The sequence below is a fragment of the Brassica napus genome, chromosome C1, assembly GCF_020379485.1.
Source record: "Brassica napus cultivar Da-Ae chromosome C1, Da-Ae, whole genome shotgun sequence".
In the NCBI taxonomy this organism is placed as follows: domain Eukaryota; kingdom Viridiplantae; phylum Streptophyta; class Magnoliopsida; order Brassicales; family Brassicaceae; genus Brassica; species Brassica napus.
In genome coordinates, this window is record NC_063444.1 from 36,645,838 (window position 1) to 36,790,016 (window position 144,179).

A 144,179-nucleotide genomic window follows, 5' to 3' on the forward strand; every position below is an offset into this window, starting at 1 on the left:
AACCCAGCTAATCAAGCTCATGATCTGAATATTTGTTTATCTTACTTATATAAATTTTGATGTAAAACTTTGTTAAATGTAAATGGAGGGAAAAAAGAGCAAATTATTTGATGCAAATATAAACAAAAAATGATCTGAACAAAATTTTTAGGGGTTAGTGATAGCATATGAAAAATTGTTGATTTTTCTAGTACCCATATGTAAGATCTTTGTTCCATAGGATCCTTGTTCCATAGAAACCTTTGTTTACAAAGCACACCCAAAATTTGAGCCCACATTCAAACAGTAAATTCCAAACTCAATTATTATTTTTACCAGACTTGGGTGTGATCCAAGTACATCTTTTAAAACAATCTGGGAAGCAAACACCAGAAACACTCCATTATGCTCAACACATAAAACATGAATTAATTTATATGTTTATTTTTCAAATTCAGGTGACACTTTTTAGTTTTATACATTTTTCTTCAAATTATTAATATACAATGCGAAGTAAAGTACAACCTAATACACATTGTTATTTTTAGTAATACATAGATTTACTTGAATTTATATTATTATATTTGAAAACCAAATAAATCATGTTATCTGAATAAATAATTAGATTTTTCAAAATAAATGATACTAATTAATTTTAAAATTTGATGTAAATTGAATTTATTATATATATAATTAACTTATTTTAATTTTTAAATTAGATATGTCTTGTTAGTAAATAATAATTATTTTATTTATTAGAATTATAAAATTAATTAATATATATAAATATTCAAAATTACTATAAATTTTGATTGAATGACATTTAGTCATCTAATTTATATCTTTTAAATAAAATCCTAAATTTAGTAAAATATAAAAATATAACTAAATCTAATAATTTAGTTATAGATAGATTATACTGTATTCTTTAACGATGTACAATGTTTATTTTTTTCTGTATTCTTTTTCATTTATTCATGCGTATTTAAATTATAAGAAAAAATAATAACATTTCATATTTATTTTAAAACAGTTTTTATAAATACTTAAATTATTTAAAATGATAAAATAATATGATATCTATATATAGGCTATTTGTTATATATATTTCTCTTCCTTAAACGTTCAAATTTTATTCATGATTTTAAAATTACTACTCCCTCCGTTCCTAAATGTAGGATGTTTTAAGAAATTCTAATGTTCCAATATATAAGATGTTTTCATTTTTCTAAATAACTTTTACTTTAATTAAAAACTGTGTAGCCAATCATATTTAATAATCTATTTTTTAATTGGTTGAATATAATTAATTTATGAGTTAGTTACATACAGAGACACAATACATGTTTCTTTTACCTTGAGAGACACATTCTGTGGTTGAGACACATTGTCCATACAGTTGTCTTTTTGTGGACGCAATTTTTCCTGCTTTTGGTGGAAAAATGGAAAGAGAAATCTGTTCCCTTTAAGGAAGAAACGACATGGGCAATTAGATTTGGTCACACAATAACTAAGTTTGCTCTGAGTTGCAATTAATGATAAAGTGTATGAAACAAAAAAAAGTACGTGTATGGGAGAGAGTAATTGTTTAGTGGCCGTAGGATCCAAGCTTAAATATCTAAAGTTTTCAAAAGCAAAGATCTGACGGCTGAAGAGAGGCTATAGTTCTAGGAGTGGGTTTAGTGCAATTAAGAAGGAGACGACATTGGTGAAGGCAGAGGATGGCACTAATTTGCGCCAGAGCTTGGTTTTGTGTTGAGATCTAAGGTGAAAGAGAAAGTGAGGATGGTTCGCTTTAGCTCTCTACGGAATCTAGTCGACCGAAGGTATTTGTTGATTTTGTTATGATTCTGTTCGGTACTGTGTTTTATGGAGTAATGATTTTGGTTCTCTGTTTCGTTAAATGCAGATGGATGAGATGTGTTTGGTGATGTGTGGAGTATGGGTTTGTGGTTCCGATGGTAAATTGGAGTTCATGGTGGACAAGAAGAAAATGGCTAGGATGGTATCGGTTGAGGAAGGAATATCCATAAAGGAGCTTGAGCGTCGGGTGCTGGTTGAGTTCAGAGCAGGGGAGTTAGAGTATGGTGTTGCACTGTCTTACTGGCCACCGGATAGCTTGGAGCTTGAAACCAGGATTAAAACCCCCCCATGTATTGCTAACAAACGATGGGTCGTTGAGATATTATTTTGAGAATTTGAAGGTCAGGGGCTCGATGAATCTGTTTGCTACGGTTGAACTGCTAGGAGTTGATGGATTGCAAGCTGATAGTGGTATGGGCGTGGGATTTGATACACCTGTGATCGACAAGAAGCAGTCTGGTGGCGGTTTTAGAGAGAAGGGGGGAAACGTCTCGAGCGTAGGGTCAAAGACAAACTTCATCAATCTTGACGACTTTGAATTGGTGCAGGAGGTGGCAAAATTGGAAGAAAGAATGAAGGCAGAGAGTAATACAACAGGTGAATGTGATTTTAGCGGTTGCAGCGAAGGTATTGATAGTGATTATAGTGGGCAAGAAGAGATAGATGAGAGGGATGTTAGGCCAAGAAGATATGACTATAAATTCTGGGAACCACTGATTGCCGGTGATTTGGGTGGCTCAAATGCTGTGGAGGTTGTATTCAATGATAAAGAGGCAGAAGGTCTGGTTAAGATGGAAGAGGCAAGACGACCTTACAGCTGTTATACTAATAATGCATTTGATCACATGGTTGATCCTGGAGGCTCTAGCGAGTGGGAGAGAGCCGATAATAAGGATGAGGAGCCGATGGATGACTTCGCATGGATGGGGAAAACCAATTTGGGCAGAAACGAAACTTGTGGTCAAGAGACGCGTGGTCGTGAGACTGGTGGTCACGGTAGTAGTAAACAGAATCTAGTCGACGTGAACGACGAAGAGTTTGACATTCCCCCTTTGTATGATGACACAGAGTACGAAGCTGCTGAGATACCTGAGCTTGATGTGGAAGAAGCGGATGGTGTGGTGCATTTTGGGAAATTTTATGGTAGCAAGGTTGATTGTCAAATCTCTTTGGCCATTTATGCCATCAAGAATCAGATCCAATTCAAACAGACTCGGAAAAAACTTGACTCGTTTGTGTGCGAGTGCCCCGATACAGGGTGTGATTGGCGAGTCACAACACATGAAATACACGGGACTGGCTACTATGAAATAAGGAAAGCCCAGCTGGTGCATTTTTGCCCAATCGAGAGTCGGAATGGGTAGAAGAAAAGAGGAACCGCCAGAGTAATTGTTGCTGTGTACAAGGCGAAATTCAAGGAGCCAACTAAACGGCCAAACGTGGGGGAATTGCAGAGGCTTCTGCTGGAAAATCTGTTGATATCTGCTTCGTACATGAAGTGTTATAGACCAAAGGAGAAAGTTGTCTTGGATTTGAGGGGACCCGATGATGATTCCTACACAAATCTGGCTGAGTATTTGTATATGCTAAAACTAGCAAATCCAGGTACAGTGGCTGATATAGAGTCAGAGGTTGACAAGGATGGAGTGGAGCGTTTTTTGTACATGTTTCTGTCCTTTGGTGCATTTATAAGAGGTTTCAAGAAGATGAGGTTGGTATTGGTGGATGATGGCACTCACCTCAGCGGTAAGTACAAAGGTGTGTTGCTGACAGAAAGTGGCCATGATGGCAATTTCTAAGTGTTTCCATTGGCATTTGCAGTAGTCAACAATGAGGATTTAGAGTCGTGGACATGGTTTTTGCAGAAGGTTGAAAGGATCCTGGCTGATTGATACCACTCAAATTACCCTAAGGAGTGAATTACTCTCTCAAATAAGAGGTTCAGTTGCAGTACTTAGGGATCGAATCCACAAGGAGCTAGGGAACCTATTAAATCTAGTCAAATTATTAATTCTAAGTGTTTGTTGTTTTATGGTTTAAAAGTAAATAGCATCCTAATTGAGCAAGTCTATTGATATATGGTGTTTTATACATCTTGTATATATGCTTTTAAATTGGTTTTCAAGTCTTTATCGAGTCTTCCTAGTCCTTTTCGAGTCATTACAGGTCTGGAGTTGCATTGGATGGGAGATGGACCAGCTGGAACAAAAGAGGCAGAAAACAATGCAATTTGGTGATTTTCACGCAGAACAGTCTTGATGACTGTTCCGGATAGCGGAGCAACCCTAGTGACTATTCTGGATAGAGCGGAACAACCCAAGTATCTGTTCCAGCGGCAGAGATTTATAAGGAAACTACAACCTATTTCGGGATTTGCCCTAATTATCCCATATTTTTCTCCTTGCCGCCTGTGGCTTTGATATATCATATTTTTCTCTTTCTTTTTACCTTCTACGCTACTTTTTACACAAGGAACTAGACTTGAGCTTTTAGAGATTCGTGATTTGATACTTTGTAAAGGGAGAAGGCTCCATCTCTCTCACCATAGAGAAGAACCCCCTGAACCCTTATTCTATTTTATCTACACATGTTTTATTCCCTCTCTGTCTCTGTGTTTTCTCTGTTCATGGCTGAGTAGTCAACTTGCTTAGTCTAGGGTGTTTGGGTGTTAGATCCGTGAGTTAAACATAGATAAGTGAAACCATTGATTGTCTTCATTCATAATTGTTCTTAATGCTTGCATTAAACTGGCCGCTTAATGTTAGATTCTAGGTTTAACCTGTTCATTAACCGTGTAATAGGTTGCTAGATCTGTTATGAATGAGCATTGCATCCCTAACCAGCGAACGTAGATGTTAGGGTGTTTTGTGAACATATCGAACTTGATCTCTATTGCTTGTTGTCGCGTCTTGATCCAAACGAGAGTTTAGGTATCAAGATCGATCAGCATAGGGAGCAGTACCACGACAGTGGACTGTTCTATTTGAGTGATTCGAGTTCTAGACTTGCTCTTAATTGAACTTGAATAATTGTTTGGCTCACACTTGCTTAACACCCGATCAAACCACCCTAGGCTAGCATTTTAATTATCTGAATACTTTAATTAATCTTGTTACTTGTTTCTCACGAAACCCTCAAATCTTAAAACCCCCATATTGTTTTAGCTAAGTATTGATCCCATAAAGATAAAGTGTAATCGTTGGTCTCTGTGGATTCGATCCTAAAGTGCTACATCGACATACCATTCGATTGTGGTAGTGTGCACATTAGGTTAATTGGTGTGCGTATACATGTAATATCAATTTGGCGCCGTTGCCGGGGACCATCTTTTTACCTTTATTTTTCAGTTATTTATTTAGTCTAAGACCTCTAACTTGCTCTATCCTTTTTGTTGTAACTAATGTTCTAGGTGCATGATCAGTAGACATACTCGGAGAAACGCACAAGGAGAATTGGTTACACTTACCAACCAGGAGCTAGCAAGGTTAGAAAGAACAAATCGTCAACAGCCAAGGCAAACCGACACCACTATGGGTGATCACGCCAATCAGGATGATCTAGCTGCAGCAATGCAACTCATGCAGAAGCAGATGCAACAGTCGCAGCAGACCATTCAAGCGCAGGAACAAGCTGCTCAGCAGCAACATGAACAGCAGGCGCAGACTGTTCCAATCGGGCAGAGAAACCTTCCGTGCAACATCCCTACTACACGCTCTGCCATTGCTCCTCCACCCTGCACCAGGCAGGACTTCGAGATCAAGCCTGCTTTGATCGGTCTAGTACAGAGAAAGGTGTTCTCTGGTCTCTCTACAGAAATTCCAATGGAGCATATTGAGAGCTTCGAAAAAATCTGCAGTTTCACTCGCGCGAATGGTGTTCCACTAGACTACATCAGGTGCATGTTATTCCCATTCTCTCTTGATAGAAAAGCTGCACGGTGGTTGAACTCTCTCCCTACCGGCTCTCTCACTTCATGGGAACAGGTCCGATCAGCGTTCCTCAACCATTTCTACTCGAAGGCGAGAACAGCTGCATTGAGGAACAAGATCACCTCCTTCAGACAGCTCACTGATGAGCCTTTCTGCGACGCATGGGAGCGCTTCAATGACTATCGCAGAGAATGTCCTCACCATGGATTTGATGATGACCACCTCTTGGAAATTTTCTATGATGGAGTTGACTGGGAATTTCAGAGTGCTATGAACTCTGCCAGCAATAGAGACTTCATGACTCAGACCACTCATAGAGCGTTTGAGTTAATTGAGAACATGGCTGTTACCTCAGCCAATAAGAACGAGGAGAGTGATTGCTCCAAGAAAGGGAACAGTTCTGACACCCAGAAGATAGATGAGCTGACTGCCAAGGTTGATCAGCTACTGAAAAACAACCAAGGGCACGTTTTCAGCATGGAGCAAGCTACGGCCGGGCAGATTCAGAACCAGAACCAGCGACAACCACAGAGCAATCGACAAGCTGTTCCAGCTACCGAGAACAGTCAACCAGATGAGCTGAAGGGTCTGGGAATGATGATGCAACAGCTGTTGCTGGGTCAGCAGGATCAGGCCAAAGTGTTGAATCAGGTAACCACGGAAATGGACACCAGGATGGGCAACATGTTCACTGAGCTGAATGCCAAGTATGACACTCTTGCAAGCCACATAAGAAAGATCGATGTTCAGCTTGCTCAAACAGCTGAGAGTGTCAAGAGGCAACAATGGACACTCCCTGGAAAAACTGATAAAAATCCTAGGACTGAGCACTGTAATGCAATAGAGCAGCCGTTCGCTGAGACTGTTCTAGGCACAGAAGAGAACACAGAGCAGCCTACTAGCTCTGCAGTAACTGCTCCTGACGAATCTGCTGAGACTCCACCATCTCGAGTCTATGTTACCAATATTCCCTATCCAATTCCAACTAGACATCTGATGGATCCCATTAGTGAAGAGCAGCTAATAGGTTTTAACAAGATGGTGAGAAAGCTTCCTAAAGAACTTGCATTCGAAGATGCTCTGCAGATTCGTCCATTGCTCAAGTTCTTTAAAAACTGTAGAGAGACTCAAGAGGAGATCAAGATCCTCTATACCAAAGCACTGTCTACACCAGCACTGAAGGTATTGCCTAAGGTTGATGATCCTGGAAAGTTTGTTTTCCCATGTTGCATCGCAGGAACAACCTTCAAGGACTCTCTTTGTGACTCTGGTTCTTGTGTGAATCTCGTCGCAAAGGCTATTGTAGACGATTTGGGTATTGCTGATGTTGAGCATTCTCAGCTGACCCTGACCTTTACAAACTCTTCCAGAGCAGTCCCATATGGAACCATCCGCAGCCTTCATGTTCAAGTAGGAGAATGCGTTGTTCCTGTTGAGTTTCAAGTTGTTGAGATGAATAAGGATCATGAGATGCCTTTGATATTTGGAAGGACATTCATGGCTACTGTTGGAGCAACCATCGATATGTCCAACAAGAGAGTCTGCTTCTCCAACATCAACAAGAAAGTTTTCTACAAGGCTGTACCCACCAGATCTTCCTCATCACACGCCTCTTGCATCTCAGTGTTTGATGTAGAAAAGCTGAAGGTTGTTCCAGAGAAGGAGCATGGTGATAAGGGTGAGAGCAGGCTGTTCTCTGATGAAGATCCTAGCACTGATCCTACTAAATCAGAGGGAATTCAAGGGTGAAACAGAAAGTCCAGAAGAAAAGGGTCAAGGGAGATCCTACAATGACTTTGATACCTCTCAAGTGTGATGAGAACTCCATCGAGTATGAGGTAAAGTGCAAGGGTACCTCCAAACCGTTCTCTAAAGTCAGAGCCATTCTCACACATGAGCTGAAGGAGAAAGGGAAAGCTTCTGTGAAAGGGTTGTTGAGCAGGGTTTTGAAGCTGAACATGTCTGATTGTGGAGCTTGTTTTGGAACAGGCCCTCCTGCTCAACCAGATTGATCCCTATCACCAAGTCAAGCTAGTGACTTAAACCAAGCGCTTGGTGGGAGGCAACCCACTGGTAAGTGTACATATAAGTTCGTTTTGTTCTTGTTTACTTATTTTTTTGTTTTAGTTTATTGAGTATCAGGTCAAAAAGCAGAAAAACCCGAGATACTTCAAAAATTCTGGGTTGCAGCAATGGAACAACCTGCCCTCTGAAAAGAGCGGCTGTTCCAGGCGACCATCTGACGATAGAACACCCATAATTTTCATGGAGTGCCCGCTCCACTCAGGTAAGTATCTCAACCAAAAAAAAAATGTTTATTCTTGTTTTCACCTTCTCTCTGATTTATTTTCACACCAGGGACGTTGTGAAGTAAGTCTGGGGGAGAGTTTTCGTCGTTTACTAACTCGTTTCTTTCTTTTGTTTTTCTTTTGGGTCAATTTGAGTCAGTTTTTATGATCGAGTCAGTCAAAACTTTGTGGGAATTAGGACCTTATTCCGTGTTGATTACTGACCACCTTGTGCTTTAGTTATCTTATTCAGTGACTTTAGCAGTGACGAAAGACACACATGTGGACCTGGAACACACTGACATATCTCACTTGATTCTCCAGAAGTTCTCAGCCGATCAGGTTACACTGGGTAGACTTAACTCCACCTAACTTGAACCTAATCTTGACTGAAATTCTTCTTGTTATGGGCATTATATCAGGGAAACGAGAACACACTCAGGACTTATTATCCTTTTTGTCCATCTTGCTGATCCTGAGTGGCTAGCTCATCTTTAGCTAGTTCCCACCCTGCACCTTAGCCTGTATTCCACCTTCATGCATTTGTTTTTCAGTGTCATATGTGCAGATATGTGCAAAAAGGTCGGAGAGGAAAGGATCAACGCAGCCTCTTACTCGTTACTGCTACAGAAATTCAGCCAGAAAGGAGAACAAGCAGATGAAGGGAGCAACCACTCCATAACCAATGAACTGCGCAAGAGCAGGGGTGGAGAACCAGAATGGTCGTGAAATCAGAACCACCAGTGGCACTCAGAACGCTCATGTATTACCTCCTTCTTCGTCACATCACCATATCAGTCTTCAAAAAAAAAAAAAAAAAAAAAAGAGAAGAAAAAGATACGAAAAAACGAGAATAATGTGATGGAGAAGGGGAAGAAAGAAAAGAAACATGGAGCCACTGGAAAGGTCGAGCAAGAATTTGGTACCAAGTATTGAAGAGTATGTAGAGGAAAGTGGAAAGCAGAACAATCAGTCGCCTGCTCCGTCATCAGAACAGTCGCACCATATATAAAAACGAGTAGAGGCTGTGGACATCAATGGATCTATCCTATCTTGCCATTTTGTGTGATATCCTGAATCCTCTACAATGAAATGGTAGCCCCTAAACACTCTTAACTCCACCATTAAATAGCTTGTTCCACACCTAGACCATCTACCCTGAATAGTGCCTGTGATGAGAAGCTCACGCAACTCTTAAATGAATATAGGGAGTTCTGTCTCGATAGTGTTGCTTTTTCAGGTTTGAGATGTAGAGTATGGAGCCGATTTTCGAACAATAGTCAGTCGGGTTCCGGTAAGGGTGTGTTGTGTTGGGGTCAAAAACGGTCACGACGAAGTTAACGTCCAAATCTCCGAAGAAGAAAAAACGTAGAAAAAAATCTTCGACAAATATATTTTCGAAATAGATTCTTCTTTACGAAAAACCTTTGCGGAAGAAACGCGAATCATCGGACAAGAGCTCGAGAAGGATCGTTACGCAGAGACCAAACGCGTACTCCGCTCGGTCGCTACGTACCGACCGAGTTTGAGCCAAAGCTCAGTCGCTACATAGCGACCAAACGCCCATTCCGCTCGGTCGCTATGTAGCGACCGAGCTCGAGAAGAAGCTCAGTCGCTACGTAGCGACGAGCTCGAACCAAAGTTCGGTCGCTACATAGCGACCGAGCTCTTCTGAAACGTCGATATGACATCAGTCCATGCATTCTCGTCTACCCTTCGATGCTATCTCCCGAATACCGTAGCGAACCCATCTCACGTTCCCCGCCATTTCTAAGTTATCAATCAAACTTTACCGTAAAAACCGGGGGAAGTTCATTCTTTATCGAAAGAAGCCGTAATAAATGCTTCGAGTCGAAAGACGGCCCAAAGGGACCTAAGACACGACTCGAGGCCCAACTTACGATTTCTCAACCAACAGCCCGTAAACCGCATGTCGGTTTACGCTTGGTCCGCAAGGAAAGATAAATGTCAAGTTTCTGCGGATAAATACGAAATTTTGAAGATAATTACGAAGATCGGAAAAAATAGAATATCTCCATTTTTATGCTATGCCGGCTTAAGGGCAGAAGAGGAAAGGCGTAAACCGACCTTGGAGTCAGTATATAAGGGGTCCTAGGCGAGAGGCATGGAGAGGGACTTTTAGAGAGAAAACTTAGCACTTAGGGCAATTAGGCAACTTTCCGTTTTTGTTATTTTGAGCTGCGACTCAATTAGGTTTAGCCGTCTTAGGGTTGCTAGAACTAGGAATCTCGCCGACAGCTCTCGAGCCCAGGCTTATACCTTGTTGTAAACGCTCATACGCAAATTCGGAATAAGACTTCTCTTTGCTCTCTTCTTGCGATTTTTATACTTTATCGTTGTCATTATCGTGTTCTGATTTGCTTGGCGGTGGTATTAGCAGATATCCGGGACCTCTGGGAAATTAGGGTTTTCCTAGTTTCCTTATTTAAATGGAAATCGACAGTGCGAATTTCGGTTGCCACAGTTTGGCGCTAGAAGGAGGGGGATACGGATCAATCTAACTCTCAACCACATCACGCTCAACCAGACATGTCAACTGACGACACGGATAACGTGCAGACTCCTCTTAACGGAGGCAGCGGCACTGATCTCAACACTCCCGCAGCGGACGTATCCGCGGCCAACGCACCAGCCAACGCCGCGGCGCTCGTGCAGTTTAAAAAGATGTTCGCCACCTACGAAAAAAGGTCGGAAGAACAGGATAAGCTCGTGAGCACCTTGACCAAACAAGTTGAAACTTTAACGGCAAGGACTCGAGCAATCCTCCCCCGTGGAACCACTAAAGTCCGCGGGAAAAGACTTGACTTTGCGACCCCACTCAACAGGCCTGGAGCCGCCCAGGAACGACCTTCGGGTCAAAACCCTAGGGAGAAGTCTCCCGTCGAAAAGGGAAACTCCGAAAGCCCTCCGCCTCCCGCGAAGGCTTCGGAGGACAACGGAGTCGAGCAAGTCGACCTGGATCCTAGCGATGTCTCCAACAATACTGATGAAGACGCCGACAGACATCCAAGAAGGACCAGAAGCTGATTCACTCGGGAAAGCTCTCCGTTCGACAAACCGATGACAGAAGAGGAGGAAATCCTCTATTGGAACGAACAGGAAGAGCTGGCTGAAAAACAAACCGAGCTCACTCGCAGTAAATGCTGTCAAGCGCGGAAACCTGCTGACGAGACGTCGGATATACGCGATCTTCGCGACTATATCACCAAGACTGCGGCAGAAGTAAGAGCCGTAAAATCTCAAATCCATCATGCTACGAGCGCAGCCCCCGAGATACGAGGGTATCCGATCCAGGAAAGATCAAAGTACCGAAGTATGATGGTACGACCGATCCAAGAGCGCACCTTCAGGCTATCCACATCACGATGGGAAGAGCGAGGCTGAAGGACGGCGAGAGAGACGCCAGCTACTGCCGCCTGTTTGTCGAGAATCTAGAAGGAGCAGCCTTCGAATGGTTCGCGCGCCTTAAACGAAACTCTATCGGGAGTTTCCGACAGCTCGCATCAGAATTTCTCAAGCAATACTCTATGTTCATAGATAGAGAAACTTCCGATGTCGATCTCTGGAGTCTGTCCCAGAGGGAAGAGGAACCCCTCCGCGAGTTCATCAGCCGGTTCAAGTTGGTGATGTCCAGGGTCAGCGGGATAAGCGACAAGGTGGCCATCGACGCGCTCAGAAAGGCGCTCAGGTACAAGTCGAAATTCAGAAAATGGATATCCCTCGAAAAACCACGAACGATCCAAGACGCCCTCCACAAGGCGACGGACTACATCATGATCGAGGACGAAATGAAAATCTTATCGCAGAAGCATAAGTCGGCAAGATCGTCCTCGAAAGATGTAGACCCGAAAACAAGGAAGAAGAACCCTCGTAACGACAAGTATGTCCATCACGAGGGGGAAGAACTCCAAGAAGCACACAATTACGCGATCAGCTCGGACCAGGGCCGAACCACGGGGAATACGTGGACTCGCAATCAAGGATATGATGAAAACACCTTCTGCGAGTTCCACCAATCCCGAGGACACTCCACGACTAACTGCAAAGTCTTGGGAGCAAGGCTGGCCGCGAAGCTACTAGCCGGAGAACTCTCGGAAGTGACCAGCGTGAAAGATCTCATCCTGGAGACCGATCGCCCCCCGAAGCCGGACAGATATCTTCCCGCGGAGAGATCTCCCCAAAGAAATCAATCTGGGGATAAACGCGGCAGGAGGCCATACGACAAAGGGAACGACAACAATCGTCGTAGAGTCAACATGATCATCGGAGGATCGCAATTCTGCAACAATACGGTCTCCGCCATCAAGGCTTACCAGCGGAAGGCGGAGTCGAGCGCAAAATGGCCTACATGGTCTCCTACCAAAGATGATCAGAACTGCTCAATCACCTTCACAAAGGAGGAAGCCAGCGGGATTGATCAGCCTCACTGCGATCCGCTCGTCATAGACCTCGTCATACAAGATCTGGAAGTCGGAAGAGTACTCATTGACACGGGAAACACGGTCAATGTAATCTTCTGCGACACTCTCAATCAGATGAGCATCAAACTCGGAGAAGTAACTCCAACTCCGAAACCGCTCACAGGCTTTTCTGGCGAAGTATCGATGACCCTCAGATCGATTCAGCTACCTGTCATGGCCAAGGAGGTCACAAAAATCATAGAGTTCGCGGTAGTCGATCATCCTGCCATCTACAACGTGATCATGGGAACCCCGTGGCTCAACGCTATGCAAGCCGTTCCATAGACGTACCACCTGGGCGTCAAATTCCCGACCCCAAACGGAGTCGCAGCTATCTGGGGATGTCAGAAACAGTCGCGACTGTGCTTCCTCGCATAACACAAGTTAAGACAGATGATAACCTCTGCAACAGCAAATCGCAAATGCATGAAGATCGATAAATCTTCGACCAACAACGTTTCGAGAAAAGACGATTTCATATCGTCTGCCGACGCAGACTCTTCGGGCGTTGAAACTCAACATGAGGCCGAAGCCAACACTACAATTCAACCGGAACATCCGAAAGAGAACACTGACCCTGCCACGATCATCTCGATCAAGGCGGTCAGCACGGCGACAACCGCCGAGTAAAAACGCTCGCGGCATAAAATAGAACTACGAGACGGCTTGATCCTCGAAAGGGGTACGTAGGCAGCTCGTCGAAGGACGAGTTCAGCTATCCCCCTCTCCAAAAAGGGGAGGGGGAATGGGTGCGTATACTCCCACATAGGAAAAGATGCGTTATTGTAATCAATTTCTATCGAGATTTCGAAAATTTTCACGTAATATGCGTCGCTCTTTTTAAGACAAAATCGCAAAGCAATCTCACTTCAAAAATATAAGTATAGTCTTCGATATAACTGCGAGACGTCGTCAAGTTAAAAATCGAGATGATACGAACAAATTGTCCAAACGCGACCACTACAAATCTTACACTCCGTTCGTCGATTGGCCCCGACGAACACATCAGCCATCTTAAACAAACGCAACCTGATCACTCTTTTGATTTTCAAACGTCCAACACAAGGACGAAAGCGCGCTACAAAAAAAATCCGAAATTTTGGTCTAGCACTTCCAGTTGGCTTAAAAATTGTCTCTGGAAAGATGCTCGATTCGTACCATACAAGTTGTATATGCCGAGAACCTATCGCGGACTTTAAATCGGTACGGATCAGGTAGAAATCGCAACAGGAAAACCGATAACCGGCTAGTCACCGCATAAACCTTAAAACCGAGAGTAAACCTAGGTCTTGCCCTAAACCCATCGCATTGGTCTCAAACATCTCAAAGACATGATATCTAAACGATACGAGATTCCTAAAACATGTCTCTTCGTTCATATCTCAACATTCCCGAAAAATCGTAAATAATTTTTACGAAAACTCACGTCTCGAACGAACTAACAGATCGAACGCCTCAACGAAGATAAATATGAGACGACAACTCATGTTCACTTCAAACCCACTCTAAACAAAGTAACCCAAACAAACATCCATTATATAAACCGTATAGTGGTAGGGGTTCAAGGCCACCAACGGCCAGTCCCGATAAAAGCGGCCAAAAAAGGCCCGTACAAAGTTCAAGGCCACACTCGGCCAGACATATATGAACAAAGGCCACACTCGGCCGCTAAATACTAGATAAACGGAAAAACTCCTTCCCGCCAAAACACTCACAGGTCGAAGATAAAAGTCCCAGACAAGGAAGCCCCGAATGCATCCGCGGGAAAGATCACTTCCTCATCATCACCAGCAAAATCAGCCGTAGTCTCTACGGTATCGGGGGAAACCGGGATGGGATCCTAGAATCCCTGGATCTTCCCGTCGATCGGAGGAATGGTCGCCTCAGCGTGAGCATGGTCCTTCATGCCACCCTTCATTAACTCCATCTCCCTCTCAAAGACGTAGTCATCTTCCTGCGTCTTCCAAAGGCTCCCAACGGAGCTGCGACACTCACGGAAGTCGCCCAGCGAGTTGAAAGCACCCTTAAGATTCCCGTACTTAGCTGAAATTGAGAAGTGTGAGTCTTCATCACCTCGACAATTTCCCTCTTGCCCTTCCGTTCCGCCCTGCGAACAGCCCTTGCATGATCACGAGCGAGTTGAGCGTCTCGCGCCAACATCTCGTCTCGCATACGAACAAGATCCTTTTCCGCCTTCTCCGCTTTAAAGCGATAGATCATGCCCTCTCTATGGCTCGCCTCAATGGCCGATCCAAGCAAGTTCAAACCCTGTAAAACCGATTGACACGTTATAAGCAAAAAATAATAATAACGATCGTCGGGATTCTTAAAAATTATACCCCGTTAATGATGTGATATCCTTCCGCAATAACTCTCGGCCTCCCTGACTCGCTCGTGGCCTGAGGAGTGTAAAAACCCGATGGAAGACCAGCAAAGAAATCATCGAAGTCCGTAATAGGGACCTCGCTCGTACCACTTCCATCGCCGAAAGCAAGATTCGGATCCCATCCTGGAAGCATGCAATCGTCCACCGAAAACTCCAGGTCACCGAGATCAATACCTTTCCCCTTCGAAGAATTCGGCCCCGTCACAATAGTGGGAGCGGCGTTGGGACCGGCGTTAGGACCTTGGTCTTCAGGTTCGGAATCACTCCTTGTTTCTCTACCCAAAGCAGGACCAGGATGCACAAACCTCAACGCCTTACGAACTCTCTTCGGCATAAAAGAAGTCCAGAAAAAAGGACCATTCCTGAGCAGATCCCTCATCGCAATAATGTCCTCAGGAAACGGAGCAAGAGGGTTGATACATGGACGATCATTCGGCAACCTCCGAAACAGTGGGATACAACTCTCCTCGACGGACGCTGCGTCTACACGAACGAAGAAGAAAAACTTCCTCCACGAGTTGAAGTTAGAAGTGAACCCCTTTACCACTGACATGAAGTTCCGAGGAACTAGCCTGTACGTGTCCGTGTCCCGGATGATCTGTAATCAAAGAAGCGCTTCGAAATGATCAACGGTGAGAGAGAGACCATGCTCGTAGCTCAGGACCAGGATCCCTATGAGGTGCTGGATGCAAAGAGGATTCAGTTGGCTTATACACGGACCCAATACACGGACGATGATCTCGGGGATCGAAACCATAAACGGCAACGCACTACAAATGCCTCGTAACAAGTAAAGAAGCCCTCCGGGGGACTACTAGCGCACTCTCTTTGACAAGGAATCCTGAATTCCACCGCGTCCGAAATATGGTAGAACGACCGCATGACCTCGAGGAATCCGCTAGTACTCCTACTCGGCGCACCTGCCTCCACCGGACGATGGTTCATGACCGGGAATGATTTTTCTATGGGAGGCGTGATCGAACCGTAACACGCCACCCACCATGCCTCGTTCTCGGCAGGGTCTACCGAATGAGGAACGAATTCCATCTTCGGCACTCGAAGCTCTTCAGAAACATTCGCGGGCAAAGACCCTTTCTTCGAACTCCTCTTCTTACTCGACATCTCGTGTTTTTCTTTTTTTTAAGATCAAGGAGGAAATGACAAAGAGAAAGAGAAAGAACTTTTCAAGAAAAACCTCTCTATGAGAATGAGTATGAGAATGAGTAAGTGTGAAGGTTATGAAGAAGTTACCTCCCTTCTTATAGGCACGAGAAATTACTATTTACTTGCGGATTTTTGGACACGAACTTCGCCCAAATACACCAAGCTCGTCCAAACTCGCCATACCACGCATTGGGACCTCGCTAGAAATCCACGTTCCCAATGTGCTGGGGGGCTAACTGTTGGGGTCAAAAACGGTCACGACGAAGTTAACGTCCAAATCTCCGAAGAAGAAAAAACGTAGAAAAAAATCTTCGACAAATATATTTTCGAAATAGATTCTTCTTTACGAAAAACCTTTGCGGAAGAAACGCGAATCATCGGACAAGAGGCCCAACTTACGATTTCTCAACCAACAGCCCGTAAACCGCATGTCGGTTTACGCTTGGTCCGCAAGGGAAGATAAATATCAAGTTTCCGCGGATAAGTACGAAATTTTGAAGATAATTACGAAGATCGGAAAAAATGGAATATCTCCATTTTTATGCTATGCCGGCTTAAGGGCAGAAGAGGAAAGGCGTAAACCGACCTTGGAGTCAGTATATAAGGGGTCCTAGGCGAGAGGCATGGAGAGGGACTTTTAGAGAGAAAACTTAGCACTTAGGACAATTAGGCAATTTCCGTTTTTGTTATTTTGAGCTGCGACTCAATTAGGTTTAGCCATCTTAGGGTTGCTAGAACTAGGAATCTCGTCGACAGCTCTCGAGCCCAGGCTTATACCTTATTGTAAACGCTCATACGCAAATTCGGAATAAGACTTCTCTTTGCTCTCTTCTTGCAATTTTTATACTTTATCGTTGTCATTATCGTGTTCTGATTTGCTTGGCGGTGGTATTAGCAGATATCCGGGACCTCTGGGAAATTAGGGTTTTCCTAGTTTCCTTATTTAAACGAAAATCGACAGTGCGAATTTCGGTTCTCACATGTTGTCCTAGTTTTACTGCTTGTATGGTTCAGAGATTTGTGGTTAAAGTATGGTTGCTGAGAATAGGAGAGTTCCCACACTTTCAAACCTTTCTCCCTGTTCTTGATACTTGACATTGTTTGAGGACAAACAAGGATCTAAGTCTGGGGGAATTGATATATGGTGTTTTATACATCTTGTATATATGCTTTTCAATTGGTTTTCAAGTCTTTATCGAGTCTTCCTAGTCCTTTTCGAGTCATTACAGGTCTGGATTGCATTGGATGGGAGATGGACCAGCTGGAACAAAAGAGGCAGAAAACAATGCAATTTGGTGATTTTTACGCAGAACAGTCTTGATGACTGTTCCGGAAACCAGAGCAACCCTAGTGACTGTTCTGGATAGAGCGGAACAACCCGAGTGACTGTTCCAGTGGCAGAGATTTATAAGGAAACTACAACCTATTTCAGGATTTGCCCTAATTATCCCATCTATTTCTCCCAGCCGCCTGTGGCTTTGATATATCATATTTTTCTCTTTCTTTTTACCTTCTACGCTACTTTTTACACAAGGAACCAGACTTGAGCTTTTAGAGATTTGTGATTTGATACTTTATAAAGGGAGAAGGCTCCATCTCTCTCACCATAGAGAAGAAGCCCCTGAATCCTTATTCTATTTTATTTACACATGTTTTATTCAGTCTCAGTCTCTGTGTTTTCTCTGTTCATGGCTGAGTAGTCAACTTGCTTAGTCTAGGGTGTTTGGGTGTTAGATCCGTGAGTTAAACATAGATAAGTGAAACCATTGATTGTCTTCATTCATAATTGTTCTTAATGCTTGCATTAAACTGGCCGCTTAATGTTAGATCCTAGGTTTAACCTGTTCATTAACCGTGTAATAGGTTGCTAGATCTGTTATGAATGAGCATTGCATCCCTAACCAGCGAACATAGATGTTAGGGTGTGTTGTGAACATATCGGACTTGATCTCTATTGCTTGCTGTCGCATCTTGATCCAAACGAGAGTTTAGGTATCAAGATCGATCAGCATAGGGAGCAGTACCACGACAGTGGACTGTTCTATTTGAGTGATCCGAGTTCTAGACTTGCTCTTAATTGAACTTGAATAATTGTTTGGCTCACACTTGCTTAACACCCGATCAAACCACCCTAGGCTAGCATTTTAATTATCTGAATACTTTAATTAATCTTGTTACTTGTTTCTCACGAAACCCTCAAATCTTAAAACCCCCATATTGTTTTAGCTAAGTATTGATCCCATAAAGATAAAGTGTAATCGTTGGTCTCTGTGGATTCGATCCTAAAGTGCTACATCGACATACCATTCGATTGTGGTAGTGTGCACATTAGGTTAATTGGTGTGCGTATACACATAATATCATCTATTGCTCGACTAACAAGATGCTTGGGGGTGTAACTTATTGGAAGATATTAGATGCAGAGTTTCTATTCATGTGTTGCAAATTATAATCCTATAGATGCCTAACAGTTGCATGCATGATATATTTAAGCTCAACTCCTTAATCACAGTGATCAGCGATGACAATGTTTCACTGGTTAACTAACTAGATCTTGGATCTCAACTGTCGTCTTTTGATCACAAGAAAGTGTCGATCAATGATCCTATAGGGATATCGATCGATACACCTTTCGCAATATCGATCGATTTTTAGAAGACAATATCGATCGATGCTTCTAGCTAAGCCCTATGCGCAGGTTGATAATGCTCACTAGTGTCCTAGATCAGCAGTTAGCATCTCTCTAGAAGTCCTAGCATGACAGATTAGATTCAGGACAGGATGGTCAAGGATGCTTGACTCATGCTAATTCCTAGGTTCATGTTCTAGTTAGCAAGGTTAAAACAAGCATTAATGAACAATCAATCAATGAATATCACAACTTAGCAAATCTATAGTTGGGGCTAATCCCTCTAACCTATTTGAACCCTGAATTTAACAAGTGAACTACTCAGACATAGCTAAGCAATTCATGACACAAAATATAGATAAAAATTGCATGGAATAGAATAGATGAATCAATGGAGTTCCAATCACAAATCTCTCTATGATTTTCTCTCCTAAAACTCTATGCTGAAAATAAGAATACAATGGTGGCCAAAAGCTCTATTGCCTCCTAACACTTAGGCAAGTGTATAACTATTAGGTTAAACACTCGTCAGGGGTAATCTTGTAATTTGGTGAAGCCTTGGGTTTAAAGTCGGCTGGAACCAAGTCGCGCATCTCGCGTCTCGACATCGATCGATGGTACAGGATGTACATCGATCGATCATAATCTTCAATCGTCGAGGCTTCTCTTCTGTTTCGATCGACGGCACTGGATGTGCATCGAACGATTGCTTCTTCTTCGTATTGACCTCTAATGGTCAGCTCGGATGAAATCTCTTTTAAGCTCCTAAATGCTACATAATCATCACTTTACTCCAAGATACTCCTGAATCTGAAAACATACCTAATAGGATAGAATATATAATATATAGATAGCAAAATACTTATATACCATGGATGAAAATGAGTCAAATCCATGGTATATCAACTCCCCCAGACTTACCTTTTTGCTTGTCCTCAAGCAAAACAAACAGGCAGTCTCTCTGAGAGAGGTTTGAAAACAGCAGAGACTTATAGATTTAAAACACAAAAATCATCACCTCTACAATTTCGCAAACCACATCTAAAAAATCATAATCACAAAAGCACATTATGCATTATCCTAGCTTAGCAACCAAATTCAACTACTATACAACTCAGCAAATCCTGTCTGACATTCCCCTCTACTAACCTCATTTCTTAGCATAAATATAAAAGTGAATGCTTTACCTTGGGAGTATCGATCACAGGATGCAAGGATTTTCAGACAAGTATCTGGAACTGCAGGTAAAAGTTAGTTCCTAAATTCTCTCTCTAATTTCTCTCTTGAGTCAAAGTCTGCTTATATTGCAAGATCAGTGACCAAGATTGGACAGGCTTCCATGAATCAAGACTTAATGGTGGTTACCACCAAGCCCTGTTCACTTCTTTTTGACCTATATCCAAGAATTCTTTGTGAAGCGAGCCTTGAAGATTGCCGCCTCCAAGTCCCGTTCGAATTCTTTTATTGGAATCTTTATGAATCAAGCCTTAATGGTTTTAGCCACCAAGTCATGTTCAGATTCTTCCTAACTAAATCCTAAGTCCTAATTAAGTAATAAATTTCGGATTTTTTTTTTTAACTAACTAACTACTCTAGGGTCGAAATAGAGAGAGGAAATGTGATAAATGAATCTACACAAGGCGTTACCTTCCAGACTTGTCTGAAGAATCCGATCACATGTATACCAAGCCCCAAGACAAGCGATTATGTCAGGTTTAGTATTGGAGGTCAGCTTTGGTTCCTTCAAACAATCAAGGCAAGTGTGTATAGTTGACAGGTTGATCCACTTTAACATCTTTAGTACTATCTGCAATCAGTAAATCTAGAATGGTGCTAAAGAGTGGTTAAACATTCAAGTATAAATCAATAATAAGATCATAGTCCCTTTCACATAGCTAAGCATAATTTATTAAAAATCTTTTTATAAGAATCAGAATAAATTATATCAGTAAACCTCCCCCCAGACTTAAATTACACTGTCCCAGTGTAACACAGTCGGAGTTATGGTGGAAACTAAATCATAAGTACTCAATGTAACAAGTTAGGAAGATAAACCTGACCGGAGTGGGAATCGATCGATGTGCATCGGTATGCATCGATCGTCGTATGTGATTGTAGGTCGATCGATGTCGACGTCTCGTCCACGGTCGATATGGTGATCATCCTACTTGGGTCTTGCAATAAATCTGAAAGAATGAAAACGAAAGTAAATACTAGTAACTAAGAAAACCAATTAAAATTACCTAATAGTGGGTTGCCTCCCACTCAGCGCTTTGTTATAGTCATTTAGCTTGACTGTGGAGGTGTGTGGCTAGTTGGTGGAAAGACAACTACTTGTTGGGAAACAAGCATCCACCTCATCTCTGCACATTCTGGACCAAGCTGCAATGAAACTTCTTGTGGCCTCATCATTTCTGGTCCATCTCTCATCCATCTTATGTATTGCATTTGAGATGTTTTGTAGCCTTTCTTGGGTGTTTTCAATGCTGAACTGATGCCATCCTATCTTGTCGTAGGCGTATGCTGATAGCTCGTTCAGTTCCTCATGCATTGACTCCATTTGTTTGGTATCAGCTGCTCGGCGTCTGGTGTAGACGTGGTATCGATCGATGCGACCAAGTGTTTATCGGTCGATGCTGGTGCCTTACTGTCGATCGATTTGGAGCGTTCTCTGTCGATCGATGCTGATATTTGGTGTTGAGATGCAAATTGCCTCTAAATGGCTTTGACTTCCTTCTGTAACCACTCTGCATGGCTATCCAGTCCACTGAGTCTGACGTCGAATGGAAAGTAGATGTCATCACACCGCTTCTCAAACCGGTCCTCCATGGTGTCTATAGCTGTGTAAAACTTTGATGTGATCTGATCAACTTCTGCTGCTGTGTAGGGAAGATGTTCTGTAGGTTTCTTGACGTCGAGTGATGCCCTGCGGAACCTATCTATCGATGTTGAACATTCTTCCTGAAAATCATGTTGATCATTAAGCGTGCCAATGTCCCTCTGGACATTCATCATCTGTGTAGACAAGGTGTCCAAGTATCGCATGATAGGTGAGGTGAAACGGTCGTGCATATCCTCGTATGTTTGTAACCTATCTTTCATGGCTGCGAACTTGCTGTCGATTGATGTGATGGTGCAGATATCGATCGATGTGGCTGGTTGTTGGTCCTTCTTGCGAATGGTGTCCAAATCTTGCTGTAACAGATCAATTCTCGTGCTTAACCAGTCCACGTTGTTGTTGAGAGGGTTGTATACGTCGTTAATCTTCGTGTTGATGTATGCGATCTCCCATTCATCCTTCTTCTCTGCCAAACTTTCCGGTTCTGCAGGAATCTGGGATGTCTGTGGCTTGACATCGATCGATGTTGCTTTGTTGGCGTCGATCGATGGTGATGTTATAGCTTCTTTCTCAAGAATGTGCTGCATACTCTCAATCTCTGTCCTCATCTCTGCCATACTTATGAGAAGCTCAAGCTCATTGTAACCTCTGTCCAAAGGTTAATAAGTGTCATCTACCAATGTCTTGAGTTCATCTCCTAGTTTTTCCTGAGCTCCACAAATACCAGTCACTATCTCATTAATCTCATCAATCTCATCCTTGGTGTAGATCTCTGGTGCCAGTTTTGTAGGTGTGAAAGAAGTGGCATGTTCTGGAAGACATATGTGACTCTCCTCAAATATGGATGCTCTCTCCAGAATTTTTCTGATGTTGTCCTTGGTAACAGGGATCATCTCACCAGCTACGCTCCTTGCATATCCAGACTCATCTCTGTAGACACCATATTTGTCCTTCTGTTCACATCTGAACTTTCTGGCTCCATAGATGTCATAAGCGCGACGTCCACATTCGTAACGTCTGTCGATCGATGGTGGAGGTGCCCTGTCGACCGATGTAAGAGCATCCTTGTCGATCGATGTTTGGCCTACTGGTTGGCACGATTGGTGTGAACCAATTTCTGTTGTGTCGGCCCTTGGATGTTCGTCTGGAACAGCTGGGATGTTGTCTGGAATGCTGCGTTGCTGCATAAACAAGTTGTCTGGTCCATTGGCCAACTGAAGAATATCTGCTATGTCCTCTCTGGATACTTGTAGAATTCTCCCATCCATAGCTCTTGCATGGCCATCTGGGTCCCTGAAAATACCAAATTCATCAGGAGTTAGAAAACTGTAATCAATACTCATATTCTTCTTAGTAAATAAAGAAAGTTTAGGTTTAGAATGAGAATCGATCGATGTTGATACTGAAGTATCGATCAATGGTAGACGTTTCTCTGCTGAATTAGGGTTTTTGGATCGAATGCTCTTCCTTGATGTTCCTTCTGATTTGTTTGTGGGAGCATTCATCTTTTCTGCTATGGTGTCGTGAGAAGTAATCTGGGGTGCAAAACTCCTTATATAGGTATTGGTAAACCTACTTGGAATTGAAATATTCCCTTTTTTCTTTTCAAAGGCGGCAGCTTTAATATCGATCGATGTACCTGGTGTGGTATCGATCGATGCATATGATCGTTTTGCTGGATGAGGGTGGGTATTGACCGATGCTGAGTAGACTCTGTCGATTGATGGTGGAGACGTGTTGTTGAAAGAATGGCTTGAATATCTTTCATCCTGCATAGGAATCTCTATAGCTATTTCCTTCCAGTAATCCTCATCATACTCCTCAGTAGGATCTTCATTGGATGAAGGAATTACAGTCTCTACTGCAAAACTTTCATGGAATCCACTGTCTGCCCAACTGCCTATGGAATAGTCATCACGTCCTTTTTTGTTGGGTTGTTGAAAGGCAAAATCTGTATAAAACTGATCTGGTAATGTGAAGTGGTCTACCGGATGCTTCCCGTCGATCGACGTGGGATAGTGTTCATCGGTCGTCGGTGACTCATTGGAATCGATCGATGACGCGGTGTGAGTGTCGATCGATTCTGAGTACTCTGTTTCGTACTCTGCTCCACAATGGCATGCTGCAATGTAGCCAAGATCATTTCCAAGCTCCACAAGGTTGACCTGTTGTCTCACAACTAGAACTAGGTCATAGTGGACGTCTGGATTTATCAGTGTCAGATACAATCTGTTGGTGTTCATGTCACATACAGCTCCTATTGTAGCCAGGAAAGTTCTTCCAAGCAGAAGTGAAGAGTTCCAGTTAAGCTTGATGTCCAAGACATGAAAATCTACTGGGACAAGGGCATTACCAATCTGTACCTCAAGGTCTCTTATGATGCCTCCTGAGCTTCTTTCAGGAAGGTCCACGAAGGTGAAAAATTCTGATGAAGGCTATATTTTCAGACCCAGCTGGTCTGCCATAACCTTAGGTAGTATGCTGACTGATGCTCCTGTGTCACAAAGTGCATGGGAAAATTCAATACCCTTCACCACACATGGTATTGCGAACTTCCCAGGATCACTCTTCTTCTTCAATGTGATCCTTAGTTTCATCCTTTCCCTGACATGATGAAACATTCTCCTAATGTCCTCCTCACTCTCCTTAGTCTCTCCGAAGAACATCCACAACCGGTGTGTGTAATTGTTGGGGTCAAAAACGGTCACGACGAAGTTAACGTCCAAATCCTCGAAGAAGAAAAAACGTAGAAAAAAATCTTCGACAAATATATTTTCGAAATAGATTCTTCTTTACGAAAAACCTTTGCGGAAGAAACGCGAATCATCGGACAAGAACTCGAGAAGGATTGTTACTCAGCGACCAAACGCGTACTCCACTCGGTCGCTACGTAGCGACCAAGTTCGAGCCAAAGCTCAGTCGCTACATAGCGACCAAACGCCCATTCCGCTCGGTCGCTACGTACGCTACGTAGCGACCAATCTCGAACCAAAGTTCGGTCGCTATGTAGCGACCGAGCTCTACCGAAACGTCAATACGACATCAGTCCATCCATTCTCGTCTACCCTTCGATGCTATCTCCCGAATACCATAGCGAACCCATCTCACGTTCCCCGCCATCTCTAAGTTATCAATCAAACTTTACCGTAAAAACCGCGGGAAGTTCATTCTTTATCGAAAGAAGCCGTAATAAACGCTTCGAGTCGAAAGACGGCCCAAAGGGACCTAAGACACGACTCGAGGCCCAACTTACGATTTCCCAACCAACAGCCCGTAAACCGCATGTCGGTTTACGCTTGGTCCGCAAGGGAAGATAAATGTCAAGTTTCTGCGGATAAATACGAAATTTTAAAGATAATTACGAAGATCGGAAAAAATAGAATATCTCCATTTTTATGCTATGCCGGCTTAAGGGCAGAAGAGGAAAGGCGTAAACCGACCTTGGAGTCAGTATATAAGGGGTCCTAGGCGAGAGGCATGGAGAGGGACTTTTAGAGAGAAAACTTAGCACTTAGGGCAATTAGGCAACTTTCCGTTTTTGTTATTTCGAGCTGCGACTCAATTAGGTTTAGCCGTCTTAGGGTTGCTAGAACTAGGAATCGCACCGACAGCTCTCGAGCCCAGGCTTATACCTTGTTATAAACGCTCATACGCAAATTCGGAATAAGACTTCTCTTTGCTCTCTTCTTGCGATTTTTATACTTTATCGTTGTCATTATCGTGTTCTGATTTGCTTGGCGGTGGTATTAGCAGATATCCAGGACCTCTGGGAAATTAGGGTTTTCCTAGTTTCCTTATTTAAACGGAAATCGACAGTGCGAATTTCGGTTCCCACAGTTTGGCGCTAGAAGGAGGGGGATACGGATCAATCTAACTCTCAACCACATCACGCTCAACCAGATATGTCAACTGACGACACAGATAACATGCAGACTCCTCTTAACGGAGGCAGCGACACTGATCTCCACACTCCCGCAGTGGACGTATCCGCGGCCAACGCACCAGCAAATGCCGCGGCGCTCGAGGAGTTTAAAAAGATGTTCGTCACCAACGAAAAAAGGTCAGAAGAACAGGATAAGCTCGTGAGCACCTTGACCAAACAAGTTGAAACTTTAACGGCAAGGACTCGAGAAATCCGCCCCCGTGGAACCACTAAAGTCCGCGGGAAAAGACTTGACTTTGCGACCCCACTTAACAGGCCTGGAGCCGCCCAGAAACGACCTTCGGGTCAAAACCCTAGCGAGAAGTCTCCCGTCGAAAAAGGAAACTCCGAAAGCCCTCTGCCTCCCGCGAAAGCTTCGGAGGACAACAGAGTCGAGCAAGTCGACCTGGATCCTAGTGATGTCTCCAACAATACTGATGAAGACGCCGACAGACATTCAAGAAGGACCAGAAGCCGATTCACTCGGGAAAGCTCTCCGTTCGACAAACCGATGACAGAAGAGGAGGAAATCCTCTATTGGAACGAACAGGAAGAGCTGGCTGAAAAACAAACCTAGCTTACTCGCAGTAAACGCCGTCAAGCGCGGAAACCTGCTGACGAGACGTCGGATATACGCGATCTTCGCGACTATATCACCAAGACTATGGCAGAAGTAGGAGCCGTAAAATCTCAAATCCATCATGCTACGAGCGCGGCCCCCGAGATCGATAGACTGCTGGAAGGGGCTCGGAAAACCCCTTTCACCGCTCGCATCTCAGATACCAGGGTATCCGATCCAGGAAAGATCAAAGTACCAAAGTATGATGGTACGACCGATCCAAGAGCGCACCTTCAGGCTTTCCACATCACGATGGGAAGAGCGAGGCTGAAGGACGGCGAGAGACACGCCGACTACTGCAGCCTGTTCATCGAGAATCTAGAAGGAGCAGCCCTCGAATGGTTCACACGCCTTAAACGAAACTCTATCGGGAGTTTCCGACAGCTCGCATCAGAATTTCTCAAGCAATACTCTATGTTCATAGATAGAGAAACTTCCGATGTCGATCTCTGGAGTCTGATTCAGAGGGAAGAGGAACCCCTCCGCGAGTTCATCAGCCGGTTCAAGTTGGTGATGTCCAGGGTTAGCGGGATAAGCGACAAGGTGGCCATGGACGCGCTCAGAAAGGCGCTTTGGTACAAGTCAAAATTCAGAAAATGGATATCCCTCGAAAAACCACGGACGATCCAAGACGCCCTCCACAAGGCGACAGACTACATCATGATCAAGGAAGAAACGAAAATCTTATCGTAGAAGCATAAGTCGGCAAGATCGTCCTCGAAAGATGTAGACCCGAAAACAAGGAAGAAGAACCCTCGTAACGACAAGTATGTCCATCACGAGGGGGAAGAACTCCAAGGAGCGCACAATTACGCGATCAGCTCGGACCAGAGCCGAACCACGGGGAATACGTGGACTCGCAATCAAGGATATGAAGAAAACACCTTCTGCGAGTTCCACCAATCCCGAGGACACTCCACGACTGACTGCAAAGTCTTGGGAGCATGGCTGGCCACGAAGCTACTAGCCGGAGAACTCTCGGAAGAGACCAGCGTGAAAGATCTCATCCTGGAGACCGATCGCCCCCCGAAGCCGGACAGAAATCTTCCCGCGGAGAGATCTCCCCAAAGAAATCAATCTGGGGATAAACGCGGCAGGAGGCCAGACGACAAAGGGAACGACAACAATCGTCGTAGAGTCAACATGATCATCGGAGGATCGCAATTCTGCAACGATACGGTCTCCGCCATCAAGGCTTACCAGCGGAAGGCGGAGTCGAGCGCAAACTGGCCTACATGGTCTCCTACCAAAGATGATCAGAACTGCTCAATCACCTTCACAAAGGAGGAAGCCAGCGGGATTGATCAGCCTCACTGCGATCCGCTCGTCATAGACCTCGTCATACGAGATCTGGAAGTCGGAAGAGTACTCATTGACACGGGAAGCACGGTGAATGTAATCTTCCGTGACACTCTCAATCGGATGAGCATCAAACTCGGAGAAGTAACTCCAACTCTGAAACCGCTCACAGGCTTTTCTGGCGAAGTATCGATGACCCTCGGATCGATTCAGCTACCTGTCATGGCCATGGAGGTCACAAAAATTGTAGAGTTCACGGTAGTCGATCATCCTGACATCTACAACGTGATCATGGGAACCCCGTGGCTAAACGCTATGCAAGCCGTTCCATCGATGTACCACCTGGGCGTCAAATTCCCGACCCCAAACGGAGTCGCAGCTATCTGGGGATATCAGAAACAGTCGCGACTGTGCTTCCTCGCAGAACACAAGTTAAGACATATGACAACCTCTGCAACAGCAAATCGCAAACGCACGAAGATCGATAAATCTTCGACCAACAACGTTTCGAGAAAAGACGATTTCATATCGTCTGCCGACGCAGACGCTTCGGGCGTTGAAACTCAACATGAGGCCGAAGCCAACACTACAATTCAACCGGAACATCCGAAAGAGAACACTGACCCTGCCACGATCATCTGGATCAAGGCGGTCAGCACGGCGACAACCGCTGAGTAAAAACGCTCGCGGCATAAAACAGAACTACGAGATGGCATGATCCTCGAAAGGGGTACGTAGGCAGCTCGTCGAAGGACGAGTTCAGCTATCCCCCTCCCCAAAAAGGGGGGGAATGGGTGCGTATACTCGTATACTCCCACATAGGAAAAGATACGTTATTGTAATCAAATTCTATCGAGATTTCGAGAATTTTCACAAAATATGCGTCGCTCTTTTTAAGACAAAATTGCAAAGCAATGTCACTTCAAAAATATACGTATAGTCTTCGATATAACTGCGAGACGTCGCCAAGTTAAAAATCGAGATGATACGAACAAATTGTCCAAACGCGACCACTACAAATCTTACACTCCGTTCGTCGATTGGCCCCGACGAACACATCAGCCGTCTTAAACAAACGCAACTTGATCACTCTTTTGATCTTCAAACGTCCAACACAAGGACGAAAGCGCGCTACAAAAAAAAACCGAAATTTTGGTCTAGCACTTCCAGTTGGCTTAAAAATTGTCTCTGGAAAGATGCTCGATTCGTACCATACAAGTCGTATAAGCCGAGAACCTATCGCGGACTTTAAATCGGTACGGATCAGGTAGAAATCACAATAGGAAAACTGATAGCCGGCTAGTCACCGCACAAACCTTAAAACCGAGAGTAAACCTAGGTCTTGCTCTAAACCCATCGCATTGGTCTCAAACATCTCAAAGACATGATATCTACACGATACGAGATTCCTAAAACATGTCTCTTCGTTCATATCTCAACGTTCCCGAAAAATCGTAAATAATTTTTACGAAAACTCACGTCTCGAACAAACTAACAGATCGAACGCCTCAATGAAGATAAATATGAGACGAGAACTCATGTTCACTTCAAACCCACTCTAAACAAAGTAACCCAAACAGACATCCATTATATAAACCGCATAGCGGTAGGGGTTCAAGGCCACCAACGGCCAGTCCGGATAAAAGCGGCCAAAAAAGGCCTGTACAAAGTTCAACACCACACTCGGCCAGACATATATGAACAAATGCCACACTCGACCGCTAAATACTAGATAAAAGGATAAACTCATTCCCACCAAAACACTCACAGGTCTAAGTTAAAACTCCCGGACAAGGAAGCCCCGAATGCATCCGCGGGAAAGTTCACTTCCTCATCATCACCAGCAAAATCAGCCGTAGTCTCTACGGTATCGGGGGAAACCGGGATGGGATCCCAGAATCCCTGGATCTTCCCATCGATCGGAGGAATGGTCGCCTCAGCGTGAGCATGGTCCTTCATGCCACCCTTCATTAACTCCATCTCCCTCTCGAAGACGTAGTCATCTTCATGCGTCTTCCAAAGGCTCCCGATGGAGCCGCGACACTCACAGAAGTCGCCCAGCGAGTTGAAAGCACCCTTAAGATTCCCGTACTCAACCTGAAATTGAGAAGCGCGAGTCTTCATCACCTCGACAATTTCCCTCTTGCCCTTCCGTTCCGCCCTGCGAACAGCCCTCGCATGATCACGAGCGAGTTGAGCGTCTCGTGCTAACATCTCGTCTCGCATACAAACAAGATCCTTTTCCGCCTTCTCCGCTTTAAAGCGATAGATCATAGCCTCTCTATGGCTCGCCTCAATGGCCGATCCAAGCAAGTTCAAACCCTGTAAAACCGATTGACACGTTATAAGCAAAAAATAATAATAACGATCGTCGGGATTCTTAAAAATTATACCCCGTTAATGATGCGAGATCCTTCCGCAACAACTCTCGGCCTCCCTGACTCGCTCATGGCCTGAGGAGTGTCAAAACCCGACGGAAGAGCAGCAAAGAAATCATCAAAGTTCGGAATAGGGACCTCGCTCGTACCACTTCCATCGCCGAAAGCAAGGTTCGGATCCCATCCTGGAAGCATGCAATCGTCAACCGAAAACTCCAGGTCACCGAGATCAATACCTTTCCCCTTCGAAGAATTTGGCCCCATCACAATAGTGGGAGCGGCGTTGGGACCGGCGTTGGGACCTTGGTCTTCAGGTTCGGAATCACTCCTTGTTTCTCCGCCCAAAGCAGGACCAGGATGCACAAACCTCAACGCCTTACGAATTCTCTTTGGCGTAAAAGAAGTCCAGAAAAAGGACCATTCCTGAGCAGATCCCTCATCGCAATAATGTCCTCAGGAAACGGAGCAAGAGGGTTGATAGACGGACGATCGTTCGGCAACCTCCGAAATAGTGGGATACAACTCTCCTCGACGGACGCTGCGTCTACACGAACGAAGAAGAAAAACTTCCTCCATGAGTTGAAGTTAGAAGTGAACCCCTTTACCACTGACATGAAGTTCCGAGGAACTAGCCTGTACGTGTCCGTGTCGCGGATGATCTGTAATCGAAGAAGCGCTTTGAAATGATCAACGGTGAGAGAGAGACCATGCTCGTAGCTCAGGACCAGGATCCCTATGAGGTGCTGGATGCTAAGAGGATTCAGTTGGCTTATCGCCACCCCGAAACGACCCAATACACGGACGATGATCTCGGGGATCGGAAACCATAAACGGCAACGCACTACAAATGCCTCGTAACAAGTAAAGAAGCCCTCCGGGGGAGTACTAGCGCACTCTCCTTGACAAGGAATCCTGAATTCCACCACGTCCGAAATATGGTAGAAAGAGTGCATGACCTCGAGGAATCCGCTAGTATTCCTACTCGGCGCACCTGCCTCCACCGGACGATGGTTCATGACCGGGAACGATTTTTCTATGGGAGGCGTGATCGAACCGTAACACGCCACCCACCATGCCTCGTTCTCGGCAGGGTCTACCGAATGAGGAACAAATTCCATCTTCGGCACTCGAATCTCTTCAAAAACATTCGAGGGCAAAGACCCTTTATTTGAACTCCTCTTCTTACTCGACATCTCGTGTTTTTCTTTTTTTAAGATCAAGGAGGAAATGACAAAGAGAAAGAGAAAGAACTTTTCAAGAAAAACCTCTCTATGAGAATGAGTATGAGAATGAGTAAGTGTGAAGGTTATGAAGAAGTTACCTCCCTTCTTATAGGCATGAGAAATTACTATTTACTTGCGGATTTTTGGACACGAACTTCGCCCAAATACACCAATCTCGTCTAAACTCGCCATACCACGCATTGGGACCTCGCTAGATATCCAAGTTCCCAATGTGCTGGGGTGCTAACTGTTGGGGTCAGAAACGGTCACGACGAAGTTAACGTCCAAATCCCCGAAGAAGGGAAAAACGTAGAAAAAAAATCTTCGACAAATATATTTTCGAAATAGATTCTTCTTTACGAAAAACCTTTGCCGAAGAAACGCGAATCATCGGACAAGAGCTCGAGAAGGATCGTTATGCAGCGACCAAACGCGTACTCCGCTCGGTCGCTACGTAGCGACCGAGCTCGAACCAAAGTTCGGTCGCTACGTAGCGACCGAGCTCTTCCGAAACGTCGATACGACATCAGTCCATGCATTCTCGTCTACCCTTCGATGCTATCTACCGAATACCGTAGAAAACCCATCTCACGTTCCCCGCCATCTCTAAGTTATCAATCAAACTTTACCGTAAAAACCGCGGGAAGTTCATTCTTTATCGAAAGAAGCCGTAATAAACGCTTCGAGTCGAAAGACGGCCCAAAGGGACCTAAGACACGACTCGAGGCCCAACTTACGATTTCTCAACCAACAGCCCGTAAACCGCATGTCGGTTTACGCTTGGTCCGCAAGGGAAGATAAATGTCAAGTTTCAGCGGATAATACGAAATTTTGAAGATAATTACGAAGATCGGAAAAACTGGAATATCTCCATTTTTATGCTATGCCGGCTTAAGGGCAGAAGAGGAAAGGCGTAAACCGACATTGATGTTAGTATATAAGGGGTCCTAGGCGAGAGGCATGGAGAGGAACTTTTAGAGAGAAAACTTAGCACTTAGGGCAATTACGCAACTTTCCGTTTTTGTTATTTCGAGCTGCGACTCAATTAGGTTTAGCCGTCTAAGGTTTGCTAGAGCTAGAAATCTCGCCGACAGCTCTCGAGCCCAGGCTTATACCTTTTTGTAAACGCTCATACGCAAATTCGGAATAAGACTTCTCTTTGCTCTCTTCTTGTGATTTTTATACTTTATCGTTGTCATTATCGTGTTCTGATTTTCTTGGCGGTGGTATTAGCAGATATCCGGGACCTCTGGGAAATTAGGGTTTTCCTAGTTTCCTTATTTAAACAGAAATCAACAGTGCGAATTTCGGTTCCCACATGTTGTCCTAGTTTTACTGCTTGTGTGGTTAAAGTATGGTTGCTGAGAATAGGAGAGTTCCCACACTTTCAAACCTTTCTCCCTGTTCTTGATACTTGACATTGTTTGAGGACATACAATGATCTAAGTCTGGGAGAATTGATATATGGTGTTTTATACATCTTGTATATATGCTTTTCAATTGGTTTTCAAGTCTTTATCGAGTCTTCCTAGTCCTTTTCGAGTCATTACAGGTCTGGAGTTGCATTGGATGGGAGATAGACCAGCTGGAACAAAAGAGGCAGAAAACAATGCAATTTGGTGATTTTCACGCAGAACAGTCTTGATGACTGTTCCGGATAGCGGAGCAACCCGAGTGACTCTTCTGGATAGAGCGGAACAACCCGAGTGACTGTTACAGTGGCAGAGATTTTTAAGGAAACTACAACCTATTTCGAGATTTGCCCTAATTATCCCATCTTTTTCTCCCAGCCGCCTGTGGCTTTGATATATCATATTTTTCTTTCTTTTTACCTTCTACGCTACTTTTTACACAAGGAACCAGACTTGAGCTTTTAGAGATTTGTGATTTGATACTTTGTAAAGGGAGAAGACTCCATCTCTCTCACCATAGAGAAGAACCCCCTGAACCCTTATTCTATTTTATTTACACATGTTTTATTCAGTCTCTGTCTCTGTGTTTTCTCTGTTCATGGCTGAGTAGTCAACTTGCTTAGTCTAGGGTGTTTGGGTGTTAGATCTGTGAGTTAAACATAGATAAGTGAAACCATTGATTGTCTTCATTCATAATTGTTCTTAATGCTTGCATTAAACTGGCCGCTTAATGTTAGATCCTAGGTTTAACCAGTTCATTAACCGTGTAATAGGTTGCTAGATCTGTTATGAATGAGCATTGCATCCCTAACCAGCGAACGTAGATGTTAGGTTTTTTGTGAACATATCGGACTTGATCTCTATTGCTTGCTGTCGCGTCTTGATCCAAACGAGAGTTTAGGTATCAAGTTCGATCAGCATAGGGAGCAGTACCACGACAGTGGACTGTTCTATTTGAGTGATCCGAGTTCTAGACTTGCTCTTAATTGAACTTGAATAATTGTTTGGCTCACACTTGCTTAACACCCGATCAAACCACCCTAGGCTAGCATTTTAATTATCTGAATACTTTAATTAATCTTATTACTTGTTTCTCATGAAACCCTCAAATCTTAAAACCCCCATATTTTTTTAGCTAAGTATTGATCTCATAAAGATAAATTGTAATCGTTGGTCTCTGTGGATTCGATCCAAGTGCTACATCGACATACCATTCGATTGTGGTAGTGTGCACATTAGGTTAATTGGTGTGTGTATACACGTAATATCATCTATTGCTCGACTAACAAGATGCTTGGGGGTGTAACTTATTGGAAGATATTAGATGCATAGTTTCTATTCATGTGTTGCAGATTATAATCCTATAGATGCCTAACAGTTGCATGCATGATATATTTAAGCTCAACTCCTTAATCACAGTGATCAGCGATGGCAATGTTTCACTGGTTGACTAACTAGATCTTGGATCTCAACTGTCGTCTTTTGATCACAAGAAAGTGTCGATCGATGATCCTATAGGGATATCGATCGATACACCTTTCGCAATATCGATCGATTTTCAGAAGACAATATCGATCGATGCTTCTAGCTAAGCCCTATACGCAGGTTGATAATGCTCACTAGTCTCCTAGATCAGTGGTTAGCATCTCTCTAGCAGTCCTAGCATGACAGATTAGATTCAGGACAGGATGGTCAAGGATGCTTGACTCATGCTAATTCCTAGGTTCATGTTCTAGTTAGCAAGGTTAAAACAAACATTAATGAACAATCAATCAATGAATATCACAACTTAGCAAATCTATAGTTGGGGCTAATCCCTCTAACCTATTTGAACCCTGAATTTAACAAGTGAACTACTCAGACATAGCTAAGCATTTCATGACACAAAATATAGATAAAAATTGCATGGAATAGAATAGATGAATCAATGGAGTTCCAATCACAAATCTCTCTATGATTTTCTCTCCTAAAACTCTATGCTGAAAATAAGAATACAATGGTGGCCAAAAGCTCTATTGCCTCCTAACACTTAGGCAAGTATATAACTATTAGGTTAAACACTCGTCAAGGGTAATCTTGTAATTTGGTGAAGCCTTGGGTTTAAAGTCGGCTGGAACCAAGTCGCGCATCTCGCGTCTCGACATCGATCGATGGTACAGGATGTACATCGATCGATCATAATCTTCAATCGTCGAGACTTCTCTTCTGTATCGATCGACAGCACTGGATGTGCATCGAACGATTGCTTCTTCTTCGTATTGACCTCTAATAGTCAGCTCGGATGAAATCTCTTGTAAGCTCCTAAATGCTACATAATCATCACTTTACTCCAAGATACTACTGAACCTGAAAACATACCTAATAGGATAGAATATATAATATATAGATAGCAAAATACTTATATACCATGGATGAAAATGAGTCAAATCCATGGTATATCAACTCCCCCAGACTTACCCTTTTGCTTGTCCTCAAGCAAAACAAACAGGCAGTCTCTCGGAAAGAAGTTTGAAAACAGCAGAGACTTATAGATTTAAAACACAAAAATCATCACCTCAACAATTTCGCAAACCACATCTAAAAAGTCCTAATCACAAAAGCACATTATGCATTATACTAGCTTAGCAACCAAATTCAACTAGTATACAACTCAGCAAATCCTGTCTGACATTCCCCTCTACTAACCTCATTTTTTAGCATAAATATAAAAGTGAATGCTTTACCTTGGGAGTATTGATCACAGGATGCAAGGATTTTCAGACAAGTGTCTGGAAATGCAGGTAAAAGTTAGTTCCTAAATTCTCTCTCTAATTTCTCTCTTGAGTCAAAGTCTGCTTATATTGCAAGATCAGTGACCAAGATTGGACAGGCTTCCATGAATCAAGACTTAATGGTGGTTGCCACCAAGCCCTGTTCACTTCTTTTTGACCTATATCCAAGAATTCTTTGTGAAGCGAGCCTTGAAGATTGCCGCCTCCACGTCCCGTTCGAATTCTTTTATTGGAATCTTTATGAATCAAGCCTTAATGGTTTTAGCAACCAAGTCCTGTTCAGATTCCTCCTAACTAAATCCTAAGTCCTAATTAAGTAATAAATATCAGATTTTTTTTTTAACTAACTAACTACTCTAGGGTCGAAATAGAGAGAGGAAATGTGATAAATGAATCTAAACAAGACGTTACCTTCCAGACTTATCTGCAGAATCCGATCACATGTATACCAAGCCCCAAGACAAGCGATTATGTCATGTTTAGTATTGGAGGTCAGCTTTGGTTCCTTCAAACAATCAAGGCAAGTGTGTATAGTTGACAGGTTGATCCACTTTAACAGCTTTAGTACTATCTGCAATTAGTAAATCTAGAATGGTGCTAAAGAGTGGTTAAACATTCAAGTATAAATCAATAATAAGATCATAGTCCCTTTCACATAGCTAAACATAATTTATTAAAAATCTTTTTATAAGAATCAGAATAAATTATATCAGTAAACCTCCCCCCATACTTAAATTACACTGTCCCAGTGTAACATATCAGTAAACCTCCCCCCATACTTAAATTACGTAGCGACCGAGCTCGAACTAAAGTTCGGTCGCTACGTAGCGACCGAGCTCTTCTGAAACGTCGATACGACATCAGTCCATGTATTCTCGTCCACCCTTCGATGCTATCTCCCGAATACCGTAGCGAACCCATCTCACGTTCCCCGCCATCTCTAAGTTATCAATCAAACTTTACCTTAAAAACCGTGGGAAGTTCATTCTTTATCGAAAGAAGCCGTAATAAACGCTTCGAGTCGAAAAACGGCCCAAAGGGACCTAAGACACGACTCGAGGCCCAACTTACGATTTCTCAACCAACAGCCCGTAAACCGCATGTCGGTTTACGCTTGGTCCGCAAGGGAAGATAAATGTCAAGTTTCCGCGGATATATACGAAATTTTGAAGATAATTACGAAGATCGGAAAAATGGAATATCTCCATTTTTATGCTATGCCGGCTTAAGGGCAGAAGAGGAAAGGCGTAAACCGACCTTGGAGTCAGTATATAAGGGGTCCTAGGCGAGAGGCATGGAGAGGGACTTTTAGAGAGAAAACTTAGCACTTAGGGCAATTAGGAAACTTTCCGTTTTTGTTATTTCGAGCTGCGACTCAATTAGGTTTAGCCGTCTTAGGGTTGCTATAACTAGGAATCTCGCCGACAGCTCTCGAGCCCAGGCTTATACCTTGTTGTAAACGCTCATACGCAAATTCGGAATAAGACTTCTCTTTGCTCTCTTCTTGCAATTTTTATACTTTATCATTGTCATTATCGTGTTCTGATTTGCTTGGCGGTGATATTAGCAGATATCCGGGACCTCTGGGAAATTAGGGTTTTCCTAGTTTCCTTATTTAAACGGAAATCGAGAGTGCGAATTTCGGTTCCCACAGTAATAAACTTCATCAAAAGGTTTCTCCGCTGGGATTCTGAGGACTCTCTTAGTGAAACCATTCATCTCCTTCTCATTAGCTTCCCTCTTAAGGTTCTTAGGAATCTTTTCCTTTCTTTTCCTTAACCTTCTTCCTTCAGTTGTCTCATCAACTTTCATAGGCTCTGCTGTAGTGTCTGAAGGGTTGGGTGTAGGTTCTGGTAGGTTTGCTAAAGGTTTAGGTGGTGGTCTGAGTGTGTTGATTCGATTACTATCAATTGATGGTAATCGCACTCGGTAGGTGAGAGGTGCCCGTCGATCGATGGGAGGTGAGGGGGGTCGATCGATATACGTCTCTTTCTGTCGGTCGACTGCTGGCTCATGCCGTCGATCGATTTTGACGTAGAAAGGGGAGGGTGGGTGAGGATATTTTTCTGCGAATTCCTTATGAGTCATGATCCGAACTGCACTACACTCCGCAGTCGATTCAGCAGATGAAGTCGATCGATGGTTAGAGTAATCCGTCGATCGATCTTCATCATGGTATGTCGAACGATGTGCATCCACTGACATCTGTCGACACCAAAGTGATCCATCGAAACTCATGGAGCTTTCAACTTCGAATTCTCCTTCTCCAAGCTTCTCATGCTTCACCACTTGCCAGAAAATCATCATCTATGATGGCATTTACGTGGTGTTTTGCTTTCTCAACTCCTGCCTCTCTAGCCAAGGCTTCTTGCCTCTTTACAGTGTCTTCAGTCTGAACCACTTGCGTTTCAAGTTTCCTCACCTGAGTCCCTAAGGTCTCAATTCTCGTGTTCAGACTATTGTAGGCGGAATCTATCTTCCCATTGAAGTTCACAGTGAGTTGTTACTGTCCTTCCAGAACTCTGTCAAGCATTACTTCAATCTTTCTTTCCTGAGTCTGTGGTGGTGGATTCTGGTAAAATGAGTTTCCATAGCCTCTGCTGTTGTTGCTGAAAGGTTTCTGGAACTGTAAACTCTGGTTACTCCTCTGACCATTTCCATAGAAGTTACTGTTTCCACCCTGGTTTCCAGACATCTGAAATCCAATACCTCCAATGTAGTTCACATCTTCTTCTCCTTCCATGTCTACAGCTACTTCTCCTTCAGCTGAGCAGACCTGCTTCCTAAGAAGCTCATGAACCACATCTAACTTTGCTCTAACTTCGTCCATCTGCTCTTTCCCTAGGGATGCAACAAACTTCTTCCTCTCAAAGTCAGTGTTCTTGCTGCTGCTGCTGTTTGCTAGATTTTCTATCAGTCTCAAAGCTTCCACCGGATTCCTGGTGTTGAAGTTTCCCTCGCTAGCTTTATCAAGAGCCATCTAATACCTCAAGGCGATACCTCTAAAGAAAGTGCTCAGCAGTTGCACTTCGTTGAATCCGTGGTGTGGACAGTCTCGCTGGAAGAACTTGAATCTGATCCACGCATCTTTGAAAGACTCTCCAGTCTCCTGCGCGAATGTAGCAATTTTGCTCCTCAAGTCTTCAGCGCGTGCCTCATCGAAGAAGTTTCGCAAGAAAGCATTCTTGATGTCGGCCCAGGATGTTAGAGATCTTGTGGGTAGCTTCTTAAGCCAGTATATCGCTTCTCCAGTCAGAGAATACTTGAAGAGCTTGCACAATAGGTAGACCAAACGCGTACTCCGCTCGGTCGCTACGTAGCGACCGAGCTCGAACCAAAGTTTGGTCGATACGTAGCGACCGAGCTCTTCCGAAACATCGATACGACATCAGTCCATGCATTCTCGTCTACCCTTCGATGCTATCTCCCGAATACGGTAGCGAACCCATCTCACGTTCCCCGCCATCTCTAAGTTATCAATCAAACTTTACCGTAAAAACCGCGGGAAGTTCATTCTTTATCGAAAGAAGCCGTAATAAACGCTTTGAGTCGAAAGACGGCCCAAAGGAACCTAAGACACGACTCGAGGCCCAACTTATGATTTCTCAACCAACAGGCCGTAAACCGCATGTCGGTTTACGCTTGGTCCGCAAGGGTAGATAAATGTCAAGTTTCCGCGGATAAATACAAATTTTTAAAGATAATTACGAAGATCGGAAAAAATGGAATATCTCCATTTTTATGCTATGCCAGCTTAAGGGCACAAGAGGAAAGGCGTAAACCGACCTTGGAGTCAGTATATAAGGGGTCCTAGGCGAGAGGCATGGGGAGGAACTTTTTCAGAGAAAACTTAGCACTTAGGGCAATTAGGCAACTTTCACTTTTTGTTATTTCGAGCTGCGACTCAATTAGGTTTAGCCGTCTTATGGTTGCTAGAACTAGGAATCTTGCCGACAGCTCTCGAGCCCAGGCTTATACCTTGTTGTAAACGCTCATACGCAAATTCGGAATAAGACTTCTCTTTGTTCTCTTCTTACGATTTTTATACTTTATCGTTGTCATTATCGTGTTTTGATTTGCTTGGCGTGTGTTATTAGCAGATATCCGGGACCTCTGAGAAATTAGGGTTTTCCTAGTTTCCTTATTTAAACGGAAATCGACAGTGCGAATTTCGGTTCCCACGGTTTGGCGCTAGAAGGAGGGGGATACGAATCAATCTAACTCTCAACCACATCACGCTCAACCAGACATGTCAACTGACGACACGGATAACGTGCAGACTCCTCTTAACGGAGGCAGCGGCACTGATCTCCACACTCCCGCAGCGAACGTATCCGCGGCCAACGTACCAGCCAACGCCGCGGCGCTCGAGGAGTTTAAAAAGATGTTCGCCACCTACGAAAAAAAGTCGGAAGAACAGGATAAGCTCGTGAGCACCTTGACCAAACAAGTTGAAACTTTAACGGCAAGGACTCGAGCAATCTGCCCCCGTGGAACCACTAAACTCCACGGGAAAAGACTTGACTTTGCGACCCCACTGAACAGGCCTGGAGCCGTCCAGGAACGACCTTCGGGTCAAAACCCTAGCGAGAAGTCTCCCGTCGAAAAGGGAAACTCCGAAAGCCCTCCGCCTCCCGCGAAGGCTTCAGAGGACAACGGAGTCGAGCAAGTCGACCTGGATCCTAGCGATGTCTCCAAAAATACTGATGAAGATGCCGACAGACATCCAAGAAGGACCAGAAGCCGATTCACTCGGGAAAGCTCTCCGTTCGACAAACCGATGACAGAAGAGGAGGAAATCCTCTATTGGAACGAACAGGAAGAGCTGGCTGAAAAACAAACCGAGCTCACTCGCAGTAAACGCCGTCATGCGCGGAAACCTGCTGATGAGACGTCGGATATATGTGATCTTCGCGACTATATCACCAAGACTGCGGCAGAAGTAAGAGCCGTAAAATCTCAAATCCATCATGCTACAAGCACCCCCCAAGATCGATAGACTGCTGGAAGGGGCTCGGAAAACCCCTTTCACCGCTCGCATCTCAGATACGAGGGTATCCGATCCAGGAAAGATCAAAGTACCGAAGTATGATGGTACGACCGATCCGAGAGCGCACCTTCAGGCTTTCCACATCACGATGGGAAGAGCGAGGCTGAAGGACGGCGAGAGAGACGCCGACTACTGCCGCCTGTTCGTCGAGAATCTAGAAAGAGCAGCCCTCGAATGGTTCGCGCGCCTTAAACGAAACTCTATCGGGAGTTTCCGACAGCTCGCATCAGAAATTCTCAAGCAATACTCTATGTTCATAGATAGAGAAACTTTCGATGTCGATCTCTAGAGTCTGTCCCAGAGGGAAGAGGAACCCCTCCGCGAGTTCATCAGCCGGTTCAAGTTGGTGATGTCCAGGGTCAGCGGGATAAGCGACAAGGTGGCCATTGACTCGCTCAGAAAGACGCTCTGGTACAAGTCGAAATTCAGAAAATGGATATCCCTCGAAAAACCACGGACGATCCAAGACGCCCTCCACAAGGCGACGGACTACATCATGATCGAGGAAGAAACGAAAATCTTATCGCAGAAGCATAAGTCGGCAAGATCGTCCTCGAAAGATGTAGACCCGAAAACAAGGAAGAAGAACCCTCGTAACGACAAGTATGTCCATCACGAGGGAAAAGAACTCCAAGGAGCGCACAATTACGCGATCAGCTCGGACCAGGGCCGAACCACGGGGAATACGTGGACTCGCAATCAAGGATATGATGAAAACACCTTCTGCGAGTTCCACCAATCCCGAGGACACTCCACGACTAACTGCAAGGTCTTGGGAGCAAGGCTGGCCGCGAAGCTACTAGCCGCAGAACTCTCGGAAGTGACCAGCGTGAAAGATCTCATCCTGGAGACCGATCGCCCCCCAAAGCCGGACAGAAATCTTCCCGCGGAGAGATCTCCCCAAAGAAATCAATCTTGGGATAAACGCGGCAGGAGGCCAGACGACAAAGGGAACGACAACAAACGTCGTAGAGTCAACATGATCATCGGAGGATCGCAATTCTGCAACGATACGGTCTCCGCCATCAAGGCTTACCAGCGGAAGGCGGAGTCGAGCACAAACTGGCCTACATGGTCTCCTACCAAAGATGATCAGAACTGCTCAATCACCTGCACAAAGGAGGAAGCCAGCGGGATTGATCAGCCTCACTGCGATCCGCTCGTCATAGACCTCGTCATACGAGATCTGGAAGTCGGAAAAGAACTCATTGACACAGGAAGCACGGTCAATGTAATCTTCGGCGACACTCTCAATCGGATGAGCATCGAACTCGGAGAAGTAACTCCAACTCCGAAACCGCTCACAGGCTTTTCTGGCGAAGTATCGATGACCCTCGGATCGATTCAGCTACCTGTCATGGCCAAGGAGGTCACAAAAATCGTAGAGTTCGCGGTAGTCGATCATCCTGCCATCTACAACGCAATCATGGGAACCCCGTGGCTCAACGCTATGCAAGCCGTTCCATTGACGTACCACCTGGGCATCAAATTCCCGACCCCAAACGGAGTCGCAGCTATCTAGGGATGTCAGAAACAGTCGCGACTGTGCTTCCTCGCAGAACACAAGTTAAGACAGATGACAACCTCTGCAACGGCAAATCACAAACGCACGAAGATCGATAAATCTTCAACAAACAACATTTCGAGAAAAGACGATTTCATATCGTCTGCCGACGCAGTTGCTTCGGGCGTTGAAACTCAACATGAGGCCGAAGCCAACACTACAATTCAACCGGAACATCCGGAAGAGAACACTAACCCTGCTACGATCATCTCGATCAAGGCGGTCAGCACGGCGACAACCGCCGAGTAAAAACACTCGCGGCATAAAACAGAACTACGAGATGGCTTGATCCTCGAAAGGGGTACGTAGGCAGCTCGTCGAATGACGAGTTCAGCTATCCCCCTCTCCAAAAAGGGGGGGGGGGAATGGGTGTGTATACTCGTATACTCCCACATAGGAAAAGATGCGTTATTGTAATCAAAATCTATCGAGATTTCGACAATTTTCACGAAATATGCGTTGCTCTTTTTAAGACAAAATCGCAAAGCAATCTCACTTCAAAAATATACGTATAGTCTTCGATATAACTGCGAGACGTCGCCAAGTTAAAAATCGAGATGATACGAACAAATTGTCCAAACGCGACCACTACAAATCTTACACTCCGTTCGTCGATTGGCCCCGACGAACACATCAGCCGTCTTAAACAAACGCAACCTGATCACTCTTTTGATCTTCAAACGTCCAACACAAGGACGAAAGCGCGCTACAAAAAAAAATCCAAAATTTTGGTCTAGCACTTCCAGTTGGCTTAAAAATTGTCTCTGGAAAGATGCTCGATTCGCACCATACAAGTCGTATAAGCCGAGAACCTATCGCGGACTTTAAATCGGTACGAATCAGGTAGAAATCGCAACAGGAAAACCGATAGCCGGCTAGTCACCGCACAAACCTTAAAACCGAGAGTAAACCTAGGTCTTGCCCTAAACCCATCGCATTGGTCTCAAACATCTCAAAGACATGATATCTAAACGATACGAGATTCCTAAAACATGTCTCTTCGTTCATATCTCAACGTTCCCGAAAAATCGTAAATAATTTTTACGAAAACTCACGTCTCGAACGAACTAACAGATCGAACGCCTCAACGAAGATAAATATGAGACGACAACTCATGTTCACTTCAAACCCACTCTAAACAAAGTAACCCAAACAGACATCCATTATATAAACCGCATAGCGGTAGGGGTTCAAGGCCACCAACGGCCAGTCCCGATAAAAGAGGCCAAAAAATGCCCGTACAAAGTTCAAGGCCACACTCGGCCAGACATATATGAACAAAGGCCACACTCGGCCGCTAAATACTAGATAAAGGGAAAAAATCCTTCCCGCCAAAACACTCACAGTTCGAAGTTAAAACTCCCAGACAAGGAAGCCCCGAATGCATCCGTGGGAAAGTTCACTTCCTCATCATCACCAGCAAAATCAGCCGTAGTCTCTACGGTATCGGGGGAAACCGGGATGGGATCCCAGAATCCCTGGATCTTCCCGTCGATTGGAGGAATGGTCGCCTCAGCGTGAGCATGGTCCTTCATGCCACCCTTCATTAACTCCATCTCCCTCTCGAAGACGTTATCATCTTCCTGCGTCTTCCAAAGGCTCCCGACGGAGCCGCGACACTCACGGAAGTCGTCCAGCGAGTTGAAAGCACCCTTAAGATTCCCGTACTCAACCTGAAATTGAGAAGCGCGAGTCTTCATCAATTCGATAATTTCCCTCTTGCTCTTCCGTTCCGCCCTGCGAACAGCCCTCGCATGATCACGAGCGAGTTGAGCGTCTCGCGCCAACATCTCGTCTCGCATACGAACAAGATCATTTTCCGCCTTCTCCGCTTTAAAGCGATATATCATGGCCTCTCTATGGCTCACCTCAATGGCCGATCCAAGCAAGTTCATACCCTGTAAAACCGATTGACACGTTATAAGCAAAAAATAATAATAACGATCGTCAGGATTCTTAAAAATTATACCCCGTTAATGATGCGAGATCCTTCCGCAACAACTCTCGGCCTCCCTGACTCGCTCGTGGCCTGAGGAGTGTCAAAACCCAACGGAAGACTAGCGAAGAAATCATTGAAGTCCGGAATAGGGACCTCGCTCGTACCACGTCCATTGCCGAAAGCAAGGTTCGGATCCCATCCTGGAAGCATGCAATCGTCCACCGAAAACTCCAGGTCACCGAGATCAATACATTTCCCCTTCGAAGAATTCGGCCCCGTCACAATAGTGGGAGCGGCGTTGGGACCGGCGTTGGGACCTTGGTCTTCAGGTTCGGAATCACTCCTTGTTTCTCCGCCCAAAGCAGGACCAGGATGCACAAACCTCAACGCCTTACGAACTCTCTTCGGCGTAAAAGAAGTCCAGAAAAAAGGACCATTCCTGAGCAGATCCCTGATCGCAATAATGTCCTCAGGAAACAGAGCAAGAGAGTTGATAGAGGGATGATCGTTCGGCAACCTCTGAAACAGTGGGATACAACTCTCCTCAACGGACTCTGCGTCTACACGAACGAAGAAGAAAAACTTCCTCCACGAGTTGAAGTTAGAAGTGAACCCCTTTACCACTGACATGAAGTTCCGAGGAACAAGCTTGTACGTGTCCGTGTCCCGGATGATCTGTAATCGAAGAAGTGCTTCGAAATGATCAACGGTGAGAGAGAGACCATGCTCGTAGCTCAGGACCAGGTTCCCTATGGGGTGCTGGATGCTAAGAGGATTCAGTTGGCTAATCGCCACCCCGAAACGACCCAACACACTGACGATGATCTCGGAGATCGGAAACCATAAACGGCAACGCACTACAAATGCCTCGTAACAAGTAAAGAAGCCCTCCAGGGGACTACTAGCGCACTCTCCTTGACAAGGAATCCTGAATTCCACCGCGTCCGAAATATGGTAGAACGACTGCATGACCTCGAGGAATCCGCTAGTACTCCTACTCGGCGCACCTGCCTCCACCGGACGATGGTTCATGACTGGGAACGATTTTTCTATGGGAGGCGTGATCGAACCGTAACACGCCACCCACCATGCCTTGTTCTCGGCAGGGTCTACCGAATGAGGAACGAATTCCATCTTCGGCACTCGAAGCTCTTCAGAAACTTTCGCGGACAAAAACCCTTTCTTCGAACTCCTCTTCTTACTCGACATCTCGTGTTTTTCTTTTTTTTTAAGATCAAGGAGGAAATGACTAAGAGAAAGAGAAAGAACTTTTCAAGAAAAACCTTTCTATGAGAATAAGTATGAGACTGAGTAAGTGTGAAGGTTATGAAGAAGTTACCTCCCTTCTTATAGGCACGAGAAATTACTATTTACTTGCGGATTTTTGGACACGAACTTCGCCCAAATACACCAATCTCGTCCAAACTCGCCATACCACACATTGGGACCTCGCTAGAAATCCACGTTCCCAATGTGCTGGGGGGCTAACTGTTGGGGTCAAAAACGGTCACGACGAAGTTAACGTCCAAATCTCCGAAGAAGAAAAACGTAGAAAAAAATCTTCGACAAATATATTCTTCTTTACGAAAAACCTTTTCGGAAGAAACGCGAATAATCGGACAAGAGCTCGAGAAGGATCGTTATGCAGCGACCAAACGCGTACTCCGCTCGGTCGCTACGTAGCGACCGAGCTCGAAACAAAGTTTGGTCGCTACGTAGCGACCGAGTTCTTCCGAAACGTCGATACGTCATCAGTCCATGCATTCTCGTCTACCCTTCCATGCTATCTCCCGAATACCGTAGCGAACCCATCTCACGTTCCCCGCCATCTCAAAGTTATCAATCAAGCTTTACCATAAAAACCGCGGGAAGTTCATTCTTTATCGAAAGAAGCCATATTAAACGCTTCGAGTCGAAAGACGGCCCAAAGGGACCTAAGACACGACTCGAGGCCCAACTTACGATTTCTCAACCAACAGCCCGTAAACCGCATGTCGGTTTACGCTTGGTCCGCAAGGGAAGATAAATTTCAAGTTTCCGCGGATAAATACAAAATTTTGAAGATAATTACGAAGATCGGAAAAAAGGGAATATCTCCATTTTTATGCTATGCCAGCTTAAGGGGTCCTACGCGAGAGGCATGGGGAAGAACTTTTTCAGAGAAAACCTAGCACTTAGGGCAATTAGGCAACTTTCCGTTTTTGTTATTTCGAGCTTCGACTCAATTAGGTTTAGCCGTCTTAGGGTTGCTAGAACTAGGAATCTCGCCGACAGCTCTCGAGCCCAGGCTTATACCTTTTTGTAAACGCTCATACGCAAATTCGGAATAAGACTTCTCTTTGCTCTCTTCTTACGATTTTTATACTTTATCGTTGTCATTATCGTGTTCTGATTTGCTTGGCGTGTGGTATTAGCAGATATCTGGGACCTCTGGGAAATTAGGGTTTTCCTAGTTTTCTTATTTAAACGTAAATCGACAGTGCGAATTTCGGTTCTCACAAAGTTGTGTTTGTAATATCACTGGTTTGTCTCTTTGTTTAAATTGTAATACAAATCTAAGGTGTGGACATGTGTGGCAGGGACCTAATAAGAAGGCTGTACCAAACAGGTGTGGAAAATGCAGGGGTATAGGGCATAACATGACCAACATACTCGCCCGATATGAACGTGTGTTTTGGTGTATTTGTGAGGGAGTAGTTTTTTGTGTAATGGCTAGGATGTAAAATTGTGGGGAGTTTCAGAACAGGCCACGGGAAGGACCTTGACTCTTTTTTTGGATTTATGGATGCCGAGATGTGGATGATATGTTTGTGGTTGTGTTGTTGCTTTGATATAACATCCACATCTAGGCTTGTGATGTATTTTGTGAACAAGTTGGTTATTATTTCTTATTGTCTTGGTTATCATACCTAGTTTTTAGCTGGTGGTGTTTTAACTCCATAATAAACATTGAAATCTCGTAAACATAATGATCTGGAAGTGGTTGTTTGTGAACAAACATTCTGTTGTATGGAAGTTTGCTAACTCAAGGAAGGTGTGTGGTTTGCCAAGTTGTGGCTAGGTGTTGAACCCTTAGTAGATAAGACTGTGGTCACTAGGTTGTTGTGAGGTGTTGATATGGTTTGGGAAAGCTATGTTTTCTTGTGTTTCTGGAGATGCTGAAACATAATTTTGTACGTGTGGATGCGCGGTGGTGGATGATGTGGTTGTGGCAATGTGTAGATTTGGTTTGGGAAATCTATGTTTTTGTTGTGTCTATGGAGACACTGAAGCACAAATTTGTACGTGTGGGTGCGCGGATGTGGATGATGTGGTTGTGGTATAGGTGTTGATGTAGGAACATAAATTTTTTGTTGAGTGTTTAATACAAGATGGAGAAAAGCAATTAAGGACATTCTTGCGTACTAGATGAGTAGCAATGTTTAATACAAGATGATTGGTGGTGTTTTAACTCCATAATAAACTTAGAAATCTCGTAAACATAATGATCTGGAAGTGGTTGTTTCTGAACAAACATGATGTTTGTGGGGGTCAAAACCGGTCACGACGGAATCAATGCCTGAAAGTTCCCGGAAACCCAACTCTCGATCGATCCTTGAAAACTAGACATTCCCGGAAAACGGTTAATCAAGTAAAAGACAGTTTTTCGCGGATGCGAACCGACAAATGTCGAGAAGAAAATCACACAGGATGAGGTCTCGATCATAAGCGAGGACCGTCTCAACCGAGGTCACCTTGCCCCTGGGCGAGGACGACCCGCGCCGAGGTCACCTCGCCCATGGGCGAGGACGACCCGCGCCGAGGTCACCTAGCCCATGGGCGAGGACGACCCGCGCCGAGGTCACCTCGCCCATGGGCGAGGACGACCAGCACCGAGGTCACCTCGCCCATGGGCGAGGACCTACCTGCTGTCCCGAAACCGTGCATCCTCGTCTAAGTTCCCATAACACAATCCTCGGGCCCTTGGACGCAATACCCATGTCTCGTCTTGCTTAGGATTATCAAAGAAAGACTTCGGGAAAGTTAATAAAACTTGATCGTCGAAATGGATTCCTGCCTGCCGTATAAAACGGCTATGGTTAGCTTGAACACCAGTTGCCTTAAATAAAAGGGGAATTGGAATCCTTTCGGAAAAACCAACAGCTGTTTCTTAGGGAAAATCGTAAAAACGTCGAAGTCCCAAATTGGCCCAAAAGGGGCCTGAACCGCGGCTAAACGGCCCACTTACGATTTTAGAATAGGATTGAGCCTAAGGCTGATATGACAGTCTATTTTTTATTCGCATGGAAAGATAAATGTCAAGTTTCCGAAGATAATCATGAAGGGTGACGAAAAATGGAAAAGCCCGTCTCGTGACGAATCCGGCCCAGGAAGAGGTGCAAACCGACCTAGAGAGAGTATATAAGGAGGGCTTAATGCGAGGAGCAAGAGAGAGCTTTCTCAGAGCAAACTTAATACTTAGAACAATTTAGGCATTTTTCCGTTTTTACTACCGAGCTGCGACTCGACTAGGTTAGAATTTAGGTGGCTAGACTAGCGAACGTACCGACAGCTCTCGTGGCCTAGGATCTTACCTGTTGTTCACGCTCAAACGTCAATTCGGAAATAAGACCTCTTTGTTCTCTTTTCGCTCTTTTACGATTTATTACTTTTGACTCTTTCATATTGATTGTGTTGTGCGTGGCCCAGCAGATAACCGGGACCTTCAGGGAAGGCTAGGTTAGCTTGGCTTTCCTCCGATTAACAAATCTCGACGTTGTGAATTTCGGTTCCCACAATGTTGTATGGAAGTTTGCATACGCAAGGAAGTTTTGTGGTTAGACAAGTTGGTGCTAGGTGTTGAACCCTAAGTCACCCCAACGAAGTTTTGTGGTTAGGAAAGTTGTGGTCCCGATGTTCACAACGAAAGGATGTGAGAAACACTGTGGTTGTGGCTTCATGGTGGATGCGCGGTGGTGGATGATGTGGTTGTGGTATAGGTGGTGATATTGGTACATAATTATTTTTTTGAATGTTTAATATAAGATGGGGGAAGCAATTAAGAACATTGTTGCATAGTAGTTGGGGTGCCATGTTTAATACTACATGCTTAAATTGGTTCTAGAACCAGATCTAGACCTTAGAGCTAATACTCTCTGAAACCTCAACAATCTTGGTGATAGTTTTCTTCATGTCAAGAAGTTCTTGCTAAAGTTGGATCAGGTCTTGTTCGAACGTGGCTTGTTTTTTTGCGAAAATGTCTGAATGTTATCTTTCTTCATGTCAAGACTTTTTTTGTGTAATTGGTATGAGCTGTCGAGTATTTTGGATTTATGTATGCGAGGATGTGGATGATATGTTTGTAGTTGGGTTGTTGCTTTGACGTAGCATCCACATGTAGATTTGTGATGCTTTTTGGAAATTGGATGTTATGTTTGTGAACAAGATTGTTATTATTTCAATTTATTTTGGTTATCATACCTAGAAATCTCCCTCTACATAAGGATCTGGAAGTGGTTGTTTGTGAACAAGCGTGGTGTTGTATGGAAGTTTGCATACTGAACGAAGTTTTTGTGGTTAGACAAGTTGTGGTCAGGGTGAACATAAGTGATGCGAGACAGTAAGGTGTGGTAAGGAGACTGTGGCCAGTAGGTTGTGGCTAGGTGTTGAAATGGTTTGGAAAATCTATGTTTTGATGTGTCTGTGGAGATGCTGAAACACAAATTTGTACTTGTGGATGCGCGGATGTGGATGATGTGGTTATGGTATAGGTGTTGATGTTGGAGTCTAAATTTTGTGTTGAATATTTAATACAAGAAAGGGAAAAGCAAGTAAGAACATTGTTGCGTACTAGATGGATAGCAATGTTTAATACAAGATGATGGGAATTGGTTCTAGAACCATATCTAGACCTTAGATTTAATACCCTCTAAAACCTCAACAATCTCGCTGATATCTTTCTTCATGTCAATAAGTTCTTGCTTAAGTTGGATAAGGTCCAGTTCGAACGTCGCTTGTTTATCTGCCAAAAGGCCCAACTCTTCGGAATTAGCTTCGTCAACCCACTTGAAAACATGGCCTGTACCGGAAGTTGTTCCGCAACGAAAGAACCTTCTGCCAGGGTTTTTTTTAGTCTTGGAAGTGAGCACAATGGTCTGAGATCCGCAATGGCACTGCCTGGGGATTCCGTGAACATTCTCCATAGTTGGAGTCTACGAAAAAAAGGTGATAAACGTACATGAAAGAAATGGTCTTCGTACAAGGAAAGAAAGCGAAAGCGGGCTTACAAGAGAGGCTGAGCCGAGTATGTAACCTGTAAACAGAGGGTCGAGAGTGTGGAAGTAAATTCCCTTGTAAGTCCAGAAAATTGTTGTGTTTTTTTTTTAGATATAAGATCGAGTAATATGACTTTCATAAGAGCATGTGTAGATATTTATCAATTTACAGGTGGGGGAGTTCTTCTCGAGGTCCAAAGACAAAACACTGCGTTACGATGTACCTGTGGTCGTGGACGCGTAGCAGTGGTTGGGTACACATTGTATGTTTCTGTTACATTACTGTGGATATGTTCCCGTGGTTACTGATACATGTTGTGGATGATTTTTTTTGTTTAGTTAAGGAGCAATGTGTTTTAGGATTAAAAGGACAAAGGTAAGGAGAATTAAAACATAGGTTAATTAATTACCAAAAGCTCCCACAAAGTCTAGTTGGGTGACATTAGGTTACATAATAGGTCCTAGCCGGAATGGCACTAATACATAAAGTCTGAGACTTAGCCGAGTAGGGCACATTAGTAGAACACAGAAAAATGTGCCTCCTGAACCAAAAAAGGAAAGTTGTGGTAAGAAGATTACAGAGGGGTAGTGGCGTGGTAAGCTGGTAGGACGATGGTTTTATACGCTTCCATTGCGTATTGTTGTCGGAACTTGTCAACATTGTCATCTGTGATCCCGCTCATGTGTGGATATGGATCGCCATAAAGGTGCAGCTCCATAAACTTCACACAGATTAGCCCACAGTCGCCAGACCTGATGTTTTGATAGGTGCCCGGTTTGCGCTGACATGTGAAAGGTGAAAGATCATGGGAGTTGTTCTTTGCCACATAGCGGATAAGATAGGAGAGCATCTGCAGAATGGGCTTGAGGAAACCTAGAACAGCGTCCTCGTCGTAGAGATCGGGTAGTGAATCAAGAACTTTGACATGTCCAGCAACGAGGTTGATAGCTAGCCCCACGTAGTGCCTGTCGTCCCTGATCATAGAAGTGTAGACCTTGTGAACTTTTTTCATCCATGTTTGACTAGGAAGCAAGATCAGTTTTGATAGTCGAGAGTCCCACCGGATCTTGTCTTTTTTATTGCAGCTTGGAATTGGCGATCTTTGGACTGCATCAATGATGTTAAGGTGGGCGGTGTAAATGAGGCATTCTCCATAAGGAGCATGTGCATTAGCACAGACATGTGCTGGAGGAAACATCGGTCATTGTTATTGAGTGAGAAAAGAGGAGATGGAAAATCATGATATCAATAACTATAGAGGCACGTACCACTGAGTCCGTCCATTGGGAGGGAGTGGCTAGCTGGAGGAGGAACTGGTTGTTAAAATAGATTTTTGAACGTGTAACGTGGAAGCTGGCACGCAGAGAAATACCAAAACAATATAAGTAGAGTAGGAAAAGGTGTGGTCAGAGGAAGGATATGGAATTGTACTTACACATTCTTTTACGACAATGTTTTAGAGAAAAGGTCACAGAGATCCTTCGGCGGCGGTGTTATAAGAAGATAATGGGGAAAATCAGGGCGGTTGATGAAGGCTTCGGCGAGGGTCTTTTCATCGTCAGACGGAGAATGAAGTGTATTTTTCTGGCCGTCGATGAGTCACTGAGCTCGCAAACATCATGGTCTCTCGTTTGTGCCTGCAATATAAGCTCGAGGAAAAGGGAGCAAGTACGAGAAGCAATACATTGAGTTCGTCCACGACCATTCATACTGTCTTGTCCGGTGAGGAATCACTGAGTTTTCCCACCCCGTGCTCACTTTTTTGTTCCTGCAGCAAGTAAAGAAGTGAGTTAGTTCACAAATGAAGATAGTTATTAGAAGACAACCAATAAAGTATGTACAATAAAAAAGTGACATTTACTTCATCGATCAAACTGCTGGGTGTTGTCGGGAACGCACTGGTAGACCCTTTAAGAACAGCAGTTGCAGCGAAAGCGTTGGGCGTGGAGAAATGGGTAGAAAACCCTGCAGGGTTGTTGGGTGAGCTGGTGGGTGTCGTAGTGACAGCAGGTGGTGGGGTAAATAGTGTTAGAGGGGAGCTGCTGTGGTAGTGACATGAGGTGGGGGGGGGGGGTAAATAGTGGTAGAGGGGAGTATGGAAGGATTGAGGAATCGTATACCGGTTGGCCATTCTAGTAATGTTAGACTGTGAGCAGGTGAGGTGAAAAACCCTAGAATAGGGAAGGATCACTCAATCGGACTAAGGAGATATGAACTCGCCAAAAGGGAGAACTAGTGGATTGAACGGTGACACAAAAGGTGCAGAAAGTCTCTTGATACTAACAGACTTCAGTTGTTGCTTGATATGACGCATAAGTCCAACAAAAGAGGGGTTTCTATACGTTTCTTGATATGACGCACAAGTCCAACGAAATAGAGATTTGTTTACTCGGAGATAACTTCACCAAGAAACAAAAAGTGTTCTACAAAGAACAAAGAGATAAAATCAAATAAAAGGGAAAAAATGCATTATTTCGTGGCTCATAGGCCATATTTATAGGATTACAATTGTAGAAATCCAAAGAAGAATGTGCAAAAAACAAGGCATTAAAAATAGAAACAAAGACTTGACTAAATAAAGCCTTTGACTGAAACTTGGAATGCCTCTTGATATAGCCAGAACCAGGACTTTGAAAATTAAAGAATATGCTCTTGATATGGGCCAAGACATGTCTCTTTAAGGCCTGGTCGAAATCCATCTTTTTTTCTAAGCCAATTTTTATCGGTTTCTCCATTTTGCCCAAACAAGTCTGTTTTTGATTCTTTTTGTAAACCATCAAGCCCAAGACTTTCTTGGACATTTAGAACATGAATAATCACCTTTGGCATGATTGAATTGGTCGTTGGTTCATCAGAAAGAAGGTTAGCCATTTCCAACTTCTCGGGTGGTCTGAATTCGCGAGAACTGAAGATCACAAGATTTGTAAAGGGCATAACTGTCACATATGAACTCCGTTTGATCGATTCTTCTTCGAGGAGATCCATAATTGAGTTGAGAACATTCTCCAAGTGATTTTATACGTAGAAGCATCGTGGTTTGGAAGATATGAGTCAAACAATGAACATATATCTTTACTGCTTTCCATGATCAAGCCATGCATGTCTGTTTTGCCCGGTGCGCTACCCAAGGGCACATCATTCTCTCCCTCTTGAAAAGGATTTGACCTGAAATCTGTTTTACCTGTATCAAAAGGAAATGAATCAGGTAAAAAGAATTTTAAAATCATGCAAAATTCAATGAAGGAAAAGTTTGGACAGAAACTTCCTTGCAGTTTTGAAGTTGTTTTCCTCAAATACTTCCATCTCCAAATCTCAGGCTGATAAGCACGGTCTATGGTTTTGTTCCTTACGTTTCTTTGAGACTGAACCTGTTTTGAGTGTCTGTTTATCCTGGACACTCAAAACAGAAACTAGAATACCAGGATCATATGTGCAAGACATGTACTTGCTCAAATAAGAAATCAAAGTCTCTTTCCCAAGAACATGTAGCACACGTTTCAGCCTTTCAAAATGTACATCAAAGTAAGCACTACAGACCAGAATGGTATCAATGCACAGAATAATATTGAACATTTTCAAAACGTGTCTATCCTTCTCAAAATCGGAACACAAAAGAGTAAGTTCAGATTGACAATCACTTATCAAAAGCTCAATATATTTTTCAAAGAATGTGTTGTAAACTAAAATAATATCAAAGCTCAAAACAACAAAATTCTCAAGCAATGCTCTCATATTATGCCAAAGTTTATCACTTTCAACACACAAGATATCAAACTTCAAAACAAAGTTACAAAAACCGGTTTCAACTCTAGGTGATTTCTGTTCCAGCACAGTCTTAAATAGCATTAGTTCATCCAAGGCACAAGTGGATGCAAACAAATCACCAGTGATCAGTTCATGTTTATGAAAATCAGATCAAAGCCATTTTCTTTGAAGACAAAAGAATCAAACGTTTTTCTAGCACAAAAAACAGGTTGTTGCAAACCAAACTCTACTGACTTTTCATGATGATTAAAACCCTTACTATGTTTCAGAAACTGATCAAAACTCAAAACAAGATTAGAATTGATGTCATTTCCAGTTTGAAAACATTTTTGACCAGAAAGTTTATCAGGTTCAAACACTTGAAAAGAGTTAACCATGTTTTCAAAAATAGAGTTTGAAACACGAAATTCTTTAACTTTGTCAAAACCAAAACGTTTCACATCTTCATAACTGATCTTAACAAACATTTAAGGCAGAAAATTAATCAAATCAAGTTTCTCACAGTGCTCTTGAATGTATGTGGACAAAAACGTAGGAGTTGTTGTTGGGGTCAAAATCGGTCACGACGGAATCAATGTCTGAAAGTCCCCTTAAAATTCAGCATGAACGTTTTTACGATAATTATTCTTCGTAAAAAGAATCTTCACAAAGAGCCTTGCGGTAAAATCTTGTTCTAATCTCAATCGAACCACTAAATACCAAATGTCCGGACGCAAAGGACACGTATCCAAATCGGCCACGGACAAGCTAAAGTATGGCCATCGGACCACACACAAGCCAAGCTCGGTCGCTATGTAGCGACCTAGCTCAAGCCAAGCTCGGTCGCTACGTAGCGACCGAGCTCTAGCCAAGCTCGGTCGCTACGTAGCGACCGAGCTCTAGCCAAGCTCGGTCTCTACGTAGCGACCGAGCTCAAGCCAAGCTCAGTCGCTACGTAGCGACTGAGCATGCACATGGCTCGGTCGCTACGTAGCGACCGAGCTCCAGCCAAGCTCGGTTGCTACGTAGCGACCGAGCACGTACACTGCTCGGTCGCTACGTAGCGACCAAACTTTTCCAAAACGTAAATACGACACGAATCTATGCATTCTCGTCTAGTCTTTAATGCTATCTCCCATAGGCCATGGCTAAACCATTTTTGTTTCTCATCACTCGAAGTCATCAGTCAAACTTTATGATAAAAACTGCGGGAAGTTTTTTTTTATCGAAGAAACCGTAATAAACGTTTCGAGTCAAAGACGGCTCAAAGAGACCTAAAACGCAACTCGAAGCCCACTTACGATTTCTTAACCGAAAACCCATAAGCCTTATGACGGTATATACTTGGTTCGTAAGGCAAGATAAATGTCAAGTTTCCGCGGATAAATGTGAAGTTTCCAAAGATAATCACGAAGATCAGAAAAATTGGAATATCTCCATTTTTGAGCTATGATAGCTTAAGGGCAGAAGGGGAAAGGCGCAAACCGACCTAGGAGCAAGTATATAAGGAGTCCTAGGTGAGAGGCAAAGGGAGGACTCTTGGCACTTAGAAACTTTGAGGCATTATTCTCGACATTCTCTGTTTCTATGACTGACACCCGATTACCAAACGAATGCGCACAAACAGTTCGATCTCTTGAACTACGTTCGGCTTGATCCTCGAAAGGGGTACGTAGGCAGCCTTTCATAAAGTTCAGTCCAAAATCAATCAAAACCATTTTTTGTATCTTTTCTGTCTTCTATTATCGAGCTGCGACTCAACTAGGTTTAAGGTTTTAGGTCGCTAGAACTAGGTAATTCGCTGACAACTCTTGCGGCCGAAGCTTTTATAAACTCTTGTAATGATCGCAACGCTCTTAAGCGGATTCGAAATAAAATCTACCTTTTCTATAAATTCGTTTTGTTATCTTTTCATATTTTCCGCATTTATTTGGTCACTTGTCGTTGGCTCTCGCAGAGAATCCGAGACCTGAGGGAAAGTTAGGGTTTCCTGACTTTCCTCCGATTACGGAAATCGACGGTGTGAATTTTGGTTCCCACAGTTGTGTCGGGATCAAAGCAAAGTTTTTCTCCATGATGATGGATGTTACGCTTGGTTCTTCCGCTTCAAAGGTTGGACCAGCTTCGTCTTCCTCAGCAAATATGGGACCTAGATCATCGTCCATGGGTCTCTTGGTGCCAAGAAGCGGTCCTTGATGTGAGTAGTCGAATGGCTCTTCCTCAAAATCCTTTGAAAATATAACAAGACTACTCGGATGCTCCGGTTCAAAACAGGTTAGTCCATTAGTCTCTTCATCATCAAACATAAAATCAGATTTTGGAGAAGGAAGATCACATTCATCCTCACAAATGATCAAATTTTCAATCAGCTCTTCATCATACTCATCAAAAATTGGTAAATAATCTGAAAAATCTTTTAGATCTTCAAGGTTGTTTTCAGATTTACCTTTGGATGTTTCACTGATGAATAATGATAGCTCAGCTACAGGTGCACGTGTGGATGTGCTTTTCTTATGGATCTGGCTGCCGTCCTTGAGGTCTTTCAACATCTCCTTCTCAAAGTTGTCACAAAACTCTTGGACATCAAACCGTAGAGAATACCTCTTTTGAAGATCGATCATCTTATCCTGAAAATTCTCAACACAAAAGGTTAATAGATAAAAAAATCCTCACTCTCTAGTGTTTATTCTCACCCACACACGTGTTTCTCTCGAAAATTTAATGGTCACTCAAGAGTCTTTTCTCAATGTTTTAAGAGAACAAATCAAAGTAACCCAATGGAATCTCCAAGCAACAAGGCTGAATTTCTCCTCAGCCAGCAGGATTTCTCTTTCACCACCTAGCCAAACAAAAATCGAAACTTTGATTCTATCTGTTTTTTTTTTTTTTGATAGATCTTTTTCTTTTATTTTCTTTTCTGTTTTTTTTATTATATAAGAATGACGATAGGTAAGGTAGTGGCCCGGATTTAAGATAGAAAGAAGAAGATGAAGTGTTTAGAAAATGGAAGATGAAAAGATGGATAGATAGTACCGAATGAGTGGCTCTGATACCACTTGAAGAACCCTAGGATATGGAAGGATCACTCAATCGGACTAAGGGGATATGAACTCGCCAAAAGGGAGAACTAGTGGATTGAACTGTGACACAAGAGGTGCGGAAAGTCTATTGATACTACCAGACTTTAGTTGTTGCTTGATATGACGCACAAGTCCAACAAAAGAAGGGTTTCTATACGTCGCTTGATATGACGCACAAGTCCAACGAAATAGAGATTTGTTTACTCGGAGATAACCTCACCAAGAAACGAAAAGTGTTCTGCAAAGAACAAAGAGATAAACTCTAACAAAAGGGAAAAAGGAATGCTTTATTTCATGGCTCATATGCCCTATTTATAGGATTACAATTGTAGAAATCCAAAGAAGAATGTGCTAATAACAAGACATTGAAAATAGAAACAAAGACTTGACTAAATAAAGTCTTTGACTGGAACTTGGACTGCCTCTTGATATAGCCACGAACAGGACTTTGAAAAGTGAAGAATATGCTCCTGATATTGGCCAAGACATGTCTCTTTAAGGCCTGGTCGAAATCCATCTTTTTTCCTTAGCCAATTTTTATCGGTTTCTCCATTTGGCCCAAACAAGTCTGTTTTTGATTCTTTTTGTAAACCATCAAGCCCAATACTTCCTTGAAAATTTAGAACATGAATAATCACCTTTGGCATAATTTAATTGGTCGTTGGTTCATCAGAAAGAAGGTTACCTATTTCCAACTTCTCGGGTGGTCTGAATTCGCGAGAACTGAATATCACATGATTTGTAAAGGGCATAACTGTCGCATATGAACTCCGTTTGATCTGATTCTTCTTCGAGGAACTCCATCATTGAGTTGAGAACATTCTACAAGTGATTTAATACGTACAAGCCTCGTGGTTTGGAAGATATGGGTCAAACAATGAACATATATCTTTACTGCTTTCCATGATCAAGCCATGCATGTCTGTTTTTCCCGATGCGCTACCCAAGGGCACATCACGAGGATTGAGAGGTTGGTTTTTTAAGAGGGGTAGAGTCAAACTGTGGTAAAGTAGCTATTGCAGCGAAGTGTTGTGAAGGACTTCCTTGAGGGGAGAGAGCGGCGTGAGGTGGGGGCCGGTGGGTGGGAGAGATGGGCGTATTGAACACAGGGCCAGAAAGCGTAAACATAGGTGATCTGGGTACGCCTGAGTTGTTGGCTGGAGAGACGTGGTTAGATGAGTGATGGTTTGGAGAGCGGTGGGCTAGGGAGATAGTGGGCTCAGTAGAGTTATGGTCAGGTGATGTAGGGTACTCTGGTTCGTGGTTAAGAGGTTTGTGGTTGGGAGAGTTGAGGTGATTGGTTGGTAGGAGAGTGGTGGTTAGGGGAGTGGTTGTTAGGAGAGCGGTTGTGCGGTGAGTTGGGGTCTGGAGAGTGGTGGTTAGAAGAGCGGTGGTGGGGGGAATTGGGGTCTGGAGAGTGGTGGTTAGGAGAGTGGTGGTTAGGAGAGCGGTGGTTAGGAGAGGGGTGGGGGGAGTTGTGGTCTGGAGAGTGTTGATGAGAGGAGTTGTGGTCAGGAGAGTGGTGGTCATTGGCGTGTTGGTGAGGGGAGTTGTGGTCAGGAGAGTGTTGATGAGATTAGTTGTGGTCAGGAGAGTGGTGGTGCGAGGATTCATGGTCGGGACCGACGAGATTGTTGAAATCACTTCGTCGAGAATAATGATGTTTGGCCTGGTATTGACTGAGAATAGGAGATTTAGAACGCACAAAGCAACCATCTGTCGTCTGAAAATAACAAACATCATAATAAGAGTATATAATAAATGTTGTAGTTAGATATGTAGTTATGCATAAGATATGGTTACCTGGTTGATCTTTCTTCTCTTAGAGTTTGGAGAAGCATGTTGGTCGAGTTCGGGAAGATCAGTGTTCTGTGATTGTTGGATTTAGCTTTTCCTTAAGACACTCGTTGGATGCTCCCAACTCGGCGACTGTGGCTTCCAACATGGTTAGCTTGCCTTCCATTATGGTTGCATTGGCTTCCAATGTGATGACTCTTGCTTCCAACAACTCGTTGGTAGGACCGGGGGTTGGAGTCGAGGCAGCTTACAAGCGTGTAATGCGCCTTTGTTCTCTATCTATAGCTTTTTCCTATGCAACTTTATGGGGTTTGAGTTTAGACTCTTTTCTTTTCCTCAGAACAGTGTGTTTCTTGTGGATGGGTTCTTCTGGTGTTGGAGTAAACGTGAATACAGGCTCCCAGCAATCTCCTCCGGGCCACACAGTTTTAGAAAAGCAGTGGTTGTTGGCTATCAGCTGCTCCATGTATGTCACATTATCATATGTCTTCTCATTTGACCATAACCCCCACCCAGGTTGTGGTCCCCTCAAGACTGGGATAAGTGGTATCACAAGCAGCTGCAGTAGACAGAACACATAAATAAAGGGTGATAACTAAGAAAGAAAACAAACAATGTGATGGAGGAAAGATATATACTTACAGTGGGGTTATCTTCCACTAGTAAAACTGAGTCTTGTTCAATCGAAGGATGGTTAGTTAGATTAGGGTCGGTAAGGTCCATTATTGTCTACTCGTTTGAAGGAGCATGGATCTTCGACTGCAACATAGGTATGGCTCTGAAAGCGAGTAACTGCAGTGCTGGTGGGAACCCGGTGAGACGGAATGTTTCTTGTTTGTGTTTCAGTACAAGCATATCAATTGGGTTGTCAACGGGCTTGCCTTTGTCGAACTTAGGTGGTTTCATGTAGCGTACAGTGTGCAGGAAAGATTCACGCTCCCAAGGGAATTTGAGGAAAGCATCACGTCCTCCAGCATATGAACGTACCTAAGCGTTGGGCGATGAATCTGTTGGGAGGCTATCAACACTCCATCAACAATGATGATGAGGGCAAGCCGGATTCTCCTCCACTCATCCATTTGCTTGTCGTTCTCAAGCTCGGCAGCTAAGTCTGAAATGGTGATGTTGTTGTACTTGCCAATTATCTTCTGCAATAACGGATCTTTGTGTGCCACCTTCTGCTTGTTTGCGCCTTTTCGGTTGTAATCAGGTGCTTCATAACCCTCTGGAAAAACCCCACAATTAAGGCCAGTTATGGTCTCAAACTCTTCAAGGCTGAATCTAAGGGGGTCTTTACCAAACACAGACCAGAGCGTGTATTCTTGATTACAGAGCAACTGACAGGACAGAAGGTTGTGTATAAGCTTACATGAAACTGGGATTTGACGAGTGGGGAGATCAAAAAGCTTTCTGAAAGAAGACTCTCTAATCTTTCCAAACGCTGGAGAATAGCGAAGAACATGACGGACGAAAGCTAGAATGTTCGGCCTAGAGTAGATATTCAGACGGTGTCGGGGGAATCTATCAGTTGCGAAAAGCCTCTTGGGGAGACGGTGATCTACTGTGTTCTCTGCAAATTATTAAACAAGATGCCAAAAGTTAGGGTTTGTTGCGAGAAGACATAATCAAGTAGTGTTGATGTGAGAAGACAGAATCGAGTTGTTTAAGAAGTGTGATCTAACCTTCCATTTGGAGTTTATCTGTGAATCGGTAAACGCGCAAAAGTCCAGATTTTTTAGGTCGAGATACAGAGTTCGATACGATGATAACGCGAAATCAAAATCCAGATTCAGAGAACAAAACAGCAATAAAGAAATGTGGGTTTGGAAAGTCGAGATTTGGGGCCAATTTCAGGTTTTGCTTTATGGATCTAGAAGAAGTCGGGGAGAAATAAATTAGGGTTCATCTCGCCGGTGATAGATTTGTGAAGAAAGGGGAAGAGATAAGGTCATCGGTTTTGTAAAAGGTTAAAAGTTATCGATTTTGTTAAAAGATAAAAATAAGATATCGGTTTTGGTTAGTTGGGTTGGGTAAGGAGTTTGGTTAGTTGGATGATACTTCTAGTTAACTCAAGATGTCACATAGTTGGGGGTATCTTAGTAAATCTAGCATGAGAAACTGTGTTAAATATACAATGTGTCTCTTAGTGATATTTGATAGACCATGGATTTTACCCACTTTTAACCATGGTTTATAAGTGTTTTAATATATATTTACTACTATATAGAGTCTGTTTAGAGTATTTACAGGTTCATGTACGTTCTGGAGAAATATGGTGATTTTGGAGCCTTTTGAGGTGCAGAACTACACAGATGCATCAGATGTTTAGCTATGTATGGAGAAATTTCCACTGTTAGATTGAGCCCATCTTTTGACACACGATAGAGCTTTGTGTTAGCTTTCCAACGCCACCGGTTTGAGGTCAATCAGCATCCCGTAACAGAAGTTATGCCTGTTTTACGGAAGAGTGGTCAGTCTGCCTCGCGAGAGGAAGCTGTCGAGGAAATGAAGGACTGTCGATCGATATTGCTTCATTGGTGTCGGTCGACAGTGAGCCCAGAAAACAGGACAAGCCTGTTTCGAGACCAATTTAGGCCCAGAAGTCACCACATATTACCAATATACCCCTGGACGACCTGAAACCCTATTTCACTGTTTTCTAAACCATTGTTGACGGCTATGTTTCATACTATTCCAGAGAGAGAGCTTAGGATTGGAGAGAGAGATTTTTACACCTTGAGAGAGGGAAGATCTTGAACTCTCTTTGTTTCTTTACTTTATTTTGTATTATTCATTTATTTAAGTATTATTCAGACCATCATAACCATGTTTCTTATGAATATGTCTGAGTAGTCTTATTGTTAGATTTAGGTTTCTCAATAGGATGATATATGTATTGTTAACTTGAACCGTTGTTAGGGTGTTTAGAAATATAGTTCATTCATCTAGTTGTGCTTAAAGCTAAGTTTAGGATTGATCACCCTTCAAACTTTGTTCTTAGGATTAATTGGGATCAAGCCATTGCTTGACTCAATACCTGAAAATAACTAGAATGATCTAACTGACTAGATACAGACGAGAGTTGGTCTAGTGAGTTAGAGAATATAAATCAAACCTGTCCGTAAAGCTTTCTGGAAGAAGTATCGATCGACGCAGCGATAGCCCTGTCGATCGATATTTTGAAAGGTGTATCGATCGATATTCACAAAGAATTATCGATCGACACTTTCTCGTGATTAAAATACGAGAGTTGAGATCCGAGATCTAAATTAGATAACCAAATAGATTATACCTTAGTTTGAATTCAAGAACAATTAATATTAATAAACCCCTAATTTCTCAAATTAAGTTTTACTTATAATACCTGAGAATATACCTGAATTTACTTCTTTCACCCAACCGTTAACAACCTCAAAACAATCAATCGAGCAATAAACGTGCTCACCAATTCATTTACTGCTTTAAAACTTATAAACCATTAAATCTAGATTTATTTCAAGACCATAATCTATTGTGTCATCCTAAAATCTCTGTGGATTTGATCTCTAAATACTACATCCGAACCTCTTATTTGAGAGAGTAATTCACTCCTTAGGGTAATTTGAGTGATATCAAATTTGGCGCCATTGCGAGGGACTCTTTATTTTTACCATTAGATTAAGTTTAGAATATGGGAAATTTGTAAATATAGAACGACTAAGTACATTGTCCCTATGCCCTAAATTAAACTATAAATTGTCCATATAGTATAAATTTTTTTGTTAACCCAATTAAACTCCTAATCTAAACCTATTTTCGTTTTTATTAATTCATTTATTAAAAAAAAAAAAAACTGAATTAAAAAGTTAAACAAAATGAAAAAGAAAGAAAAATGCAATATTCATTTATCCCCAAACATCAAAACACGAACCCTAAATCACATCCCTCTTTCCTGTGTGTCTAGAGAGAAAAACAGAGCAGAGAAGCTGCATCTCAGCTCGATCTAGAAGAAGCTCTTCAAGCTTCCAGAAACGCTAGTCATCCATACTCTACTCATCGCAGAGAGGTTAGCCTATTTGAAGCAATTAGCTTGATTTCTTTCGTTGGTGATATTGGATTCTCGAATTCGAAGGAAAACTAGTTGAAATCGAGCAGTTACAAAGGTTTCTCCTTTTTTACTTTATTGCAGTGGCCACCTTTGTTAGAGGTGGGTGATACTGGGGAATTTCCTTCTGTATGTAATACAGCAGGCGGTGAAGGCACGGCTTTGGATTTTTTTCCAAAGATTCGACGGGTTTGGGCATCCGTGGACAATTCTCTGTTTCTGTGGCGTTTCAACAAAAGGTAAAGGTTGCTTTTTTATTACTTCTAGTCACAGGGGAAGTTTAGAGCTTAAGATGCCTCTTTTTCGTAGTTGTTGCTTTGTCAATTAGGGATGGGCAATGTCAGGATATTTGTGCGGTTAGTTTAGCCAAATGTAGATCTGTTTTTTTTTTTGGTGAAGCTATTCAGGACAGAGGTATTAGCTTCGCCTCCACTTTCTTCTTTGTTATCATCATTTTGTTCGGTTTCTTTAGTTCTTTCTCTGAGATGTTGTGAAATGGCAGGGTCTTCATCTTCCTGATGTACTCGTAGAAGTCGAAAAGTGTGGATCCTATTTTGACGAGTTGCTAGCAGTTCCTGAACACGATGATTGGATATATAGCGATGGGAAATCAACTTCTTGTATCACTTTCATCCTCGAAATGTACAAAGAAGGTGGCTTGTTTGATCCAATCTCTAGTTCCATCCAAGTTGCTGAATTCACGGTAACAGAACTAACCTATGCATATTCTAGAAGATAACACACACACATACTAAACAAGGGAATCAGTTTTTGCAGATCAAGGATGCTTACATGCTCAAGTTTTTTTAGAACAATGCAAGCTGTTTGCCTAAATGGTGTAACGACAACAATGATGTAAAGCTACCGCACTGTCAAATCCTTGGGAAATACAGAATGGAGCTTTCCGGTTACAACACTATGGAGCCACACCCGCATACGAACGAGCACTGCTCGTCTCTGCGTGACTGCGTCCAAAGTACCATAGACCAAAGAACTGCTAGAACAAATATATTAAGTGTTGTCTGTTTGTTAGGAATGACTTGGTGTAATGATCCACGAATATGTGACAAAGTTCACTTCAAATACATCTGTAAAGAAAGAGAGTGCGACTCATCATTGTCGTCTTTGTAATTTGCGTTTAATATTTGGGCTTTAGATGTTACTTTATGGATACATTGTTAGGCTCAGATTTTGGATTATAGTTTATGAGTTCATCAAGTTATGTTTAAATTGTATTAGTTCTACGTTTTATTGATAATTTTTTTCTAATATATCGTATGAACATTGACTCACATAGGGTTCAATCTCGACCCCCTAAATAACATAAGATTCAAACCCAAACCCTTAATAACATTGGTTCAAACCCGAACCACTAAATAATATAGGGTTCAAACCCTAAACCCTAAATAACATAGGTTCAAATCCTAAACCCTTAATCACATATGTTTAACAAATTATATTTTGGTTTTTTAGAAATTAAAGTTTGTGTTTAACAAGTTAAGTCTATTAATATGAACAAATGTTTTTGACGAATCTTAGATTTTTGGGTTTTAAAGTTTGATGTTCTTGTACATACTAGAGTACAGTGTCTTTGCAAATACAATCAAGTTTATTTATCAACAGAAAATCCTCATTCTTTAAAGGGATCAAATTTCCACAATCCACAACAAGCATAAATATGCATTTTATACAACAAGAGAATCAAATATTTTGGGTCTTTCCAAAAAGAATTCCTCAAGAGTATTGGATGAACAAGGAAGAACACGTTTAAAAAAAATAGAAAATACGTAAATTTTGGAAATATATGATTTGGTAAATATTCTCTTAACAGATTGTGGAGAGATTTAGGGAATATTTAGATTACGAATTTGGCAGAACATACATTCTGACACGCGTAGACTGCATATACACTAGTAGACTATGTAATCCTGCTATGGTAGAATATAATATTTTGGTATATAACGCAATCACACATTCGTAGAATATTTGTATATAGGCAGATTTTATGATTTCGTGTTAGTAGATATAATAATAAATAGTAGTTTTCGAAGTCTACCGTAGTTCAAAACAAAGAGAAATTTGTAGCTGATTTACTCTGCGGTGGTAGAATATTGACCATTAAATAGATATTGTGGTCTACATGCTGCAGATATCTATGTATTTATCTGAAACTGCAATCTACGAGGTCGTAGACAATAGATTGTGTGTTCTAGTTTCCATAGATTAAAAATTAAATTGTGTTCCACTAATATTTAGTCAACCAATATATTTTTCATATCATTGTTTTTTGTTTATGTATATTTTGTATAATTTTCTATATTTTTCTGACTTTTAAAATAATTGATATGAATTTTTAAAGTTGGTCAGGGGTATCTAGGTCCAAAACGGATCAAAAAGAGATTTATGGTAAAGGGACAATGTAGTTGTTTTTCTGTTCCGTTTTGGCAACTTTTTCTTAGAATATAGTCTAGATTTTGTTACTGAATTTGCTAAGTTTTCCCTCTTTCCCGCTGACACAGGTACTTAAGATGGAAGATATGAATTTCGACTAGAAATCGATCGACGCTCAGGCAACAACATCGAGCGACGGGTCGATACAAAAATCAATCGACGCTCAGCCAACAACATCGAGCGACGGGTCGACACTCAACTACCAATATCGATCGACGCCATCCTGCCGGAAGCAGGTAAGTATGTTCTTACCTATTTCAATAATGGAAAAGTAGTTCTAGGAGATCAAAAAGGTCGAGTATGCAACGTATCAAACAAAATTAATTATAGACATAGGGCTCCAATTCCTATTGGAATAGCTGTTGTTTTGAATACTCCAATTCCTATTGGAGATTGCAACAGACCTGATCGGTTCTACACTAACAGGTCTGCGATCCGTCCTCCAGCAATTCAAAGAAAAGACTTTGAACTGAAACCCAAATATTTATCTCTTGTAAGTCATCACCCCTTTCGAGACCATATCGAAGCACTTGAGGACTTTGTGTCTAACATCAAGGTGCATGGAGTCTCTGAAGACTACCTATTTTGCAAACTCTTCCCGCACTCCCTTGCTGGAGATGCGACGCACTGGCTGAAACAATTGCAGCCATGATCTTTGACTTGCTGGAGTGATATCAAAAGCGTCTTCCTCAACAACTTCTTCGATGATGCACGAACCGAAGAATTTAGGAATAAGATCTATAATTTTTCTCAAGGCACTACTAAAACTTTTAAGGCTTCTTGGTTGAGATTCAGAGCCTACCAGCGAGACTGCCCACACCATGGTTTTCGCGAAATCCAGCTACTTAAATTTTCTTCAGAGGTCTCGACTGGACATACCAAGCGACTTTGGACGCTGCGAGTCACGGGAACTTCAAAACCAAGACACCTGAAGAAGCTACGAGGCTCATTGAAAATGTGGCGTCTAGCACCAGTACCAAGAAGACTGATCTCGAGAGGAGGAATATGGCCGAGAATTCGAATGGAGACCAGATATCCGAGGTGAAAGAAACGTCAGATTTAGTTCATGCTTTTGTGATTGAAGATGAGCAAGTTCGGTTTACTGATGAGAGTCAGACCTTTCTACGTGAAGGAAATGAAGAAGAGCATGTAGACCTCATCGATGAAACTGGCTTTCACAAACAAAGACTGGCCAATCAGCAGCGAAACATGAGCTTCACAAGGACCTACGAGGCAAGACAGACTCATAGGAGCAAGCTGGAATCTATGATTCGTCAAGTTTTAAAACGCCAGCAGAAAATGAGTGCGGTTCTCGATGAAAGATTGGATTCCGTATATTCTGATTTATATGATAAGTTTGAAAATTTGAGTGATCATGTCAAGAAATAGGATAGCCAAGTTGCGCATAAAGTTGGGTTTGTCAGAAGGGATGAAGGATTCCTTCCTGGAAAAACTGACACCAACCTGAGACGCCAAGTTTGCGCTGTGTTACTAAGAAGCAGAAAACGCCTTTCCCCGAGCGCTGTAGAAATCACTTCTGCAGAAAAACCCCCTGAAGCTGAAAAAGAAACGATTAACCTCGATGAAGAAGAGGAGGAGTCGGAAGAAGATGTGGAAATCGATCGACAAGAAGGAAATAATGTCGATCGACCGACTACGGTAAATATCGATCGACATAATGAAAACAATGTCGATCGACACTCGACTCCTGCCACGCCGGCGGTAGAGAGTGTGTATAGGACTTTGCCACCCTTTCCTCCTAACAAGACGCAAACTAAGCGAGAATTGGATAAAGTGATCTGCAAGAAAGCATTCGATAAAATCACGTTGGAAATGCCACTAAGTGATGCCGTAAAAATATCATCTTCGATTAAGAAATATGTAAAAGACATGGTATCCAACAGCTTCCCAGCTGCTGAACACAGCGTCATGATGGTTTCAGAGGAAGTAAGTGCAATAATCCAAGGCGAAACCCCGATCAAGAGACCTGATCCGGGTAGTTTTGTTCTAGATTGCAACATACGAGATAAGAGTTTTCCTCGATCTGTTTGTGACCTAGGATCCAGCGTGAATCTCATGCCACACTCTGTCGCGATATCCCTGGGATACGACGAGTTCAAACCCACCAAAATAACTTTGGTTCTTGCTGATAGATCCGTTAGAGTACCTGAGGGAGTACTAGATGACGTGCCGATAAGAATTAACGACTGTCATGTACCAACGGATTTCATTGTGTTGAAATACCCGAATGAACCAAAAGATCCCCTCATCTTAGGTAGACCATTTCTAGCTACCGCTGGTGCAATCATCGACGTCAAGGAAGGTCGGATATGTTTAAACATTGGAAACATTTCAATGACCTTCGATATGGAAAAACTAATAAAACAACCCTTAATCGATAAACAAGCCTCTTACGTGGACGATGTCTATGAGTTGGCTGAAGAATCCTTCATAGACCTATGCTCAGATGATCCCCTGAAAAAAAAATGCTCACATCTACCGAAGAGGAAACATTTAGCATCGACATCAGAGCTGATGAATACGTGCGATTAATGGACGCAAGTATAGAAATAGCAAACGTCGATGACATAGAGGATGACGCTTCGGAAATCAACGTCTATCGATATTTAACGAAAGCTGTCGATCGACAACCATCCTATATGAAGGAATGGGATCCCGAAAAAGCACCAAAGATCAAGTTAAAGCAACTACCGGCTGGACTCAAATATGCTTTTCTCTATAAAAATTCCTACCCCGTAATCGTAAACGCCAACCTGACAAATGGAGAACTTACGTTGTTATTAAATAAACTGCACAAATATAGGAAAGCCCTTGGATACTCTCTCGAGGATATTCGTGGCATCTCTCCAGATCTGTGCATGCATCGGATCCACCTAGAGGACGATTCCAAATCGTCAGTGGAACATCAAAGAAGGCTAAACCCGAACTTGAAAGAAGTTGGTAAGAAGGAAATTATCAAACTTCTAGATGCTGGAATCATCTACCCGATTTTGGATAGCAACTGGGTGAGCCCTGTGCATGTTGTTTGGCAGAAATACAGTGGTTAAGAATGATAAAAACAAACTCATTCTCACGCGAACTGTCACTGGATATCGAATGTGTATCGATTATAGGAAGCTAAACGCTGCCACCAGAAAAGATCACTTTCCCTTACCCTTCATTGATTAAATGTTGGAAAGATTGGCAAATCACCAATACTACTGTTTGCTTGACGGATACTCTAGATTTTCCAAATCCCTATACATCCTGAAGATCAAGAAAAGACCACCTTTACATGCCCTTATGGAACATTCGCATACCGCCGAATGCCATTCAGTCTTTTTAATGCCTCTGCCACTTTCTAACGATGCATGATGTTAATATTTATAGATATGATAGAAGATTTCATGGAAGTCTTTATGGGCGATCTTTCCGTATATGGATCCAGTTTCAAAAACTGTCTTGATAACCTATGTAAAGTTTTGGCAAGATGTGAAGAAAAGAACCTCGTTCTAAATTGGGAAAAATGCCACTTCATGGTTAACGATGGAATCATCCTAGGACATAAAGTGTCCGCTGCTGGTATAGAAGTAGATCGAGCAAAAATTGAAGTAATGACCGGATTGCCTGCACCCACGAACGTAAAATACGTGAGAATTTTTCTCGGGCATGCCGGATTTTACAGGAGGTTCATACAGGATTTTAGCAAAATTGCTAGACCTCTCACCTCCCTCCTCTGTAAAGAAGTTAAATTCGACTTCTCACCAGAATGCGTAAAGTCTTTTGAGGAAATAAAGAAAGACTTTATAACTGCCCACATCGTACAAGCACACTACAAGAAAACACGTCATTTGCAAGGGAAAAATGCATTGCAATTCCGTTGCAAATCGTCATTTGCGAGCTATTTGCGAGGAAACACATTCCCTTGCAAATCCTTAGTCGCAAATTGAATTCGCTTGCAAAACGCTCGCAAATTTGCAACGGAATGACTTTCGTCGCAAATTTGCAACGAAAAAATAATCGTCGCACTTTGCAACGGAAACGACGTCGCTTGCAAAACACGAGCAAATTTGCGAGGAAATGTTTCCATTGCAGATTTGCAACAGAACCTTTTCCTCGCTAATTTGCGAGCGTTTTGTTTTCATCGCAAATTTGCAAGCAATATTTTCGTTGCAAATTTGCAACGGTATTCCTTTCCTCGCAAATTTGCAAGCAATATTTTCGTTGCAAATTTGCAACGGTATTTTGTTTCCTTGCAAATTTGCGTGTTCTTTTCCGTTGCACTTTTGAAAGCGTTTTGCGAGTATTTGTTTTTTCTAGCAAAATCTAAAACAATTTTTTTTTTAGAAAAAAATATAAAAAAAATTATTAAATTATCGAAAATATTACTGAAATAGAAAAAATTCAAGATTCGATACAAAGAAATACAAACACACAAAGTTTTAACATTCATAACAAAGATAGCAACAAACTAAATAGCATCAGATTCATCATCTCTAGAGTCATGAGACATGCCCTCGGAGTTGTGGGAAGAAGGCACATCTTCGGACTGAAGAATGTTCGCCAAGGTAGAATCTTTGGTAGCTAGATAACGAACAGCAGCACTCAGCCTCCCGATTTCATTTCCCTGGCTCTGAATCACAAGAGCTTGTTCCTTGATGATCTTCTTCAAAGACTGGTCCTCAGAACTGCTAGAAGAAGGAAAAGATGCAGAAACGGATCCTACAGATTGATTTAGAGAAACCACTCCATAAATTCGTCCCTTTTTGCGGGGAGCAAGCTACATAATAAAATCAGAGATCAATATCAAAGAAGACTTAAAAAAAATTGAGATTGACAGCAATAAAAAATTACCTCACAATAAATCTTGTTCTTTTCTGCTGGAGTGAGACCAACAGAACCGGTGCTCTCGGGATCAGCACTAGCTGCCTGAGATAACTCCTGAAATTTAGATGTCACGTCATTGTAGAGCTGCTCAGATTTGCCGTCAACGAAAGACCCATCCGGCTTTCGTTTAGTGATCTCGAGAACCCCAAGCAAATCAGGAATAGACTCTCCTGTTTCTTCAGCCTAAAATTAAAAAGATTAAGTCAATTATTAAAAATTGAGATCACAACTTAAGAGATAATAGGCAACTTCACATCGCAACTTAAATGAACCAAGAAAAAAAAAAGGAGAACTTACAATAATTCGCGCACGGACCTTGTAAGAAGTCTGACCTGAACGATGCTTAGACGGCCCATGTCCATCGGGGTCAGAGTAACGGGCTGCCCGACTATTGCAACTCCGGACTTCAGTGCCTGGATCTAGCCAATAAGTGACGAGACCAGCCCAAACATTTGGGTCAAACCAAACAGGCATAGCTGCATCACCTTTTACCCGCCACACTTTCTTCCACCGACAAACTTGGCGATTCATTTAGACTTTCAATTTGGCCTCGAAAGAATCGCGAACCAGGCTAGTGAAACCAGAATCCCAATGATACATTTGCTGACATAAAAAAAAAATTAATAGACATTAGTAGTGAACATAAAAAGATTATTTTACAGAATTTTAAGCTTTGAAAAAATTAAATGAATTACCGCAAAGGATTCAAACCAACGTCTCACGACATTCCCAGGGGTTTGCTTCCAACTAGCATGCGGTTCTTTGAAATCTCTTTCAAAGATTTGACGAACCGATGCAGCAACGCTCCCATCTTCATCAAACCTATCACAGAAAATTAAAGGCAATTGAGAGAATTAAATTATAAAAGTGAAAATATTATAATTAATTGCAATGAAATCTAATTAAAAAAAAACTTACCAAACCGTATTTGGAGGGCGATTTGGATGCAGGTGAGGAAGAAGATGATGTCCAGGACTAGCCAGAATCATATTGATTGCCGCTAAATCTTCCAACGTCATTGCGGCAGCATTGGGAGCTGGAGGTGGAGGAGCTTGAGCAGGAGCGGGAGCTGGAGGAGCTTGAGAGGGAGCGGGAGCTGGAGGAGCTTGAGCAGGAGCAGGAGCAGGAGGGGAAGCTTGAGCGGGAGCTGGAGGGGAAGGTTGTGTCTGGCTGTTAGGTACAGCCGAGCTCTCAGCCATCTGAGAATTAGAAGAACTTCCCGGATTGCTACGACGGGATGAACTCTTCTTACTGCCATAACTCTTCCTACTACCAGCAGACAGATATCGGGTATAATCATTTCCTGACATCTGCAAAGAAATAAATATAAAGATTAATACAATAATTTAAAATTTTTAGTAACTGTAATTAATCAAAAAAATTAAATTCTAACAAGGACAGAATCAACACAAAAAAACAATAACCTAAAGTGATAACCAAAAACCACAAAAATACTTAGCATAACACTAAATAATCAAACCCTAACCACTGAATCATAATGTAAATAATTCAAACCCTAACCACAGAATCATAACCTAAAAAATTGAAAACCCTAACCACAGAATCATCATCACAAATCCATAACCTAAACTATAATTAAAACCTAAAAAAATAATAATGAAGTCAGATAGAGCAACCTTGAGGAGAGAGATCCGGCAAGGCTGAGGCGAAGATCCGGCGAGGCAGCGGCGAGAAGGAGAGGCGGAGAGAGAGAATACACGGCGAGGGAGAGGCGGAGGAGAGAGGGCACGGCAAGGGAGAGGCGGGGAGGAGCGACCACGGGGAGAAGGAGAGGCGGGGAGAGGCGGGGAGCGGCGGAGAGAGAGAATACACGGCGAGGGAGAGGCGGAGGAGAGAGGACACGGCAAGGGAGAGGCGGAGGGGAGAGACCACGGGAAGAAGGAGAGGCGGGGAGAGGGCGGAGAGAGGCGGGACACGGCGAGGGAGAGGCGGAGAGGAGAGACCACAGGGAGAAAGAGAGGAGAGGCGGGAGACAGAGGGGAGATCGGATCAGAGAGGTTTTCTTTTTATTTTTTCTTTGACGGCAGAGTGAAATGGAGAGGAAAGGTTAAGTGTGTTTATATATTAACCTAATTTCCGTCACAAAATCCTTGCAATTTGCAAGCGAATTGCAACGGTTATCCCTTGCAAAATTGCAAGTGTTTTGCGAGAGACTTATCGTGTTTCATCGCAAATCCGTTGCAAAATCTTTTTTTAATGTCTTTAGGTTTCGTTTGAGGTTTAGACAGGGGTTTCGAAGTGTTCTCGCAAGTTCCTTGCAATATTGCGAGGCTTTTGCGATGAAACCCTTGCAAATCCCTTGCAAAAAGTTTAATTTAGTGGGTTTTAGGGATTCATTTAGGGTTTGGCAAGTGTTCCGGAGAGTTTAACGCATATCCTATATTCTGATATTGAAAATTGTTAACGGAAATACTATATCTAATTTTTTTTATCAGATATTGTTAACGTATTTCGTAAATTTAGTTTCGATATTAAGTGTTTCAAATGTTAATGGTATATGTTTTCCATAATATTAGTTCAAATCTCCGAAATTGGGATTTTATAGATTTACTATTTTATATACTTTCTCGAGTAAATCTATAAAATTATTTGTCGTACTACATTTAAAATGTCTAATGTTTCTATTAAGAGTGTTATATAACACTAAAAAGTTGATGAAACCCTAAAAAGCTAACACCGTTGCAAAACCGTTGCAAATTGCAACGACATTGCGAGCAAATAAGTGCGTACCGTTGCAAAGTCGTTGCAAATTGCAATGCTATTGCGAGGACTCACTTTCACACCATTGCAAAACCGTTGCAATAACTATATCTATCCTTTTTTGTATCGGATTATTATTAACGTATTTCGTAAGTTTAGTTTTGATATTAAGTGTTTCCAATGTTAATGGTATATGTTTTCCGTATCATTAGTTCAAATCTCCGAAATTGGGATTTTATATACTTTCTCAAGTAAATCTATTAAATTATTTGTCCTACTCTACATTTAAAATGTCTAATGTTTCTATTAAAAGTGTTATATAACACTAAAAATTTGATGAAACCCTAAAAAGCTAAAACCGTTGCAAAACCGTTGCAAATTGCAACGACCTTGCGAGCAAATAAGTGCGTACCGTTGCAAACTCGTTGCAAATTGCAATGCTATTGCGAGGACTCACTTTCACACCGTTGCAAAACCGTTGCAAAAAGTATATCTATTTTTTTTTTGTATCGGATTATTGTTAACGTATTTCGTAAGTTTAGTTTTGATATTAAGTGTTTCCAATGTTTATGGTATATGTTTTCCGTATCATTAATTCAAATCTCCGAAATTGGGATTTTATATACTTTCTCAAGTAAATCTATTAAATTATTTGTCGTACTACATTTAAAATATCTAATGTTTCTATTAAAAGTGTTATATAACACTAAAAGGTTGATGAAACCCTACAAAGCTAAAACCGTTGCACATTGCAACGACCTTGCGAGCAAATAAGTGGATACCGTTGCAAAGTCGTTGCAAATTGCAGTGCAATTGCGAGGACTCACTTTCATACCATTGCAAAACCGTTGCACATTTGCGAGCACTTTGCGAGATTTTATGTTTTTTCTTGCATTTCGCTCGCAATTCCGTTCCAAAATCATATTCTAAAGAAAAAAAATATATAAGAAATTACAGCATACATGCGACATTTTATTTAATCAGACTCATTTCCAGATATATATTCACTATCACTAGTTTCAGCCTCATCGTTTGTGGTGTCATCTTCCTCAGTTTCAGCATCAAACTCATCTTCTTCCGAAACAGACCCTTCTGTGGAATCATAAACAATGACTTCTACTTCTTGGTTGTTTGGATCAATGTGTATGATATTCTCTGTTGATTCAGTTGGGACGGACATTTCAACAACTCTTTCGCCCTGCATTGCGACATCTTCAATTTCTCCGACAAATATACGTCCACGCGGATTCACTTTAATCACTGATAACCACATTTCACGTCTTTCTCTAATCCTAGGATATTGAAGAAAACACACTTGATCTGCTTGTGATGCAAGGCAATAGGGTTCGAATTTTGCATAGCTTCTATTTGCATTGACATCGATCACCCCAAGGTTATTTGTTCGGACTCCTCGGCCATTCGCTGGATCATACCAATCACACTTAAATAATACGCATTTTAAGTTGATGGTTCCCGGATAAGTGATTTCTATGATCTGTTGCAATACACCGTAGAAGTCAGTTTCACCTTGGACTTGGATTCCAAAATTTGCCGTTGATCTCTTCGAGCCGTGTGTGAAAGTATGAAAAGTGTATCCACGAGTAAAGTACATTGGAGCAGTAGTGATCTTAGCAACCGGTTCGTCAACAAATTCATACAACCATCGTGGAATTGGTTTGTCATGACATCCATTTTTCACCTGCTCAAAATATATAAATATTTTAAATAATTTATCTTAATATTTAAAAGACTAAAGGTTGTACGTACATAGTATTGTAACCACCCAGGATAATCTCGTTCGTTCAACTGCTCATAATCCTTTTCTTCTAAATCAGGATAGTGTTCTCGAATTTGTAAGTTGAATATACTGCAAATAAGAATGGTTATTTGTTAGGCGTATATGTAAATATAAAACCAAAGTAACCAACAACATATATATATATATATATGTTCAATTTGTATAAGTACCTTTCAAACTCATGCAAGTAGTCAATGTTTCGCATAATATAAACATGAGCCGCACGAGCATGTGCATGATCTTCCCACCAAACTTCTTTCATTTTGCCACCAAGTCTTCCAATCTGACAAAATATGTCAGGAATGTCTTTAACAAGATATGAAGGTGCAACTCCTCCATCGTCGTATCGTCTAGGAGCGGTCTTCTTCGTTATAACGGTTGGGCTAAAGTAGTAGGATGTGAAGTGTGAAGTTTCCACCGTAAGCCTTCCTGCAACTATCGAACCCTCGACTCTGGCAAGATTTTTGGCAAACGTTTTGAGAAATCCCATGAATCTTTCAAATACATACATCCATCAGAATTGTACAGGACCCCCAAGAGCCGCTTCAAGAGGTAGATGAATCATGAGATGTACCATAACGTCAAATAGAGATGGGGGGAAGACTTTCTCCAGATTGCAAAGCAAAACAGGAATATTCTTGGCTAACAAATCGATCCCATCCTTTGTTAATGTTCGGGTGCATAGATCCCTGAAAAATGCTCCAATTCCTACAAATTCATCATCAAACAAAAATATTATTTCAATTAACACATACAATAAATTTATATACAATTTTAAAAGTCACTTTTATTACCCGCTATTGCTTCATGGACGTGTTTTAGTAATAGCTCCGTCATTGCGAATGGTAGGAGTCGTTGCATGAAAACGTGACAATCGTGACTCTTCATACCAGAAAATTTTTGTCCATTCTCGATGCATCTCGAGAATTTTGACACATAACCATCTGGGAATTTCACATCTGAATTTACCCATTCGAACAACTTTTGCTTTGCCACCCCAGACAATCTAAAATCCGGAACTGGTAATTTTCCTTCTCTTGTCACATGCAGCTCTGGTCTTGCACATAAATCCGGCAAATCTAACCTCGATTTCAAATTATCTTTACTCTTTCCCTTCACATTCAAAAGAGTGTTCATGATACTCTCAAAAACATTCTTCTCTATGTGCATCACATCAAGATTGTGCCTTAAGAGATGATCTTTCCAATATGGAAGTTGCCAAAATATGTTCTTCTTATGCCAATTATGAGATGTCGTATACCCGTCTGGCATGTTAGCTGGAATGTGCCAATTTCCCCCAACTTTACATGTCTCGTTAGCACCATAATAGTCAATTTCCTCTAACAAAGATGCTCCTGATTGCATTATTGGGGGAGGAGCATGGACCACCTTGTTTTTCCTAAACAATTTCTTGTTCTTACGATATGTATGATGCGGCGGAAGAAACCTACGGTGACAATCAAACCAACATGACTTCCTCCCATTTTTCAGCTGAAAAGCATCTGTCTTCTCCATACAATATGGACATGATAATCTTCCATGTGTGGTCCAACCCGATAACATTACATATGCGGGAAAGTCACTTATGGTCCACATAAGCACTGCACGCATATTGAAGTTCTGCTGCTGCGAATAATCCCATGTCTCCTCGCCAAAATGCCACAACAGCTTCAGCTCATGGATCAAAGGTTGCAAAAATACATCAAGTGCTCGCTTTGGATGTTTTGGACCAGGCACTAGAACACTCAAGAACAAAAATTCTCTTTGCATGCACATATCCGGAGGGAGATTGTATGGCGTCAAGATGACTGGCCATAAAGAGTATTGCCTTCCAGACATACCAAATGTACTAAATCCATATGTGCATAGACCAAGATAAACGTTTCTACACTCACTCGCAAAGTCGGGATATACGGTTTGAAAGTGTTTCCATGCCTTAGCATCTGAGGGATGTGTAATCTCGCCATCTTTCACCGAATGTTGGGCATGCCATCTCATCCACGCGGCTTTCCTTTCTGAGTGATATAAACGCTTCAATCTATCTGTGATCGGTAAGTACCACATACGTTTGTAAGGCACACAATTCCTTCCTGTGGTTTCTTGATATCTTGGCTTTTTACAAAATCGGCATCCCTCCAGATTTTCATCATCTTTCCAGAAAATCATGCAGTTGTCAACGCACACATCAATTGTTTCAGATGGTAGACCAAGACCTGCAACTAGCTTCTGAATTTCATAAAAATTATCGGCAGCAAGATTACCTTCCGGTAAATACTCATTAATGAGTTGAGCCCACGAATCCATGCACTTCTCATTTAGAGAATGATCACTTTTAATTGTCATCATCCTAGATGCTAGTGATAATCTTGAAAGCCCTTCTCTACATCCTTCGTAGATAGGTTCATTGGCAGCATCTAACATATTATAAAACCTTTGTGCGTCTATGTTAGGTTCTTCCCTACTACTATCAGGAATAGCAGCTTCATGCAATGCATCTGTAACCATATTGTGATATCTATTTCCATGTTGCTCATACCTATCTCCCGCATTATCTTCAAACATATTTTGCTCATACCCATCACCCGCATTATTTCCAAACATATTTGACTCACGAGGATCATAATAATTAGCATTATAACTTGGTAGTTCAAATCCCTGACCCGTACTACTACTTGATGCACCTTCCCCATGCAAAAACCATATGTAGTACTGTGGTCTAAATCCTCTATTATATAGATGCTTCTTCACAGTATCAATTTCTAAATATGGTTCGTTCTTGCATTTTACACAGGGACAGAATATTTTACCATTTTCCCTTGCAAATGGTTGGTTAGTTGCCTGTTGTAAGAAACCCCGTAGCCCCGCCCGATATTCTCTCGTCACTTCACCGGTATCCGGATCTCTATGATTGTACATCCATGCCCGTAACGCATATATATCATTTCTGGACGCCATTTTTCTCTCAATTTTTTTTTTCTTTTTTCTTTCTTAATATATTTTTCTCTCAACTCTTTTTTTTTTTTTTTAAAAAATTCCTTCTTTGCACAACTTGTTTTCGTTTTTTTTCTTCTATGTTTTACTAACTGATCACAGCTGCTATATATAGACATTTAAAAGATAATTGCAAGGTTTTTGCAAGGGATTTGCGAGTGAATTGCAACAGATATTGCAACGGTTTTGCAATGCTTAACAAATTTGCAAGGGATTAGCGAGGGAATTCTAACAACTTTGCAAGGGATTAACGTGGGCATTCTTTCCCTTGCAAAAATTAGTTACACATATAGAAAACGTGTATCACCAACTTATCCGTTTTGCGACGGAATTTGCGAGGTTAATAAATTAGTTACACGAAAAAAAAACGTGTATTATAAAACCTATCTGTTTTGCAACGAAATTGCAAGGAGAATAATTTGAAATGCACTTCGAATGCAAAATCCTCGCAAATTTGCAACGGTTTTGCGACAAGACTTTTCATCGCAAATTTGCGTCGGCTTTGCGTCGGTTTGTCATATTTCCCTCGCAAACTGGTCGCAAATTTGCGAGGAACTTATTTCGTTACAAATTTGCAAGCGTTTTGCGAGGGTATTGTTTCTCGTCGCTATTCACTCGTAGTTCCGTTGCAATTTTGCGAGGGAATATTTCTGTTGCAAATTTCTGTTGCAATAGGCATGTTTTCTTGTAGTGGCACCTGCCTGGAATCTTCCTTTCGAAATCATGTGCGATGCGAGCGATTTCGCTGTAGGAGCAGTTCTAGGCCAAAGAAAAGACAGAAAGCTACATGCAGTTTACTATGCCAGTCGAACACTCAACGAGGCACAAAGGAATTACGCAACAACAGAAAAAGAACTGCTTGCTTTAGTTTATGCATTTGAAAAGTTCCACCAATACCTGGTTGCTTCACGAGTCATCGTTCATACTGACCACGCTGCAATTAAATATTTAATGCAAAAGAAAGATGCGAAACCACGACTCCTGCGATGGATCCTCCTACTTCAAGAATTCAACATCGAGATTAAAGATAAAAGAGGAGTAGAAAATGGAGTTGCAGATCATCTTTCCCAGATAAGAATAGAAAACGACGTCCATATCGATGATTTCTTACCAACTGAAAATGTCTACCAAACGGATTCGTTCATCGGGAATGTATGTCTCAGTTCCGAGGACCTATCGATCGATGATAACGATGCAATGTCGATCGATTACGACAATACCAGGTCGATCGACGACGATGAAAGTATGTCGATCGATACTTCAGATATTCTGAGCGAAGATACAAATCCCAAAACCCTCACCTTCGATATAAAAGTTGACGTCGCGCACAATGAGCTGTACCCTGACCGTGATTCCCCCGTAGATGAAAGCCTGCATCGAGAAGTGCATGTAGTCGGACAAGGTTCAAAGGAAAGACCTTGGTACGCTGATATAGTAAACTATTTAGCTGCTGACATAGAACCCGAAGAGTTGAGAGACTACACAAGGAAGAAATTTTTACGAGAAGTTAGGAGATATCACTGGGACGAGCCATATCTCTAAAAACATTGCTCTGACGGGATATATAGACGTTGCATCGCCGAAACTGAAACCCCTGATATCTTATTCCAATGCCATGGATCCGACTACGCCGGACATTTTGCAACCTTTATAACGGTATCTAAAATTCTTGAGGCAGGATTCTAGTGGCCGACCATGTTTCGCGATGCTCATGAATTTATAGCACAATGCGACAGATGCCAACGAAGGGGGAAAATCAGTAAAAGAAATGAAATGAAACATAAATCTATTCTAGAGGTAGAAGTCTTTGATTATTGGGGAATAGATTTCATGGGTCCTTTCCCTTCTTCGTATGGGAACAAATACATACTAGTCGCTGTTGATTATGTATCAAAATGGGTCGAAGCAGTAACTTCCCCAACAAATGATGCATCTATAGTTATCAAGCTTTTCAAGAGCATTATTTTTCCAAAATTTGGAGTTCCTAGAATAGTCATAAGTGACGGTGGCTCCCATTTTATTAACAAATTTTTGATGGATTACCCCGGAAGAATGGAGTTCACCACAGAGTTGCTACGCCCTACCATCCGCAAACAAGTGGGCAAGTAGAAGTCTCAAATCGACAGATCAAAGAAATCTTAGAAAAGACCGTAGGAACTTATAGGAAAGATTTAGGCATGGGCATTCGGGGTTCCAATGGGGTTTCGGTTTAGTCCAATCGGGTTTCGGTTTTTCGGGTTTATCAAAATCAGCCCCGTTTGGGTTATATAAAAATTTGGTTTGGGACTGGTTCGGGTTCTATCGGGTTCGGGCCGGGGTTAGTAAATCTTCAAAGAACCGGTACAACCCGATTTACTTTCGGGTTCGGGTCCCAATCGGTTCTTCGGTTTAAATGTACCTGATTTATATCTACTTTGTAACCAAAAAGTAAGTAAAATCGATTCTTCGGTTTTAAAATACTTGATTTGTACCTATTTTGTAACCAAAACATAAATAAAATCGGTTCAAACAAAAGATAGGAACATCAAATGTGATCATTCAAAATCAAGTGAAAGGTAAGCATAGTTATTGATCAAAAGAAAACCAAATAAATGAAAGCACAAAACGAAAACCAAGTTTTCATGAAATAAAAAACATTATTCAGTGAAAACAACACAAAAATCTAAAAACTTCAACCTTCAACCATCAATCTTCATATAATAGATAATTTTTTTAGATGTTCAATATATTTTGAATACATATTAGGAATTGAGATCATGTTTGGTACAAGTTCTTTTTGGAAATTTTGAATTTTTCGGATTCTATCGGGTATCCATTTTGGTTCGGGTTCCGTTTGGATAATACCCATAACCCGAAATAGCATAAAACAAGATCCATTCGGTATTTATGCCGGGTTCGGATCGGTTTAGATTCATTTTTATCAGATCGGGTTTGGTTCGGTTCGGGTTTTTGGGTTCAGTTTATTTTCCCAGCCCTAGAAAGATTGGTCTAGAAAACTGGACAATGCACTTTGGGCCTACCGAACTGCATACAAAACCCCACTAGGAACAACCCCATTTCACCTACTCTATGGAAAATCCTGTCACTTACCGGTTGAGTTAGAACATAAGGCAGCATGGGCTATAAAATTATTAAATTTCGACATCAAACCAGATGCCAAAAGGAGACTAATGCAGCTTAACGGGCTGTATGAAATAAGACACTTAGCCTATGAGAGTTCAAATATCTATAAAGAGAAAACGAAAGCATATCATGATAAAAAGATCATCTCCAGGCACTTCGAACCAAATGATCAAGTGCTGTTATATAACTCTCGGCTTATGTTGTTTCCCGGAAAACTCCGATCTCGTTGGTCAGGTCCTTTCACTGTTGTGGATGTCAAACATTATGGAGCCATCACACTTATAAACGATAAAGGAGAAGAATTTACAGTGAATGGTCAATGAGTGAAACACTATTGGGCTAAACCGCCAATTAGCAGGCCTTTAAACTTAGGCCTTCTTCCTGATAATTAGACAGATCAGACCTCGAGTCGAGCTCAAGACTTAAAATAAGCGCTGAATGGGAGGCAACCCATTTCTAGTTTTAGGATATTTAGGATTTAGTTAAATTAATTTTTTTTTAAAAATCTGAGTTAACGATTATAAAATCGACCGATGAGAGCATGTCGATATCGATCGACAGTACATCACCTAAAATCGACCGATGGTAACTCCTTTCCATCGATCGACACTTAACCCGGGCAGGTATATCGTTCTAACTTGTTAAATTGTGTACTTATGATTAGTTCTCACCATAACTCCGACTGGATATACACTGGGGACAGTGTAATTTAAGTCTAGGGGGATGTTTACTGATATTAGTGTGTTCATGAGTCTTAAAAAAAAATTTCAAAAGAGTTTTATTGAGTCAAGAAGGGGATAATGAACTTTTTAGATTTTTGCTTGTTATCTAACCACTCTTTAGCACCATTCTAGACTTACTGATTGCAGATAGTACTAAAGACACTAAAGTGAATCAATCTGTCAACTATTCACACTTGCTGAGATTGTTTGAAGGAACCAAAGCTAACCTCCAACACTAAACCTGACACAACTGCTTGTCTTGGGATTTGGTATACATGGGATCAGATTCTTCAAACAAGTCTGGAAGGTAAAGCCTTGTGTAGATTTATCACATTTTCTCTCTCTATTTCGACCCTAGATTTATAGGTAGAGATATTTATTTTCAAAAAACAAAAAAAAAAAAAAAGAAAAAGAAAAAGAATATATATATATATATATATATATAATAGGTGTTAGTTATGTGGAATCCGAACATGACTTGGTGGCTACAACCATAAAGGCTTGCTTCATAAGGATTCCAACAAAAAGAATTCGAACGGGACTTGGTGGCGGCAATCATCAAGGTTCGATTCATATGAATTCTTGGATATAGGTCAAAAAGAAGTGAACATGACTTGGTGGCAACCACCATTAAGGCTTGATTCATGGAAGCCTGTCCAATCTTGGTCAATGATCTTGCAATATAAGCATACTTTGACTAAAGAGAGAAATTAGTAGAGAGAAAAGATAGGAACTAGCTTTTACCTGCAGATCCAGATACTTGTTTGAAAATTCTTGCATCCTGTGATTGATACTCCCAAGGTAAAGCATGCACTTTTATATATGCTAACAAATGAGGTTGGTAGAGGGGAATGTCAGACAGGATTTGCTAAGTTGTTGGCTAGGTGAATTTGGTTGCTAAGCTAGGATATGGTATAATGTGCTTTTGTGATTAGGAATTTTTATATGTGGATTGCAATATTGTAGAGGTGGTGATTCTAAGTTTTAAATCATGAGAATCCCTGATGTTTTCAAACCTCTCTCAGGGAGACTGCTCTAGTCTGTTTTGCTTGAGGACAAGCAAAAGAGTAAGTCTGGGGGAGTTGATAGACCATGAATTTTACCCACTTTTAGCCATGGTTTATAAGTATTTTAATATATATTTACTACTATATAGAGTCTATTTAGAGTATTTACAGGTTCAGGTACGTTCTAGAGAAATATGATGATTTTGGAGCCTTTTGAGGTGCAGAACTGCACAGACGCATCATATGTTTATCTATGGATGGAGACCTTCCCACCGTTAGATTGAGCCCATATTTTGACATAAGATAGAGCATTGAGTTAGTTTTTTTCCAACGCCACCGGTTTGAGGTCAATCAGCATCCTGTAGCAGAAGTTATGCATGTTTTACGTAAGAGGGGTCAGTCTGCCTCGCGAGAGGAAGCTGTCGAAGAAATGAAGGACTGTCGATCGATATTGCATCATTGGGGTCGGTCGACAGTGATCCCAGAAAACCGGACAAGCTTGTTTCGTGACCAATTTAGGCCCAGAAGTCACCACATATTACCAATATACCCCTAGACGACCTGAAACCCTATTTTACTGTTTTCTAAGCCATTGTTGACGGCTATGCTGCATACTATTCTAGAGAGAGAGAGCTTAGGATTGGAGAGAGAGATCTGTACACCTTGAGAGAGGAAAGATCTTGAACTCCCTTTATTTGTTTACTTTATTTTGTATTATTCATTTATTTAAGTATTATTCAGACTATCATAACCATGTTTCTTATGAATATGTCTGAGTAGTCTTATTGTTAGATTTAGGTTTCTCAATAGGATGATATATGTATTGGTAACTTGAACCGTTGTTAGGGTGTTTAGAAATATGTTTAGGATTGATCACCCTTCAAACTTAGATCTTAGGATTAATTGGGATCAAGCCATTGCTTGACTCAATACCTGAAAATAACTAGAATGATCTAACTGACTAGATACAGACGAGAATTGGTCTAGTATCGATCGACGCAACGATAGCCCTGTCGATCGATATTTTGAAAGGTGTATCGATCGATATTCACAAAGAATTATCGATCAACACTTTCTCGTGATTAAAATACGAGAGTTGAGATCCGAGATCCAGATTAGATAATCAAATAGATTATACCTTAGTTTGAATTCAAGAACAATTAATATTAATAAACCCCTAATTTCTCAAATTAAGTTTTACTTATCATACCTGAGAATATACCTGAATCTAGCTCTTTCACCCAACCGTTAACAACCTCAAAACAATCAATCGAGCAATAAACTTGCTCACCAATTCATTTACTGCTTTAAAACTTTAAACCATTAAATCTAGATTTATTTCAAGACCATAATCTATTGTGTAATCCTAGAGTCTATGTGGATTCGATCCCTAAGTACTACATCCGAACCTCTTATTTGAGAGAGTAATTCACTCCTTAGGGTAATTTGAGTGATATCAATATTGTAAACTCAACTTGTGTCTCTCAGAGTAAATATTTCTTAATTTATAGTTTTAATGGCAGTTTCTAGACAAAAAATAATTTTCTTAATATGTGTGTGTTTTACCTAAACATCTTATATTTAGGAACAAATGAAGTATTATTTTGTATTCAGTTGTCAAAAGTATTTTGTGTTCAAAATGTACAATTGTTTATAAATTATTTATTGGATTTAGTGTTAAAATATTTGTTGTTTCTTTCAAATTTTTAATATTAAAACGATCAAATATATTAGTATAATAATATTTTATTTCTTTTTAGTTATTACAAAATTCCTTAAAAATTAATTCATTGTTTTAAAATTTATAATTAGTTTTGGTTCAAAACCATTAAGATTGTAGAAAATATACATTTTAGAAAACTTATAGAACATACATGATCTGAGGCCAAAATACGTAGCTCCTTTAAATTTAGGGTTACCCATGACACTATTTTAGATAGTCTAAACCAATTTTCAAACACTACTTAGTGCACACCATTACTTGGTCACTGCATGACTGATTCAAAACCTTTCGTTCTAACACTACTTAGTGCACACCATTACTTGGTCACTGCATGACTGATTCAAAACCTTTCGTTCTAACACTACTTAGTGCACACCATTACTTGGTCACTGCATGACTGATTACTAACAAAATAGTTTCAATAATAGATCATAATGTTAAAAGTAAAAATGATAATCGATCATAAGATAGCCAATAGCAAATCTCATTGGATAAACATAATTTGACGATAAAGAGTGTTTCAACATCAACGTAAGTATACATAGACTGACACAAATATGTATATAGTTCAATGTAAAAGACTCGTACCACAAAGTAGACAGAATAAGAAGCAAGGATAGTGAAGCAAGGATAGTGAAGAATCTACAATACGCATCACCAAAGGAGCAGAGAAGAGAGGCAACATAGAAATAAAACCAGCCCAAGTGTTTACTGTCTTGACTGCTCTTGAATTACTCATCTTCATTACATTTTCTTAGATATATTACTAAGTTCGATGCAACTCCTTTTAACGCATATCTCTCCATTCCCGCAATCACTATACGCAAAACATCATCTACAAAAAAATATCAATCATTAAATTCACAGAAGTTTGAAAGAAACAAAATAGGAGAGAGATGAGTAATTAGCATATGAGAAGGGTACATGACTTGCCAAGTTCTCTAGTCTCCGGATATGGTGGTGTAATAGGTTGGTGTTTGCAAGTGTTCATTCGAAGTTATAAGTCAAGTAACCGTTACTGGATAATCAAAGGTGCAAGCTGGTTTTAAATAGCGTGTTGCGAACAAATGCGATGAGGTGCTCGACCCTCGCCAAGCGCCATGACGAGGCAAGTCGATCGCCATGTGTAACACACATGAAAAACCGTAATTATTTATTCCTAACTTTTAAGTTATGTTAAGAACTTAAGCCATTGATAAAGACAGTAAAAAGAAAACTAAAATACCAATTCCATTGGTAGATTAAAAGTTTAAAGCCAAAACACCAATTCAGAAGTACTAAAATTTAAAAGAGCAGAACTAGAAATCCTAAAACTCTAAATTCTGTTCAAAGTTTTCCTTGATAAGAAAATATATAGTATATGAGAACTGAGAACTAACAGTAAAAGAAAAGAAGATATAGGCTGAGTGGATAAAATGAAGAACATAGAGAAAGAAAGAGCTGATGAAGAACTAAGTGGTTGTATAACTATAACTAGACCCTGACCCGCGCGCCAGTTAGGTTAGTACCCAGGAGATGAGTATTGATGTTTGCAAGTACCTGATGTTCATTGCAGAACTTGAGCAGCTACATGGGTATTGGATTGGCCGGTTAGGTTATCTCAGCAAGACGGTTTCATTGAAGCCTATAGAGAGATCGGAGTCGGACAGCTTGAAGTTAACAGTGCTACGCGGAAGGTGTTGAGGCGGTGGGCATGGACGGAACCTTGAATCATTGTGGCCTGCAAAAGATCAACAACCCATAAGTTCGCAGCCTTTCTCGTAAAAACACTAAGAAACAGATAATGTCCACCGGAATTACCTTCTCGTCAAGGAGGAGCTTCAACAATCAGACTTCAGTGTTGAAGCAACATCCAGCTTTCAAGTCGGCTAGCAAAATCAATGAGTCAGTCATTCCTGGTGAGAGATTTTACAAGGACTATAGCGATTGAGAAAGAGAAACTGATGAATCTAACAGAACCGGACACACTTATTTATAGGTCAATATTGAGTAAATGCCTTTGATTAAATGCATCGTCGAAAATTTACGCCGCCTCATCAGTGACATATAAGAGACGTCGTCAAGAAAGATGAAGATCGAGTTAATGGAATTAATCACATAAGCCATTAATCTGGCCGTTTCAGAGATCGTGGAAGCAGAACAGACGCTGCTTAACGAAGAGGAGCGACGAACCTGATCCTAAATTCCTCCCGTAAGAACAATTCCACTGGGCCTATTAAGATAAAAATTAGGGAAGTTTACTCAAACATTACATATTTTAGGATAATTGACTAAGCCATACAAATCTTTTTTTTATTACTGCCATTCTTTTATACCAAACGTGCCCTTTTTTTATATTATGAGAAAAAACGTATTTACAAAAATGCCATTACTTTTTAGTGATACATAAACAAAAACCCGGCGCCACGTAAGAATTATGTTCCGTGTTTTCATTAAGTCAGTCGTAAAGCTCTATATACGTCGTTACGACTGAGTTATTGCTACGTTGCGGCTGAATTAAACTACACGACTTACTTAAGAGAAAACGGATGACTTAAGAACATAAGTCTGATTTACAGAAATCTGGCTGATTTATGGGATAACGGCTGACTTACGTACACGCGCTTCAGCGGTTTGATTTCTGGAAAATTCGGCTGAGTTATAGTTAAGACATGGCTGAGTTATGTTTACACGGCTAAGTTAATGAACATCGACTGGCTGAGTTATTGAACTTACGACCGACTTATGGGATGTTGTTACGGCTGAGTTATATTTAATCAGCCATAATTGGATGGATTAACAGTAAATTTAGCTTATTTACGACTGACTTATTAGCAAAAGATTAATTACTAGAATAGCGTTCGTTTGACGACTGATTTATTTGACGATACGGCTGACTTATAATTTTGCATCCTAATTACGGATGATTTATTAGCAAAAGATTAATTACTAAAATAGTATCCACGTTTCGGCTAACTTACATTGTACACAAGGGCTGATTTATTTAGGCTGAGTTATATATTCGTTTGGCGGCTGACTAACCAATTTTTCATGTCATCCGCCATGTCATCAACTCGGATTGCCATGTCATTACTAGTCTAATGTTACAACAGTAAAATAAGGTTCTACGTTATCTTTCTTCTTCATCTTTTTTATCTATCTTCTTCATCTTATTCTTCATCTTTCTCTGAGATCTTATGGATCTGGTAATTATTGTTTCCGCAACTAGGTCTATAAACAAAGATTTAAAAAAAAATTGAAAATCTGAGACAGTTCTACTGCAGTCGTCGTCGTTTTCGATGATGATCGGTTAAAGAGGAGCTTCCTCTCCTCTAGTGTCATGAATGGCGGCTCGACATCCTGTAAGAATGCGTCCGATATCCAGCAAGAATGCTCCCTCTCTCATTGGATTCGTCGTCTTGCAGAAGAAGAAGACTCAAAGAGAGAGATGAAGAAACTAAGTCCTGTAAATTGTAAGAAAAAGAGAGAGTTGAATAAAAAAGTAAGAAAAGGAGAGAAGACTAAGAATATGATGAATTTAAAAGCTGATTTTATATGTTTGATGACTCAGATGGTGCGTCATCTGAATATGATTACTTTAGTTCATACAGTGAGTCTTCAACACATACGTTATGGCTGAATTATGCATACGTTACGGCTGAGTTATGCATACGTTAGTTCTATAGTTTAGGGTTTGAAGTTCAAATTTACGAAAATATTAAAGTTTTAATATTGTGTTCAAAAGATAAACTTTATAATTTTATAACTTTATAGTTCTATAGTTTAGGGTTTGAGGTTCAAATTTAAGAAAAGATTAAAGTTTTATATAGTGTTCAGAGTTGAAGGAAAGATTTTGTTCCCGCCCAAAATATGAAACGTCGCGAAACAAATTACACTTGATGGCTGAGTTATAGGAACTTTACGGCTGGCTTATACTATTCAGATACGTTACGAATGAGTTATGCATACTTTACGGCCGAGTTATGCAAACGTTACGGCTGAGTTATAATCAAATTACAGCTGACTTATGCATACGTTACAGCTGAGTTTATAATTTTTATAACCTTATAGTTCTATAGTTTAGGGATTCAGGTTCAAATTTAAGAAAAGATTAAAGTTTTAGTATTGTGTTCAGAGTTGAAGGAATGAGTTTGTTCCCGCCCAAAATATTTTGTTCCCGCCCAAAATACGAAACGCCGCGAAAAAAATTACACTTGACAGCTGAGTTATAGGAATGTTACGGCTGGCTTATAGTATTCAAGAGACAAATCATTCGCATAAACAACATAGATCTAAAAACTCAAAAATATGAGACAGATCTATAGCAGTGGTTGTCGTCTTCGATAATGGTCGGTTAGAGAAGAAGCTTTCTCTCTTCCAGTGTCATGTATGGTGATCCGACATCCTGCTGCTTCCTCTCTCATCGGTTTCGTCATTTTGTAGAAGAAGAAAGAGTTAAAGAGAGAGAGAGATGAGGAGGCTAAGTTCCGTCAATTGTAAGAAAATGAAGGCTATAGTTTAGTGATTGCAAGAGAACATATATAAGTTAGCATATATCAACTGAATTTGAGTTTTATGATATATTTGTCTAAATGATTGTAAGAGAACATATATAATTGAACATATATCAACTGAATTTGAGTTTAAGGTATATTTGTATAAGTGATTGTAAGAGAACATATATCTCAAGATCAAATTAAAGTCTCAACTTGAAAATTCAAGAAACTATACACATTCAGTTGATTTATATTCACATGATATTGATAAGATGATCTTCAATATAACTTTTTAAAGTACTTGAATTCAGTTTTCTGATTTTAGGGTTTGTTTGGGATATGGCTGAGTTATCTAAACGACACAGCTGAGTTATATAAACGATACGGCTGAGTTATCTAAACGACATGGCTGAGTTATATAAACGATACGACGATTTGGGATAAGACGCTTGCGGAGACGATTTCTGAGTTGAAGGAATGATTTTGTTCTCGCCCAAAATATGAAACGTCGCGAAAATAATTACACTTGACGACTGACGTATAGGGCTGACTTATAGGAACGTTACGGTTGACTTATACCATTCAGATACATTACGGTTAAATTATGCATACTTTATAGCTGAGTTATGCATACGTTACGGCTGAGTTTAATTCTAAACCAACCCTAATCTAAAACCTAGAAACAAAAAAGCTGGCAGCCGTCGTCAACAAAATCTAAACCTAACTAAATCACCGTATGTTTCTTCCACATCACGAGGCCGCAAGGTCATTATTGTTTTCTTCTTTCTCCGCCGCAGTCCCTTTACCACGAGAGCTCCGACGTCTTCAAGTCACACAACGGTTTTGTTACCTCCTCCACCACCAAGCTCCTCTGCCTTGTCCACCTTCCAGTAACAAGAACAAATTGTTATAAGAAATGAATGATGATGTATGAATTTCTCTTGTTTAGAAGACAGAAAGTGAGAGAGATGAAGAAGATCTGGGATTGTGAAGAACTCCCGAAGGAAAGGAAAGAAGAGGAGGAGACGTCAAGTAGAAGAGAGAAAGCGAAGAAAAAAAACATTTTAGACCATTAGATTAAAACTAATCAATGGTCAAAAATTGTAATCCTTGTACTAAAAAAACTAACCAATGAGAAAGAAGTTAGAAGATAACCCCAAGATGGATTTGTAGCCCTTAGATTAAAACAATCAATGGTTAATGTTTTAATTTTGATGGTTAAAATTATATTCTATATTAAACTGTATTTTTGATAAAGTTTTAAATTTTAAAACTTGGATTTTATTATGTTGATTTTTTTATGTGTGGTTTAAATACGAAGTTTTAAGTTTTGGGTATATAATTGAGTGAGGTTAGGGTTTTGTATATAGTGTTTTGGGTTTCGATTTAACATTTAAGATTATATTTTTAAATAACAAAAATATTAGAGTTTTAACATTTGTAGTTAGAATTTATGGTATATGATTAATTAAATTTTGTTTAAAGTTTCAAGTTTAATGTTTTAAGGTATAGGTCAAAGCATGTGGTTTAGGGTTTAGGGTTAAAGGTTCGAAATAGATATGGTTTGAGATAATGTTTTGAAAATATTTAACTTTATAATTTTATATTTAATATTTGTAGCTTAAATTTTAAAATATTATAACTTTATATTGAAAATATTGAACCCTTAGACTAAAATCAATCAATGGTCATGCAAAAAGCAATATAATTTCAATTTTAGTTCTTTTCATTTTGTTTTAAAAATTTCTTAAATTTAAATAATATAGTTACGGGTTTAAATCAAAATTTTAAATGGAATTTTAAATTAAAGATTTTTTTTTTTTGAATGATTAAAATTTGAGTTTAACTCTAAACTATAAACCTAAACCTTAAACTTTAAACAATAAAAATATATCAGATTTAATGTTTAAAGATAAACTTTATAATTTCTATAACTTTATAATTCTATAGTATAGGATTTGAGGTTTAGATTTAAGAAAATATTAAAGTTAGAGTCTTGTAAATAAGAATTGTATAAGTGATTGTAAGAGAACATATATCTCAAGATCAAGTTAAAGTATTAACTTCAAGAAACTATACACATTTAGTTGATTTATATTCACTTGATATTGATAAGATTATCTTCAATATAACTTCTTAAATTACTTGAATTCAGTTTTCCGATTTTAGGGTATGTTTGAGGTATTGCTGATTTATATAAACGATACGGCTGAGTTATCTAAACGATACGGCTGAGTTATCTAAACATTTGCTGATTTTAGGGTATGTTTGAGGTATGACTGAGTTATGTAAATGACACGGCTGAGATATATAAACGACACGACTGAGTAGTGTCAACATAGCATAAATCAAACAAAAAATACATAGGTGAGTTATGTTTTTACATAGAAAACCAAAAATACAGGTTTTCTGTACCATTTCGGTGATAACTCGTCCATGTATCCAAGTTTCAATGAACTCCTCCGTGTCGTCTCTGTTGAATCCATTCCGGCTTACAAAACTAAACCAGAAATTAAAAATAAAATCAAACCACTACATTTCCCTATCTCGGTTTACACTAAACCAAATTAAAAAAAAAACCTACACCTAAAAAAAAAAAAACTCCAGCCGCCTCGATTTTCTGTCTTCTCCAGCCTCTGGCTCTGTCTTCTCTCGGACCTCCTCTTCGCCTCCTGCCTCCGGATCTGTTCTCTCTGCCTCAACCTTGAGCAAAGAACAATCCAAAGTAGCGGACTTTAACAACTACAAATCCCACTACAATCCAACAATGTTACGAGATGAAGATAAGTAAAAAGAAGTGAGAGGAGGGGGAAGAGAGACCTTGGTCTGCGGCAGTTCGGTGATGGAACAAAAGAGAGACCTCCAGTCACCTCGTCTCGTCAGGCCTCTTGTGCTTCCTCCAACTTCCTTTACCAAAAAAACAAATCAAAATCAGATTCAAAGAAGAGAAAGAGAGAGGGAGAGAGTACTACAAGAGTGGAAAAGAAGAAGAGAATCAGATCGTGGAGAGAGAGAGAGAGAGAGAGAGAGAGAGAGAGAGAGAGAGAGAGAGAGATGGCGGATGGTGGTGGTGACGAACGATGGCGGATGGGAAAGATTGCGATGGTGGTGGTGATGAGTGAATGAGCGGTGCTGGTGGTGACGAGCGGAAGGAGAGATGGCGATGGTGGTGGTGGTGAGGAGGTCAAACGTGATGGATTGGAGGAGAATGAGGCGTCAGAGAGAGAGAGATTTGTGTGTTAGGTTAAGAATTTTTATCCATGCAGTATAGAAACTGACCAATAAGAAAGAAGGTAGAGGATAACCAAACGATGGATTTGTTGATGTGGATTGTTATTACTGATGTGGATTTACTCTTTAAAAATAATTTCAATTAAAAAAACTAACCAAAGATCTTTATTGTCATTTACTAGGGGTATCCAAACATTTTAGTAATTTTAAAAAGATGTATAACACTCTAGTAATAAACCAATTTTTCAATAACATTTTAGTAATTTTCTCTAAAAATTAAAAGATACACGGGCAAATAAGCCCAACAAACATAAAGAGAGATTAAATGAAACGGTGTGCAGGGAAGGAAGCCTCGACGAAGTGTTGCGTTTTGTATTTCAGGACACGTGTCGACACCAAAATCAATGTCTTTGTGACCTGGAATCCGACGTGGAGGGCTGACGAGTGCGAGAACAGTCTTTTATAATAGATAGATAGATATAAGATTGTAGAGCTAGGAAATTCGAAGATGCGGCGTTTGAAAACGCCAACGAACGTTTTGTTTCCAAACTCCAAGTGTCAAAAAACTCATAAGAAACATGAATGGTTCGTTTATTCTACCACTTTTCATCAACGATGATCACACTGTTTCACTTGTCTATCTTTTTTATTTGATTGGTCGTTTTGCCACTTTGTGTGTTTTGTTCTTGCTTTTACCGAAGTTAGATTTGTATTCCTTGACAAGTGGCCACTCTTTCAAACGTTCGACTTTAGACCAATGAAGACATTTAGTTTAGTCTTCTTCTATGGACTGTGTGGATATTGCTCATCCTCGAAACGTTAACCGCATTGAAATGATCATAAACGGAATTAACATTTTAATAACTCCACATGCATCACTACCACAAAGTACACAAATCATTCAAAAGCGTGGTGTTTTCATATTGTTAGAAGAAACTAATTGTGTATACTATACCGATTTATTAGATAAACTAACATAATTTGTTTTTTTAAGCTCAAAGCATTTTCAATCTCACTCCAGTTTTATTCCAAAAGGGAGTAAACATAGAATTAGTCTGCGTTCCAAAAAAAATAAAAATAGAATTAGTCTATAAATGGAATAATATATTTCTTGTTTATTCACTGTTCTATTTTCCACTCTAAAATGGATTAGAATTAAACAAATTCCAATTCAATTATGAAATTACTCTATTCTAGAAAAAACAATATATGAAATTTTATATTAGAAATGCTCTTATATATACCTGCTGTAACAAACTTTACTAAAGTAGTACATTCATTTCGATAAAAATTAAATTTATAAACCTGATTAACGAAACTTATTCTATTATTTGAGAAGTGAATTTGCTGATTTGTCATGCTTCCCATAATCTTAGGTTTGGTCATATTTTATGCTCAATTTTTAATCTTAATAAATAATTTTAGTGATTTAGCTAATAATTTACTATTATCTTGAGAATAATTAAAAACTCTAATGATAATATGATATTTAAATTCATATTATATTTACTTTAGTAATATTAAAATATTATATATATATATATATATATATTCTTATATTATATTGGGTTTATTAATATTAAGCAGACTCTATTTTAATATATAATCACATAAGATAGAATGAATCATTTATTTTTTAAGATAAATTTTTTAGGACAATCAAAATCACTTATTGTGATAATTTCTGAAAAATGGCAAAGAATTCAAAAATATTTATACTATTATTAACAAATTAATTTTTTTTGCTCTCACATTAAAATTTATAGTGTTTAAAGTCTTTATTACCCGTAATAAATAATTAGATTAGATTTGTCAATATATAATCACCCATAAATAAAAAAACGAATTTCATTAATTTGAAAATCATCATTATTTAAAAAGATTCTATATTATGTTATCCAAATTTTTTTTACATCATAATATATTGAAACAAAATATAAATCCATGTATATATTTTATGTATATATGAATGTTGTCAGGTTTATTTTACGTAATAAAATATATTTTATTAAAATAAAAACAATTATTGTATATAATTTTTTTTAATATTTAATTAATTATTAAATATTTTATAAGCATGAACATAATTTATTCTCATAGTTTTTGAATTGATAATATATCTATTTACAAATTTTTGTAAAATTATGAAGCATGCAAGTGTAGACAAAACACATAATATCTATACTAATAAAAGTGACTTTTTGAGGCTCTATGGAGCATCCACATCAGCACAAAAAACTTCTTCCGAAAGATGACACGTGACATTATTACTAAAAAATAAAAAATAAATCTACATCTACATATAAGGAAAAATAAATCGTAAGAAAAATATACAATGGAAGAAATAGAAATATTATATTAAACAATAATAAGTAAATATACAATATAAAGAAAATAAATAATAAGTAAATATACAATATAAGAAATAGAAATATTACATTAAACATCTATCATAATATTATTATTTGATATAAAATAAAATAAAATAGAATAAGCAAATATACAATTAAGAAAGGGAAATTCTCTATAAAAGCCTCTTTTGAGTTTTTATCTCAAAAATAGCACTGGAAGCTAAAAGTTACAAAATCTCTCTGATCTCTCTCTCTCACAACGGGCTGCCGACGAAATTCCATCAACTCCGGCGACGATGAACACTGTTATCATACCATCAACTCCGGCGACGATGAACACTGTCGTCATCTCCGACGAAAGAACGAAGCTTTGATTCTCCAACGCCATCTCGGTATGATTCCAAAATCTAGTGTTTCTCTTCTTTGGTTCACACAAAAAACTTAGGGTTTTCGAATTGAAAATTGGGAGTTTCGGTTTGTTGGTCTTCGAATAATATATTTGAGCTTGTTTTGTTGTTCAAATCGAACAGATAGAACATAATCAGAATTACAAAGAAGGAATATCAGGAAGCTTCATTTACAGAGCTTTATCCTCGTGATTTTCGTTCTGGGTATATGTCAAAGACTTTATGTGTCATTTTAAAGCACTGATTGAGAAATATAATTAATGATCCTCTTGAGCTGTGTTGCGTTATGTCCCAACCTCTCTTGCCATCATTGTTGCTGCTCTTACTGCCTTAAGCTTAGCTTTCCTAAGCGACATGTTATTTTGATTTCTCTTTTAATTTCTACTTTTATATCCCTTCTTACATATTCATTTGTTGTTTGATTGCATCTATTGAATGTGTTTAGGAAATGTATATGTCGATGTTTTAGTTCTCTTGTTCCTCTAAAAGTTCTAGCTTTTTTTATTAAGAACACACATAAAAGTTATAACTTTTTCATGTTCTCTTTATTCGCAATTGTAATGTGCCTCACTAGACTGTTTAGTACTGTGTTTTTGTTGTCCAGCGAGGGAAAGGTCCTTGGAAGTTGTTGGAGCTTAAATCAAAGGCTGCTGAATTGTGGGAACACAAGGTTTTAAGGTAATGTACCTTTTGATTTTGTTGTTTTCTAGATACAGTTGAGCTACATCAGATGCTATTCTCGAGAACCAGTTGAGCTACATCAAATGCTTATGACATTGTTAGTCTCTTGTTGATTGTGCTTGTGAAACTGTGTAGTGTTTCTTAAAATTTCTGGAAGAATTTGTGTAGTTTCGGGAAACTCTTCCAGAAAATCCGATGGTAACAAATTTAAAGCCTGTGACTGTGATCATTTCGCCAAACAATAAAATGGTAAACACAAGTAAATTTTGGAAGATTTTGTACGTGTTCATGATCCCCTTCCTGAATTTTTTTTGCAGATGGAAACATAGGAAACGAATGAGACACATGCCTCTCCAATAACTCAACAGAGTACTGAGACTACAATTTTTACTCTAAATCAGACGCAGCAGGTACATGCTAAAAAATCTTGGAGTTTTCAAGTAATTTTTGGAAGCTTTTATACGTGTTCATGATCCCCTTCCTGACTTTTTATTTTGCAGATGGGAAAATAGGCAATGAATGAGACACCTGCTTCTCCAATAGGTCAACAGAGTATTGAGACTCCAGTTTTTACTCCAAATCAGACGCAGTAGGTACATGCTCAAAAATCTTGGAGTTTTCAAGTAATTTTTGGAAGCATTTGTACGTGTTCATGATCCCCTACCTGGCTTCTTTTTTTTTGCAGATGGGAACAGAGGCAACGAATGAGCCGCCATCCAAGCCTAATCAAGCAGAATAAAATCTTGACGATGAGGTAAAATGTATTCTTCAATTATAGTTGAAAGAGTTATAGAATTTCTGGATGGGCTTCCTGAATAGTTGAATATTAGTGTGTTGCTATCTATGAAAGTTTAAACTAAAAAATTTGAAATAAGATCAAAAATTAAGGATGTGATATCTGCATATTTGGAAAATTTCAAATTGTGATTTTGAATTTTGGAGATTAACAAAAAAAAAAAAAATTACATCTACCACAACTCGAACCCAAGATATCTGGAAAAAGAAGAAGAGTGTGTAGCCACTAGGCCAAGTGTGTTTTAATAGTTTTGTTGATGTAAGTAAATGAATATAATCCATTGATTTTTATTCAATTAAAAAAATAAAAAGCGATCCGATTCCAAGGGGAATCAAACACTGGTTGAGGCCACTGTTTGTCAAGTTTCGCTAGAGGGGAAGTTTAGCCGCTAGTCTGAGGAGAATAATTTGTTATAAGCTAAAACATAAACGTATTTAACACTAAAGTTTATATTATAAATGTTGGAAAGAGTTATGGAATTTCTGGATGGGTTTCCAGAATAGTTGAATATTAGTGTGTTGCTATCTATGAAAGTTTAAAATAAAAAAAAATTGAAATGAGATAAAAAAACTAATGGGAATAAAAAGCGATCCGATTCCAAGGAGAATCGAACACGGGTTGAGGCAACTGTTTGTCAAGTTTCACTGGAGGGGAAGTTTAGCCGCTAGGCTGAGGAGAATAATCTGTTATTAGCTAAAACATAAATGTATTTAACATTACATTTTATATTATAAATGTTGGAAAAAATTATGGAATTTCTGGATGGGTTTCCAAAAAGTTGAATATTAGTGTGTTGCTATCTATGAAAGTTTAAACTAAAAAAATTGAAATGAGATAAGAAAAACTTAGGGTGTGATATCTGCATATTTGGAAAATTTCAAATTTTGATTTGAAATTTTGGAGATAAAAAAAAAATTACATCTACCACAACTCGAATCCAAAAAATCTGGGAAAGAAAGAAGAGTGTGTGGCCACTAAGCCACGTGTGTTTCAATTATTTGTTGATGTAAGTAAATGAATATAATCTAATTATTTTTATTCAATTAAAAAAATAAAAAGCGGGGAATCGTACACGGGTTGAGGAATCTGTTTGTCAAGTTTCGCTAGAGGGGAAGTTTAGCCACTAGGCTGAGGAGAATCATCTGGTATTACCTAAAACATAAATGTATTTAAAACTAAATTTTATATTATAAATGTTGGAAAGAGTTATGGAATTTCTGGATGGGTTTCCAGAATAGTTGAATAATAGTGTGTTTCTTTCTATCAAAGAAGTTTAAACTAAAAAAAATGAGATGAGATCAAAAACTAAGGATTGATATCTGCATATTTGGAAAATTTCAAATTGTGTTTGGAATTTTGAGAAAAATGCATTTAAACCTAAATTGTATATTACAAAAGTTGGAAATCATCCAAATTATTCAGAATAGGCTTCCAAAAGAAAATATATATGTGATATGGTGCATATCACGTAAGCATTAAATGAACAACACCTATAGGTTTTCATGAAAACATGTAAATCATCAATAAATCATTGAAAATAAAAAAGAATGGAACATGTTTAAAGTATTTAAACGACATTTTAGAAAATCTTCATAAGACAAATGAAATAAACTATCTGTTTTTGTTTTCCACACACAGATGAATAGGCACACAAACTTCTTCATATCGCTGTCTTGCATGTGCCCTTGTTGTGTCCTCCTATGCCACATCTGCTCGACTTGTGTGACTGGGATTTAGAACCAGGAACCCCAAACTCGCCAACTGATCTGATCCTCTTTGTAGGAGGCCTTCCATTGCTCTTTTTGGTAGCTGGGGTGAAGTATGTTGTTGATCTGCAAAAGTCAAGTTGTTTTAGAAAGTTTAGTACATAAATAGGAAAATTATCTTGAATAGTTTAAGAAAAAAGAAATTCATACAAACACAGAAACAGATTTGAACAATGTACTTGTCGTTTTCTCTGCACAGTAAAACCAAAATTTGGAATAGAATTCAAAGGAACCGGAGAAGCACACGTATCAGTAGTTTTCTTGTTAGATATAGCTGAATGAGGACGGGCCTGCATGATTCAAGTTGTTTTGGAAGGTTTAGTACATAATTAGGAAAGCTATCCTGAATAGAAACAAAGTTTTCGTTGATATAAAGGAAGAAACCTTTAAACACAACCGACATATTCCTTCAAATACTTTTTAGTTGAAACTTTTTAGTTGGTGAGTGTTTCCAATAGAGATTGCGGGAACATCTTCAAACGTGCTTTTCAACTCCAAAAAAATCCCATAGCTCAAAGTTATGTCTTCCACTTGAATACGAAAATTTTCGGAAATCATCTTTAGAAAATCTTCATATTGAAGATCTTCTTCTAAGTTAATAAACGATGCAGTCATTTTCTTATCCACAACAAACTCCCACTGAAAACTTTGCTTTGAACTCCATTCTCCACAAACACAAAAAACTCCAACCATATTTTGAAAACCTATTAAAAAGATCAACCAACTGTGTATCAGGGTCATTTGAACTAAAAATTCCAAAAAACTCAAAAAACATTGTGAGCCTAGAAGGTGAAGATGACGACAATAAAAGAATCTGAATCCATTTATGAACTTAAACTTCTAAAAAACTCTAAAATCCAATCACAACAACATATCAAAATCAAATTGAATCACAAAATCACAGAGATCTAATATATCATCGACATTAAACACTAATTGAAACTAACTAATCATCACTTTATAATCAACATGTAATGATGATACCTCGAAGATTTAGAGATGCCGAGATACACAATTGAAGAACGATGAGATGCGGAGGCGGCGAAGGAAACGATGTGGAGAGACAATGACGAAGACAAAGCGGAGAGGACGATTGAGACGATGATGGAGAGGACCACAGAGACGATGGTGGAGAGGACGAGATACTACATCAAAGCTTCGTCGAAAACTTTAATACTTTATAAAGTTTTCAAAATGTTATATTTCTATTATTAAATTTGGTTAAATAAGGGGTACAATGGTCAATGACTACCTTTAATGAAACATTTTTGTGATATTTGGGTCTTAACTCTAGATTTGGAAAAAAAAGTTGGATTATGGCAATCTGAGGTCATTTCTCATTAAGAAATGAAAAAATCTAAATTGAACATCTATCTGAAAAATGTATAGTAAAATAAATAATAACTAAATACACAATATAAGAAATAAAAATATTATATTAAATATTTATCGTAATATTAGAATAAGCAAATATAAAATATAAGAAAAAATAAATAATAAGTAAATATATTATATAAGAAATAAAAATATTACGTTGAATGTATATTGTAATATTATCATTAATATAAAAGCAAGAAATTTAGAATAAATAAATATTAAAAATAAGAAAAGAAAAACAGTAAGTAAATATACAATATAAAAAATAGAAAAACTAAATGATACATATATCTAAAAAATGTATACTTAATGTTGGGGTCAAAAACGGTTATTTCGAAATCAACGGCTATGATTATTTCTTATTCACGGATTTCTCGCAAAACATTCACTGAAAGAAAGATCGGAGGTGAACGAACGAGCGAATCCCGCACAAAAGCCACTCGCCGGAGAGCTGAACCATCACGCGGGTCAGCTCGCCCGGCGAGCTCAGCCATCGCGCCGGTCAGCTCGCCGGCGAGTTCGGCCGTCACGCGAGTCGGCTCGCCCGGCGAGCTCGACCTGATCCCGGCCTGTCCGACTTACTTCGACTCCCGTATCTTACGTATAGCTGTATATCCGACCTTCGGGGCCATATACTTCTCGTTTCGTTTTGATTAAAGTTATTCTCGAAGTTTTATGACCAAAACCGAGAAATCGTATAAACGCCAAAAGGCCTAAGAACAGTCCGCAAGGATCCAGACTGGTCTAGAGGCCCATCTACGCTCTCAGAAGGGATTCGAGCCCATAAAAGTTATGACGGTTTGTCCTAACTCGCAGAAATACGATAAAGGTAAAGATTCGAGGATAACTATCAAGATCGACAAAAAATGGAATATGCCCGAAAGAGATAGACTTGGGCCCGAAGGCGAAGGATGGGCCACCGACCTAGAGCGACTATATAAGGAGAGCAGGAGCAGAAGAAAAAAGAGCCGAGAATTTAGACTTAGAGAACTCCTGCTAGCTTAGAGAACTTAGGGCTTAGGTGGTTAGACTAGCACGGCAAGGCTTAGGATGTCTTGACCGCCTCTTGTCTTGTTGTTGCGATAGTTAGCATATCTCTACTCCTCTCGGAGAAAATCTTGTATTCATACTATTCAATAAAACGCCTCTGAGCGATTATCTATCATTTTATCGTTCTAAAGTGATTACGCAGAGAATTCGGACCTTCAAGGAAAAACGGGTTCACTCGGTTTTCCTCCATTATTATTTATTATAATCGACGGTGTGAATTTCGGTTCCCACAGTTTGGCGCTAGAAGGAGGGGGGGTTTGACGAATTCTCTAACTCAAAAATCACTAAACAATAAAAGACACAGGCTGTCAGCTCCACCAGCTAACGATGTCGTTTCTTTCAAGGACCGGGCAACGGCCGATCAGGCCAAACCCCACAACGATCTCCTTGTCATCGAGCTGACGATCCAGGACATCGACGTAGCAAGAGTGTTGGTCGACACCGGATGCTCGGCCAATATTATCTACAAAAGCACCCTCGAAAGAATGGAGATCGATCTGTGCGCCGTTACGGAAAACCCAGCCCGATATTCGGACTCTCAGGAGATGCTACTATGACTCTCGGCTCGATCGACCTCATTGTTAAAGCCGGGAGCGTCATCAAAGTCACGGAATTCTTAGTCATGGACCGCCCAACATCGTACAACGCGATCGTCGGTACTCCATGGATGAATTCCATGCGAGTGATTCCTTCGACGTTCCATATGTGCCTTAAGTTTCCAACCCCTCGTGAAGTCGAAACTATACAAGGAGACCGCAGGATGTCGCAAGTATGTTTCGCCGCCGAGCTAAAAAGAAAGAACTTTGCAATCGAAACTTCCCATAAAAAGAAAATAAAACTGACTCTCGATGAGAACGCCCCAGAACGAGACTCGGAAGTCTTCTGGCAATCTCAATGGGCCGAAGCCCTAGAATGGAAGCGTGAACCGACTTGCGAACCGGTAATTTCGATCTGCCTCGACAAATCCTCTCCGGAATGATGCGTCGAGATTGGAGCCAACCTCCGCGAGCCACTAAAGACAGAGCTCCTCGCCTGTCTCAAAAAGAACCTCAATGCGTTCACTTGGGCCGCGTAAGATAGATCAGGGATCGATATCGGCATAACGTGTCATGAGCTTAACATCGATCCGACCTACAAACCCGTCAAACAAAAAAGGCGGAAGCTAGGACCGGAGCGTGCTTTGCAAGACTTAACGCCCACAACATGAAACTGAACCCTGCAAAGTGTAGATTCGCGGTGGAATTAGGAGAATTTCTCGGGTACCTAGTCACGTGTCGTGGGATCGAAGCCAATCCTAAGCAGATAAACGCGTTAATAGAGATGGTTTCGCCAAAGACAAAACGGGAAGTCCAAAGGCTAACCGGAAGAGTCGCGGCCTTGAACTGTTTCATCTCGCGCTCGACAGATAAGTGTCTTCCTTTCTACGACACGCTGAAAGGGAATAAGAAGTTCGAATGGTCGGAGGAATGTGAGAAAGCTTTCCAACAGCTAAAACGTTACCTGGCCACTCCTCCCGTCCTCGCAAAATTAGTGGAGGGAGAACCCTTGTTCCTGTACATCGCAGTCTCCACAACAGCGGTAAGCGGCGTTTTGATTAGAGAGGAACGCGGTGAGCAAAAACCAATCTTCTACATAAGCAAAACATTACTGAACGCTGAGACCCGGTATCCCCTGATGGAGAAACTAGCATTCGCAGTTGTGACATCGGCAAGGAAACTCCGGCCGTACTTTCAGTCGCATACCATAATAATCCTCACCACCTTCCCCCTGCGAACGATCTTGTACAGTCCAAGTCAGTCAAGACGACTCGCAAAATGGGCAATCGAACTCAGCGAGTACGGCATGGAGTACCGCCCAAGAACCTGCGCAAAATCTCAGGTACTAGCAGACTTCTTGGTAGAATTGCCCACGGAGGATATGACAAACACGGAACCGGACTCAGCCTGGATCCTTCACGTCGACGGATCATCGTCCAAACAAGGATCCGAGATCGGAATCTGGCTCACGTCTCCGACCGGCGAAGTCTTGGAACAGTCGTTCCTATTGGAATTCCATGCGTCGAACGACGAGGCCGAATATGAAGTACTCGTCGCAGGATTACGATTAGCCCATGGGCTTAAGATCCGCAACATTCACGCTTACTGTGACTCTCAGTTAGTCGCAAATCAGTACAGCGGAGAATACGAAGCGAGGGACGAAAGAATGGATGCATATCTAAAACTCATCCAAGACCTCTCCCGAGACTTCAACCACTTCGCCCTCACTAGGATTCCTCGCTCGTAAAACACTCAAGCGGAACCTTGGCGGTACTCGCATCAAGTTTGGATTCTGGACTAAGACGAGTAATCCCCGTTGAGTTCATCGAACACCCAAGCATCGGACCACCAGTGGTCGCCAATCTGATTCGAGCATAAATCGAAAATGCGGAGGAAGTCGAAGACCCACCAGAAGAAAACGTGGATCAGTCGGAATACGGCTGCGACAGCCCATGGCTAGAGCCAATCCGAGCATACGTAATCAACAGAACGCTTCCCACTGAGAAATGGGCGGCCCGCAAAATCAAGACCCAGGCCGCGCGATATGTAACGGTAGAAGGAGAAATCTACAAATGGAGATTCTCCGGCCCACTCATGACATGCGCCGAAGGCGACAAAGCAAGAGTAATGGAGGAGGTTCATTCCGGATCATGTGGGAACCACTCCGGCGGAAGATCTCTCGCCGTAAAAATAAAACGCCATGGTTATTACTGGCCAACTATGATCAAAGACTGCAAGAAGTTCGCACGTAAGTGCGAAAAATGCCAAAGGCACGTGCCGACAATCCATCAACCCGCGGAACTCCTCTCGTCCTTCTCGTCTCTGTATCCCTTCATGCGATGGTCGATGGATATCGTCGGGCCATTACATAACTCGAAGCAGAAACGCTTCCTCCTGGTCCTCACGAATTTCTTCTCAAAGTGGGTAGAGGCAGATTCCTACGCAAGTATCAAAGACGTACAAGTCGAGAACTTCGTATGGAAGAACATCATTACCAGACACGGGGTCCCTTACGAAATCGTGACAGACAACGGATCTCAGTTCATCTCTACCCGATTCGAAGCATTCTGCGAGAAGTGGAAGATACGACTGACCAAGTCGACTCCCAGATATCCGCAGTGCAATGGCCAGGCAGAGACCATCAACAAAACCGTCCTCGACGGGTTAAAAAAGTGCTTAGAAGCCAAAAAAGACGATGGGCAGAAGAGCTCAAATGAGTTCTTTGGTCACATCGTACGACCCCGAGACGGGCTACGGGTGAAACCCCATTTGCCCTCGTTTACGGAACGGAATGTATGATCCCCGCGGAAGTAGAATTTCCCGGAGTACGGAGAAGATTCCTCCCCGAACGAGAATATCTTAACAGCGCGATGCTGTTGGACGAACTCGATCTTATTAACGAGCGGTGAGATCAAGCTCTCATACGAATCTAAAATTACCAGCACGCCGCCGCAAAATACTATAACTCAAACGTTCGTCATCGCAGGTTCAAAGAAGGCGACCTGGTCCTTCGCAAAGTCTTCCAAAACACTGCCGAACGTAACGCAGGAAAACTGGGAGCAAACTGGGAAGGTCCATACAAGGTCATAAAGGTAGTCCGACCAGGATCATACCAAATCGCGAACATGCAGGACGTCAAGATCCAAAGAACCTGAAACGCGATGCATCTTAAGAAATACTATCACTAATCGTAAAGTGGATCCAAAGAACTGCGAGATGGCTTGATCCCCGAAAAAAGGGTACGTAGGCAGCTCGCCCAGCGAGTTCAGCTATCCCCCATCTTAAAAAAGGGGGGAATAGGTACGTATACTCGTATACTCCCACAACTTTCAAAAAGACGATCTTTTTGGAACTTTTTACGAAAAAAAAAATGCGACGCTACAATCGCTAAGCCCACTACCCGACAAACGGCCAGAACGGCGGTCCAGAACTCGCCAAGAACGCCTAAATCAGCTATCACGCTAAAACCAACAAACCCACGAATGCTCATAAAAAAAAAAGCATCCTTGGTAAAAAGCCCGCAAGAAAAACGCGACTCAAAACAAAAAAAAAAAAAGATTAACTTCTGGCACTGTGAGACGTCGCAACACGCTTGACGTTACGGTCTTTCCAACACTTATGGAAACTACACTCTTGTTTCCAAAATCAACATACCTCTAACGGTGAAATGCCTTTAAAATGGCATCGCTTCTTTGTTGCTGATCACAACAAACGAACCCTAACATCCTAAACAGACACTAGCCGCCCTCGAAAGGAGAGGCGCTCTTACATCCGACAAGGATACCATAGCGCGCTATACAAGAAAATCCAAAATTTTGGCCAGCACCTCCAAACGGCCTTTGGAAGTAGCTCGATTCATGCCAAGACAAGTCATATAAGCCGATAACACTTCGCGGACTTTATATCGGTATGAATCAGGTAGAAATCGCAAACAGGCAAAACGAAAGCTGACTTGTCATCGCATAGCCTTAGTCCGAAAGTAAACCTAGGTCTTGCCCTAAACCCAGTCTTGCTGGATCCTGACATCTCAAAGGCATAATATCTACAGCCCGATATGAGATCCCAAAACTTGTCTCTTCACTTAAGTCTATACGTTTTCACGAGTCCTCGCACAAAGCAAAAGCTACGCGCTCAACAGACTATGGATACGGTGATCGTCCGGGGGCAAGGAACGCGACGACAACTCACTCCTTCGCCCTCTAACTTCGAAAAACCCGGAGTTCTCTCGATTTATAATAAGCCGAAAAGATTTTATAGATTGAGCCAAGCATTATACAAAAATCCCAAACAAGGGCAGGGACTCAAAGCCACCAACGGCCAGTCCCGAAACATGCGAACTGTGGCCTCACAAACAGGCCGAAACAGAAAATAAAAAAAATCCCAAAAAGGATCATTACCCTAAGCACTCCTCGGAGCACTACCTTCATCCTCAACCTCACAGCCATTGCCTCCCTCGGCCGCTTCGTCGTTTCCTCTCCCGCTCGCAACATCTCCACCTTCTTCAGCCACGGGGCCATGCCCCTCGGTCTCTCCTGAACACGGCGTGAGGGTGCACTCGAACTGCAGCTAAGAGAGGATCGAGTCGAAGTACCCGTCGGAAGCCTTCAATTCCTCCTTGCGAGACAAGAGCCTGGTTTCTTCGGAGTCCAGAATCAGAACCATGTCGCCTTTAAGCAGGTGGATCTCGTTCAGGCTTCCCTTGACGCTCGCCAGAGCCAGGTCCTTCTCATGGACCGCCATGAGGGAATCGAACAGAACAGCCATCCTTGTCAGGCGAGCGTGAAAATCATCCCTCGAAACAACAGTCCTCGACTCTTCTTGGTTCTGAATTTCACGCTGGAGACGACGGACTTCGGAAGCCTTGCTCTTCTTCTCTTTCTTCAGCTTGAACAATGCACTCGCCGACTTTCCGAGGTCCCGCTCGAGATCGCTAACCCGAACCTCCAGCACGAGCGGCTTCAGTAGATTTCAATGCGGCCTCGGCTTGTTTAAACGCCTCTCGCGATTCAGCTAGGCCCCTTGTCGAACGCTCTATCTCTGATCCGCAGTCGCTGAGCATCCCGTCAATCAAGGATACAAACTATACATGAAATAAGGGTCAGGATAATCGTAGAACAAGGTGGCTCATGCTGAAAATAGTCAAAACAAACCTTGGCACGATGTTGCGACAAAGGTCCCAAGGGCTCCCCTTCCGTGCCAGCGGTACATCTCCTCTTCTTGACGGTCTCGGTCGCAGCGCCAGTCCTCTTGCGGCTTTTGGTCAAAGGAGCAGCACTGGATGCGGGAAGCCCTAGGACGATCTCCTTCCTATCCAAGGGTGGAGGCATCAACTCCGTCGCCTTCTCCTCCTTAGGAGCTGGGACTGGTGTGGTCGAAGAGCCCGAGGGTTGAGCCGAGACCTTCGGAACTTGAACAGGAACCATGGCCGATTCTACGAGGGGCGTGGCATCACCAGGGGACTTGTTTCCTCCAGCCAAGGTCGACATCGCAGGCGAAGAAAGGATAGCTGGCAACTCAGGCTGAATCCAACCACCTTCCTTCTCGGCACTGCGTCTGGACAGTCTCTCTTTGAAAGAAAGAAACCCGGCGATGAAGGTTGGAGTAGCTTCGTGCATGGCCGGAGTCAGAAGTGCCGAGTTGGCCTCACCCATCTAGACGTCGGAGATTTTCTTTTCACTTGGGGAGGAAGACATTCTTGATAGGTAGTTTGAAGAAAAGAGAAAGTGAGAGAAAGAGATGTGTGAAGAATGAAGAGTGGTGAGTTGCTACTTATAAGGATATGAGGGTGACGTGGATTTCCGTAATACATATTCTTAGCCAAAGATTTCGATTTCTAATTCATATCACTCGCCCGCAAAATCGTCTCCGAGTCTTACGGGCTGGGGGGCTAACTGTTGGGGTCAAAAACGGTTATTTCAAAATCAACGGCTATGATTATTTCTTCTTCACGGATTTCTCGCAAAACATTCACTGAAATAAAGATCGGAAGTGAACGAACGAGCGAATCCCGCACAAAAGCCACTCGCCGGAGAGCTGAACCGTCACGCGGGTCAGCTCGCCGGCGAACTCAACCATCATGCCGGTCAGCTCGCCGGCGAGCTGAACCGCCGTGTGGTTGCACTCACCCGGCGAGTTCGGCCGTCACGCAAGTCGGCTCGCCCGGCGAGCTCGACCTGATCCCGGCCTGTCCGACTTACTTCGACTCCCGTATCTTCCGTATAGCTGTGATATCCGACCTTCGGGACCATATACTTCTCGTTTCATTTTGATTAAAGTTATTCTCAAAGTTTTATGACCAAAACCAAGAAATCGTATAAACGCCAAAAGGCCTAAGAACGGTCCGCAAGGATCCAGACTGGTCTAGAGGTTCATCTACGCTCTCAGAAGGGATTCGAGCCCATAAACGTTATGACGGTTTGTCCTAACTCGCAGAAATACGATAAAGGTAAAGATTCGAGGATAACTATCAAGATCGACGAAAAATGGAATATGCCCGAAAGAGATAGACTTGGGCCGGAAGGCGAAGGATGGGCCACCGACCTAGAGCGACTATATAAGGAGAGCAGGAGCAGAAGAAAAAGGAGCCGAGAATTTAGAATTAGAGAACTCCTGCTAGCTTAGAGAACTTAGGGCTTAGGTGGTTAGACTAGCACGGCAAGGCTTAGGACGTCTTGACCGCCTCTTGTCCTGTTGTTCCGATAGTTAGCATATCTCTACTCCTCTCGGAGAAAATCTTGTATTCATACTATTCAATAAAACGCCTCTGAGCGATTATCTATCTTTTTATCGTTCTAAAGTGATTACGTAGAGAATTCGGACCTTCAAAGAAAAACGGGTTCACTCAGTTTTCCTCCATTATTATTTATTATAATCGACGGTGTGAATTTCCGTTCCCATAGTTAAATAAATAATAAGTAAATATACAATATAAGAAATAGAAATGTTACATATTATAATAAGTAAATATAAAATATAAGAAAAATAAATAATAAGTCAATATAATATATAAGAAATAAAAATATTATATTAAATATATATCGTAATATTATCATTGATATAAAAGCAAGAAATTTAAAATAAATAAATATACAAAATAAGAAAAGATAAACAGTAAGTAAATATACAATATAAAAAAATGTTAAAACTAAATTAAACATTTATCTGAAAAATATATAGTTAAATGGAAAAATGTATTGTTAAATAAATGATAAGCAAATATACAATATAAGAAATTGAAATATTACATTAAACATCTATCGTAATACTACCATTTGATATAAAAGTAAAAAAGTTAGAATAATTAAATATACAATATAGAGAAATTCACTATGATAGCATTTTTTAAGCTTTTTGTCACAAAATAGCCATCAATGAGAAAAATGACCAAAAGTGGTTTTATTAAAGAGTAAAAATACATTTATACACTAGGGTTAATTAATCTAGATTTAGGGTTTAGAGTTAAGGGGTGAGATTTTAAGGATAGTGTTTAAAATTTTAAAATAAAAAATAAATATTAAAATTTTCAAAATAAAATTGAGCTATTTTGTTCATTTTCCTTATTAAAAGCTATTTTTGTGACACAAACTTAAAATAATCTAGTTGAGAGAATTGCCTTACAATATAAGAAAAATTAAATAATAAGTTAATATACAATATAAGAAATGAAAAACTATATCAAACATATATCTGAAAAATGTATAGTTTTCTGTTTTTTTTTTAAAATATGTATTCACACAAATATATAATTCAGAATTTTTTTATTGTTCAGAATACAACGTCCAAAAAATAGCTATAAAATTAGTATTTGAAATTAAAATAGCTCTTTGCGTAGCGCAGATTAAATCCTAGTCTATACTAATAAAGTTAGTTTTTTTCTCTTCTTTCTTCTTGCATCACGTCAGCAAGAGTACGTGGGAAAATCTAGATATGTGTATAAATTTTCTAGATGACTCTCTCTTTGTGACCTTAGGTCTGGTAGTGGGCCAACTTTTTGATACAATTGTATGAAACAAATAACCATAACAATTATTTTGTTTTCTCAATACCTAAATTACAAAAAATTGGTGGATAAAAAAAAAAAGATCTGTCATCATTCTCGGAGATCTCTTATGATGACTGGTTTCAGTAATCTGAAAGGAGCAAGACGATGCGCGTAAAAGATCTCTCATCTTCTACATATATATAGTCTCCTGAAAGAGCTTGATAAGAAGTAAAAAGGCATTAAAGATGATGTAGTGGGTATCGTTGATTGAAAGCCATTAGTGTAGACGTTTCTTAAACGCTGCAAGGGGAGAGGAAGCTGAACAGTAAAGTCTTGGCAGAGAAGATCGACGGCGTTCTCCGTCATATCAGGCTGATCAGGGTGGGGAGAGGAAGCTGAACAGTAAAGTCTTGGCAGAGAAGATCGACGGCGTTCTCCGTCATATCAGGCTGATCAGGGTGGGGAGAAATGGGCACCCGATGAACGGAAACCTGTTCTTAACCAAAATCTATTGTTCTTTGTCAGGGAAACAAAGTCGTAAACTAAGCTCTGCTTAAAAGCTCCACCAACGAAAAAGATTCTTTCGGTAACATTTCTGTATGATTATTTTGCCATACAATATTCTCCTTTAATGAATTAGTTTTGCCATTTCTTGGCTTTTGTACTCAAAATATCAGTAACTTTTTCTTCCTCGTCTCTCTTTCTGCAGTTTAGTTTTAAAAGCCAGTGTTTTTGTCATTCTCACTGGTTTGTTACTTGATAGTTGCATCTTGAACAACAAAAAAAGAGTTATGTGTTCTGTTTATTTTTACTTTTTAATTCCGGGTTTCTAAGATTTTCAAAACAGGGTTGGTAGTTCTAGAATTAGAGATGGCAAACAGGTTGACATCTTTATAACCTATGAAACAATATTTACATGTCACCGTGACAACCTATAAAACATATGTATCTTATGTTAATGAAAACTGGAATGGACATTGACTCGGCATTGTAGTTGGGCCAATGGTCGGATTGGTCCAACCGGTTCAACAAAATTTTTAAGTTTAATTTAATTTTATATTAAGTAACTATATATGTATATGTATAATTATAGAACTATTTTTATATAATTTACATCATTGTTAGAATCTAAAAAGATATGAAAATAAAATGAAAACTTGAAAAATAATATTAAAAATAATGAAAAATAATTTATTTAGATAGAATTTAACAAACAATATGAATTTCTTATGAAATATTTTAAAATTTTGCAGTATTTTATATTTTTAACTTGAATTTGAGAAAACCGGGTTTTAATATCAAACCGGGTCACCAGTTTTAGCGAGTTTCACCGGTTTGGACCGGATTTGCCGGTTTAAGATCTTTTGTACAACTCAGAACCGGTTAGAAGACCGAGTCACGGTCCGACCGGTCCAGTCCGGTTTTCAAAACATTGACTATAAGCCACAACCTGTAAAAGTGTACTCATGGTGTAAATAACACAGTGAAGGTTATTGTATCAAATCAAATGTCAGAAACCGAACTTTACATATTCAATGAATAAAAATAGATGAAGTCTTTTTTTTTTTTTGAACACCAAAATATATGAAGTCTAATATCTAAATTCACATGGCACTAAAATCTTTATAATTGTATACTATGAACAACATATACAATATAAAACTACATACAAAAAAAACAAAAACAAAAAAATACAGATGAAAGAAAAAACAGATTGAATATATAAAATATTTATATATCTAAGATAAGATCCTACTGTAGATGCATTAGTCCTATTTCAACTAATGTACAGAGAAAGATAATCAAATTCATACAAAGATAATGATGTGCTTTCACTTAGCTAAAACTAACAACGAGAAAGATAATAATTAAATTGGTAGAAACATTAGAAAACATGTGTGATAACAAATACAAACAAAAACATATAGAAGATCTCGGAGAAAACATATCAAAATATTTAAAATGTCAAAATTAAGCTAAATAAATATAAAACCGTAATTCATCTAAAAATAAAACATATGAACTCCGGAATACCACTCGTAAAGACATAAAACTAAGGACATGACTGGTTTAAACGCAGCGGTTGCGGTTGCGGGAGTTTGCGGATGCGGGTGGTTGTAGTTTCTAGCAGTTTTAAGAGATTTGTACGACTGGTTCTGCTGTTAAATATTGGTGCGTTTGCGGGATACTTATGACTGGTTAACTATCAAATACAGCAGCGGGTTAATAATAAATTAACAATATTTATATTTTATATAATTATAAAAATATCAAAATTCATAATATTATAATAAATATAAAAATTATATTTAGAAATTTATAGTTTTAAAATTTTAAAAATTATAGAAAATATTTTTATTTAAAATTTTTATAATATTAATTAAAATATAATAGATATATTTTGGTATTTTTATAATTCTAATTTAAAATTTTTATTGAATATTTTTATTTTTTTATTTATATGGTTTTAAAAAAAAGAGAAAAAAAAAATTATCCTCCCGCAACCGCAAACGCTAGCTGGAACTATCTTTTGATTTTAAGAGGTTCGGAACGGTTTGAAGCGATTTGTAGCGGTTTGAAGCGATTGTTTCGAAACGCTGTCAACCGCTACCAACCGCAAAAGCCGCGTTTGCGGGTGGTAGTGGGGAAACCAGTCAGACCCTAAATAATCTAAGAAAATAAGATCGAACCAACATAGCACGACATCTTTGTTTAAAAAAGCAGTCCAACATTAAAAAGGAAAAAAGTTTCTCGGCTACACGAAGTATAGACTAATATGGTGGAAACCATCCCAAGTATTGGAATATGTCAATAACTATACCATGTTTATGTTAATACATGCCACATATACGTAATAAAATTTAATATGGTGACAACATCATAATCGGGTTTAATTGATTTTAAGATTAGTTAATGGGTCATTCTGTAATTTAATAAACCTAACCCAAATTAACAAAATCCAACCCGACCCAACCTGTAAACCCGAGAAGATTTTATCCCCAAATCGATTTCATTACATGTTAGGGTTTATATCGATTTTTAAAATAGAAAAAATGACAGAGAGAAAGAGAGATGAAATTTGGTGGAGGATCAAGCAATAAGCGAAAGAACAAGGCAACTGAACACACAACCTAATGGAAACAATTTATCTACACCGAGATTGCGTCAATGTGAGCAATAAAATAACACAAGAACATGGTAAAATACATCGATTGACACTCTAACTTCGATAAAATCAAGTAAACAAGCAAGGTTTAACAGTTGATTACTTCATCGTGACCCTTTTTCTTCGATTCAAAATCTGCGTATGTCTCTTAAATCTTAAATTGACTCCCTCGCTCTGTCTTTTTTACTTCACTGTGACCCTGAAATCGACTCCCTCTCTGTCTCTGTTATGAAGAAATCGATCTCCCTTTACCTCTCTCAATCTCTTTCTTTTCGAAATCCCTAAATAGGTAAATCGATTTGGGGAAAGAATAGTTATGTTGGGTCGGGTCGGATTTTGTTAATCTGATTTAAGTTTATCAAATTACAAAATGATCCCATTAACTAATCTTAAAATCAATTAAATCCGATTATGATGTTGATACCATATTAAATTTTACTTCGTATATGTGGCATGTGTTAACATAAACATGGTGTTGTTATTGACATATTCCAATACTTTGGATGGTTTCCACAGTATTAGTCTATACTTCGTGTAGTTGAGAAACTTTTTTCCTATATACTTAATTTAATAAAACTTGATTCTTATTTCTGACTTTGTTGTCTTCTCATATAAGCCAAAGTATTTTTTAAAATTCGATCTGTTTTTTTTTCTTTTTTCGCAAGGATACGATTTGGGCTATTAAAAAGGGCAAATGTCCAAAATAGCATCTTTCTAAGTTTATATCACAAAAATAACACTCAAAAACTAAAATGACCAAAATAGCACATTTTTAAGTTTATATCTTATCCCCAAAACCTCATTTCTCAATTCTAAACCCTAAACCCTAAACTCTAAACCCTAAACCCTAAACTCTAAACCCTAAACCCTAAACCCTAAACCCTAAACTCTAAACCCTAAACCCTAAATTCTAAACCCTAAACTCTAAACCCTAAACCCTAAACCCTAAACCCTAAACTCTAAACCCTAAACCCTAAATCCTAAACCCCACCCTTTAACTCTAAATCCTAAATTTGTGACTTTTGATAAAACATTAAATGCTATTTTTGTGACTTTTAACTTTAAGTGCTAGTTTAGGAACAAAAAGTTGATTTAATGCTATTTTTATCTTTTTCTCTATTAAAAATCCGAAATTCCCTCCAACTAATTTTATCATTTTTGTGAAAACAAAATCCGAATATTGACGTCACTCAGATTTTTTTTCCTCATTTATATTTCTCTCTACACACACAGACACACACACACAGTGCTTTGTTGTGCGTCTCTCTCTCCTGACGATCTGCAGACTCTCAAATTCTGCATTCAATCTCTAATGATGTATAAATCAAACGAAGACGACGACGATCTTCTCGCTTCCCTTTGCTTCGATCAAAGGTTCCTTTAAGTTTTTTTTTAATCCTCTATTCAATCTTCTTCATGTTTCTTCTGCCTTCAAAATTATGATTATTCTTTGGTTGTTTCTTGATTCTGTAGCAACGGAGGAGAAGATCCTTACGGGTTTATACAGACAGATCAGGAAAACTTCTTTCCTGAGTTTGATGTGAATTTGCTTCCAGAGGAAGAACAAGTATGTAACATTGGAGATCAGTTTGATGCCTTTAGTGGAAACCTTGATAGCAACGGTTTAGGACCTTTTGGTGGATCATCACAACTTGATTTGGGGACACATCAAGTCTGTAGCTTTAGAGGGACAGCGACTCATGTACAGCAGGGACAAGCGTGTTGCCCCGTTGTGGAGATTAATTCTTCATCATCTGTTGAAATTGTTAAGGAAGAGTTTGAGGAAGAATGCTCAAGAAAGAGGTAACCTTTTAAGCTTTGTTGCTTGGCTTGACACTGAATGTGATCTTTATTGTTTAGCATCCGTTGTCTGAAACTCATTATGTATGAACAGGGGACGAACTGGACCATGTAGGAAGCCAGGAACCAAAGCCTGTCGTGAGAAAAAAAGAAGGGAGTTGCTAAACGACAAGTATGTTTACTTCTTTTGCCCTAATGCGTCTGTTTTAGATGTTGTATTCACTTGGTATATTGTTTTAGGTTCATGGATTTGAGCTCTGTGTTGGAGCCTACAAGGACTCCAAAGACTGATAAACCAGCAATTCTCGACGATGCAATCAGGGTTGTGAATCAGCTCAGAGGTGAAGCTTATGAGCTTAAAGAAACCAACCAGAAGCTTCTAGAAGATATCAAGAGTCTCAAGGTTGGTATCTCATTTTGTCTTAAAGGCTCATGAAACTGTAAGAGACTTATTCAGTTTTTAAATGGTGTAAAATAGGCGGAGAAGAATGAGCTAAGGGAAGAGAAGATGGTGTTGAAGTCAGATAAAGAGAAGATGGAGCAACAGATGAGATCAATGGCGGCGATTCCATCTCCTGGTTTCATGCCCTCTCATCCAGCAGGTTTCCATCAGAATAAAATGGCGGTTTACGGAAGTTATGGTTACTATCCAAACATGCCAATGATGCCATACCTACTACCTCCTTCGCAGCGTGATACTTCTCAAGATCAGAACAATTGCTCTAAAGCTGCTTAAGCTTCCTTTCACAATCACTTTGGAGTTTTGTTTCCTTCAGATGATTCTTTGTTATTATACTTTTGCAGTTACCTATTTTTTTGAATAAAAATGTGTGAGAAACTTGTGAATTTTCTCCTGGTCGCTAGATTAAATAATAGAGAGGTGGAAATAGATAAATCAAAAATGTATCATACAAAATGTAGAGGAGTCTGGAAATGCAAGGGGTGGAGTAAAAATGACACAAAAATAGTACAAAGATAGTGGTCAAAGACTCAAAGTGGGTCATAGTATTACTATTAGCATCTTTGCAACTCAGATTTAAACTAAACTATTTTATTCACAGCCGTTGTATCTTGGTCATCTTTTAGCTTCAAAGCAAGGCAAACCAACACACCAACCAACTTTTTTTGTTTCTTTATCATATTTAGTTGGGCTTATTTGCCAAATGTGTTAAAAAAGCTTATTTGCCAAATAACCAAAAAAAATGGTAATTAGATTTTAGCTAGAGGTTAGAGAGAGATACGAAGAGAAATGAGGAGAAAAAATGTGTTTTTGGTTAGATAGTGAATTGGTGTGTTTTATGTATATAGGGAGCAATTCCCCTATTTAGTTTTGATCCAACACTATCCACAATTGAAATTTACAGAAAAAATGACATTCAAGCTCAATTCAAAAATCTGTTAATATAAATAAACAGTAAACGTTTATAACATCAAAATTTTACTTTAAATTGAGTATACAATGAAGAGTTAAGAAAAAAATGATGTAATCGTTTGTATTAACAAAATAAAGAATCAAAAATCTCAAATGAGTTTGTCTAACAGTATATATATGGAACTTGTACAAGAGAGTGATGAACTTGGTTGGGGTACTATCCAGAAGCAAGTAACCAAAGAGTGGTAAGTGAAGAAATGGCGATGGTGATCCAAGAAAGGAAAGCTAAAGCAACAGAGAGTTGATACCTCCAACACTCTGCTTCAAAACTGCATTTTCCTAAATCCCCAAAGTATAAAACCGTTATCCCCGCTGAGGACGAGGCTCCTGCTAGAGACAATGTTGCTGTTACCTAAAACACACACAAACAAAGATGATTTTAAAGTTTTGATGCTTTCTTGGGCCATTTGGTAGAGAAAGAGAGGGACTTACCCAGTCTCCAACTACAAAGAGGCTGATCAAAACCGGGCTAACAAGCTTTTTCTTTCTTGCTAAAGCAAATGTGTCTATTATCGCAAGGCCGAAACTCCATATGACTTGCAAACCCATTGCTGCAATTAGGTAGCTGAAAACCATATCTCTAGGGGTAAGAAGAAAATAAGCAGCTAAAAGTTCAAATCTTTTTCCTCTACATATGGACTAATGTCTCAAAGGTCAGATTTGCACGTTTCCAAAAGAAGAAAACAAGCCATATTTGTGTAAAAGCAGAAAATACAAAAAAAGCACATAGCTTCTTGATGTTTTAAAACTGGAGAGAAACCAATATCAATAACTGTCTAGAACAAGATCGTCTTCCAGGTGCGGCACCAAAACTAGTTACATAAAAAGCAGAGATCTTCACGGTACACAGCATCAGGCTCAACTCACCCAACTGAGCAGAGTCCAGAGGTCTAAACTAGTTAAAGATTCTAAAAGCAATTTTCTAAGAAGATTGGATCTATAAAAACCCTCCCTAGATTTCAATAACTAGATTGATCAGGTAAGAGACAGAGAGTGTTGATTACCAGAAAGAAGTGTAGCTGAAGAATCCACCGGAGGTAACCATGTAAGAAATGGAGGCAGCAGCAAAAACACACTGACAAATTCTCAAGACAAGACCAGTCAAAGTCCCTGGTGTTCCAGGGATATCTATCATTTCCCTCTTCCACGGCACAAACAACCCAAATCGTCAAAATATAGTCTTTGTTTACTTCTCCGACCAGAAAAGGAAATCAGAACCTTGCCGCCAAAAAAAAACAAGATTCTGGAAAGATCAGACGATTTTACCGGTGAGGAAACAAACGATTTTTTTATTAAATGGGTTTAAGGATACGAAATTGAAGGATCAGAGGAGTAGAATTAAAGACTTTTGCTGAGTTTTCCTTTTTCCACAGGAAGGGCACAGAGAGGGATGGCGAAGAAGAACAAATGCGCATTTCTGTGTTTTTTTTTTTTTTTTTGTCAGCTCGCATTTCTGTGTTTAATGTTTTGTTTATTGGAAAGTGGAAATTTCTTATATAATTAGTTTAAGATAGCTGATGGTGAAGGTGATTGACAAATTTCTGTATATTTTTTAAGTACATCTTTGAACTTTTGCATTGTTGGAGTTTGCTTTTTCTCCATTGGAAAATTCATTTTTAAAGTTTGGTTGGCTAATTTCAGAATATTTCCACTTCATATCCAAGTTCATATTAGTAATTTAAATTTTAGAATTATAAATTCTAGAAAACATAGTATAAGCGATTTCTTTTAAAAAATAATATAGAAGTTATAAATACGTACTTTCTATTTTATAAACTCAGACAATTCATATAACTTTCAAAAGATAAAATGATAAGAATTGGATAATATACTAACATAATCAAACTAATATGATGTTATCCGTTTCTCAGCAACAAAAACTAGACTTTGGTTCATGAGAGAAGATTTTAATGAAATTACGAGTCCTGATAGTTCATTCATTCCTTCTAAGTAGATGTTTAATGATTATAGGATGTTAGAGTTCTCTTTTACGGGAGACATGCTCTCATGGGTAGGAAAGAGAGCAGGATGAACAATTGTTTGATGTCGCTTAGACAGAGCAGTAGAATATGTGGATTGGAATGAGAAGTTTCCCCATTCGTCGGTGAAGTATATGAGGTTATGGGGATCGGACCACCGTCCGATTCTTGCAAATATACTCATAGAGCCAATAAAAAGATAAAAAAAAAATTGATAAAAGATGGCTAGATAATGAAGAGCTAAGGCAAATCATTCTTGAGGGATAAAAATCTCCTGATCTCCCTCCCAATGTGACTATTATGGAACATATTTCTAGCTGCCGAAAAGCCTTAAGCGAATGGAGGAAAGAACATAATGTTAACTCGGCGAAATTAGTGGAGGAGCTTAAAGAAAAAGTGGAAGGCTTGTACCCAGATGGTAATGCTACAACGGAGGAAATTGCAGCAGCGTTGAAGGATCTCTCTGATGCTCTTAAAGCAAAAAAAAATGTTCTGGAAACATAAGAGTCGAGTGTTTTGTCTGAGAGAAGGTGACAGAAATACAAAATGTTTTCATGCCTTAACTAAGCACAGAAGAGCAAGGAATAAAATCACGCAGCTTCTAGATGCAAATGAAAATTTAGTTGAGGATGGAGAAGGATTAATAGCCATTGCTACTAGCTCCTTTAGGCAGATCTTTGAATCATCTAACCCAGAGGACATTGAAGAGGCACTAGCTCAGGTTCCTACATCCATCACTGGGGCAATGAATGACAACCTTACAGCTCCGGTCTCTGAATGGGAAGTCAAATTAGCACTTTTTGCTATGCACCCAAAAAAGACTCAGGACCAGATGGGATGACTGCGCTTTTCTATCAGAAATTCTGGGATATAGTAAAGGAGGATTTAACTCATATGGTTAATAAATTCCTTTTTGAGGGGATGGTGGCGAATGGACTGAATGATACGAATATATGTCTCATCCCAAAGATAACAAAGCCTAATCAAATGGCTCAATTTAGACCCATTAGCTTGTGTAACGTTAGCTACAAGATAATATCTAAGGTCTTATGCCAGAGATTAAAGAAAGTGCTACCATGCTTGATATCGGAAACTCAGTAAGCTTTTGTTGCTGGAAGACAAATTTCAGACAACATTATGATTGCTCAAGAAATATTCCATGCTCTGAGAACTAAACCAAATGGACGCAGTAAAAGGATGACCATTAAGACGGACATGAGCAAAGCATATGACATGATGGGATGGTCGTTTATTGAAGATGTCATGCGAAAGATGGGTTTTTCAGAAACATGGATCACCTGGTTAATGCGATGCATTACGTCGGTGAAATATAAGGTACTTATGAATGGACAGCCAAGAGGAAATATTGTTCCTGGTAGAGGCCTACGCCAAAGAGATCCTTTGTCTCCTTTCATTTTTATTCTATGCACGGAAGCGCTCGCTAGTCTTCTCAATCATGCAGAGAACAAAGGAAAGACAATGGGGATGTACGTCACACGCACGTGTCCGTCGGTATCACAGCTTCTCTTTGCTGATGATAGTCTTTTCTTCTGTAAGGCGAAGCCCCGTAAATGTGAAGAAGTAATGAAAGTAGTTAGGAAATATGGCAAATAATCAGGTCAATGTATCAACTTTGATAAATCTTCCTTACTTTTTGGTAAACGGGTTAATGCAACTACTAGACAAGAGATTAAAGATGTACTTGGAATACATAATGAAGGAGGAATGGGAACTTACTTAGGTATCCCGGAAGACATAAGTGGTTCCAAGTGCAAACTTTTTGCACTTCTCAAGGATAAGTTGATGCATAGAGTGAATGGATGGACATGTCGATGGCTCTCAAAAGGAGGAAAAGAAGTGTTGATTAAATCCATTATGCTATCCCTTCCGACTTACGTTATGTCTACTTTCCTGCTCCTATTGGAGATATGTGAAAACCTAGCAAGTGTCATTGCTCAATTCTTGTGGAGTTCAAATCCATCAAAAAGAGGAATACACTGGGTGAAATGGGAAAAAGTTTGTTTACCAAGAGAGGAGAGTGGGAATGGTTTACGTATGATCCATGAGTTCAATCTGGCACTATTGGCAAAACAATTATGGAGGCTAGTTCAATTTTCTGACTCTTTGGTTGCCCGGGTCCTGAGGGGAAGATACTCAGATTGAGTTCACCTTTAAAAGTAAACTCTGCTAGCAGCCCATCCTATGTATGGACTAGCATTTCTGCTGCAAGAAAGTTGTTATTACTGGGAATCAGACAGAAGATACATTCAGGTTATGAAGTCAAGGTATGGGAAGATCCGTGGATTCCAACGACCCCTGCGAGACCAGCTATCCCTGTAGCGCAAGTTATGCATCCTAATATGAGAGTCAGCGACCTCATTAATCAGATATCAAAGGATTGGGATGTTGGTTTATTGGAGAACTATGTCAATCTTGATGAGATACCACTCATAAGGAGTTTGTCCATAAGCTTAACTCATCGTCGTGATATTCCGTTGGAACTACACAAGGAATGGCCAATACACGGTTAAATCTGGATATTGGGTGGCTCAGAATTTATTAAAGACAGAGGAAGAGAAGAAAGTCTTGGAGCCGAGTATCACTAAGCTTCAAGCCTTTGCTTGGAAGTTAAAGGCACCGAAGAAGATATGTCATCTTATATGGCAATTGTTAACAGGTCATGTGGCAATAACGAGGAACTTAGTAAGACGCAATATGAGGTGTGATAACTACTGGCCAAGATGTGGAGAACTAGAAGAATCTATAACTTATGCCATATTCGAATGTCCGCCAGCTCTACAAGTTTGGTCTTTATCACCGACTCCAACAAGCCCACATATATTTCCAGTACCAAGCGTCTACACAAATATGGATTACATGTTCTGGAGGAAAAACAGTATTATCGAGCCAGAACAAGACATAGATCATTATCCGTGGATAATCTGGTATATTTGGAAGGCTAAGAATGACAAACTTTTCAGGGGGATAGACAGAGATCCTTTGGAGCTAGTTCTACATGCAGAGAGTCAATGCCAAGCCTGGTTTTATGCCAAAGAGGTGGTACAACCAGTGGTAGAAGATAACAATATTGAGGAACCCCAAGTCATAAGCTTGGGTAATATTTTCTTGTTAGATGGATCTTGGACAGCCTCTGCTCACTTTAGTGGATGTGGATGGGTTTGGATGGACAGTGGTGGGAACATTCAACTTATGGGGATAAGAAATTTCACTCGACGCGAATCAGCCTTGCATTCAGAAGTAGAAGCACTGCGATGGGCAATGGAGAATTTTTTTCAACATTCAACATGCCAGAGCTTTGGGACAGACTGTAAGGAGTTGACTGCAATGATAAAGGAACCTCATGCTTTGCCAAACTTTACGGCGGAATTGGAGAGGATAGAGACACTACATATATGCTTCCCGGATTTCAACATCATTTATGGTCCACGAGCGCGCAATCAGATTTTAGATTTTTTAGCTAAGACTGCTAGATCCTTCCATAGGGAGTTACATTTTATCGGTTGTTCTATTCCGGTCTGGTTATCCATGCCACCTCAAGTTTGAGTAATAGAATGGTCTTTTAACGTCAAAAAAAAATCAAACTAACATGATGAAAAAATTAGAAGATCAAAAAATTATTTTGCTAGTTCTAAAATTATAAGTGAACTTTTATAATTTAAATGAAAAAAAAAATTTAAAATCAGCCATTTATAGTTTACACAATAATTATAGTTTAAAGTTAATTTGAATATATTAAAATTACTTATAAACTTGAAAACTATTTACATTATTGCGTTTTCAAAATTACAATTACAAAAATATAAAACTTTCAAAACATGATCGATATTTCTAAAATACTTTTAGTTTAATTTTTTAAGAAAAAATGATTGCTAACTACATGAAGTATCGACCATCACATTGCTAACCATGCAAACTAAACTAATGTATACCTAGCTACGCGAAGTATATGTTATGCATGATAACATCCCTCAACTTAATGATGTTATGTAGTTAACATCATGAGTTTAATTTTGTTCATCCAAAATTTTATGTAGATGTCAGAGACAATTTAAATATCTCGTTTCATCACTTAAAATTTGACAAACCCGACCGTAATTTGACTAAATGAGATTTTAATTCATATTTTAAAAGCTTAAGAATATTTTTAACAAAATCTAATTTACAAATCAATATGTTTTAACATTTTTTTGATAAGTAGTATTTTAACATTTTTATTTTAATGCATTTGAAAAATATATAATTATATTATTTTTATTTATATTCAAAATGAAAGTTATCTAAGATATTTGTTTTTAATTATTTTAATCTGTTTTCTTATAAAATTTTAATAAAATTTCTGTAATTTGTTTGATTAATTGTGTGATATATACTTATTTGATACATTTTTAAATGGATGCAATTTTTTGTTTATGAAAATATAAATAAAATAATTCATTAATTTAATTTAATTTATATCAAAAAATAAAATGTTAGAATCAGTAAATTGACATGAAATACTTATTATAATAAAAATAATAAAATAAGTATATATCACACAATTAATCAAACGAATTACATAAAATTTTATTAATAGTTGATAACAAAACAGATTAAAATAATTTAAAGCCAAAATTAAATAATATTTTATATAACTTTCATATTTAGTTAAATTACCATGAGGTACATCATATTTTAATTGATAAAAATGAGAGATTTAAACGGTCTTTGACATCCACATCAATTTTTTTGATCAATAAAGTTAAACTTGTGATGTTAACTACATAACATAATTAAGTTGAAGGATGTTGTCATGCATAATATATACTTCGTGTTGCTAGGTATACATTAGTTTAGTTTGCATGGTTAGCCATGTGGCCAATACTTCATGTAGTCAACAATCATTTTTCCATTTTTTAAACCGCATTTCTTTGCATTTTTCTCTCTCTTTTTTTTTGCGAAAGGGCTATTTCTTCGCATTCTTGTGGTGTGTTGATGATATGTATACTGAGTTAAAATATGCGCCTTGCACGAGATGAACATTCAGTATACAAATCTTTTTACGTATACTATTATTTATTTTCATTTTACATATTATAAAATGATAAATATATATTGAATACTTGAGAAACAAGTAATTTTTACATATATATTTAAATTGGCACAAACACATAAATTAAAATAATCACTCTTTTTATTTATTATTTTATGATAAATAACTCAAAATAATCATATTTACTTATTTTATATGGTATATAGTTAAATTTAAATGATAGTAACCTACATATATAATATAATTTTTTAATATAGTTGTCTATTAAATAAGACTTTGTACTCAGATGATTTTATGATCATTTATTTTTTTTTAACAAAAAATTTAAATTGCTGAAAACAAAATTTCAGTGTGGTCTCTTAATATATGTAGTAATTTATAATCGTATTTAAAATTAAATTTAAATTGCAAAATTAAAATATTAAGTTTTCAATACTTGTTCAATACAAATTTACGAACTAAAATATTTATTTTTATATGGACCGATGGTCGGACCGGGTTTAACCGCGAACCAGACACCAAAATGGGTTGGGGTAATGTTAAAATCCAATTAAGGCTGAACCGGTTAAAAACCTATATTGAACCGTTAAAACCTCAGGAATCGGTAACCCAATGAACCGGTCAAACTTTGATTCGTATATAAACCAATTTTTTGTTAATAAAATAATTAACTTTTTTTCTTGTAAAAGTAAAAGTAGGGTTTCAGAAAGATTAGTAAAGTATGGTTGTCTATTTTTTTAATTAAGCCGTCTCGTTTTTTTCATGTCTCTACAACTCACAAATTACAAAATTCACAAACTTAAATCTTCACGTCAAGATATGTTTTTGTCTACTTTTAACTTTGTTTAAATATTATTTTATGATCATTTGTATTAAAGATTTTAATAATTGAAACATTTACATTTGTGAAATTTGAGTAATTTATAAAAGAACAGAACCCTTAATTATCCTTGCTTCTCATTCCATGAGCAAGTCAAAACTTAGTTTACATGATCTCTTTTTTTTCTTATTTGTGGTTTAACCTTCGTTTTTTTTTTTGCAATGTACTTAGAAATGGAAAAAAAAAATGATCTAGAAATTCAACTTTCACCTAATTCAAACACAGAACTTAGTTTCAATTTTTTTTCTTATTGATTTTTTATTTAAACTATTAAATTATTTTATTATTTTATTAAACTTTCATTTTGTTATTTTTAATTTTTTTTCTAAACATTATGGTTATTGAAACATTTTATTTGATATTATGATCTATCTTTGTAAGAACATTCCTTTATTATTATTTGAGGATCATTATTTGAATCTAACCTTCCTTTCATGTGTTATTAACAAGAATGTCATTTCCTATGTGGCAACACTACAATCATTTTCACACCTATTAATTAATTGTGCTCTTCTCACTAGACTATTTACATAGTTTGCCATTATACACTAGACTATTTACATAGTTTGCCATTATACACTAGACTAACATTGCTCTCATATATTATGCTTTATATCTCTACATAGGCATTATATCCGATTACTCACTTAAACCATTCGCGAGATACATGTTTGGTTAAGTCTTGGTTTTTTGAGGATTATGGTTCTTTGTTTATGGTTCATATAATCATGCCGAACCAAATTACTGCATCTTATATGTTTAACATATAATCATTTTTGGTTCTGTGACTATACTTCGATAGCAACCTTACATATATATTTATTTGTGCTTGATAAGAACACATTCGTCGATGAAACCGGCGGTTTTATTTGGTCTGGCCGTGATTAGCTGACTTGGACGAACCTTTGGGTCTATTGAGTTGGTCATTTAATTGGTGCAGCCATCACAGCTATTGCATATTTACGTAGGGTTTCTACTTCGATATCAACCTCAATTGTATATTTATGTATTACGTATTATGCTTTAGAACTATAATGTTAATTGTAGTCGAATATAGATTAAATTATGTATAAAATGTATTCATAGATAATGTGAGGTTTTGGGTTTTAATATACGGTTAACTGGGTATCTACGTCAAATCGAGTCCTTATATAATTAGTGGTTGTATATATATGAAAGTTTGATCACGTTTCTAAAATTGATCTAACCTCAGCTACGTCAAATTGATTGTATATAACTGAAATTTTATCAAAATTTCAAAATTTTAAAAATACAGTACACGGTTAATAAATATAGATATAATAACAATTTTAAAAATAGAAAGTGAATTGATATGACAAAATCGAGATACATAAATTGATACGGCAATTACGTTTGTAAAAAAAGGAAAGTTTGATTAATTTTCAAAATTTTAAAATTTGGCACACGGTTATGAAAGCTGGGGTTATCGTCCCAGTTTTGTTTTTAATTTTCTTTACCTTATTTGATATGATTTGATTTAATATATTTTGTGTTAAATCAAGTTATAATTCTTAATTGGAGCGCAAGTAAAGTTACTGTAATTAGTGAAAATTCTCTATAATCAGGGAGATTTAATTTTATCACATTAACTCTAACGATTACCGTCAGCGATAATCATACGTATATAAATACCAAATCTTGGACACAACTCCTCGTCAAATTCTTTTTTTTTTTTTGAAAAAGGGCATTCAATTTAAAAAGACAAGTTACAAGATGTGATTTGTTAGATCTCATAGTTTGAGAAAGTTGGATACATAATGTAAGCAATGAAAGAACTATTAAACCAAGTACTTAGTAATAATACTCTTTAGTTTGACCAAACTAAGAAGGATACTTGTGCACTTGATTTAGGAACCTCGACCCTTACGACCTCGTTTCCCTCTTCCTCGCGCTGTCATCCATTCCACTCCTTGGTACTTTTGTGTAGGCTTGATCAACCTACCCTTTCTTGTCACACTTCCAAATTCATCCATTTGCTCGGTAATATGAAAATCACTTTCCATAACACCAACCTCTTGGTTGGACTTGGTTGAAAGAAAGGTCATGGTTAAAGGATCATTTCTTGAGTATGTAATACCCTCATTAATGATAATATCTGATGGAACATCGTCCATAATCTGTAGAGAATTGTGAGCAGATGACGAACATGCTAGTGTAGAGGCTAAAGTAGATTTGGCATCCGAAGATGAATGGCAGAAAATAGTAGAGCTATCCTTTTGAGAAGTAGCTACCCGAAGAGACAAAAAGCCTGCTGATGGAGGTAAAGTCGACTGAGAATTAGAGCATGTGGCTATTGTTACCGAAGAGTGTGTGGGGGCAACTTGGTGGCATTAAATGATCCTTTGGCTCAACACCAGCTTGTGTTTCCGTTTCTGAGTTTTCAACTTGTACCATCTTTTCATCTGATACAACATTGATCTGAGCTTGTTCCCTTTCAGTTTCAATCTCTGGTGCTCCATTTGACATATCCTCAGTAAAGCATGTATCTACACACGTTTGGGGAGCTGGCAGGAGGCATCTCTTTTCTTTATGTCCTAACTGTCCACATCTGCCACACATACTCGGAATCCAAGTGTATTCAACATCCACCAAAAATATATTACCTTGTTTGTCATCCAAGGCAATTTGCTTCGGAAAGGGCTTGTCAAGTTCTACTTCAACTAGTAACTTTGCGTCTCCCAAAGTAGTCGGATCAAGGCGAGGTTTGTGCGTTTGCATAGGCTCAACAAGTCCTGATGCAACGTGACTGAGGCCTAATCTTGAGTAGCAACAATCTGGGACATTTTTGAGGTTTACCCAAACTGGAATAGTTGAAATTTCAGGGACTTTGATGAGTGAGTTCACTGGTTTCCAAGGTGAAACGAACAACAAGCAGTCATCAACATGCCATACACCTCTCTGAACTACCCATTGTCGAGTTGATTCATGGGGAATGTGAAATATATAAGACGACTCACTTATCTTACGACAACCTATTCTACCGGATCTTCCCCACAACCTATCTCACTCATCACATTCTTATTCCGACATCAAACTATCAAAAACCATTCTTTCAAGCAAACACACAAATGGCAGGCTTCAACTCCGTTGCTGATTTGAAATCTTTTAAGACGATGTGAAGAGTGAGGGTGAGCACCATTCGTAATGATGTGCCAGAAATCGATGCTTTCAAAAAGAGTTATATCATTTCGTCTTTAAAATTCTTTTTATTTCTCTATATAGGATTAAAAACCAGGAGTTCTGAAGAAACTTTTCACACCATTTGTGCTTTTATCAGTTTTTTTGTTGTTTCTTTTATATTTTATTATTCTATTACTTTTGTTACATTTCATATTTTAATCATATTTTTTATGAATTAAATAATAATTATATTGCCTTTGTTTTGTTTTATCTTAAACTCATAATAAATTTATATTAAGTATTTGCTTATTCTTAAAGAATATTTCCGATTATCTAAAATTTAATATTGGGTAAAAGTCGCGGGTTCACAAATAATTAGCATGTATTTATTTTTTTATTTTTAAAAAAAATATCATGTATTTATCTTTAACATAACACAAAAATTGCGACGAAAAATGAAAAGTTTCAAAATCACAACTGATTATTGATTTGAGATTGATTGATTTTTTCAATCAAGCCGCAATCTTTGTTTCCTTATATTAAAAATAAGAATAATTTTTTTTCTGATTTTGAAAGATCAATTCGCAAATGGAGTAATAAGGCGAGTTTCAAAATAGAATTGTAGCGCAAGTTATTCAGTATTGATTATTGAATATTACATATATTTAAGGCGATTTCGAATAAAAATAGCAAACCCTAGACCCAGAACTTCTTGTATATAAATATGTAGCCGATGATAACATCTCCTCACCACAGTCTATATCTCAAAACATTGTTAACAAAACATTAGGTTTTTCTGATTTTACCTAGGTGGTAACATCGTGATTTCACTTTATTACACTACAAGAAAACACAAGCTTAACGACAAAAATTAACGAGGAAAAGTAATCCTCGTAAAATTACGTCGAGTTTACAAGGAAATTACGTGGAAAAATAAAATCAGCGTTATTTCCTCGTAAAGTAACGACGAAACCGTTTCGTCGTAAAGTAGGTGTAAAGTGACGTGGCTTTTATGAGGAAATACTTTTTCCTCGTAAATTCGACGTAAAATTAGCGCGTTCTTTACGAGGAAATAATTTACATGTACTTAGCGAGGAAATTTTGAATCCACCAACTTTGTAGTTCTAACACGTTTTTTTCGGCCACCTAACTAATTTTCGTCGTAAATTCCTAGGAAAATTACAACTACCAGATTCAAAAGTTTCCTATAAATATGGACGTTTGAACATCATTTTAAACACACCAAAAAACAAAAAACGTGAAAGAAAAAAAATGGCGGGCTCCGGGAATATTTTCGAGTTGCGGAAGTGGATGTATATGCATAGAGATGCTAACGGGAGAGTGACGAAAGAATACCTTGCGGGGCTGGAGATATTTATGCATCAAGCAGATTCGACACCGCTCGCCCAAGAAAGTGGTAAGATGTTCTGTCCTTGTCAGAAATGCAACAATTCGAAATTGGCAAACCGTGAAAATGTTTCGAAGCATTTAATAAATAGAGGTTTCACGCCAAATTACTATATCTGGTTTCAACATGGGGAAGGTTATAATTATGATCAGAATGAAGCTAGTAGTAGTAATATCAATTTCCAGGAAGAATCGGTTGATCATCATTTGCATAATGAACATAGTTACCATCAGGAGGAGATGGTAGATTATGATATGGTTCATGATATGGTAGCTGATGCATTCGTAGCTCATGATAAAGATGAAGAACCTAATATAGATGCAAAAAAGTTTTATGAAATGTTAAACGCGGCGAATCAGCCACTTTACAGTGGTTGTAGAGAAGGTCTCTCTAAATTGTCATTGGCTGCTAGAATGATGAATATTAAAACTGATCACAATCTACCTGAAAGTTGCATGAATGAATGGGCAGACTTGTTTAAAGAGTATTTGCCGGAAGACAATGTGTCTGCTGATTATTATTATGAGATTCAAAAACTGGTTTATAGTCTTGGGTTGCCTTCGGAGATGATAGATGTTTGCATCGACAACTGCATGATCTACTGGGGAGATGATGAGAAGTTAGAAGAATGTCGATTCTGCAAGAAGCCACGATTCAAGCCACAAGGACGGAGACGTAATAGGGTACCGTACCAAAGGATGTGGTACTTACCAATTACAGACAGATTGAAAAGATTGTACCAATCAGAGCAGACTGCTGGAAAGATGAGATGGCATGCCGAGCATACTCAAACGGATGGTGAGATGACACATCCATCAGATGCAAGAGCCTGGAAACATTTTAACAAAGTACATCCGGATTTCGCTAGCAATAGTCGGAATGTGTATCTCGGATTATGCACAGATTTAGTCCATTCGGAATGTCAGGGAGACAATATTCATTTTGGCCAGTCTTTCTTACGCCATACAACCTGCCACCGGAGCTGTGCATGCAACGGGAGTTGCTATTCTTGACCATATTAATACATGGTCCGAACCATCCAAAAAGGTCTCTGGATGTTTTCCTACAACCACTGATAAAAGAGTTGAAGGATTTGTGGTCAACAGGGGTGAGGACTAATATCTTGCATATTTGCATTGCTTTAACCATCCATATTGTACATAATGATCATATAGATTAGGAATTTAGCAACTTTAGGATCCATATTGCATTCATGTGTCTTTATCAGGTATTAGAGTGACCTATGGAGTGATTGGAGGTGTTTAGAGGCATGAGAGTTAAAGAAAAGATGAAAATGAAGTTAGTTCGAGTTCAAGCCAGTTCAAATCGGGGAGAACCAGTGCGGGTTAGTTTACCCGCGTCGAGATGTCGAGAAGAAGAAATGAAGAACTCCTCGCGGGTTGAGCAACTCGGGAAGCAGTACCTGCTCGCGCCGAAAGCCACATCAACGCCAGTCTCACGCGGGTTGCAACACCCCGAGTCCTTTTACCCGCGTCACGGAAAGACCAAATCGGAGGAGCCACGCGGGAAGAGGCACGCGGGGTCGACTACCCGCTCGCACGAGCTAGAAGGATTGTCGACGTCTTCACGCGGGGACGACGACGCGGGTGATCTCCATCTTCCCTTACCCGCATTGCCGAAGAGTTTTGTTCGAGGAGTCACGCGGGTGAAGCAGCGCGGGGACCCTTACCCGCTCGCATGAAGAAGGAGTGTCGTCGAAGGTCCAACGCGGGGAAGATTTTATTGATCAAAAATTGCATTACAAGAATAATTCTAGTGTAAAGTGAATCTAAAATCTATAAAATCCGAAGTGTTCTAGATCTAAATAGGAAAGAGAGAGATCTTCTGCTAAAGAGAGATGTCTCTTTATTTATACAAGGAAGAAGCTAGGGCTCCATAGTAAAATGAGCTTAGCGCATTGTCTAATGGGCCTTGGGAGAGGATGTAAATTCACCCCCAATAGTAAGCTCTCCAAGTTCGTAGATAGAGATGAAATCGTTCTCTGCGAATTTTACGAATAGGGTTTATGAGACAATGAACTAGACACATACCCATGTCGCAGATGATTGTTATGAATGGACCGTCATGGATCGTCTTGACCCGAGTCGAGACTTTACCTTAGTCGAATTTTAATGTTTTCAAGGGCTTTTTAGACTTTTTAATGGAAACCATTAGGTTTACCAAAGACATATAAATACTTTTGTAATCACAAGAAGGGATCTTATCTTGTTTTTCTCTATCTAATCACAAAAACCTTTTAGGTGAAAGATCTTATCTTGATCATTTTCTCTTGTGATTGCTTGATTATTGGGATCACTAATCATGATTAGCACCAAATCATCATTGATTCTTGGGCTCATCATGAAGAGTAGTGAGTAGTCATCTTTGGATTCATGGGTTAGGGAGACTAAGGGTGATTGAGCTAGATCTAAGATGTTTTAGTATAGATCCATCTTGTTCCTTGCTAGTAGAGTGCTTTTAATGCAACTCTAGAGTTGGCCTCTCTAAAGTTGAACTCTAGGCATTTCATGCCTGAAAGGTGTTTGATGAAATGCCTGAACCAACTCTCCTAAGCTTTTAACATTATTTACCAAAGAGATTTATTGTTAAAGGTGTTAAGATGGCTAGTAGACTTGAGATTAATGATTACTTAGATAACATTCAACCAAAGAGATTTGATGCTTGAGTTATCTTAGTAAATGAACATTCATCTAGAGATAGAGTTTGTTTAGGATGGTGTCTAGGTTTAAGGTAGATAGATTGGTTGAAAGTTAACACCTTTAGATTGAAACTTGATCACCCAAGATCAATTCCTTTATCTCATGAATTCTCTTATCTCATAAGAAAAAAAGCTTTGTCCTTTATTGCAATTTAGTAGCATTCTAGAACAAAAATCATCTCACCAATTGATAGCACTTAGATTAAGCATGGTCTTGCATTTCCTTTGCTTTAGAATCACTTAAAACTGGTTTAACATCCTTTGTTCTACAACATTTGATTAGGAGCCTTGAAACTCTTATCATCAAATTGGCACCGTTGCCGGGGATCGAACCCGGGTCACCCGCGTGACAGGCGGGAATACTTACCACTATACTAGTGTGTGTGTGTCAAGTTAGGAATCACGTATATGAACCTATAGTATACAAGAACATGGTAGATTCATATTCAAAATATTAAAAATTTGAATGAATATTGTGCGACTTTTAATGAATGTGTGGTGGTGGATGAATATGCAGAGACGGAGAAAAAGTTTGGGATATCGATAGATAAAGAGAGAGAGTCAAGGGCTTATATGACTGGACCAGACCATGGGATCCATCCCTTGGCGAATGGAGGTGGCAAAGGGCTGAAGTTGGAGGTGCGAGAGGTTGACATCAAGCCTGTAGAGTCTGTTCCAAGAGTCTTTGTCTAAGTTAGTTAAAGAGAGAGGGATCTCTTAAGAGAATAATAAATAAAGAAGCGATCGACCTTTGCTTTTGTTAAGTATAGTCCTCGATCATGTGTATTAAGCTGTAAAAGACACTTGAAATAGTATATGTAGTGTTCTTGCTTTTGTCTTGATGACTCGTAGAGGATCTTGTTTATAAATCTATCATCCAGTTTAAAGCTAATATGATCCGAAGAAACAAAGCAAAAAGTTCATATTATATAAGGGGATGCATATTAATAGGGAAACGTTCCCGGATGATCATCTGTCGATTGGAACTACCATAACGCATTACCTGGTGGTGTTCAGGCTGATTTTGATAGCCTAAGTTGCGACATTGCGCTATGGTCATTCCATGGAAAACAACAACACTTATGTAAGAATCCAACAAGGGGATACCAACAATGCAGGGTGGGGTGTGTAAGAATCCAACAAGGGGATACCAACAATGCAAGGTGAGGTAAGGACTGTTCGTTTTTCCATCTACAATTTTCGTCCAGCTGCTCCATCTATGTGATCCATCCAAATGATCTATACAGATTTTATGAGCTGTTCGTTTCTTCATATGTATGTCTTTATTTTTATATCCATCAAGATGAGTTTAATAAACAAACTACAAATATACTTCTGTTTTGATTTAATCATATGTTTGAAATTAATTTTAACTATACTAATTTTTATTTTTTAGTATAAAATATATTTACACTGAAATTATTTTAAAATTATCATTTCACATTTATAAAAAAAATTTCATATAAATTTATTTTTATTTAAATTTGCATTAAAATTTAAGTACAACTATAACTTTTAATAAAACTCAAAATAGAAACTCAAATTTGAATACTTCCAAACAATTCAAAGTATAAATTCAAAGTGGAAACTCAAATTTAATATAACTAAAATTTAAAAGATGAAAGCAATGGTTTAAGAGCATCATGTACTCAAATTTTTGCAGGTTCAGCAGAAAAATATGTTTTTGCTGTTTTGGCGTGAAAATTCATTTTTGCGGCTTTGGCGAGAAAATGCCTTTTGCGATTTTGGCAGTAAAATGCTTTTTTTTTTACGATTTTGGTGAGAAATCACATTTTACAGTTTTGGCGGAAAAACGCGTTTTTGCGGTTTTGGCGGGAAAACACATTTTTTGCGGTTTTGGCAGAAAACTGTGTTTTAACTGTTTTAGCGGAAAAACGTGTTTTGCGGTTTTGGCGGGAAAACACAATTTTACGGTTTTGGTGGGAAACGTATTTTGCGGTTTTGGCGGGAAACCACTTTTTTGCAGTTTTGGCGGTTTTAGCTGGAAACCATTAGGTTTACCAAAGACATATAAATACTTTTGTAATCCCAAGAGGGGATCACTAATCATGATTAGCACCAAATCATCATTGATTCTTGGGCTCATCATGAAGAGTAGTGAGTAGTCATCTTTGGATTCATGGGTTAGAGAGACTAAGGGTGATTAAGCTAGATCTAAGGTGTTTTAGTATAGATCCAGCTTGTTCCTTGCTAGTAGAGTGCTTTTAATGCAACTCTAGAGTTGGCCTCTCTAAAGTTGAGCTCTAGGCATTTCATGCCTGAATGGTGTTTGATGAAATGCCTGAACCAACTCTCCTAAGCTTTTAACATTATTTACCAAAGATATTTGTTGTTAAAGGTGTTAAGATGGCTAGTAGACTAGATATTAATGATTACTTAGATAACATTCAACCAAAAAGATTTGATGCTTGAGTTATCTTAGTAAATGAACATTCATCTAGAGATAGAGTTTATTTAGGATGGTGTCTAGGTTTAAGGTAGATAGTTTGGTTGAAAGTTAACACGTTTAGATTGAAACTTGATCACCCAAGGTCAATTCCTTTAGCTCATGAATTCTCTTATCTGATAAGAAAGAAAGCTTTGTCCTTTATTGCAATTTAGTAGCATTCTAGAACAAAAATCATCTCACCAATTGATAGCACTTAGATTAAGCATGGTCGTGCATTTTCTTTGCTTTAGAATCACTTAGAACTGGTTTGACATCCTTTATTTTACAACATTTGATTAGGAGCCTTGAAACTCTTATCATCAAATTGGCGCCATTGCCAAATTCTAAGTTGATTGTGACATTGGGATTTAGTCATTTGCTTGAGACTAAGTCAATTTTTGTTTAATTGTGTTATTGCTTTTCTTTCTTTTTTCTCCCTTTGGATTTCAGGTGTATGAACACAAGGAGCAGAGGTCCAACAAACATAGTTCCAAGAGTTGAAGACATTAGAGCACTTGAGGGGGAGATTGCAAGACAGAGAAGAGAAGTAGAGCAACAAGCTCACTTGCAAAGGTTGGGGTTTGATATGGAGAATCTGCCTCAAGATGGTGATGCCCAAGGAGGCATTGATCCAAGAGCTGATCACCTTCGACCACAGCGCCAGCCACAACATCCACCGCGCAAAGCTCGCGCCATTGGAGCCTATGATCAACCTCACATTAATGGTCATAGGTTAGGAATCAGAGCACCACCAGTGGAGAACAACAACTTCGAGATCAAGTCAGGGCTGCTCAACACCATAGAGAACAACAAGTATCATGGTCTTGCTGCTGAAGACCCTTTTGATCACTTGTACAAGTTTGATAAGTATTGTGGCTTGTCCAAGACATATGGTGTTTCTGAAGATGCCTTCAAGTTGAAGCTGTTCCCTTTCTCTTTAGGAGACAAGGCACACCAATGGGAGAAGACTCTTCCAAGTGACACTGTCACCACTTGGGAAGAGTGTAAGAGAGCTTTCCTAGACAAGTTCTTCTCTACTTCAAGGACAACTAAGATCAGGAACAAAATATCTGGGTTTCAACAGAAAGGTCTAGAGAGTTTCAGTGAAGCATGGGAGAGGTTCAAGGGCTATTGGTCTCAATGCCCTCATCATGGTTTCAGCAAGGAGAGTTTGCTTAGCACCTTCTACAGAGGAGCTCTACCACAGTGCAGAAACAGGCTTGACACTGCCAGGAATGGTTTCTTCTTGGGGAGAACCGAGGAAGAGGCAGAGGAACTGGTAGAGAACATGGCTAAGAGTGACTCGGTCTACAGTGAGGAACATGATAGGGTCAACTGAAGTGATGATCAACAGAGAAAGAAAGAGATCAAGTTCTTGCAAGAGAAGATGGACTTGCTTCTTTCCAACCAAGCTAAGCAAGAGCAGATGAACTTTGTGGGTGGTCCTATTCAAGATGTTCCTCCCAAGATCAATGAGGTTGATGGTTTGGAAGGCCAAGAAGAGCTGTGCTTCATCAACAACAATGGTTCTTGGTACAGGAAGGAGCCTAACTTTCAGTACAACAACTACCAGCAAATGTCCTACTCTAACAACCAGCAAGGAGGATACCAACAGAAGCAAAACACTCAGCAAGGGAGCTATCAACCTAGACAAAACACCCCTCCTGGTTTCAACAATAACAACAATCAGTCTACTCAGGCTCAAGGAAGTTCTTCCCAAGCTCCAGCTTCAGATACAAGTGTGGATGCAATGTTCAAGAAACTTTTGGATTTTCAGGCAAAGAATGAGAAGACAATGGGGTATGAGTTCAAGAACATTCACTCCAATATTGATGGAAGCTACAATGAGCTCAACAACAAGATCAGACATTTGGAGAGCCAGTTTGCTTCAATGAATTCTCAACCAAGTCGCCAACAAGGGGCATTACCTGGAAAGCCAGAGCAAAATCCCAAGGAAACTATGAAAGCAATCACCCTATGGAGTGGTAAACAGTTATCTCCAAGAATTCTCACCAAGGATGGTGAAAAGCAAGGTGGGGAGGTGGTTATCAACATTGATGATGAAGTGGTGATTGTAGATGAGAAGGTTGATGAAGAAATTCTAGAAAAGATTGTTGAAGCTAAGGGTAAAGGAAAGGTTGGAGAAGAGAAGAGGACAGTGAAACATGGTGAAACTGCTACTCCAACAAAGGAATCCTCTTTTGTTCATCCTCCCTATGAGCCAAAGCTACCATTCCCTGGGAGATTCAAAAGACAGCTATTGGAAAAGTACAAGGCACTCTTTGAGAATCACAATACCCATTATTGATGCTTTTATGCTGGTTCCTCAATACAGCAAATTCTTGAATGATGCTGTAGCTGCAAAGAAGAAAGAGATGGAGGGCATGATGATCCTTACCCACGAGTGCAGTGCCATTATCGAGAGGTTAGATGTTCCAAGGAAGCTAGTGGATCCAGGATGTTTCACCTTACCTTGTGCTCTAGGATCCATGGTATTTGAACGGTGTTTGTACGATCTTGGGGCTAGTGTCAGCTTGATGCCTTTGTCTATTGCAAAGAAGCTTGGATCTACTCAATACAAGAAGTGTAAACTCTCTTTGGTGTTGGCTGATGGATCAGTGAAGATTCCTGTTGGTATTTTAGAAGACCTTCCCCTGATGGTTGGTAACTTTGAGATCCCTACTGATTTTGTTGTGTTGGAGATGGGGAAGGAAGCCCAAGACCCTTTGATCCTTGGAAGACCATTCTTAGCCACAGCAGGAGCTATTGTGAATGTTAGACAAGGAAAGATTGATCTTCATCTTGACAAGGGAACATTCTCCACTTTGACATCAATGAAGTGATGAAGAAGCCAACCATCAAGAACCAAGTTTTCTACATTGATGAAATGGATGCTCTAGCTGATGAGCTTCTAGAGGAGTTGGCACTTGAAGACTCTCTACAGCATGCTTTAACAATTGAGAGAGAAGTCCAAGTGATTGAGAACAAGGAAAGTGATGCATATGTGAAGATGTTGGATTCTTACAAGGGGATTAGTGGTGAAGGTCGGAATGAGGAGCTTACATATGAGGCTCACCATGCTTCCACGGCCACTCAACAAGAGAACCTCCAAGAGGATGATTGGAGTGAACTCAAGGCACCAAAAGTGGAGCTTAAACCTCTTCCCCATGGTGTAAGGTATGCTTTCCTTGGCCCTAATGAAATTTACCCTGTCATAGTGAGTAGTGAGCTTAGTGAAGATGAATTGTCTAAACTTTTGAATGAACTTAAAAAGTATAGAAAGGCAATAGGCTACTCACTAGATGATATTAAAGGGATATCACCTTCTTTATGCATGCATAGGATACATCTAGAGGATGAATCTATGACTTCTATAGAACATCAAAGAAGGTTGAATCCCAACTTGAAAAATGTTGTTAAGAAAGAGATCCTGAAACTCTTAGATGCAGGAGTAATATATCCTATTTCGGATAGCAAATGGGTGTCTCCTGTGCATGTTGTCCCAAAGAAGGGAGGAATTATTGTGGTCAAAAATGATAAGGATGAACTAATACCAACAAGAAAAATAACAGGACATAGGATGTGCATAGATTATCGAAAACTTAACTCAGCATCTAGAAAAGATCATTATCCATTGCCATTCATTGATCAAATGCTAGAGAGACTTGCAAATCATCCCTATTATTGTTTTCTTGATGGGTATTCAGGGTTCTTCAAAATCCCCATACATCCAAATGATCAAGAGAAAACAACTTTCATATGCCCTTATGGTACTTTTGCTTATCGAAGGATGTCATTTGGGCTATGTAATGCTCCAGCCACTTTCCAAAGATGCATGATGTCTATTTTCTCTGATCTTATAGAGGATGTTGTGGAGGTATTTATGGATGACTTCTCTGTCTACAGATCTTCGTTTTCTGCTTGTTTATCCAATCTTAGCAGGGTCCTCAAGAGATGTGAAGAGACAAACCTTGTGCTGAATTGGGAGAAATGTCACTTCATGGTTAAGGAAGGGATTGTGCTTGGACACAAGATTTCAGAAAGGGGGATTGAGGTAGACAAGACCAAGATCGAAGTGATGATTGGATTATCTCCACCAAAGACGGTTAAAGACATTAGAAGCTTCCTTGGTCATGCTGGATTCTATAGAAGATTCATCCAAGACTTCTCAATGATAGCAAGGCCAATGACTAAGCTTTTATGCAAGGAAGCTGCATTCAACTTTGATTGGGAATGTCTGAAAGCATTCAAGAAGTTGAAAGACAAGCTGGTTAGTGCCCCCATTGTGTGATGCTAGTGACTATGATGTGGGAGCTGTTCTTGGTCAAAAGAAGGACAAGAAGACTCATGTGATCTACTATGCGAGTAAAACTCTTGATGAAGCCCAAATGAAGTATGCTACAACTAAGAAGGAGCTGCTAGCCATTGTCTATGCCTTTGAGAAGTTCAGAAGCTACTTGGTTGGGTCAAAAGTCATAGTCTACACTGATCATGCTGCGTTGAGACATATCATGGCCAAGAAGGATGCTAAGCCAAGACTGTTGAGGTGGATCTTGCTGCTACAAGAGTTTGACCTTGAGATCAGAGACAAGCCAGGAGTCGAGAATGGTGTAGCTGATCACTTGTCTAGACTGAAGATTGATAGTGGTATCCCTATTGATGAAGGGCTTCTAGAGGAACAGATCATGGCAATTGGAGCAGTGGTAGCGGTTTGTGAAACTGGAAAGAAGCTTGAAGAGGTGAAGGCAACTGAAGAGAAAGGTCCTTGGTATGCTGATCTGGTGAACTACTTAGCTTGTGGAAGAGAGCCAATGGGTCTTGACGGATATGCCAAGAAGAAGTTCTACAAAGATGTGAAGAGATACTATTGGGATGAGCCTTACCACTACATCCTTTGTAGAGGTCAACTCTATAGAAGAGTGGTAGCTGAAGGGATTCTCACACACTGTCATGGATCATCTTATGGAGGTCATTTCGCTACTTTCAAGACTGTCTCAAAAGTGTTACAAGCTGGGTTTTGGTGGCCTCATATGTTCAAGGACACTCAAGACTTTGTCTCTAGGTGTGATTCATGCCAAAGAAGAGGGAACATCACCAAAAGGAATGAGATGCCTCAAAACCCAATTCTAAAAGTGGAGATGTTTGATGTGTGGGGTATTGATTTCATGGGACCATTCCCATCATCTTTTGGCAACAAATACATCCTTGTAGCTGTTGACTATGTCTCCAAGTGGATAGAAGCTGTAGCAAGTCCTACCAATGATTCTAGAGTGGTGATCAAGATGTTCAAAAGCACCATCTTTCCAAGGTTTGGAGTTCCAAGAGTTGTCATTAGTGATGGAGGCTTCCACTTAATCAACAAACTGTTTGAAAGTCTTCTCAAGAAAAATGGTGTGAAGCATAAGGTTGCAACTCCCTACCATCCTCAGACAAGTGGTCAAGTTGAGATCTCCAACAGAGAAATAAAGTCTATTTTGGAGAAAACTGTGGGGACTACAAAGAAAGACTGGTCTATCAAGCTAGATGATGCACTTTGGGCTTATAGGACAGCTTACAAAACCCCTTTAGGAACCACACCTTTCAACTTTGTGTATGGAAAGGCTTGTCATCTACCAGTTGAGCTTGAATACAAGGCATTATGGGCTGTTAAGTTACCGAACTTTGACATCAAGAGTGCCAAGGAGAAGAGATTTCTCCAACTCAATGAGCTTGATGAGATTAGACTGGATGCTTTTGAGAACTCAAAGATTTACAAGGAGAAAACCAAAGCTTTTCATGACAAGAAGATCTTTAAGAGAGAGTTCAGTGCTGGAGATCAAGTGCTTCTCTACAACTCTAGACTGAAGTTGTTTCCCGGGAAACTCAAGTCAAGATGGTCCGGTCCTTTTAAGATCAAGGAAGTTAGGCCATATGGGGCAATTGTGTTATGGGATAAGAATGGTGGAGACTTTACAGTCAATAGACAAAGAGTTAAGCTCTACATGGGAACCACAATAGAGGAGAAAAGAATCTCGGTTTCACTCTCCGACCCCATCACCGCCTAGCCAAAAGGAAGCAAAGTCAAGCTAGAGACTTTAAACAAGCTCACTTGGGAGGAAGTCTCATGTCTATCCATGTATAAACTTCACTAAAAAAAAAAAAAAAAAAAAAGACGCGGGATAGGTGGCGCGGGTTCCTTCACCTGCTCGTACGAATTTGGTCGGAGACGACGTTCCAACGCGGGTTAGCCCATGCGGGTTGCCTTACCCGCATCGCTTCGCCGATGTTTTGACGCGGGGAGGAGTCACGCGGGTTGCTCTACCCGCTCGCACTACGAACACAATCGATGACATTGTCACGCGGGGAGCGCAACGCGGGTCCCGGTGTTTCTTTCTACCCGCGTCACTCGGGTCTAACCCGCTCAGGTATGGTTTCTAACCCTAAACCCGACCCGTTTCACCCCTAAATTACCCTACCCCGCGTCTCTCTCTCCCGTTTCCCTCATTCCTCTTTCACAAAACATCAAAACCTCCCTAGCCAAATCATCCCATAACTCACTCAATTCTTCACCAAATCAACTCATTCTTCTTCCTAAATCCAAGCTTTCGCCCCTGTAGTCTATTTTCTTGTTTCACATCTTCTTTTCCTTTCATCCAAAGCAAGGTATTGTATCAATAAGTTCAATTTCGTAGGTCTCATGAACCCTAGAAATTTGAACTTGAAATTTGATCTTTTTCTTGCTAGATTCTTGTGAAATAGACTAGGGAAAGTTTATATATCATGTAGGGTTGGTAATTACATGGTGAAATTGAGTTGAAATTGAACTTTGAAAATTAGGGTTCATGAGAATTGAGGATTTTTCGGAATTGGTATAATCCTATGTGATTCTGGCTAGAATTGGTTAGTTAGGGTGTTTGAAGACTTAATTAGAGAGCTTACTAATTGAAGAACTCATTTGATGCTAAAATTTTGCTTAAAAGCCTTACTCTTTGCTAATGATCACATCTTGTGTGCAATGTGATAGTTTTGTTATAACTGAATCATTATGAATTGAATTCACATTTGCATTGTCAAGTTTTCTTCTCCCATTTGCTTATCCTTTTCCAAAGTTTGAAATTTTTAGGTACAAATGGGGAGAAAGGACCAACATAAGATGAAAGCTGAGAAACAAGAGCTTGCAAGGCAAGAGACTGCTAGACATGGGAAGTCTCTATCCTCAGTATCTACGCCGGGAGGAACTTCTAGGCAGCAAGTATTGGCAGCAAAGAAGAGAGAAGGCAAGCAAGTCGCCACTGCTGAAAATGAAGTTAGTTCGAGTTCAAGCCAGTTCAACTCGGGGAGAACCATTGCGGGTTAGTTTACCCGCGTCGAGATGTCGAGAAGAAGAAATGAAGAACTCCTCGCAGGTTGAGCAACTCGGGAAGCAGTACCCGCTCGCGCCGAAAGCCACATCAACGCCAGTCTCACGCGGGTTGCAACACCCCGAGTCCTTTTACCCGCATCACGGAAAGACCAAATCGGAGGAGCCACGCGGGAAGAGGCACACGGGGTCGACTACCCGCTCGCACGAGCTAGAAGGATTGTCGACGTCTTCACGCAGGGACGACGACGAGGGTGATCTCCATCTTCCCTTACCCGCGTTGCCGAAGAGCTTTGTTCGAGGAGTCACGCGGGTGAAGCAGCGCGGGGACCCTTACCCGCTCGCATGAAGAAGGAGTGTCGTCGAAGGTCCAATGCGGGGAAGGCCACGCGGGTTGGTGTCGATCGTCTTGACCGAGTCGAGACTTTACCTTAGTCGAAATTTAATGTTTTCAAGAGCTTTTTAGAATTTTTAATGGAAACCATTAGGTTTACCAAAGACATATAAATACTTTTGTAATCCCAAGAGGGGATCTTATCTTGTTTTTTTCTATCTAATCACAAATAACTTTTAGGTGAAAGATCTTATCTTGATCATTTTCTCTTGTGATTGCTTGATTATTGGGATCACTAATCATGATTAGCACCAAATCATCATTGATTCTTGGGCTCATCATGAAGAGTAGTGAGTAGTCATTTTTGGATTCATGGGTTAGGGAGACTAAGGGTGATTAAGCTAGATCTAAGGTGTTTTAGTATAGATTCATCTTGTTCCTTGCTAGTAGAGTGCTTTTAATGCAACTCTAGAGTTGGCCTCTCTAAAGTTGAGCTCTAGGATTTTCATGCCTGAAAGGTGTTTGATGAAATGCCTGAAAGGTGTTTGATGAAATGCCTGAACCAACTCTCCTAAGCTTTTAACATTATTTACCAAAGAGATTTGTTGTTAAAGGTGTTAGGATGGCTAGTAGACTTGAGATTAATGATTACTTAGATAACATTCAACCAAAGAGATTTGATGCTTGAGTTATCTTAGTAAATGAACATTCATCTAGAGATAGAGTTTGTTTAGGATGGTATCTAGGTTTAAGGTAGATAGATTGGTTAAAAGTTAACACATTTAGATTAAAACTTGATCACCCAAGGTCAATTCCTTTAGCTCATAAATTCTCTTATCTCATAAGAAAGAAAGCTTTGTCCTTTATTCCAACTTGGTAGCATTCTAGAACAAAAATCATCTCACCAATTGATAGCACTTAGATTAAGCATGGTCTTGCATTCCCTTTGCTTTAGAATCACTTAGAACTGGTTTGACATCATTTATTCTACAACATTTGATTAGGAGCCTTGAAACTCTTATCATCAAGGACGTATGACTGCTCAACGAAGACGAATTTTACGATGCTTGCGATAATTTTGTGGACCATAAGTGACTTTCCTGCCTATGGGATGTTGTCTGGATGGACTATACATGGGAGATTAGCTTGTTCATATTGTAATGGAACGACAGATGCGTTTCAACTGAAGAATGGTAGGAAGACAAGTTGGTTCGATTGTCACCGTCGATTTCTTCCCATTGGCCATCCGTACCGAAGAAACAAAAATTTGTTTTGGCACAAAAGGGTGGTGAGAGACACTCCTCCTCCATATCTACCTGGAGAACAAATTGAAGCGCAAATCGACTACTACGGAGCTAACGAAACAGTTCGTTGTGGTGGTAATTGGCATGTCCCTCGTAATATGCCTGATTCTTACGGTGTTCATCACAACTGGCATAAGAAGAGTATATTTTGGGAGTTGCCATGTTGGAAGGATCTTCTTCTGCGCCACAACCTCGATGTGATGCATATAGAGAAGAATTTCTTTGAGAACATCATGAATACAATATTGAATGTCCCAGGGAAGACAAAAGACAACATAAAATCGAGGTTGGACTTACCGGATATTTGCTCAAGAAGTGAGTTACATATAAAAAGCAATGGATAAGTTTCCGTTCCGATATTCAGATTGTCTTCAGAAAAAAAGTCGGTGTTGTTCAACTGGATGGCATCAGAAGTGAAGTTCCCCGACGGGTATATTTCAAATCTTTCCAGATGTGTTGAAAAGGGTCAAAAGTTCTCCGGGATGAAGAGTCATGATTGTCATGTCTTCATGCAACGACTACTGCCCTTTGCATTTGCGGAGCTACTTTTAACAAACGTACATGAAGCACTTGCAGGTAGTATATTATAGCACAGTAATTTTATAATGGTTTAGTTTGCAATAATATATGACTAATAATGTGTTTAATTGTTTTTGGAATATAAAATATGCATTGGATTATTTTTCAGGGATCTGAGCACACGCACTCTTAAAGAAGAAGTTGTGGAAAAGCTTCAGGAGAACATTCCCATCTTATTGTGCAACTTGGAGAAGATATTTCCTCCGGGATTTTTTGACGTCATGGAGCATCTAGCTTTCCACCTCCCATATGAGGCATTGCTTCGTGGACCTGTACATTACGGATGGATGTATCAGTATGAGCGAGCCATAAAATATTTGAAGGGAAAAGCAAAGAACCTCGCCAAAGTTGAAGGTTCTATAATTTCTGGAAGTTTGACGGAAGAAGTTTCTCACTTCACATCGTACTACTTTGCGTCAAAAGTATGTACCCGGAGAAGAGCTTCAAGAAGATATGATGATGGTGGTGTTGCGCCAACATATGCAGTTGCTGGTGTTCCAGACATCTTTAGCCAGATTGGGCGACTCGGTGGGAAATAAAAAGAGGTTTGGTGATCGAGTGAACAAGACGCTCATAGTGCACACACCTATATTCTACTCAATTGCGAGGATCCATTGATGCCACTACAACAAATATGGCTTTTAATAGCATACGGATAACGCTATTATATGGTATCCATAGCGGTTTTACAAATGCTATGAAAACGACCGCTATAATAGAGTCCCTATATACGATAGCGTTTTCGGATGACGCTATCGTAGAGTAGCCTTTAATAGCGTTATGTTTTCGCTGTGTTACGGTTATTTATTACACACAATTTATGCTATAGGAAATTGTATAACAGCTATATTTATCTGCTGTATTAAACCTATTAATAGCTATTATTTTGTGCTGTTCTAAATTATGTAATAACTTTTTTATGTTGCTATATATTTTTGTAAAATAGCTATATTCTGTAGCCATCAATTACGTTGTAGTAGCTTTACATTGGTGCTACTTTATGATGTGTTGCAGCAGTGGTATTGAGTTATGTTCATATGATTTATAGCATTTTTTTCGTGATATCAAGTGAGTGTATCATAACTTATTTTATATGCTATTTCACCCATTAAAATATGCTATTTCGCCCAATAAATGGTTCACTATAAATACACAAAATGCTCAAAAAGAAGTAAACAAAGTCTGAAATTTCATAATAGAAATACCATATCATAATTAAGTTCAAAAGTAAGAACACAAGTGTCATTTGCACTAAGTACCATAAGTTCATAAGTTCTAAAGCAATGAAAATAGAAGACCATACGTTCTTATTCATCCTCACACGATGACAACCTTGTCTTCAGGCCATGCTATAGTGGTACCAATAGCATCCTCCATACACTCGATTGCAGATGTAGGCCTCCAAACCATGGCATCATCCACCTTGACTACATCAACCCACACACGAACTGCATTTTTTCCCAAAGGAACAAAATGCACTAACTGTTCTGGGTTGTTTGAAGACCAGCGTCCTTCTGCAACAACAACTTTCTGACCGGTAATGTCGAGCAGTTTGCACTTCTGACCTTCTTTCACAATCTGTGTATGAGAATGATGTCCATTAGTGTAACACATATGAAAGCATTACCAACTTTATTAGATATATCAACACAACCTACACTACTACTTACCTTCCGAGAGCTTGAAGGAGTTTGTGCCACTGGTTTTAAAATATTAGCAGGAGCCGGTGGAGTGTGTACTTGTGACTGCGTAATAGGAGATTCTGTAGCTGGTGACTCAGAGTTTAAACTGTCGAATGAAACTCTGCTGAGAGGCCATGCTACATACGAC

The 144,179-nt window shown here is 40.0% G+C and overlaps 8 protein-coding genes, 2 long non-coding RNA genes and 3 other non-coding genes across 13 annotated transcripts; 4 read left to right on the forward strand and 9 right to left on the reverse strand.

The window, feature by feature from the left end:
* Positions 1 to 5,873: 5,873 nt before the first annotated feature.
* Positions 5,874 to 5,980, reverse strand: LOC125581117. Its single transcript, XR_007318828.1, has one exon. It is a non-coding gene; the product is annotated as a small nucleolar RNA R71 (small nucleolar RNA).
* A 32,237-nt stretch (positions 5,981 to 38,217) lies between these two features.
* On the forward strand, positions 38,218 to 38,325 carry LOC125581149. Its single transcript, XR_007318860.1, has one exon. It is a non-coding gene; the product is annotated as a small nucleolar RNA R71 (small nucleolar RNA).
* Positions 38,326 to 49,620: 11,295 nt separating this feature from the next.
* Positions 49,621 to 49,917, reverse strand: LOC125579977 (uncharacterized protein At1g43920, Chloroplastic-like). Its single transcript, XM_048743902.1, has one exon. It carries the CDS (start codon positions 49,915 to 49,917, stop codon positions 49,621 to 49,623), a length of 297 nt encoding a protein of 98 aa, XP_048599859.1.
* A 10,509-nt stretch (positions 49,918 to 60,426) lies between these two features.
* LOC106446236 lies at positions 60,427 to 63,966 on the forward strand. Its single transcript, XM_048743903.1, has 6 exons — positions 60,427 to 60,465; positions 62,555 to 62,656; positions 62,780 to 62,934; positions 63,095 to 63,104; positions 63,195 to 63,398; positions 63,464 to 63,966. Exons 1-6 carry the CDS (start codon positions 60,427 to 60,429, stop codon positions 63,503 to 63,505), a joined length of 552 nt encoding a protein of 183 aa, XP_048599860.1. The 3' UTR covers positions 63,506 to 63,966.
* A 5,553-nt stretch (positions 63,967 to 69,519) lies between these two features.
* LOC106398935 (vegetative cell wall protein gp1-like) lies at positions 69,520 to 72,055 on the reverse strand. Its single transcript, XM_048744362.1, has 6 exons — positions 71,671 to 72,055; positions 70,952 to 71,343; positions 70,729 to 70,855; positions 70,331 to 70,636; positions 70,001 to 70,216; positions 69,520 to 69,926 (listed from the first exon to the last, which is right to left on the reverse strand). Exons 2-4 carry the CDS (start codon positions 71,341 to 71,343, stop codon positions 70,565 to 70,567), a joined length of 591 nt encoding a protein of 196 aa, XP_048600319.1. The 5' UTR covers positions 71,671 to 72,055; the 3' UTR covers positions 69,520 to 69,926; positions 70,001 to 70,216; positions 70,331 to 70,564.
* A 2,464-nt stretch (positions 72,056 to 74,519) lies between these two features.
* LOC106393281 lies at positions 74,520 to 78,301 on the reverse strand. The gene is made up of 3 exons (XM_048744361.1): positions 75,347 to 78,301; positions 74,723 to 75,260; positions 74,520 to 74,621 (listed from the first exon to the last, which is right to left on the reverse strand). The coding sequence occupies exons 1-2, from the start codon at positions 77,505 to 77,507 to the stop codon at positions 75,067 to 75,069; spliced, it is 2,355 nt and encodes a 784-aa protein (XP_048600318.1). The 5' UTR covers positions 77,508 to 78,301; the 3' UTR covers positions 74,520 to 74,621; positions 74,723 to 75,066.
* Positions 78,302 to 84,586: 6,285 nt separating this feature from the next.
* Positions 84,587 to 86,301, reverse strand: LOC125580190. The gene is made up of 2 exons (XR_007317935.1): positions 85,919 to 86,301; positions 84,587 to 85,838 (listed from the first exon to the last, which is right to left on the reverse strand). It is a non-coding gene; the product is annotated as an uncharacterized LOC125580190 (long non-coding RNA).
* A 4,599-nt stretch (positions 86,302 to 90,900) lies between these two features.
* On the reverse strand, positions 90,901 to 92,411 carry LOC125580191. Its single transcript, XR_007317936.1, has 2 exons — positions 91,414 to 92,411; positions 90,901 to 91,347 (listed from the first exon to the last, which is right to left on the reverse strand). It is a non-coding gene; the product is annotated as an uncharacterized LOC125580191 (long non-coding RNA).
* Positions 92,412 to 113,124: 20,713 nt separating this feature from the next.
* Positions 113,125 to 114,581, forward strand: LOC106449668 (transcription factor bHLH34). Its single transcript, XM_013891398.3, has 5 exons — positions 113,125 to 113,309; positions 113,409 to 113,738; positions 113,830 to 113,907; positions 113,976 to 114,138; positions 114,214 to 114,581. Exons 1-5 carry the CDS (start codon positions 113,248 to 113,250, stop codon positions 114,469 to 114,471), a joined length of 891 nt encoding a protein of 296 aa, XP_013746852.2. The 5' UTR covers positions 113,125 to 113,247; the 3' UTR covers positions 114,472 to 114,581.
* A 536-nt stretch (positions 114,582 to 115,117) lies between these two features.
* On the reverse strand, positions 115,118 to 116,629 carry LOC106449667 (CASP-like protein 5B3). The gene is made up of 3 exons (XM_013891397.3): positions 116,172 to 116,629; positions 115,600 to 115,732; positions 115,118 to 115,519 (listed from the first exon to the last, which is right to left on the reverse strand). Exons 1-3 carry the CDS (start codon positions 116,300 to 116,302, stop codon positions 115,325 to 115,327), a joined length of 459 nt encoding a protein of 152 aa, XP_013746851.2. The 5' UTR covers positions 116,303 to 116,629; the 3' UTR covers positions 115,118 to 115,324.
* An 8,315-nt stretch (positions 116,630 to 124,944) lies between these two features.
* Positions 124,945 to 126,008, reverse strand: LOC125579978. Its single transcript, XM_048743904.1, has 3 exons — positions 126,005 to 126,008; positions 125,398 to 125,940; positions 124,945 to 125,345 (listed from the first exon to the last, which is right to left on the reverse strand). The coding sequence occupies exons 1-3, from the start codon at positions 126,006 to 126,008 to the stop codon at positions 124,945 to 124,947; spliced, it is 948 nt and encodes a 315-aa protein (XP_048599861.1).
* Positions 126,009 to 133,844: 7,836 nt separating this feature from the next.
* LOC125581231 lies at positions 133,845 to 133,951 on the reverse strand. The gene has a single exon (XR_007318931.1). It is a non-coding gene; the product is annotated as a small nucleolar RNA R71 (small nucleolar RNA).
* Positions 133,952 to 137,304: 3,353 nt separating this feature from the next.
* On the forward strand, positions 137,305 to 138,837 carry LOC125579979. The gene is made up of 4 exons (XM_048743905.1): positions 137,305 to 137,538; positions 137,602 to 137,857; positions 138,005 to 138,426; positions 138,541 to 138,837. Exons 1-4 carry the CDS (start codon positions 137,305 to 137,307, stop codon positions 138,835 to 138,837), a joined length of 1,209 nt encoding a protein of 402 aa, XP_048599862.1.
* The last annotated feature ends 5,342 nt before the right edge of the window (positions 138,838 to 144,179 follow it).

Bases quoted from the DNA above. Each gene is read 5' to 3' on its own strand.
- LOC106398935 (XM_048744362.1), bottom strand. From the start codon at position 71,343: ATGTCAGGAAATGATTATACCCGATATCTGTCTGCTGGTAGTAGGAAG. The intron at 70,856-70,951 runs GTAAGTTTTTTT...TTTCTGTGATAG, and splicing joins CGCCCTCCAAATACGGTTTG to GTTTGATGAAGATGGGAGCG. The intron at 70,637-70,728 runs GTAATTCATTTA...TTTTTATGTCAG, and splicing joins GTTGGTTTGAATCCTTTGCG to CAAATGTATCATTGGGATTC.
- LOC125579977 (XM_048743902.1), bottom strand. From the start codon at position 49,917: ATGGAGAATGTTCACGGAATCCCCAGGCAGTGCCATTGCGGATCTCAG.
- LOC106449667 (XM_013891397.3), bottom strand. From the start codon at position 116,302: ATGATAGATATCCCTGGAACACCAGGGACTTTGACTGGTCTTGTCTTG. The intron at 115,733-116,171 runs GTAATCAACACT...TATGGTTTTCAG, and splicing joins TTCAGCTACACTTCTTTCTG to CTACCTAATTGCAGCAATGG. The intron at 115,520-115,599 runs GTAAGTCCCTCT...TGTGTGTTTTAG, and splicing joins TCTTTGTAGTTGGAGACTGG to GTAACAGCAACATTGTCTCT.
- LOC106449668 (XM_013891398.3), top strand. From the start codon at position 113,248: ATGATGTATAAATCAAACGAAGACGACGACGATCTTCTCGCTTCCCTT. The intron at 113,310-113,408 runs GTTCCTTTAAGT...TTGATTCTGTAG, and splicing joins TCCCTTTGCTTCGATCAAAG to CAACGGAGGAGAAGATCCTT. The intron at 114,139-114,213 runs GTTGGTATCTCA...GGTGTAAAATAG, and splicing joins AAGATATCAAGAGTCTCAAG to GCGGAGAAGAATGAGCTAAG.
- LOC125579979 (XM_048743905.1), top strand. From the start codon at position 137,305: ATGGCCAAGAAGGATGCTAAGCCAAGACTGTTGAGGTGGATCTTGCTG. The intron at 137,539-137,601 runs GCAACTGAAGAG...TGTGGAAGAGAG, and splicing joins AGAAGCTTGAAGAGGTGAAG to CCAATGGGTCTTGACGGATA. The intron at 138,427-138,540 runs GCATTATGGGCT...GAGAACTCAAAG, and splicing joins CAGTTGAGCTTGAATACAAG to ATTTACAAGGAGAAAACCAA.
- LOC106446236 (XM_048743903.1), top strand. From the start codon at position 60,427: ATGTGGGTTTGGAAAGTCGAGATTTGGGGCCAATTTCAG. The intron at 60,466-62,554 runs GTTTTGCTTTAT...CTGTGTGTCTAG, and splicing joins AGATTTGGGGCCAATTTCAG to AGAGAAAAACAGAGCAGAGA. The intron at 63,399-63,463 runs GTAACAGAACTA...CAAGGGAATCAG, and splicing joins TCCAAGTTGCTGAATTCACG to TTTTTGCAGATCAAGGATGC.
- LOC125579978 (XM_048743904.1), bottom strand. The intron at 125,346-125,397 runs GTAACAATAGCC...CTCCATCAGCAG, and splicing joins TTGCCCCCACACACTCTTCG to GCTTTTTGTCTCTTCGGGTA.
- LOC106393281 (XM_048744361.1), bottom strand. From the start codon at position 77,507: ATGGCGTCCAGAAATGATATATATGCGTTACGGGCATGGATGTACAAT. The intron at 75,261-75,346 runs GTAATAAAAGTG...ATGAATTTGTAG, and splicing joins CGTCCATGAAGCAATAGCGG to GAATTGGAGCATTTTTCAGG.